General features: G+C 39.2%; 5 protein-coding genes and 2 long non-coding RNA genes across 12 annotated transcripts in view; all 7 read right to left on the reverse strand.

Annotated features, from left to right (window-relative positions):
* Positions 1 to 18,334, reverse strand: part of LOC120743564 (titin-like) — a 108,100-nt gene extending 89,766 nt beyond the window's left edge. Inside the window, exons 1-5 of the mRNA XM_040047221.1 lie at positions 18,169 to 18,334; positions 15,654 to 15,689; positions 15,170 to 15,436; positions 14,364 to 14,630; positions 14,037 to 14,241 (exon numbers count right to left, since the gene is read on the reverse strand). Of these exons, the coding sequence (XP_039903155.1) occupies positions 14,037 to 14,241; positions 14,364 to 14,630; positions 15,170 to 15,436; positions 15,654 to 15,689; positions 18,169 to 18,205 (812 nt within the window). The 5' untranslated portion in view covers positions 18,206 to 18,334. The remainder of the gene's footprint in view (positions 1 to 14,036; positions 14,242 to 14,363; positions 14,631 to 15,169; positions 15,437 to 15,653; positions 15,690 to 18,168) is intronic.
* Positions 18,335 to 42,884: 24,550 nt separating this feature from the next.
* LOC120743573 lies at positions 42,885 to 43,399 on the reverse strand. The gene is made up of 2 exons (XR_005698234.1): positions 43,286 to 43,399; positions 42,885 to 43,163 (listed from the first exon to the last, which is right to left on the reverse strand). It is a non-coding gene; the product is annotated as an uncharacterized LOC120743573 (long non-coding RNA).
* A 7,061-nt stretch (positions 43,400 to 50,460) lies between these two features.
* On the reverse strand, positions 50,461 to 59,986 carry LOC120743566 (Fc receptor-like protein 5). 5 transcript variants are annotated; one of them, XM_040047224.1, is made up of 14 exons: positions 59,392 to 59,986; positions 58,221 to 58,300; positions 57,805 to 57,840; positions 56,844 to 57,110; positions 55,953 to 56,219; positions 55,552 to 55,830; positions 53,033 to 53,314; positions 52,604 to 52,723; positions 52,481 to 52,496; positions 52,308 to 52,363; positions 51,917 to 51,967; positions 51,779 to 51,835; positions 51,049 to 51,108; positions 50,461 to 50,881 (listed from the first exon to the last, which is right to left on the reverse strand). In XM_040047224.1, exons 2-13 carry the CDS (start codon positions 58,255 to 58,257, stop codon positions 51,071 to 51,073), a joined length of 1,506 nt encoding a protein of 501 aa, XP_039903158.1. In that variant the 5' UTR covers positions 58,258 to 58,300; positions 59,392 to 59,986; the 3' UTR covers positions 50,461 to 50,881; positions 51,049 to 51,070. The 5 variants fall into 5 exon arrangements, with proteins under 5 accessions (XP_039903158.1, XP_039903160.1, XP_039903159.1 ...); XM_040047226.1 differs by lacking the exon at positions 59,392 to 59,986 and adding an exon at positions 58,015 to 58,124 and having other exon boundaries at positions 58,221 to 58,434; XM_040047225.1 differs by lacking the exon at positions 59,392 to 59,986 and having other exon boundaries at positions 52,604 to 52,720; positions 58,221 to 58,437.
* A 1,355-nt stretch (positions 59,987 to 61,341) lies between these two features.
* Positions 61,342 to 85,487, reverse strand: LOC120743568 (Fc receptor-like protein 5). The gene is made up of 13 exons (XM_040047228.1): positions 85,352 to 85,487; positions 84,984 to 85,259; positions 84,482 to 84,781; positions 83,080 to 83,340; positions 82,107 to 82,355; positions 81,813 to 81,938; positions 81,688 to 81,703; positions 81,479 to 81,570; positions 81,207 to 81,257; positions 81,052 to 81,102; positions 79,520 to 79,582; positions 79,315 to 79,374; positions 61,342 to 61,819 (listed from the first exon to the last, which is right to left on the reverse strand). The coding sequence occupies exons 2-13, from the start codon at positions 85,129 to 85,131 to the stop codon at positions 61,812 to 61,814; spliced, it is 1,425 nt and encodes a 474-aa protein (XP_039903162.1). The 5' UTR covers positions 85,132 to 85,259; positions 85,352 to 85,487; the 3' UTR covers positions 61,342 to 61,811.
* LOC120743574 lies at positions 69,848 to 70,895 on the reverse strand. Its single transcript, XR_005698235.1, has 3 exons — positions 70,737 to 70,895; positions 70,439 to 70,498; positions 69,848 to 70,177 (listed from the first exon to the last, which is right to left on the reverse strand). It is a non-coding gene; the product is annotated as an uncharacterized LOC120743574 (long non-coding RNA).
* Positions 85,488 to 85,494: 7 nt separating the features above from the next.
* LOC120743571 lies at positions 85,495 to 110,386 on the reverse strand. 2 transcript variants are annotated; one of them, XM_040047234.1, is made up of 11 exons: positions 110,093 to 110,386; positions 109,698 to 109,733; positions 108,879 to 109,483; positions 108,478 to 108,756; positions 107,322 to 107,594; positions 106,100 to 106,213; positions 105,962 to 105,977; positions 105,799 to 105,878; positions 104,145 to 104,201; positions 103,941 to 104,003; positions 102,540 to 103,292 (listed from the first exon to the last, which is right to left on the reverse strand). In XM_040047234.1, the coding sequence occupies exons 4-11, from the start codon at positions 108,551 to 108,553 to the stop codon at positions 103,231 to 103,233; spliced, it is 741 nt and encodes a 246-aa protein (XP_039903168.1). In that variant the 5' UTR covers positions 108,554 to 108,756; positions 108,879 to 109,483; positions 109,698 to 109,733; positions 110,093 to 110,386; the 3' UTR covers positions 102,540 to 103,230. The 2 variants fall into 2 exon arrangements, 1 of the variants encoding a protein (XP_039903168.1); XR_005698233.1 differs by lacking the exons at positions 102,540 to 103,292; positions 103,941 to 104,003; positions 104,145 to 104,201; ... (2 more) ...; positions 106,100 to 106,213; positions 107,322 to 107,594 and adding an exon at positions 85,495 to 85,631 and having other exon boundaries at positions 110,093 to 110,277.
* A 3,899-nt stretch (positions 110,387 to 114,285) lies between these two features.
* LOC120743569 lies at positions 114,286 to 120,094 on the reverse strand. Its single transcript, XM_040047229.1, has 9 exons — positions 119,881 to 120,094; positions 119,594 to 119,629; positions 118,952 to 119,254; positions 118,533 to 118,802; positions 116,466 to 116,708; positions 116,165 to 116,273; positions 115,876 to 115,967; positions 115,638 to 115,700; positions 114,286 to 115,510 (listed from the first exon to the last, which is right to left on the reverse strand). The coding sequence occupies exons 1-9, from the start codon at positions 119,993 to 119,995 to the stop codon at positions 115,437 to 115,439; spliced, it is 1,305 nt and encodes a 434-aa protein (XP_039903163.1). The 5' UTR covers positions 119,996 to 120,094; the 3' UTR covers positions 114,286 to 115,436.
* Between the last annotated feature and the right edge of the window lie 17,712 nt (positions 120,095 to 137,806).

Genomic DNA, 137,806 nt, shown 5'->3' on the forward strand with positions numbered 1-137,806 from the left:
ACCTACACCATCCTCCCTATTCTGGTATTTTAAAGAGTACTTAGCGTAAATATTAAGCAACCTAACTAATAGGGTTCCAACTCCCAGCAACAACAAAAATAAATAAATAAAAAATAGGGAACCACCCTCCACCTCATGATGCTTAATCGACGTAATCAACCTTAATTTGATGCAGTGTGAAAAAACATGCACAGAAATCAATTATTTTTCAAGAAATATTAAATAGATTCAACATCTTTCTTCAACAAAATTGCAGACTGCACAGATGGTACCTTCCCAAAGGAAAAAGTACTATAGCTTACTAGGGTATATTAGACTTAATAGTCACTATATACAGTAATTGACTTCTATTCATTTTACATCAAATTAAAACTTTGGGTGTAAGATTTGGATAATTATTTATTAAAAGCTAGACATTTTAAATGAGAATAAGAAAGAAAAGTATGTCTTCGTGCCCCCTTTTCCCTGTTCATGCCCTATCGGCCCCCCTGGCTAAACTTTGCTAGATCCGCCCCTGCACAGTTACCAGCCGTCAGCTACGTAGAAAAAGATCCTGGAGTAGAAAGTAATATTAAATACATTCTAACAACAGCTTATCAAACTTAAACGTGCTGCGGTTGTTCAGCCGCTGGTTTCCTCTTTCTGGTGCAAAGTGGGCCAAAAACAAAGAAGAGAGACGGAGTCCCGACAGAAAAGCCGATCAGCTGATCATTAAGCAGTTTCATGATTGAAGTAGCAGCAAGAAGAGGCAGTCGCTTGTTAAGCTTAACGCAGGAATGCTTTACAAACATTCAGAGATGGACTTACACACTTGCTTTACTTCTCTGGGGATAACTTTGTCGGAGATGAAATGCCGGGTTGCTAGCGAAGCTCCAAATGCTATCCAGACCACCACAGGTCCCGCATGCCACAGCCGCTCTATCACGTGATGCATACTGCTCTGAAGTGCTAAGGTTATGAGGCGAGTTACGGCGTGTTGCAAGTTTTGTGAGGTGCTTTCGTGATATTTAATGGATCGGATTACATTTTTTATTTTTCTCCGATATCCGATCCAGTAATTTAGGTCAGTATCGGACCGATACCGATACGTAATATCGGATCGGTCCATCTCTAGACTGTACACGATGTTATTAGCACAAACACTTTAACCCTGATGCACCCGCCAGGGGGAGAGCGGCGGGGTCGGGGGATGCGGGTCCCCCTCGGAGGGAGGGAGGGAGGGAGGGAGGAGGGAGGGGTCGCGAGATCCCCCCCCCCCGAGGGGAGGGCGGGGTCGGGGGATGCGGGTCCCCCGCGGAGGGAGGGAGGAGGTTTGGGGTCGCGAGATCCCCCTCGGGGGACAGGATGGGATGGGAGGGCGGGGTCGGGGGGATGCGGGTCCCCCGCGGAGGGAGGGAGGAGGTTTGGGGTCGCGAGATCCCCCCGAGGGGGACGGGATGTGAGAGAGAGAGAGAGAGAGAGAGAGAGAGAGAGAGAGACGTGAGTTTGACAGAGAGCACACGTGCAAGCGCGGACGATAAAGTTGTGTAAAAGGTGGTCGAGAAACACCCCGGCGAAAGCACAGCGCGTCGCGCGGCGAGATGATAAGAGCGTGGATGGCAGGTACTAAGCGTGTCGGGGTTACAGGTTACAGAGGCGGTGTCCGGGCGCGTGCTGTACTACAACAACAACAACGGCGACAAGGTGCCAACGAGAAAGAAGAAGACGAAGAAGACAATGTCACGCACTAGACCGTGGGAGCCAAAGAGCACTAAGGTCGGTACAGGCGGATCGCAATCGCCGGCGGTGTCCTCCTCCTCCTCCTCCTCCTCCTCCCGCTCACCATCACCGTCGCCATCGCCATCGCATTTGGCGTACGCTGCGTGGTCTGCTCCGGTGGCTCCGTTGTTGCGACCGGCCACGTTTCGCTATCGAGGGCTAGGGGTCGAGGAAGACCAAGAGCAGCGGCGGCAGCAGCGGCGGCAGCAGCAGCAGCGGCAGGAGCAGCAGCGGCAGCAGCAGCAGCAGCGGCAGCAGCAGCAGCAGCAGCAGCAGCAGATACAGGAGAACTTGGAGGAGGACGAGAGCGAGGAGGAAGAGGAGCAAGAGGCCGAGGGGGACGACAACGACGACCCGACGGCCCGAACGCCCGCAGACGAGGAGGAGGAGCGCCACACGGAGGATCAGGAGGACGAAAACGATGGGGTGGATAGTTGCGAGGAAGATGATCGCGGTTACGAAATGGCGTCGCAACTCTGCCAGGACGGCGGCTCGCAAGGCGAGTCGAACCGCCGAGAGGGAGAGGAAGAAGAAGCAGGCGCCGACCCGGGGCGGCGGACTCGGGAGATTTGGCAAGAGGACGACGCCGGCCGCGCTGCAGGTGGCGTTCATGATCCTGGGCGCGATCGCGGCCGCGGCACTGTCGGTGAAACTCGCGACGCGGATGTAGCCGACGATTACGACTACGACGATGACGAAGAAGACAAAGACTATGAAGAAGAACAAGAAGAAGAAGAAGACGTCCTCGCCGATGATGATGATGATGATGATGATGATGATGATGATGAAGAAGAAGAAGAAAAAGAAGAAGACGTCCTCGCCGATGATTATAACGATGACGATGAAGAAGAAGACAAAGACGAAGAAGAAGAAGAAGAAGAAGAAGACGTCCTCGCCGATGATTATAACGATGACGATGAAGAAGAAGACAAAGACTATGAAGAAGAAGAAGAAGAAGAATTAGAAGAAGAAGAATTAGAATTAGAAGAAGAAGAAGAAGAAGAAGAAGAAGAAGAAGACAATGACGACCTCGACCCGCCAGGACGAGGCCCCACCGAAGAGGCCGTGGCGGCGGCGCGAGACGAGGCCTCCGCGTTCATGGCCTACTTCCCGCCGGAGATAGAGGACTCGGTGATCGCCATGACCAACCTGGAAGCGGGCAGGCGCAGGCCCGCCATCGACGGATGGAAGCCCATGGGCCGCGTCGAGTTCCGAGCCTACGTGGGGCTGCTCGTGCTCGCCGGCGTGTACAGGTCCCGGGGAGAGGCCTGCGAGAGCCTGTGGCACGCCGAGAGCGGCAGGTCCGTGTTCAGAGCCACGATGCCGCTCAAGACCTTTCGAGCCTACTCGAGCTCGCTGCGCTTCGACGACAGGGAGACCGAGAAAGGGCCCAGGCAGAGGCAGGGGCGAGGGCGGCTAGGCGAGGGCGGCTAGGGCTATAGCTACAAAAACTGGCCCCCATCAGAAGCGTGTGGGACGAGTGGTGCGCGAGGTTGCCCGCCATTTACAGCCCGGGAACCCGGAGGTCACCCGTCGACGAGAGACTGGTGCCGTTCAGAGGTACGTGAATGTGTGTGTGTGTGTGTGTGTGTGTGTGTGTGGTTTGGCGTGCAGATGACGCTTGCACGTGTGCTCTCTGTCAAACTCACATCCCTCTCTCTCTCTCTCTCTCTCTCTCTCCTCCTCTCCTCTCTCTCTCTTCCTCTCCTCTCCTCTCTCTCTCTTCTCTCTCTCTCTTCCTCCTCTCCGCTCGCTCTCCTTCCTCTCCTCTCTCCTCTCTATATCATTCCTCTCCTCTCTTCCTCTCCTCTCTCTCTCTCTCTCTCTCTCTCTCTCTCTCTCTCTCCTCTCTCTCTCTCTTCCTCTCCCTCTCCTCTCTCTTCCTCTCCTCTCTCTCTCTTCTCTCTCTCTCTCTCTCTCTCTTCTCTCCTCTCTCTCTCCTCTCCCTCTCTCTTCCTCTCCTCTCTCTCTCCCTCTCCTCTCCTCTCTCTCTCTCTCTCTCTCTCTCTCTCTCTCTCTCTCTCCATCTCTCTCTCCATCTCTCTCTCCATCAGGACGGTGTCCGTTCAGACAGTACATGCCCAGCAAACCGGCCAGGTACGGGATCAAGATATGGGTGGCGTGCGACGCGCGTTCCAGCTACGCGTGGAAGATGCAAGTCTACACCGGCAAGCCCGACAAGCGCGGCCCTCCCGAAAAGCACCTGGCCACTCGAGTGGTCGTGGACCTCACCGAGGGATTGACGCCGGGACGCAACGTCACGTGTGACAACTTTTTCACCTCGCGCGAGCTCGCCGACAGGCTCTATCGCGAGAGAGGCCACACCGTGCTGGGCACTCTGCGATCGAACAGACCCGAGATCCCCAGAGAGCTGCGCTGCGTCAAGGGCAGGGCCGTGGGCTCCGTCGAATCCGTAGTACTCGGCGGCTCCGCGGGACGAGGAGGAGGAGGAGGAGGAGGAGGAGGACGAGGGCCCGACACGATCATCCTCTCCTACGTGGCCAAGAAGAACAAGAACGTGCTGCTCCTCACCACAGCTCCTCGCTACCACCATCGCTCCGGCCCCGAGCCCCGGCCTAGCCGCCGCATCGGTGACAGCAACAGCAACAGCATCATCATCATCATCATCATCAGCAGCAGCAGCAGCAGCAGCAGCGGCGGTGGCAACAGAAGTGGCGGCGGCAACAGAAGCAGTGACAGAAGCGGCTCAAAACCGCCCTTGGTGCTGCATTACAACCGCACCAAGGGAGGCGTCGACATCCTGGACAAGGTCGTGAGCACGTACAGCTGCAGGAGAAAGACCCGCAGGTTGCCCGTGGCCCTCTTCCACAACATGGTCGACGTGGCGGCCTACAACGCGTTCGTGCTGTGGAGGGAAATTCACCCCGACTGGATGCCGGGCAAGCTCAACAGACGACGGCTCTTCCTCGAGCGACTGGGCAAAGCGCTCGCGCGCCCCATGCTCGAAGCCAGGGCGGCTTTAGCGCGAGGAGGACCGGGAGGAGGAGGAGGAGGAGGAGGAGGAGGCAGAGTCGTGGCCCGAGGCGCTACCGCCGAGGCAGCCTCTAACAACGCTACGCCACGCGACTCCTCTCCGGTCAAGAGGCGACGGTGCCGCGCGTGTCCCAGGAGCAAAGACGTCAAGACCAAGATCCTGTGCCGCGAGTGCCGAGTGCACGTGTGCACCAACTGCGCCGTCACGTACTGTCCCAACTGCGCCGCTTCTTCCCGCGCCGCCGCTCCCCAGACGCCACTGACGCCGTGATAACACGAGCGCCCCAACGGTGGTCCCCTAGCGACCCCCCCCCCCCCCCACCCCAAACCTATCATCATCATCACCATCATCATCATCATCATCATCATAACACAATATATGCCCCCGTGGGGGTCCTAGTGACCCCAAACCTATCATCATCATCATCACCATTATCATCATCATCATCATCATCATCATTATCATCACATATGCCCCCGTGGGGGTCCTAGTGACCCCCACCCTAATCATCATAAAACACACATATCCCCCTCCCCAGGGGGGATACCAAGACCCCCCATCGCCACCATCATCATGATCATCATCATGATCATCATCATCACCACCATCATCATCAATACCATCCTAATAACAACACACACACACACACACTCCTCATCATCATCATCATCATCATCATCATCAATACCATCCTAATAACAACACACACACACACACACACACACACACACACACACACACACTCCTCCTCATCATCATCATCATCATCATCATCATCATCATCAATACCATCCTAATAACAACACACACACACACACACACACTCCTCCTCCTCCTCATCATCATCATCATCATCAATACCATCCTAATAACAACACACACACACACACACACACACTCCTCATCATCATCATCATCATCATCATCAATACCATCCTAATAACAACACACACACACACGCCCCTCGGGGGGTCACCACGACCCACGCCCCGAGAACAGGCGGGCGCACAAGGGTTAAAGGTATTATTTAGGACTTCAGCAATAATACAGACAGCAATGTAGTTAGCAATAAAACAGTTTAATTGGGAATTAACAAACAACAAACAAACATCTGTCTCCTATTTTTTGTCACACAGGAAAGAAGCATCAATATCTGATGAGAAGACTTATTTCCTTTTTGGGGGTTTTTCAACAGGAGATGAATATCTCTAACAAGTTGATTTGTTCACATTTTCACATCTTCATTTTTAAGTGAAATGTGCATTTTGAGTTTATACACTATATGCATATAAGGAGCTTTATCACCAATGATAACTACCCTCATAAACACTACATGCATACAGCATTCAAATGGATTTAAACTGCAGTAGCTGCATAAATGAGGACCAATGAACTGTTACTGTTTCCTTCCTGTCACAGATGTAGTCACTGAGTTTGCTGCTGCTCCTTTGCAACGAGATGATGATACACTAAAGACTGATGCACAAAATCTATACACTGCTTCAAATATACATTGAATACATTTGGTGTGAAGCCCCGTATCAGCTGATGAACACAAACTTCATACTTACTGATGTTCATGTAAATGTTCACAGCAGGTGTTGGTAATCCATGCACTTTCACAGAAGTGAAATGATTAACTAAAAATACTTTTACATTGTAATCAACAAAGCAGAGTGTCACTAATTCAAAGTATCTCATTAAACTAATGCAGACTCCTTTAACATATCTTTACCTTATGGTGAAATTTTAGTTTGGTCATAAGTTCACTCACAGGAAGTAAGCGCGCACAAGTTAAAAAGGAAATGGTGTCCTTAACCAGAAGTGACTGTGAGACAAGATGAAGTCCTCTCTCAGCTCCTCTCTGTTTTCTTACAAGTATTCGTAACTACTGTATTAATAAATAATGAAATTGTTTTGCAGTATTCAGTAACTCAGTAATGTTGCTCAGATTGTCTAACTATATAATGACAGTCTTTTAAAAATTCAGGAGATAATCATTTAGTTTCAAAAACAGAAAGAAACTCAATGACAAAAATCTGATTAATGACATTTACAAACATTTCACTCTTGTACAAACTGTTTTCAGTGAGATCAGATGAAGTAAATTCAGATGATGAAACTCAGTTACACAGCTACATTTTTGGATAGCAGAGCACAGCTGCAAACACAGCAGCTGTTTATAGACTTGAATGTGTCTTACAGAATTAGAGGTATACGTATCACAGATCAAATAAAGGAAGCAACACAAGAATCAAGGCTGAGTTGCCATGGAAATCTGATTACGTACAGTTACTAGTGAAATACAGTTGTGCTTACTTCCCTCCTTGCTTCATAAGATGGTAGACTCCAGCTCATACTGAGGCGATTTGCCACAGAGTGTCAAGAGGAGGGAATGAGAATCAGCACCGACAGCTCTGAGCTGTGATTTTCAGCTCAGAAACGATGAAGTTCTAACTGTGGTTTAGGGATGAGTTGTGGCCCAAAACACAGGCGAGTGTGGAGTGAGAGATTGGCAGCAGGATTGTGTGATACTTGATGATATACAGTGATGGACAATTTGGACACATATTTAAATATTATAAGAGAGATTATTATAAAAGAGCTGTCATGAAAAAAATGACTTAAAACTCATTTTGAACCTTTTAAAAAGATGATTAAAAACATTTACAATAAAATTTGAATATTTATAAGAAATCAAACAAAATGACAGGAGAAAGAGTATGTGCAGTTATTTACACTGCAGGATTAACCTGGTCCTGGACTAGTTCTTTTAAACAGTCATACAAGACATCTGATGTTTGCCTGAATAGGAAGTCTCGCAGCGTCACTTCTCATGACATGGACGAAGTGCTGCACAAGATTGTTTTTTGGAAAGTGGAGAATCACACAGGGTGATCTGCAGGTGGTTCTTGTGGAGTCTTGTTTTTTTTTTTGTTTTTTTTTTTCCATTAAATGGATTTTTGTGGCTGGGTCAATCAACCACTAAGATGACACTAAGAACCCAAATTAACAGTATTTCTGTCCTGCCTGGAAAGGCAGGGCTCAATGTCTCCTCACAGTTCTTTAGTGACACACAAAACTCACACCTTGCATAGACATCCACTGCTGAGTTAGTCTGCAAGGTGGCTCTTACTATATGTTAGTTAAAACCAGGGGCGGAGCGTGGGGGTGGCTTACTGGGCTTAAGCCCGGGTTGTTTTGTCAGAAGCCCGGGGTCTTTTGGAGTGTAATTTTTTCATAGTTAGATGCCTGGCTGACAACTGTATAAAACAAAAAGTACACACAATATTCGAAGCACATAGTGCACACTGTGGGAATTTACGACTGTGCGTGAATCCCCCCTGATATTGGTATGATCCGAGCTCAGGCACTAAGCGACTGAGCGAGGGGGCGGGGCAGCTGCTGCCTGTGTGCGCTGTTGGAGAAACGGAGCCAGCCATACTAAGGAGAGCTTAAGTTTGACCAGGTACCAAAGCAAATCATTCGTACCGTACAAATAATGTAAATATGACGGTGCATCATGAAAGATTGATATCAAACTGATCACTTGACCAATATTACGTTACTTGCTCTTCAAGTGAATCAACAAATGGCGAAATGAAAAGCCGAACAAATGCTATTTTTTTAGAGTCTTAGCTTACGTGTGTTTATTTCATATTTTCAGTTCTTACCCTCCCCGACTAAATCGGTTTCAGTTATGTAATGAAATATAAGAATGGACATTAGAGGGTTCTTTCAAAGAAAAAACTCAGGTAAATGTTATTTTATATATTATGCTTTGTATGTTGTTCAGTATATTTCTATGCAAAACAAGAGGAATTTCAATACACAGCAGGATATTCACATTTGTAACCAGATATTTACATACACTTTATGGAAAATACAAGAACATTTTTTTACTGTACAACATCAATTTAGAGTAAACTTGTTTTGGATAAATATTGAAATATCTTTTGAATGAGTTAAATGTCAGAATAAAGAGAGACAGAGCTGTCTATTTTTATCACTTTCATCAAATGTAGGAGTACATATACACTAAGTTTATTGTTAATTAATAAGAAAACTCCAGACGATTCCATTCTGAGCTGAAGAAGCTTCTGATAGGTTCGTAGAGTCCAGGTGAGTAAATTGGTGGCACACCTGTGGATGCATGTAAGGCAAAACACAGAGCCTGTTTCTTTGACATGGGAAAATCAAGAGATGTCAACCAAAACACCAGGAAAAGAACTGTGGAGCTCCATAAGTGTGGCTCAGTTTGAATACAATTTGGTGCCATTTACAATTAAGAAATACAGATAGTTTCTCTCTTTACTCTTAAAGTTAACAAATACGTTTTTTATATTTATCAATCTAAAAAAATAAACATTTAGTCTGATTTGATGTTACAATTAAAAAAGTGTTTTTATCTGAAGAGTTTGTAAATATCTGTATATTTGATGATTGTCAGCACAAAGAGAGAGAGAGAGGAACAGAGAGGGAGAGAGAGGAGAATGAGGACAGAACAGAGATGAACAAGAGCAGGTGAGACACACATGTTAGTCAAATGGTCGTTTACCAAAAGTATCACCGTATCATCCTCATGTATCTCGTACCTAGTGTTTCTTTTTAGGTTTGTTATTTTTCAAATTCTATATTTATTAAGTTATGCAGGCTTGTTTGCACAACAAGGCTAAATAATTATATAAACTTTTCTAAGTCTAAATAGTGTTCTTTGGTAGAATTAAAAAATAAGTGTAGTGCAGCTCTATGATGATTTTTAGTGCTACTATCATCTAGTTCTGATTCTGGTTCTGTCTTGGTTAAGTCCCAAGTCCTGATTTTGAACTGTTGTAGTCCTGTTTTAATTCCGGATCAGTTCTGGGTCTGGTGTGAATTGGGGTTTAGTCCCTGTGTCTTGATACAGCCCCGACTTTGTTCTGCCTTGCTGCTTAATTAAAAAACTAGTTTAAGGTGTCCTGCATATGTGATATATTTTTTTCCTATATGAAGTCATTCTTTTTTGAACAAAACTCAAAACAGAGCCTATTAATCTTTCAGTCTTTCAGTCATTTCTAAAATAATAATCCCACATGCATACTACCCTTTAGGGCTAAGCCCCGGGTGTTTCAAATGTCTGGCTCCGCCTCTGGTTAAAACTCTGTGCTCTGGACCATATACCATATGCTCAATAGTGCAACGGTGCTCTCTCGCCACAAGGGGGATCTCCCACACAGTTGACAGCCTTTCCAACAATTTCATTGATACATACATATGAAATGAAAATACACATTTGTGCTAAAAGTTCTATGTCCTATTTTACTATTTGTACATGTTTACTTTTATGGCTAAAAGTCTAGATTTTGCCATTTGGACTTTTTTTCTTTTGTTGTTGTTTTTTTGTTCATTTAACTCTGTTTCACAAGTCTGACACATTTATTCAGCATGTAACAGCTACAAAAAACTGATCTATGGTATATATTTGAAAGAAACATAAACTCAGACTATCAGGATCATTGCTTTGAATTCAAAATCTCCTTTTCACTAAAAGTGACTTCAAGATTTTAAAAGACTTTAAAGAGAAAAAGAGAGGGGAAAAAAACAGCGCTGCTGTTAAGATTTTAGAGCTGTGGCTGAATTTGGATTGACATCATTGTAGTCAGAGCTCTCCTCTGGGTCACCACGTTGCCCTGTTGAGGTGATCAAATGAAAGCATTTCAAAACAAACACCCTCTGTTTTGTCCACAAATGCATTTATAATCAGTGAGAATAATTACCAATGTATATTTTGCATTTCAAATCTCACATTTTGTGCACTCACTTGTCCTGTTAATGACTTCGAGCTGAATCACAGATGTGACATTGGTGTAATCACCTTCTGCTGGACCTGAAATAAGAATCTTATTGACTTTCATGTCAAACACAGTTTTTGTATAATCATCCAGCTTCCACAAGCTCTATATTAATGAAAGTGTAAACTTTACCATTTTCAGTGTTTTCACATCTTCTGACTGTCTCATAGACACAACGATCACCTGCAGGTCAGAGAAAATCAGTCACCTCATGTCTGTGATACTAATTTAAACACAAATGTTCTTGCAAATAACATTTATATTAAAAGCTGCAGCAGATGTAACAAGTACAGTCTTGTTGCAAATAGCATCAGAAATTTTGAAACTACATGAAAAACTAACCATGAAGAAGAGAGGAGTACACTTGCTGCTGATCTTCATCCCGATTGAGCGTCTGCTCATTAGCAGCACCTTTATTAAAAATTATAAACAATATGTTTGTTTTATGTTGTTGTGGATTATACATTCTTGTGAACAGTTCACACTTCATGACCCTACGCTGCATCTGTTTATTTAGTCATTTTAAAAAATAAAATATCTAATATCAGAAGAAGAAAAAAAACAAAGTCTCACCTTTTGAACTTTTTGCAGCAATACAACAAGAGCAGGAGGAAAATCAATGTAATTCCAGAAATTAGTCCAACGATCATCAGAACAGGAAACAAAGAGATTTCAGCAGTGGGGACATCTGCTGTAGTTGAGAAACATATTTAAAAAACTGGACTGAATAAGTCTGGACTGGACTATAAGTTATTATAATAACATGAGAGAAACAGATAATACACCAATGTCTGCCAGGTGCAGCCCACACACTCTCTCCTGTGTAATTTACTCCCCATAGAAACGTTAAGCTTCTGTTTCAAATCATACTTGGGTATTGTGTCAGCATTGTGCTCTTTTTTTTCAGTAATGATAATTATACAGTAGATATTGAGCCAGCCTAGAAGTGGATTCATATCGTCATCTATTCTAAATATTGTATAAAGAACATAATGAATACTGACAAATTGAGGTAATCACTCTAATCCAGGGGTGGCCAGCCCGCGGCTCTTTGCCTGGTTTCATGCATTTTTAACAGAGTGGCAGAGTTTTTATTTTTTTGTTGAACGCATTGGCAAGCCATTCTGCCTTATATGTCAGACGTCATTAGAGCATTTCATAGCTTCAAATCTCCAGCTCCACTTCAGCTGACTCCATGCTAACATCGACCAGGAATTTTCAAAAGGGACTGAACTTCGCAGGCACGAGTTGGCCACTTTGAAAAGTCAGGCAGAAAAGCAGATACTGTTTTTCCAAAAATTTACGAAGCGCTCAAAGACCGTAACACTTGCTGGCTTGGAACATTGCACGGGCTAAAAAGCCATACAGTGAAGGGGAGTTTGTTCAAAAATTCCTCAGTGACATTGTTGAAATCTTGTCTCCTGAAAACGACAACGTGTGTCCCGCCACACTGTTGAACACAGAATATCGGACATTAACCTGGCTATTGAATCATAGTTGCACTCTGACCTTCAAGCATGTGGGTATTTTAGCGTCGCATTGGATGAGAGTTTGGATATACAAGACAAGCCTCAGTTGTCTTACATCAGATAATGATCTTATCTATCACGTTTTGTATTTCTTGAAGAAAAAACAATAAACTCACCCATGCGATCAATCCTGACTGACTGGCTGTCCTCTGTGTAGTAAACTGGGTTTCCTCTTCCTCCTCTGCACCTGTAGAGTCCTTCCTGTGAGACACTGATTTGTCCATTTGAGTGGAAAACTGCATCTTGTGTGGTCAGGGGTTCAGAGGAGTTCTCATCTCTGTACCAGTAGTATTTCCATCCAGATGATGATGGGTTCACAGAGCAGGTCAGGGTCACACTGCCCCCTACTGGAATGTCTCTCATATCAGACGTTATTTGAGCCCTTGGTTGATCTGCTGTTGAATTGAATCAAAGGGAGAAAGAAAATTAAGCCTGTGTGTGGGGTAAATATATACCCCACACAGGCTGGGATCACACCACCCTGATATTATCTGCATATCTCTGTTGTATACATACTCGTCTGTGTCCAACAATACAAATGAAGGACAAACCAAATGTAAATGGTATGAGTACTCTTACAGAGACCTGTGATGCATTTTATTCTTTTAGTCATTTTTTTTTTAAATTTCATTATGATTCTTCTTTGGATTTATAAAATAATATTTGTGCTTATTCTGTGTGATTCCTTCTTATTACCACAACAGAAGACACAGAACTTCTTACTAATGGAAGTTTATAATTCCCAGATCATGTAGCTGCACAAAATAATTTGAAATAGGAACACTTTATTCATTTTTAATTTCAGACTTTCATAAAGCATTTTCATTTGTTTAAATTATTTGCTCATGGCAACAGTTTGCTTTGATTAGGAAATAGTCTTCTTCCTACATGATCAGAAGAAACAATTCAAATTCAAATTCAAAAATGAACATATCTCTGTATCTATAAACCTCCTGTTGAACACATACACACTAATATCAAAAACTCACACATCACTGTTTGTTCCATCAATACAACAAAATGTATTAATTTATTTTGCACCGTCATTCTATAATACTGGACTTATTTTTCTACAAAGGTTTGAACTTTGAGAGTGTTTAAACCAGAGGGAAAGTGTGAAAATGTTCATGTCTGTCTGAGAAAAGTGTATAAAGTGTGAAGTGGGCAGTTTTACAGCCTTAAAAAATCTATAATAATTGTTAAAAAATAAAGCTGAATACTTCATGGATTTCACCCATCAGTAGCTCTATCAATTGCAAAGACAAAATCAAATAAAAATCATACAAATCTTATTATCTCTAAATAATGGCTAATATAATGTGTGTAACATACTACATCTCTTTGGATTGTTACAATAAACCTGCTCATCATCTGTTCATTATTTAACTTCTGACTCTTTGCCAGGGTACGGACATCTACAACAGACAGGCTCAGCCCCTTTCTATAGGTGCAGAGAAAGTGCATAAACAAAAGCACACACCACAAACAACAAAGGTAGCTCATGAATGATTCAGGTTCAGGTTTGGCCCACACATTCTGTCCACTTTCTATTGCCACAGAAATGACTTCGGTGTCTGTTTGCAAAAATAATTTTTCTAACAATTTTCTGTTTATGTTTTTCTGTCATTATTGTCCTCAGGTGATGGAGCAGCAGGTCAGCATTGGCGTCTCTATACCAGCTGAAAGTTCATGACACAAAGTGGTGACAAACTGTCTACAATGAGGCTACTATCAGCTGCAGCTCTTTGTCTGACTAACAATGTAACATGCTTTGTAGACCATTGAATTCATCCTGTGCTGACCATTATGACATTTGTCAAATGGAGATCACACAACAAACATGACTTACTTGATGCTGACAATGTGAAGGCTTCACTCCACTCTGTTGAAGAATATGAGTCATCTCTGCGTCGACTCTTACACATGTAGTCTCCACTGCTGGACTCAGAAACTCTGAATGTCACATCATTATTGTGTGTCCACTGTGTGGGTGTCCTGGGTCCTCTCCATTCATACTCCCACTCAGTGGTTTCACCTCCTTCCTGCACCTCACATGTCAGAGTGATCGTCTCACCTCTGAATATCTGAGGCCAGTTGGCTTGTTGTTTTACAACAACTTTATTGGAAACTGTTCACACATATTAACAGTTGAGATACAAACGGAAACATGAAATCAACACAGAAAACTTCACATTGTACGTTTGATAATCATGAGTGAATGTATATTTCAAACTAAATGACTGAACTCACAGGTTATCTCAATGGTGACATCATCATTTATATCAGTGTAGTAAACTGGGTTTCCTCTTGCTCCTCTGCAGCTGTAGATTCCTCCTTGAGATATTCTGATATCTCTGTTTTGTTGATCTCTGATTTTAACTATAGAGATTCTTTGGGTTCGTCTGAACCACTCATATTTCCATCCATCAGAGCTCTGCACAGAGCAGGTCAGTGTCACACTGCCCCCTACTGGTATGATTGTTGTTCCTGCTGTCAGTGTGGCCCTGGGATAATATGCTGTTATGAAAGAGGAAGAAAAATAAATACATGTGATTCATTATAACAACATATGAACACTGAAAAACAATACAGTTTATATTCATATTTGTTGATCTCTAAATAATCACAGTTTAAATGTTTGTCCAATCTCTGGCCTGAGGAAGTCGCACTGAATGTAAACTAATGCAGTTTATTGTTGAAGAAATCACAATGATGGGTTAAGAGGGATCTTCCTAGTTTCAGGTTTGGACAACAGAAACATTATCACTTTAACTTTATGAAGCTTCTGATGCTTCTTCTTTTTCTTTAGAAATGTTATTACATTTAATTTCATCTATGATTGCTGTGGCTAAAACTCACACATGTACTATTGACAAATTTCAGATTCTGTGAGTATTGTAGCACTGACTTCACTGTGAACAAAGTAGCAGGTACAGTGGTCCTGGTTAAAGTTAAAGTTTCAATGACAAATGTAATTAAATGTTCTCTATTTTATAATTCAGTTGAGTTGTTGAACAGGGATCATACATTTATGCTGTCGGTCACTTAAGACTTACCTAATACAGTTATAGAGACAGTATTACTATTCTTTTTATCATGTGAGCTCTTCCTGTCACCAATGCACTGATATTCACCACTGTCACGTGTAGATGTAATTTCTAATTTGGAGTCTTTGTTTGTCCTGTAGGAGGAAACTTCTTGACCATCCTTGTTGATTGCGTAATACCAGTCAGTGTCTTCTCCTTCATTCATGTCACATTTGAATGTAACAAACTCTCCAATGAAATAACTGGACAATTTGGGTTCAATAGTTAGCACAGCATCTAGAATCCAACACAACCACAGCATTAGCAATGTGAAACAATTTATGTACTATTCAAGGCACAACCTGTGTTTATATTGATAAAATGATAAATATAGTGTTAAAAAAAATTAACTAAAAAAAATGTAAAGTGCTTAAGACTGAAACAGTAGTTAAGATGAATCTTTACTAAATAAATAAAAAACAAACAAACAAAAAAGTGAAAACTGTTCAGTCACCTTGAGCGTGTCCAGTGCAGAGGAGCGTACAGAGCACTGCAATAAAGACAGAAACTTCAGAAATTAAAAAAAGTAGTGACACTCAATCCAGTCATGGTGTATACTAGGGGTGCAACGATACTCGTATCGGTATTGAACCGTTCGATACAGTGCTTTCGGTTCGGTATGCATATGTATCGAACAATATAAAAATTTTGATTTATTTTACCAACTTTTCTTCTGACGATGCTGTCTGTGTTGAGAGCTCAGTGGATCTGCGTTCGACTACTCCGCCTAGGCTGCACTGACGAGTGAAGATCCACTGAGTGCAGCGCAAGCTAGCAAGACAGAAGCTAAGCTCGTTGCAACATGGCAACTGCCTCAACGCTACCCAAAATTGAACCTCCCCCACCCTCATTCAGATGTGGCATTTGGAAATATCTTGGTTTTCATGTGAAGCATGACCGTGATGGTAAGCGCGTCATGGACAAAAGTAAAACAGTATGTTGGATGTGCCACGCAATGCTCAATTACATTGGTGGAAACTAATGCGTTAGCGCAGTTAGCTCATTAACATGTTGACGCCGTCCAGCCCCACGCACGGGGCGATCCGCGGTAACTTGTTAACGGAGATTTGCGGTGTTATGGCGTTAGTCATTTTAATGAGATTAATGCTGACAGCACTAGTGGGAACAAAATGAATATGACTGCACATTTACACCAACAGCATCCTAGTGCAAAGACAAGTGGAAGCAGATAAAAACAACAAGCACGCATGCTACAAACTTTACCCGAGTCATTTAGACAGCCGTTAGCACATGATTCTCCTTATGGGGACCTGATGTGTTTAATATGCTGCTGAGAATATAGCCCAGAAGAAGCGTATAGTATAGCTTTTATTTTGGAAAGAGCCATTTCTCTGTAATAAACTCTCGTTTCCAAAGATGAGTGATTCCTCAATCAGATATATTTATTTTTTTATTACTTTGTTGTTTCAGCAACATTAGGTTTCCATTAATTTATTTATTTTTTCAATCCTGTCCTATCTGGCAGCTTTTGTAATCAGAATGCACTGTTGTGCCAAACACATTTTCTTTTCCCAAGATCAGCTCTATAAATTTTCTACAGGCTCCTCTTGTTCAGGATTTATCTGTTTATTTCTTCATTTCTATTTGTGTTATTTAAAATTATTACATTGTGTAGTATTATTGCTGTATGACAAGGTCTATAAGGCCGAACAAGCAGGAGAAAAAAACAAGAGAGGAGGGACAGGGGAAGATGTAACAATAGGACAGAGTACAAATAGAAATTTATAATGTAACACCAACCTTGCCTCACCCTATCATGTGGCCTACTGAGGTCACCTGACATGAGATCAGAGGGGGGTTAAGGCTCCTGGGAAGGGATCACAAAACTGCACTGAAGGTGCAGACAGTAAGAGACGCCACCACAGGGGTTTAAATTCCTGGGATTCTCCATCTTTTGTTTCTAGAACTGAAGAAGCCTCTTGGATGAGAGGTGAAATGTCATCAAGAAACTTCTTAGACAATCAAATATTTTATATTAAGATGTAAAATAAGTCAAATTCTCACTGATGGAGAAACTAATGTCACAGTCCTGAGTCGGTGACCCAGTGTTTTGTGTTCTGTGTTACTATTAATCTTTGGTCTCATTGTGGTTTATCATTACTAGTCTTATTGTTTATGGTTCTCTACTTCTAGCTTTAGTTGTTCTTTGTTTTGTGATTTCTAGTTCTTGGGATTTGTTCCTGTGCCCCTCATGTTTAGTGTAGGTTTAAGGTTCTGTCTTCTTGTTTATTTCCCCAGTCAGTCGTGTCTCATGTTGCAGTTTGTCACTCCTGTCCCTGTGCTCTGTGTTCCCTCTGTTCAGTGTCAATGTCGTGCCTCTGTGCCTGTCGTGTGTTTCCTGTTTTATTTTGATAGTCCCTGTCTTGTGTGCAGTGTGTCTATTTTTGCTTCCCTTTTCTTGTTAGGTCTGATTTGTCCCGGTTGTGTTGCCTCTTGTGTTTCCACCTGTTCCCCATCCTCTCGTTGTCCTGCCTGTGTATTTAAGTCCTGTGTTTCTCCTCTGACATTTTTTCCCCTCCTCTGTCATTTTATAATGCTGTGTGTTTCTTTGCTCCCTGTTCCAAGTCAACTCCTAGTTTTCAGTTCCTGGAATATTTTCTAGCGTTGTAGTTTGAGTTTCTAGTTTTGCTTTGAATTTGGATGAGAAGTTTTCCAGCGTTAAAGCTTCCGTTTTGAGTTTACTCCTCCGTTCAAAAGTCCTGCACCTGGGTCCAACATCTTGCCTGCCACACAGCAAACCATGACAACAAATCTTTCTTGGATAAGCTAAACCAGCTCCACACACCGACTCAGATTAGAGTCAACCATCAAAACACGTTGATAACAAAACATGAGTCCTCTGATCACATGACCTGAAATGGTACAAATGACTGATGCTCTGTTCTTCTTACTAAAACATGTTTATGGATCAGTATGAATCAAACAATAGAAGTCAGTGATGTACTCACAGAATAGGCCCAGCTCACAGAGCAAAGTGGCTCCCATCCTCACATCCAGCAGTGACACGTCTGAAAACTTCTACAACTTTCTGTAAAGAGAGAGAGTGAAGCAGCAGCACAGCAGATACCAAAGAGCTGTGAAGGAAACAAAGAGGGTTTTTAACTTCTTCTTTCTGCTTCCTTCGTTTTACACAGAAATAGCAACTTAACAAGATCTGACCACAGCATGCTGTGACATCTTTATACTCTCCTGCTGCTGCAGAAACATCAGACACTTTTTTTATGAAAAGGCCTGTAATATAAAAACTAGACTGAACAAAACTAGACATGCAGTAAGTTTTCTTATACAAATATCAGCGTGACTGAGCAGCTAAAAGGGCAAAATAAGATCACAATTTCAGGATAACTTTTAAATGTGAAGTGTTTAAGTTATCTTACGTGCCAAAAACACAACAAGAACACAGCTCTGGCTGCACCTTCACACACCACACACATCGAATACTCTTTCTCATAAATCATTAGAAGCATCAAATCACAGCATCGAAGCATCATCATACAGAAATGTTAAGAGATATATTCTAAAACACTTCTTCAGCTGAGAATCGGAGAGGAGAAACACACAGTTTTACTTGTTGCTTAGCAAGGGCAGCTCTGAGCTCTCGCACGAGAGTGAGGGCTCAGGGACTCGCAGCTCTGAGACTGCCCTGGTCTTTATTTATACATCAGTGGGTGTTTATATGTGTGTGTGTGTGTGTGTGTGTGTGTGTGTGTGTGTGTGTGTGTGTGTGTGTGTGTAGGTGTGGAGTCAGAGTGTGACCCCATAACTGACTTCCCTAAATCTGCTGGTCTGGAAGTCCAACAGTTCATCTAAGCACTTAGACTAAAACTGACATAGCTACGTTTATCCTACCATAAAACAATAAGACAAGGTACGACCTCTCCCATGCTCCCAGACTGTGGGTGTGAATGCCAGAGCACTTTGGAATGCACACAAAGCCTTTGCAGACTATTAAGGATCGCACATCCTATCACTACCATATGCAAACTTATATAACTAAAAGATTATATTGACTACTAAGTACAATTTTCTATTGACAAGAAAAATACATAAAAAGACACAAAATGCTAATGTTGCACTAAAGGCAGCTGCACAAAATCATTAAATTGCTTCAAATATCAAATTAATACATTTCTGTGAACAAATTAAGTCATCTGTCCAGGGTGTATCTCACCTCTCATCAGCTGGGATAGGCTCCAGCCCACCTGAGACACAGAACTTTACAAAAAACCAAGAAAACAGATTCATACAATATTATGGTTTTCTTAACTGACAAAGCTGAGCTTGACTCATTTAAAGTATTTCATTACACTAATGCAAAACAGAAATAGTGTCCCTTAACCAGAAGTGGGCATGAGGCAAGAGGAAGTCCTGCCCTCTCTCTCAGATTATACGTGCTGCTGTTTTCATGGTGATGTAAGCTGTGTCAGTGACCACACAGTGGGCTGGTTCCTGGGAAATGTGAGTAATGTTTTTAAAATCAAAACTGAAATGTAAAATAAAACACTGTCTGACTCTTTTATAAACTGTTTCCACTCAGAGCTATTAAAGCAAATCCAAAATTTACACCTGTTTGAGCTGAACACATACAAAACACTGTCAGTCTGATGTTTGGAGAGCAGAGCAAAGCTGCAAACAGAGCCACCGTTAGTGATGCGCGAATCATGAATGAATCGTTCAATACTCGAGAATCACTTTACTGACTCATGATTCACAAGCCCAACTGACTCACTGACTCATCCCTGTTGCTGTTAGCAGCAATATATCTAGCTTATAATTAAAATTGTGGAGAAAAACACAACATCCATTCATTTTGGTGAGTGACTCATTCAATTCAATTCAATTTTATTTATATAGCGCCAAATCACAACAAAAGTCGTCTCAAGGCGTTTCATAGATACAGAGAAAAACCCAACAATCATATGACCCCCTATGAGCAAGCACTTTGGCGACAGTGGGAAGGAAAAACTCCCTTTTAACAGGAAAAAACCTCCGGCAGAACCAGGCTCAGGGAGGGGCGGAGCCATCTGCTGCGACCAGTTGGGGTGAAAGAAGGAAGACAGGATAAAAGACATGCTGTGGAAGAGAGACAGAGGTTAATAACAGATATGATTCAATGCAGAGAGGTCTATTAACCCTTTAAGGCCTACCATAGAACCAAGTCCTCCAGAGCTTATATTATATTTTTACATGCTGTGGCAGAGCGTTCTCACTCCCGAGGCGTAACATGTCGACGTTTTGTCACGTCCCGCGGCGTTCCTGAGGAACGCGAAAGGAGACCTTCGGCGTTGTTATGGTACGCGGCAGGTTATGGCTGGAATCCAGTGCAATGACGCTCCCGCGGTAATAGACGTTCCAGCCCTGTATTCCAGCCCTAAACCTAACCTTATCCCTAGCCCTGACCATAACCTTATTCCTGACCTTAACCAGGACTTTAATGATGTTAAATAGTGTGTTTCTAAGCGATTTGAAGAAAAAGAGCGAACATGTGTAGGTTCAGTCCAGACGGTTCTCATATTTCCTCTTTTTCCGAGGTCGTCATTTAGGAACGTGGTGGGTAGCCGAAAACGTAATATGGTGACGATTTGTCACCTAGCGTAAAATGTTACGCTTTGGGAGTGAGAACGGGTTGGCTGTGGAGCCATTTTTGGGAGCATTTCAAGTTGCTATACATCAATACAACCATTATAGCTCAGATTTTAATAATATGTATTCATTAAGTGCATAGTAATTACATAAATTGCAAAAAAGTGCAATAAACTACAAAAAAATTTAAAATCGTTTTTGCTTTTTTAACATATATTTGTAGTTAGAGAAATTTAAGAGGCTTATCCCTCAAAACTGTAAATACAAAAAAGTTGCACAAAATAGTTTCCCACCACAGGAAATTTATTTTGAGTGTCTTCATAGTTTTATTTTTGAAATACACTAATTTTTATACACTGCAGGAAAAACGAAAATAAATATTATACTGCAAATTTGCAAAAAAGCAGCATATGCATCAAAATAAACTATTTCCAGCAGTGCAATATGAGTCCCAGAAACAACACAGAAAGTCATAAAGTCAAAGATAACTTTTAAAAAGACCAGTATAGGCCCTGAGGCCCTGATGGTAAAAAAGACTACATTTCCGCGAAAATGACGTCACTTCCGGTTTCGGGCAGGTAATGGCGGAAATGCAAAAGTTTGCGCTGACGTCTATTCCAACGTAGGAAGTGTTATGAACAGCTGATCGGATCGGCAAAGCGTGTTTCTGGAATATTATGTTTTTGTTCCTGCAAGCGCTTTTTATGCAGTTTTTGCAAAGCTTTATGTGGAAGGAAACCGTGACCTAGGACAAGCTGATGGCATAAGATGTAAGTACAACTCCTCCGGTTTCATATGCAAAAAAAATTTTTGCGCTAGCTTACGTGGTTGCAGTGCTACCGGGATTTAAAAATAGTTACGCAAAATGGAGCGTGTCCGCTCCGATCGGCTCTAAAGGGTTAATACATAGTGAGTGAGAAAGGTGACTGAAAAGGAAAAACTCAATGCATCATGGGAATCCCCCGGCAGCCTACGTCTATTGCAGCATAACTAAGGGAGGATTCAGGGTCACCTGGTCCAGCCCTAACTATATGCTTTAGCAAAAAGGAAAGTTTTAAGCCTAATCTTAAAAGTAGAGATAGTGTCTGTCTCCCGAATCCAAACTGGAAGCTGGTTCCACAGAAGAGGGGCCTGAAAACTGAAGGCTCTCCCTCCCATTCTACTTTTAAATACTCTAGGAACAACAAGTAGGCCTGCAGAGCGAGAGCGAAGTGCTCTAATAGGTTGATATGGTACTACAAGGTCATTAAGATAAGATGGGGCCTGATTATTTAAGACCTTGTATGTGAGGAGCAGGATTTTGAATTCAATTCTGGATTTAACAGGAAGCCAATGAAGGGAAGCCAAAACAGGAGAAATATGCTCTCTCTTTCTAGTCCCTGTCAGGACTCTTGCTGCAGCATTTTGGATTAGCTGAAGGCTTTTCAGCGAGTTTTTTGGACATCCTGATAATAATGAATTACAGTAGTCCAGCCTGGAAGTAATAAATGCATGAGCTAGTTTTTCAGCGTCACTCTGAGACAGGATATTTCTAATTTTAGAGATGTTGCGCAAATGGAAGAACGCAGTCTTACATATTTGTTTAATATGTGCGTTGAAGGACATGTCCTGGTCAAAAATGACTCCAAGGTTCCTCACAGCGTTACTGGAGGCCAAGGTAATGCCATCCAGAGTAAGAATCTGCTTAGATACCATATTTCTAAGATTTTCAGGGCCGAGTACAATAACCTCAGTTTTATCTGAATTAAGAAGCAGAAAGTTAGCGGCCATCCAGGTCTTTATGTCTTTAAGACATTCCTGCAGTTTAACTAATTGGTGTGTGTTATCTGGCTTCATGGACAGATAGAGCTGGGTATCATCTGCATAGCAGTGAAAATGTATGCTATGTCTTCTAATGATGCTGCCTAAGGGAAGCATGTATAATGTAAACAGAATTGGTCCTAGGACTGAACCCTGTGGAACTCCATAATTAACCTCAGTGTGTGAAGAGGACTCTCCATTTACATGAACAAATTGGAGTCTATTAGATAGATATGATACAAACCACTGCAGTGCAGTACCTGTAATACCTACAGCATGTTCTAATCGCTCTAATAGGATATTATGGTCGACAGTATCGAATGCTGCACTAAAACTCGATTCAGTAAAAAGAATCAAATTTACCATCACTAGCCACCGTATGAATGCAATATTTGTGTTTCTTGTTTGGTTCCCTGATGCACATCTTTTTCTATATATACTTTATATACAATGGAGCACACCCACTGCCCATGAGTTGTGCTGTTTTAGTACAAACAGCACAACTCATGGGCAGTGTTTCCCCTTTTCTGGCAAGAGACACAAGCTCAGGATCAAATAACATCTCAGTTTCAGAAGAAATAAGACAGAGTGGGGTTTATGCAGCACTTTTCTAGTTTTAATGACTATTAAAAGTTAATAGTACAAGCCACATTTATAAAACAATGACTTAAACTGCATGGTGAAATTTAAGACTATCTTCACAAAGGACCTATCCCACCATGAAGCTACACTCAACCATCAGTGAATCAAGACAGCAACTGTGCTTGACCCACGCTTTAAGGATTTAAAGTGTCTTGCAAGGGGTGAGTGAGAAGAGCCTTGAGGCCCTGCTGCAGGAACAGTGTAAATATGCCACCACAAAGGAGCCAACAAAGACAAAGAGCCTCCTCCTCTGTCTTCAGACTCTGATTCAGATGAGGAAGCACTGTGTAACAGGGCCCTGAGTTTGTACAGAGCAGAATCCACCATCAGCGAGACAGACTGCCCGCTGCAGTGGTGGTCCAGTCAAGCAGGGACCCACCCACAGCTGTCTGTCCTGGCCCACAAGTATTTGATTAGTCCTGCCACATTAGTCCTACACACCACTCTCAGCCATGTGGACAAGAAACAGGGTAACTATGTGCGAATGCTGTTTGTTGATTACAGTTCAGCGTTTAACACAATAGTGCCCTGCAGACTGTTCACAAAGCTGAGGGATCTGGGACTTAACAGCCGTCTGTGTGCATGGGTGTTGGACTTCCTCACTGGCAGAACTCAGGTGGTGAGGGTGGGCAGGTGCTTCTCCAACAGCATCACCATCAACACAGGAGCACCTCAGGGATGTGTCCTCTCGCCACTGCTCTACTCCCTCTACACTTCAGACTGTGTGGCCACCCATGGCTCCAACACCATTGTGAAGTTTGCTGACGACACAGTGGTGTTGGGTGCCATCTCCAACAACGATGAGACGGCCTACATGGATGAAGTGAAGAATCTGGCATCATGGTGCCAGGACAACCACCTCCAGCTGAACGTCAGCAAGACCAAGGAGCTGGTGGTGGACTTCAGAAGGGGTCAGCACAGAGACTACAAGCCCATTATCATCAATGGAGCTCCAGTGGAGAGGGTGCAGTCCTTCAAGTATCTTGGTGTCCACATCTCCTCAGACCTGACATGGGCTGCCCACATTCAGGTCCAGACCAAAACGCCTAGGCAGCGCCTGTATCACCTACGACAACTGAGGAAGTTCAGGGTGTCTCCAAAGATCCTCAGGATTTTCTATACAGGCGCTGTGGAGAGCATCCTCACACAGAACATGACATCGTGGTTTGGGAACAGCTGTGTGAAGGACCAAAAAGCTCTCCAGAGAGTGATCCGTACAGCAGAACGCTGCTGCAGGATTGCTCTCCCCCCGCTTCAGGACACCTACACCAGGAGATGCCGGACTAGAGCAGCGCAGATACTGAAGGACCCGTCCCATCCTGGCAACAAACTGTTCCAACATCTGCAATCTGGTAGAAGGTTCCGCATCTTCCGGGCAAGGACAGAGAGACTCAAGAGGAGCTTCTATCCCCAAGCCATCCGGGCCCTAAACACACACACCCGCCCTCTCACATCACTATAATTGACTGAGACAGGACTCTTCCAGACACTAAACCAAGGCACAATGTACATTTCAATTCCTTTAATTTTAAATATGTTTATATTGTCTATCCTGTAAAATAGTCAGATGTCTATTCATATTAATATATATATATATATATACATATATAATGTTCTTCCTCTACACCCCCCCCAATTTTTTTGCACATGTCGAGGAGCGTGTCAGGCTACATTTCACTGTGTGTTATACTTGTATAACTATGCATGTGACAAATAAAGAACCTTGAACCACTTCTGTCCCATGTGAGAGACTGTTCTTACTTGACGGTCACAAAAAAGAGAGCTGCCTTGGGCTCTGACATGTGAACGGGCTAATATGTCACTGGCTTATTTACTGTTTATTTACAAACAGTAAATAAGCATGACGGTATTGTGACTCCAGTGGATTTGTTGTTTTTTGCACTAAAATGTTTGATGATCACACTGTTTAAGCCTATTGTACAAAATAATGCGGCTAAGGTTACTCAGAGTTTAAAGGTGAAGCTGGTCAAATAACCTTTTATGTTTCTGCCTTATTTCTTTAAGAAGAAAAACTGCACTTTATGTTGACATTTTGTATTGTTATTATTTAAAGACAATACCATTTTGAAAATGTGCTTAAAGTACTTAAAATAGCACTTTATTTTTAAGTCTGCCCAATTTTGGCCAGGGATTATTATTATTTTTTTGTTTCTCTTTTTTGAATTGAAATGCAGTTTAAATGTTTTTTCCCATAAATTAAAAGAGCTTGAGTTTACAATATTAATGTCCATGTCTATTATTTGATTCTGTCGCCCACTAAAACCCTTTTTAATTTAAAAATCATTTTCGCTTTGTGGCAAATTTTCATGTGCGATTAAATGTAATTAATCAAGATTAATTAATTACAAAGCCTCTAATTAATTAGAGGTTTTGTAATTAATTTAATAACCCCTAGTTATTACATTTAGTAGTATTATTTCTGTATGACAATATCTAAGGCAGGACAAGCAGGAGCAAAAAAAAAAAAAAAAAACAGAGAGAGAGAGTAGATAGGTGAAGATGTAATAAAAGGACAGAGTACAAATAGAAATGGATAACATATTACCAACCTTACTATCATGTGTACTGTACTAGCTCCTGGGAAGGGATCTCAAAACTGCAATGGAGGTGCAGACAGTAAGAGAAAACCACCACTGGGGTTTCAATTCCTGGGACTCTCCATCTTTGGATTTCAGAATTGAAGAAGCCTCTCGGATGAGAGGTCTTCAAGAAACACCGTAGACACTCAAGTATCTCATTAACAAAACACTTGGAGTTTTACCAGTGTCTACTATGATTGGTTACATTTTATATTAGGATTTTAAATACATCAAATTATCACTGATGGAGAAAACAACCTTTCTTAGATAAACTAAACCAGCTCCACACACTAACTCAGATTAGAGTAAACCATCAAAACACGTTAATAACAAAACATGAGGTTGTGGGATTATAATATTATTTTATGCCATGTTAGACCCCTAATTAAAGTTTGTGAATTATTATGTAGTTTTAGTTTGCATTATTCTCCTGAATTAGAAGAAGGTGGTAACTATTGCATTTGTTAAACTGATTTGCATTACATTACACTGCTGATTTATTGTGAATGAATGATATTGTTTTATGATGCATTATACTGCTGAGTTATAAGAAATACTGTTAGCAGAAAGTCATCGCCTTATTTTCTGATTAGAAGAGAACAGAACATGCTGGCGTTTTCTGCCCCATCTCAGCAGGAGCAGATAAACAGGGAGCCAAGGTCTGTGTGAGAGAAAGCATGTGAATGTTTAGGCTTTTATGATAAGGTGGGGGCCACTAGAGGCTATAAGAGTTTGATCAATGCTCCACCATTTTGAGATCTGATGCTGTCTGCGTACGGTGTCCATCTCCCACGCGTGTGACCATTAAAATCATCGTTTGACTCAACCCGGCCGGACCAGTGTTGTTCTTTTGGTTTTTCCTCTTGTATCCATCCCCAATATTTGAATCCGTAACAAGGTCCTCTGATCACATGACCTGAAATGGTACGAATGACTGATGCTCTGTTCTTCTTACTAAAACATGTTTATGGATCAGTATGAATCAAACAATAGAAGTCAGTGATGTACTCACAGAATAGGCCCAGCTCACAGAACAAAGTAGCTCCCGTCCTCACATCCAGCAGTGACACGTCTGAAAACTTCTACAACTTTCTGTAAAGAGAGAGAGTGAAGCAGCAGCACAGCAGATACCAAAGAACTGTGAAGGAAACAAAGACCTTTCTGCTTCTCTGTGCCCATAAAAGTAGCTGGAACTGCCATAATCCTAAAGATTTTTTATTTTGTTGTTTTGTTTTGTTTTTTAGCACTTAGTAACCATTGGGCCACCAGTTCAAAAGCTTCAAAGGGAAATGCTGCTGAAAAAAACAACAAAATATTGGCTAAATTTAAAACATGAAGCTGTTTAAACTATAGGAGATAAATATTTAGTTTTATACACAGACGGAAACACAGTGAGCTACAAATGACGAAAACCATTTGATTAAAATACCATGTATCTCTTCTATAAACTGTTTGTATTGAGAACAATTGGAATAAATCCAGATTTTACAGCTGTTTTGCTGACTACATACAAGACTCTGTCAGTCTGATATTTGCAGAGCATGTAACGGTCTGGCTGGCAGACCGTGGGGATGAGGAAAGTAGGACCCAAAACGCAGGACTCTGCGATGCCACAGTGCACTTTATTTACAGTGAATAGACAGGTAAGTCCAACAATTAACTCAGAGATGTAATTTGCCAATGGTGCTCATCCCTTGCTCCCAGTGCCTCCCGTGCTGTAGCTCCCTTAGTTTGTGTGCTTCCCAACTTGCTTCTTCGCTCGACTTTCCTGGAGGAAGAAGGGAAAACCACAATTAGCCACACACGCTAGCCGACTATCAAGACCACACGCCTAGCACGGACTATAGCGGTCAAGAGTAATAATCCCACGTCGACTGTCGCCGCGAGTCCAGGTTAAATACCTCTTCCTAGCCGGGAGGGATGATTACCACCAGCTGGTCAGGTAATCAGCTGCAACAGCAAAGAGGGACTCCCGATGACGACAGTCGCCCGGACACGCCTCTCCCACGACGCGCGCTTCCGTCAACAGCCCCGAGGACGGGGGGAGAGAGACAGAGAGAAGCAGACACACGCACTCTACATACAAACGTGGACAGAACAGTAGACGACACAGACCCCAAATAATAGTCGTAATAATAATAATAATAACAATTATAATAACCACTTCTCACGGACTGCAAACACAGCTGCTGTACAAATACTATATTTGTGCTTCTTCTGATTTTCTGATTCATGTATTTAACTGCTGCTCAGCAAAGTGACAAAGATGCAAATGTGTCAAAGCTAGACTTGTCAATTTGTCCCCACATCAGTGTGTACCCACGTTTTAAATGTTTTATTGTACACTTCATGGGATGCACAGATGAAAAGGAAGAAGAAAAAGTATAAGAAAGGATAGAGACACATTAGAGAACCCAGCTTTGCTGTGTGGCCCCCAGTTAATCTTGTTAATTTCTTAGGAAAGGAATAAGTACTAAGATTCCAAATTATTTACTGCCATTCCTGAACAGGAAAAAAATGTTGTTAGTGGTTAGATGTTATGCCTGATTAATGTTTGACTTTTCAAAGATGTTAGCATACCCAAGTGTCCACAAAATATTATGAACAGAAACGGTGACAAAGGGCAGCCCTGGCGGAGTTCAACACCCACTGGAAACAAGTCTGACTTATTGCTGGTTATGCAGGCAAAGTAAGCAGACTCATCAATGGGCCAGTGACCCAATACTCCCAAAGCACCTCCCACTGAGGAACACGGTCAAATGCCTTCTCCAAGTCCACAAAACACATAGACATAGACTGGTTGGCTAGCCTTGATAGGGTAAAGAGCCGATCCAGTATTCGTGACCGGGATGAACACTGCATTGATGCTTTAGTGGGACTAAGGAGGTCCTCAAAGTATTACGTCCACAGCCCAACAATAATCTCAGTTAAAGTCATCAGCGCTCCACCTGCACTATGTTCCTCCAACACCCAAGTTTTGCTTCAGCCAAGCTGTGTTCCACTTGGCCTGTCCATATCTATCATCTGCCTGTGATGTTCCACAGGCTTGAGGGTATAGAGCAGGGGTCGGCAACCCTGGGCATGCGTGCCACAGCTGGCACGCGAAGGGTTAAATGATGGCACGACCATAGCTGGACTGGCCATCAGGCATACCGGGCATTTGCTCGATGGGCCAATGATTTTTTTTTTTTTTTGTAACGGTATAAACAATGAAATGTGGTGGATTGGCCAGATGCTGGCCGGTGTGTAAAAATAACTCAGTTGTTTGGTGGTGGCTATGGCGAAGCTTCCACAAATTCAGTAACATTAGCAAGTGGTGGAGGCCAGCAGGTGGATGAGAGAAAGGGGAGGCAGGAGGAGCAGAGACCCGAGGCAGCACTGGTCCGAGTGTCAGGTGAACTGAACTTCAGGTAAGAAGTTATGACCTGCAGTCTATCTGGGTCAGATATAAACCAAGTTTAGGTGGAGTTTAGTTTCGTTGTGCTGACTTTTTACAGTCAGTTACAATAACTTGTACTGTGGACTAGCTAGCATGACAGAGTTTTCATCAGCATTGTTGTAGCAAAATTTATTTTATTCATAAGGTTAGTTAGTAGAGTTGCCAACTGTCCCGTAAAAAGACTGAATCGTCCCGTATTCAGAGAAAATATTACGCTTTTTGGAAAAAGACACAAAGCTGGAGTTATTCTGTCGTTATGCTGCACAGCTGCCTCTTCTTCTCTCATTCTCTACCCCTCCCTCTCCTGTTGCTACTTCAATCATGAAACTGATCAATGATCAGCTTTTCTGGCACAAGTCCCGTCTCTCTTGTTTGTTTATCGCCCACTTTGCGCCAGAAAGAGGAAACCATCGGATGTCGCTCTAAACAACAGCAGCGCGTTTAAGCTTGATGAGTTGTTGTTAGAATTTATTTAATATTAACCATTCTAGTATCAACTGATGTTTGCTGGAGGCACAGCTGTAAAAGCTGCTGGTCATGATATCGGTTTGGATATGTGGTGAGAGGGAAACATGAAGATGAAACCAGGAGATGTCCTTACTGAATCATCAGAGCTGAACAGGTGATGGAGAAACAGGTTTACCTTTTAGGTGACATGCATGAGTTGAAGGGAAGTTATGAACTGTTTCTGAGAGACAAATAACACCAGGATCCTTTTTTATGTAGCTGACAGCTGGTGACTGTGCAGGGGCGGGTCTAGCAAAGTTTTACCAGGGGCCAGGTAGGGCATTAACTAGTGATGTGTCGGTCGCGAACGAAACGGCTCTTAGAGCCGATTCTTTGAAGTGAACGACGCGAGCCAGCTCCTTATCGCGAGCCGTGTTTTTTTTTTTCTTTCTCTCACCCTCTCTCTCACACTTTTTTTCCACTTCACTCAGCATGCGAGCCTTGTGCTTTGCGCTGGGATGAGGGGGGAGGGGAGGGGCGGTAGTTACACTCAGTAGCACAGGAACAGAGCAGGAGGGAAAGAGAGAGAAAGAGAGCCAGGGACAACAACGTCACATTAGAAAGGTATAGTAATCATCCACAACTATTTTCAGTTGCGGATGATAAAGGATTCAGAAAGTTTATTCATGCAGGTCCATATGACAGAGAATATGCATCTTCTTTTTGTTTTCATATTATAATTTATATTTAATTGTGTTGTGGTTTGCAGTGTTTTGTGTTGTTTCACTTTAAATTTGTAAAAGGAAAAAGCTGAAAATTTAAATAGTTAAAAGTTGAAATGTGAATAGTTGGTTTTTGCATTATATGATTTATTTATTAAATTTTATGTGGAGTAAATAAATAAAAGTCTATTTACGTTGGCCCCTAGAGACAAAGCACGTACAAACTTCAAAACACGTACAAAACACAACAGAAGTGCTCCAGGATGCTAGGCGCAGTGTTGAGCTTTTGTTACCTCGTGGCTGCACAAGCCAGCAAGTACCAACAACTGGATTTGGTGTGTGGTAGTAACAGGTAAATGAACATTTTTTTTTATTATTATTTGAATATATATGAGTGCCTGTGTATAAATACACAAACAATACACATATGCTTTCAATTGTGTCATTTAAGTGATCTAGGTAGCTCTATTTTGGAAGTTCAGTTAACACTAGAAATGTGTTTTGGAGTTTGTACGTGCTTTGTCTCTAGGGGCCACAGCATATATTTATATATAAACATATATAAATAAAACCACTTTTTTTTTACATTAGTAATTCCTTTTGTGCATAATTTTATATTATTGTTAATAATAAATTAATTAAAGCAACAAAACAACCTGAAGAGCCGGTTGGGAGCCGAAAGAGCCGGTTCTCTAAAAAGATCCGGAAATCTCATCATTAGCATTAACAGGGAAATTATCTGAAGCTTACAACCACAGTTTTTATCTGACGTAAAAAGTATAGAAATCATAAATATACCAACAAGACAGTGTACATCACTGTCACAACAGTGTTTGTTTTCATTCAAAGGCTTTATGGCTTTAATACCTAGTGGGCCGGTCTCTAGTCAAAATGCCCAAGCCGATTTTTTGTCCCAGTCCAGCCCTGGGCACGACACGCAGTGAATTAATCTGAGAAGGTGCATTAAAAAATAAATGGCCGCGCCAGTGGTGCCCCTCCAAATCAGCTTGCATAGACACATTAGTTGTGCCTCTTCTTAATGACGGTATCTTAACTAACAACCCCAACTACCAGATTCAACTTGTAATTGGCTAAAAATAACTTAGCCTACCGGTGAGAGGGACGTTGTTAGCTTTCTACGTTCCGACACTTCAAATGCTTCAGGAGCTTTCCGCTCAGCACAGCATCAGCACCACGGAAATACACGGATACATCAGTAGACTCGAGACACAATGCATTTTTGGGACTTTCAGGTGTTTGGACCAATGTTTTATTTTCTGATCAAACCAGAAATCTTTAATGAGCAGCTCGATTTGTCTCGCATTAACTGGCTGAGTTAATGCCAGTTAATGCAACATCGAAGCAGCTGGAATCCACAGCTGTGCGTGTTCATGGAGCTTGCATTTTCACCTGCTGGACATCACTACCTGACAAGTTTAACTGTCTTCAGAACATCGCAGAGGCCTTATTGATAGTACTTGGCTCTACATATATTTGCATATGTGTGCATGAGGGTGGGAATGCACGTTTGTGACCTATATAACATGGAAATCACATTATATCGCATGTGTTTGATTTGGCCAATATTTTATACTAGACCAGTGGTTCTCAAACTTTTCACGCTGAGTACCACCTCATAAAATATATGGCTCTTGAAGTACCACCCTTATGACCGACATTAACCCTTTAAGACCTACCATAGAACCAAGTCCGCCAGAGCTTATATTATATTTTTACATGCTGCAGTGCCATTTTGGGGAGCATTTCAAGTTGCTACACATCAATACAACCGTTATAGCCCAAATTTTAATAATATGTATGCATTAAGTTCATAGTAATTACCTAAATTGCAAAAAAGTGCAATGAACTACAAAAAAATTGAAAATCATTTTTGTTTTTTTAACATATATTTGTAGTTGGAGAAATTTAAGAGGCTTATCCCTCAAAATTGTAAATACAAAAAATTTGCACAAAATAGTTTCCTACCACAGGAAATTTATTTTGAGTGTCTTCATAGTTTTATTTTTGAAATACACCAATTTTTATATACTGCAGGAAAAACGAAAATAAATATTATACTGCAAATTTGTAAAAAAACCAGCATATGTATCAAAATAAACTATTTCCAGCAGTGCAATATGAGTCCTAAGCATCCCAGAAACGACACAGAAAGTCATAAAGTCAAACATGACTTATAAAAACACCAGTATAGGCTTATAAGGCCCTGATGGTAAAAAACTACATTTCCGCGAAAAGGACGCCACTTCCGGTTTCGGGCAGGTAATGGCGGACATGCGATAGTTCACGCTGATGTCTATTCCAACGTAGGAAGTGTTATGAACAGCTGATCGGATCGGCAAAGCGTGTTTCTGGAATATTATGTTTTTGTTGCTGCAAGTGCTTTTTATGTAGTCTTTGCAAAGCTATATGTGGAAGGAAACCGTGACCTAGGACAAGCTGATGGCATAAGATGTAAGTACAACTCCTCCAGTTTCATATGCAAAAAAAATTATTGCGCTAGCTTACGTGGTTGCAGTGCTACCGGGATTTAAAAATAGTTACGCAAAATGGAGCGTGTCCGCTCCGACCGGCTTCAAAGGGTTAAGGCTCAGCTCAGCATCTAAAATCCAACAAGAACATAAACACACAGAAAAAGTTCAGACCAGATTCTGGTTTAATGAAGAGGAAGACTTCTCGTGTTAGGGCAATACTTTATGTATTTAAAACTAAAAATAATAAATAAAAATGAATGAGCATAAATGAAGAAACAAAAGAATGTTATTCACACAGCAATCCATAGAAAAATGTAAAAGGAAGAAAGCTGTTCAGTTACCTTGAGCGTCTCCACAGCAGAGGGTAATATTCAGCACTGTAAGAAAGTGTCATATCATTCAGTCATCAATGGTCACATGTCGCAAATGAAAGCCTTTTTAATGAATAGCATTTTAGCATTAGCAGCAAAAGCTGGATAAAAAATTGGCACTCAATATAGTCTTTATCGGTCAAATAAAGAAAGTTACTTATACTCACAGAATAAGGACAGCACGCTGAGCACAGTGAGCCCCATCCTCACACTGAGCCTGAAAGTCTGTCACTGCTACTGACAACAGAAACACTGAAACAGAAGTGAGAAACAGAGAATGTGAGAAAATAGTAATGTTTCATCTGATTATGGGAGTAGAGGCTTTCTGCAACCTCGTTTTATGTGTTCAGCCTTTCACTGCTACTTCTCTTTTAGCCCTACATGAGGACACTGATGACAGATCTTATTTTTAACCGCTGACGCTTCCTTTTTTATTGCTGACAGTATGCAGACATGATATATGATCCCTAATTCTGAAACAAAATTGTAACTGCTCAGATAATTAAATTTGGAAAAATGATTTGTTATTGAAGGCTTTTAAGATGATAAGAGTGTCACCCATGGTTTAATTTAAAAACAAATTCAAAGAAGAAATCAAACAATTTATGATCATCATCACTGTCTGTCTTAAGTCTTACACTACTTAAAATCTGGGGTTCACAAAGGAGAAAATGAATTATAGACTGAATGTGGATATTCTCAGGGACAGTGGCTTTAGATTAATAAAACAATCGCTATGGTAACAAAATGCTTTTACAAAAAAAAGAGGCAATGACGGCATGCGTACACGTGGTCGATGAACTAAACTTCCTTTTCACGCCCTCCAATATGTTGTTGAGGGTTTGGGCATCACGTCAGACCTTGAGCTTTCTACATACAGCAACAAACGTGTTTATATGTTTATAATCGATCAGGAAAGATGTGCGATTAAACGTGCCATACAGTTAAAGATCAACAGGTTTCATAAATATACTTCAGCACCTGTCTCTCCTGTGGTTTTGAAAAAAAGGTCCACAGTTGTTTTTTTTCTAAGAAATGAGGAAGAAGAAAGTAAAATGTTAGAAAAAATAGTTACTGTCTGTGAGACAGAGGATCAACGGCATTTACATCAAAAGACTACAACTTAGATAATTGTTTCACCAAGAAACAGAAGGGCAAATGAAACAACATAGGTATCATTATGTAGCAGGTTTGTCAGAAAAACCCAAAATTCTTAAACACAAGTTAAGCAAGTTAGGGCCCTCATCTGCCTCCACACAGCCAGTTCATGACACATGCAGTGCATTGACGACTGCTTACTGCACTGTACAGGCAAAACCAAACAGCCACTCCATAAATGCAGTACATAACATAGAAGAGCCACATCGACAGAACAAGACTCACCTGAATCTCAAGGTTAAAGGTCACTGTTTCGAGGAGGCCAATGGTCGGATTTTGTGGATCTGTGTCCACTGTGCACGACCGTCACTGAACTGAGGTGGTGGCTTACGATACCAACCATCAGCAACATATAATGCAGTCTTGACATCCCTCCCCAGGTGCTTCTAACCTCACGCAAACCTTGCCCCCATTTGACGTATCATATGATAGGGTGGAGCAAGGTCTCACAATGGTTTCATGTGCAACTTCTGGTGGTAATGACCTTTTTTCATACCTTGGCTTATGTGACAACACACATGATTAATAGCTTACAATGAACAATCCCCACTAGGTTTTAAATACCTGTGACTTTCCACCTTTTGCTTTTAGAACTGAAGAAGCCTCTTAGTCAGTTTCTGTGATGAGTTACTGTAGGTGTTAACTGACAGAAAATATAAAGTAAATTAAAACCACTCAAGTTTTTTATCCTGCTCATCTGTCCATCCTCTTTTAGATGACAGCCTGTTTTATGCGCAGGTCTATTACACTAAAGCGAAACCTAAGAGACACAAAGGTAAGTAATGTAATAAAATAAGTACCTTATTTCTTTTGCTTCGGGTTTTACACGTTTTACTCACCAAAGGAAATGAATAAATCAAGTTGTCACTTTGAACAAAGAGGCGCTTGCAATGACATTTGACAAATCATTTCTTTATTTACAGGAAAACCAGCTCCTGCAGCAGCTGATGAAACAGTTTATTCTGAAATTAAATCACAAACAGCTCTGGGTAACTGTGCAGAAATAAAACAGCTTACATGTTGTGATTTGCTGTTGTAATGATTAAATCAAATGAGCTTTAAAGGATGTAAATTCAGTTTTAAATCGTCTTTATTGACTGAATTATCCTGAGGCATTTCTTTCAGATTAATGACAAGGTCAGCCTTAGCCCAAACAAGCCACTCCATACAGAATCTCTGTGAGAGGCATGTTACTGCTAACATTTCATTACTCAATTTATATTTTCTTTTAATCATAAAAGGTAAACGTATATTTGATTATGTTCTGATTAGTATTAAGCATATTTAACTATCATCAATCTGCTAAATATCATTTAACCTATTCAAAATCATGCACGATGACAGGCCACAGACTTCCACACTCTTATCTACACCACATTCCTGCAGCCAGTCTCACACACACAGAATAATCTGCTGAGGTTGAAGGTGAATCATGCCAATGCACACAAACTCCAGACATTAAAATAATTTTCATTGCTTTAACTAAATTTTCTTGTTCATCATATTAGTTAGAGTCATACTTTGATTAAAATTAAGCATGATTAACTATTTGCAGAATAGCATTCGTATATATAAACATATAGATGTTTGGTCCTTTTATTCCACTTTTGGAGGGGAAATGTGAAGGTATCTGGGTGTTTCTTGTGCCTTGTTAGTCTTCATCTGTGTGTTAGGTGTCCTCCTGAGTTAGTTACTTCCTGTTTTTATTCATTATCCTTTTGTCACACGTGTTAGCGTCCAGCTTTACTTTCCCCAGTCTTGTTTCCCCAATTACTCCCAACTCCACCTGTTACCTCTTCCCCCATTACTTGTTGTGCATTCATTGTCTGACTCTATAAACTCAGACTATCAGGATCATTGCTTAGAATTCAAAATATTCTCCTTTTCATTCAAAGTGACTTCAAGTTTTTAAGAGACTTTAAAGAGAAAAAAAACAGCTAAAGAGCTGCTGTTAAGATTTTAGAGCTGTGGCTGAATTTGGATTGACATCATTGTAGTCAGAGCTCTCCTCTGGGTCACCACGTTGCCCTGTTGAGGTGATCAAATGAAAGCATTTCAAAACAAACTCCCTCTGTTTTGTCCACAAATGCATTTATTATCAGAGAGAATAATTACCAATGTATATTTTGCATTTCAAATCTCACATTTTGTGCACTCACTTGTCCTGTTAATGACTTCGAGCTGAATCACAGATGTGACATTGGTGTAATCACCTTCTGCTGGACCTGAAATAAGAATCTTATTGACTTTCATGTCAAACACAGTTTTTGTATCATCATCCAGCTTCCACAAGCTCTATATTAATGAAAGTGTAAACTTTACCATTTTCAGTGTTTTCACATCTTCTGACTGTCTCATAGACACAACGATCACCTGCAGGTCAGAGAAAATCAGTCACCTCATGTCTGTGATACTAATTTAAACACAAATATACTTGCAAAAAACATTTATATTAAAATTTGCAGCAGATGTAACAAGTACAGTCTTGTTGCAAATAGCATCAGAAATTTTGAAACTACATGAAAAACTAACCATGAAGAAGAGAGGAGTACACTTGCTGCTGATCTTCATCCCGATTGAGCGTCTGCTCATTAGCAGCACCTTTATTAAAAATTATAAACAATATGTTTGTTTTATGTTGTTGTGGATTATACATTCTTGTGAACAGTTCACACTTCATGACCCTATGCTGCATCTGTTTATTTAGTCATTTTAAAAAATAAAATATCTAATATCAGATGAAGAAAAAAAACAAAGTCTCACCTTTGAACTTTTTGCAGCAATACAACAAGAGCAGGAGGAAAATCAATGTAATTCCAGAAATTAGTCCAACGATCATCAGAACAGGAAACAAAGAGATTTCAGCAGTGGGGACATCTGCTGTAGTTGAGAAACATATTTAAAAAACTGGACTGAATAAGTCTGGACTGGACTATAAGTTATTATAATAACATGAGAGAAACAGATAATACACCAATGTCTGCCAGGTGCAGCCCACACACTCTCTCCTGTTTAATTTACTCCCCATAGAAACATTAAGCTTCTGTTTCAAATCATACTTGGGTATTGTGTCAGCATTGTGCTCTTTTTTTTAGTCTTTTTTTTAGTCGAGTTAGTCTTGCGAGATCTCGCAAAAGTCCGTCTTTTTTTTTTTTTTTTTTTTGTGTCCCGTTTGGATCTTTAGCCATCAGAATTGTTGTCTTAAGGCCAAGAAAGATGCCAAGCGGATTTATTTTACCAAGTGGATCGTCATGGCCTTGCCATATTGGTCCATTTGATTGACCTTTATTATAATTATGAATTTATTTTATTTTCAGTTGCTACAAACGGGACAGACATGACTGGAGGATAGGACAGGGAGAAAGAATGAAAGAAAGAGAGGGAGAGAAAGAAAACCAAAGGGGAGAAGAGACGGTGAGAAGGGGGGGAAGAAAGGAAAAAAAAAAAAAAAAAAAAAAAAGAACAAAACTCCTGGGTCACTTGTATGGAGAAAAAAAAAACAGAAGAGAAAGCAAACAACAAAGAGCAACATAATAAATAAAAAAAACGGCACCATCACAATAAACTAGCTAGCAGTAGATATCAGTAGATACTAAATAATAAACGATATTGTGCAGCACGCAAGATAGACAGCGCACAATGTGCTTTGAGGCAGCAGCCAAGAAAGCTGTAGTCCGCGTCTGTGAATACCCGTGTGTACACCTGTGTGCATACCTGTGTGGATCAGCATGCTTGCATTCCAAAGGTTTCTCCATGTAACGATCTGCTAGGGAGTGTGGGGAGCCACAGCCCCGTCCTCCAGGGCATGAAGCAGGTATGGAGGAGATCAAAACTCCAGACATCCAGAGGCCCCCAGAACACAAGAGACCAAGGAAGACCAACAGAGGGGCAGCCGCGCCACTGTCCCAGTAAGAGCTGAGGAGAGTCCCAGATGAGGGCTCACTCAGCAGCCGCGGAGCAGAAGCCAGGGGGAGTTGCAGTGACGCGCCCGTGAGCTCCGCCGGCAGCCAGCTGTGCCTGAGTGACCGAGCCCCAGGCCGAGAGGCCGGGGGCACCCCACCTCCGAAGTGGCCCGAGCGAGCCCCAGGCTCCAGGCCCCGATAAGCGGCCGCCAAGGAGTGAGCCGGTGTGTACCCGGACGCCCACCCCCAGACACAAAGAACCACCAACGCACCGACACCTGAGGGAGTCCGCCACTGGCAGGGGAAGTGGTGGTGGGTGGAGATAGGCCTCCAAACCTTGGAGGGCCTGAGATGTCCCCAGAGAGGTGGCGTCTGATACCCAACCTGACATATAGACACAGACATACAGGCACACACAGACACAAACATCCATTCCCACCCTCATGCTCTTATATGCACTTACTCCACACTCAACCAACATGGAGACAGACATAAAGAGACGCTGTACACACGGTCACACTCCCCAAGCGTACTCTACGAACCGGGTCTAGGTACCCTTGCCCCTGGAGGGGGGAACTGCACCCAGACCCAGGTGGTGTTACCCTTTTCCCTGCGGTGGGGAGAGGCAGACCACCCCGACTCCGCAGCAGCAGGGAGGCCCCACACTCCAGACCGCAGTCGGACGGCCAACTCCTCCTCCTAGCCCCCCCGCTCCAGCAGGCCGCAGAGAACGGGGGTGAGAGAAGACTCCAAACCTCCCTCCACCCGCTCATTGTAGTGTTGATGCATGTGTGTTCTAAGGTGCAATTAAAACCCAGGAGGGCATGGAGCTACCTGCCAGAGAGCAGCAGGTAAGCGCATAGTCCCTCCTGCTAGTCCTCAATGTCTACGTGTATACAAAATTGAGAGGTGGGCAACGACGCCAGGGGTGGGGTGTACACCCTGATGGTAATTTGGACTCCGTGTATCGTGCCCACCCCCAAGATCCTATATGTATGCGTAATGAGAGTGTGAGTAATGTGAATGTCTAAGTTGTGGGATAAAATTGAGGCAGAGGCAGCCAGAAGGGGACGGGGGGGGTAGCCTCCTCTGCACCCTGGTGACATACCCCTACTCCAAGGCCCTACATGTGTGGGTGGTTGTGGTGGAGCGGGAAGAGGGAGGCAGCTGGAGATGGGGAGGGAAGGAAGGGAGGGGCAGGTGACCCCTCCCTGGGGCCAGCTCCCCCGCTGACCCCAGTAGGCACTCCCACACTCCGCGACCCGCCAGGGAAAGGGGGCCCAGGCCCATCCAGACCGGGGCCCAGCGCAAAAGTCCGTCTTAATTTTTTTTTCTCCCATGACCCCTGCGGGGCTCCGTATTAGTCCCACACATGGGAAATTTTTTGGTCACGGCACAAAGTACAAGACGTACCCAGAACCGTTCCCTGTGGGGCCTCCGTACTGCAGACGACCCTGTCCGACACACAGCCCTGAGTTCTTACATACTGTGGTCGGTCGGTGAGGTAGTTCAGTATCCATGTAGTGAGGTGATGGTCCACTTATGTATTCTCCAGCTTGTCTTTTAGAATTGTGGGAAGAATGATGTTAAAGGCAATGGAAGAATCAATCAAAGAACTTGATTCTCACAGCGGTCTTCAGGTGAGAGAGGAAATGACGTAGGAGGTGAAAGCACAATACCAGTAATATTCACCACCTCCAAGCCTCCCTACTCCTCGCCACCATCCTAACTCTATTTTCCTCTCTTCTCAGTTAACCTTCAGACGTGCCTGCCTGTAAATCACTTTCACTGTCTAGGTACACAACCTCGTAACCACACCACCCACGCCACACCCTAGCATATTCTATGTCTCCCTGTGCAATATACTAGTGTGTGTTTGCAATAAACCCTGTTAAATGTTTTTGCCATTTCTGCCGTGGTTCTCGGCGTGCATTGTGACAGTTTGGTCTTGCTTTATATGCATTCATGGCTACATATTTATCACTGTTTCTTTGCAGGTTTGAATTGATTGAAAATTAATTCTAAAAGTACTACATCTATTAAATAGTATAGAGTATTGCAGGGAGGTGCTGGTGAAGAATGCTTTATTATGTCAAAATTTCAGGACACGCCAGGATATGCAGGTATAAAATAGCTCTTATTAATCACTTTATTGGTGTTAAAATACGACGTTAATCACTGTCAAACTATGATACCTTCATGACATCATGTGACATCTTTCATGAACTCAGTGAAAGAAATGACAATAAATCATGCTTTTTGCAAGCTGCCAGAAACAAAGTACCTAGTAATGCATTTGAAAATAATATGACAATAACACAATAATAAACAAAACACACAAGTCTTTTATATATTCTTAAACTTCAAAAACAGTGCAATCTCCATCTCATTTTCTTTTTCCCGATGATTTGTTAAATTCAGAAGAAATCAGTTCTGCATTGTCCTCCGTTCAGTTGATTTTTGCAGAAAAAGTACAATTACCAAGAACTGCTAGTCTTACTTCAGAATAAACTGTTTCCTCAGCTGCTGCAGGAGCTGATTTTCCTGCAAATGAAGAAAAGGGTGACTGCTGGTGACATTAAAACTGATGACTGCAAAGCTTTCATTGTTTTTGTTTTTTTTCTTTGAATTTCCCAATAAGAAAGCAAAACAAATAAGGTACTACTTTACTCACCTTTGACTCTGGCTTTAGCTTCATTGTGGGAGATCTGTGCGTACAACACATTGCCATCTAAAAGAGGATGGACAAATAATCAGCATCCAAAGAAATGATGAAGTGCTTTAATTTTCTTGACATTTACATTTTCTTTCAGTCAACACCAAACCCATCACATGAACTGACTGCTGGAGCTTCTTGCTCTAAAGAATAAGATTTTATGATAACTTTTTATCGTTCATTTAAGTGTCAGATCAGTGCAACCTTCCTTCCTTCCCTGGTTAGCAGGGCCACTGTCAGTGGATCCTTCCACCCTAACACTAAACTACAGTATGTTATATTTTTATAACATAAAATCCTTACCTTCCTTAGTGAAGTTTTTAAGCTCAATCAAAGAATATGTGAAATCTCCAGATTCAACTAAAAGAGTTACACATTTATACATAAATGATCATAATCACAGTTTACACATGTATAATTCACTGCATATACTTCAGCATTTTGTGTGTCATCGTGGTCTTCGACTGATTAATCGAGACAAGCTTCACCTATACAAATCAACTAAATGTTAGATTAATGATTAAAATTTCTACATTTGGATTTGATCATCTTTTAAATAAACTAGCCAGAACGTCACATGCATAACAAAATTAATAAAACTTATTGTGGATAAGGCTGACCTGGGAGAGCAGGAGCATGTTGACCATTTTGAGATTCATCCTGGTTGATCATGTGGTTCGTTGCAGAGCTCTGATTTGTGCTCCCAGTTCTGGTGGGACACATAATGTAGTAAAACTTCAAAGAAACACAGGATGTAATTCTAGTTTGATAAAATGGGAGAGGGGAGATTTGAACCAACCTCATAAGGAAGGAATCTGTAAAAAAGACAATTGCATTGATTTATTGTATTGTGTCACTGGTGCAGTAACAGTACATGTAGTCTTCATATGTGGTTCTGGATAACTACATCATATTCAGTCTAATATTAGATGAATAATGGTCTCACCCCTTGAATATTTGAAGTAACACAACAGCAGAAGAAGAAGAAAAAGTAAAACTCCACAAATGAGTCCAATGATCAAAGGAGTGAGAAATGATGAGTTTTCAGAGTGTGTAATAAATAACAGGTTCTAATAAGATGCTGTCATGGTTCAGCTCAAAAGGCATGATAATAATAATGGAAGAGGCACAACTTCAGCCAAAAATGACTTTTTTTTTTTTAACAATAATTAACTTGTTAGTCAGTGTTGCCATTGTGTCAAGTAAGAAAGCTGAGACACCCAGCTCGCAAGTGCTCCACAGAGACTGTCCATGTTCTCCTAACTTCACAAATTAAAACCAACCTATCAGAACCTGTGCTATTGACACAATCACTTTATTACAGCTCTTTGTCAAATGTACAGACAGTTGTTTTATGAGCTTGTTTAATAGAAAAATGAATATTGTAGTTAGAAATATACACTATACACTTACAAAATGATATGTTCTTTTAGACTTAGAATTAATCTCTTAAAAATACATAGGAGCACACACTGGTTTGTGAAAGTTGTCAAGTTGCACTGCCTCCTTGAGTACAGTGGTCGAGATGGACCATTCTGCCTAATCGCTGTTTATGTATGTGGCTAGAAACCAGCCATATATGCAGAACGGTAAGGGTTGAGGAGAAGAGAACTCTATACCAGCTGAAAGTTGATGACACAAAGTGGTGACAAACTGTCTACAATGAGGCTACTATCAGCTGCAGCTCTTTGTCTGACTAACAATGTAACATGCTTTGTAGACCATTGAATTCATCCTGTGCTGACCATTATGACATTTGTCAAATGGAGATCACACAACAAACATGACTTACTTGATGCTGACAATGTGAAGGCTTCACTCCACTCTGTTGAAGAATATGAGTCATCTCTGCGTCGACTCTTACACATGTAGTCTCCACTGCTGGACTCAGAAACTCTGAATGTCACATCATTATTGTGTGTCCACTGTGTGGGTGTGCTGGGTCCTCTCCATCCATACTCCCACTCAGTGGTTTCACCTCCTTCCTGCACCTCACATGTCAGAGTGATCGTCTCACCTCTGAATATCTGAGGCCAGTTGGGTTGTTGTTTTACAACAACTTTATTGGAAACTGTTTACACATATTAACAGTTGAGATACAAATAGAAACATGAAATCAACACAGAAAACTTCACATTGTATGTTTGATAATCATGAGTGAATGTATATTTCAAACTAAATGACTGAACTCACAGGTTTTCTCAATGGTGACATCATCACTTCTATCAGTGTAGTAAACTGGGTTTCCTCTTGTTCCTCTGCAGCTGTAGATTCCTCCTTGAGATACTCTGATATCTCTGTTTTGTTGATCTCTGATTTGACCTTCAGAGGTTGTTTGGGTTCGTCTGAACCACTCATATTTCCATCCATCAGAGCTCTGCGAAGAGCAGGTCAGTGTCACACTGCCCCCTACTGGTATGATTGTTGTTCCTGCTGTCAGTGTGGTCTTGGGATTATCTTCTGTTACGCCAAACCAGAAAAAACTAAATCAGGTTTTTTTTTCTCTTTCTCTCCAATTACAGAATCATCCATCCACTCTCTTCTACTTATACAATTCACGGTCAACCCACGCAGACATTGGGACACCATTCAAATTACACACAGAAAGGCCCTAGTACCCAGAACCTTCATCTTGTGAGGCAACATTGCTGACAACTGTTTTGACCATGCTGCCTGCAATTGGAAAAAATATTCTCAGTCTCTGGCTCAATATGGGATTACTGTGACAATTATTCAATTTAAAAATCTCTAAATCAGCAGTGTAACAGTTTTTCAGTTGACCTGAAAAAGTCACACTGAATGTAAACTAATACAGTTACATTCACTGCTGAAGGAAACACAATGATGGTTGAAGAGGCATCTGTCTGATTTCAGTCAGCACAATTTCTGTAAAGCTTCTGATGTTTCTTTTTTCTCTCTCTTTTAAGTGAAATTTTATCTGTAATTGATATTATTACACATTAAAACACACACCTTTAGTAATGGTAGATTACAGAGTCTGTCACAATTTTAGCATTGCTTATAATGTAAAAAAGGTAAAATACAGTAATGTAAGTCCAGTAATTTATAATAAATAAGTATTTGCAAAGAAATCATACAAATATGTAGTGGTGATGTTCATTAAAGATTTACCTAAAACAATTACAGAGACAGTATTACTGTTCTTTGTATAATGTGAATTCTTCCTGCGACCAGAGCACTGATATTCACCACTTTGACCTGCAAATTGAATTTCAAAAAGGTGGATTTTGTTCAGGTTGTAGGGAACAAAGTCTCGACCATCCTTGTTGATTTTGTATTCCCAGTCAGTGTCTTCTCCTTCATTCATGTCACATATGCACATAGCAAATTCTTGGATGAGAAAACTGGACCATCTGGGTTCAATATTTAGCACAGCATCTAGATTCAAACACAGCCACACCATTAGAAATGTAAAAGATGTTTATGTAGGATGTAGGGTCTGCATGTTCATAAAATAAGAATTATGCCGAGAATTAAAAAAATAACAACAGAATGGAAATAACTTAAGAATGATGCAGTATTTCAAAATTAACCTTTGCTATAGAAATTATTAAAAAAATGAAAACAAAAAACTGTTCAGTCACCTTGAGCATGTCCAATGCACAGGAGCGTACAGAGCACTACAATAAAGACAGATACTTAAGACATTATCAAACTAAAGACACTCAAATATTGCATAAATAAAACAGTGCTGATAATGACCCACAGCTTTTTTTACATCTTGGCTCATGTGATGAGGCACATGATCCATAGTGAGTTAACGACCTCCTTAAGCTGGGCTTGCATCGTGCGATTTTTGGCCCATTTTGAGCCGATTTTTTAATCGTACGACCGTTTAGGTGATCGGCCCGATTTTGGCCTTCATCATGCATCGTGTAGTATACGTGGGGTAACAAGAAGCAATTAACACCTCACGACCAGCTCCCGATCATCAATCGCTTGGTCGGAAGGATTTCAAACCGGTTTGAAATCCTCATGACCGTCGTGAGGATGTCACCGCAGCTGCTCACACTGCGCATGCGCAAACACATAAATGTTGGTGAAAAAGACGGAGCAGCACAGCAGTGCAGCGTGTGATCTGGACACAAGCGATGGAGACACTTGTAGAACTTTGGAAAGCTCATCCGAGCCTTCAAAATTATCACGACCACAACAACCGTGAAAACAGTTGGATTTACATTGCTGCTCACTCACAGCTGCCTGGTTAATGTTTTTCATTAGCAATTTAGCAAAGTTGATGGTGGTGGTGTGAGTCTGTGTGACTGAAAGACAGAGAGGGAGAGCGACAGAATTTCTGTTATAACCTTAATTTTATGGAGGCACAGTGTGAGCACTCAGGTCGCATCAGAGCATCGGGCCGTATAGTGTGAGACCCTGCATCGTGACCTACGAACTTCTAACCCCTGCGAGTCAATCGTACAGTTTGAGCAGAAGCTGAATAATGCGACTGAAAAAATCGCACAGTGTTTGCCCAGCTTTAAACGAGAACTCCCACCGGGGAGACTCAAATATGGCATAAACAAAACACTCAGGGTTTTACCAGTGGCTACTATGATTGGTACAAATGACTGACGCTCTGTTCTTCTTACTAAAACATGTTTATTGATCAGTATGAATCAAACAATAGAAGTCAGTGATGTACTCACAGAATAGGCCCAGCTCACAGAGCAAAGTGGCTCCCATCCTCACATCCAGCAGTGACACGTCTGAAAACTTCTACAACATTCTGTAAAGAGAGAGAGTGAAGCAGCAGCACAGCAGATACCAAAGAGCTGTAACATACACACGCTGATTGCTCTCAGATAAACATGTTAAATACTCTTTGTCATAAACAATTAGTAGCATGTCTTTTTTTCCACAAATGCAGTTTTTACATAAACCACTATTCAAAGCTAAGATTAGCTAACTAACTGAACCAAACCAGATGTAAAAATACCTCTCCAAATAAACAATAAATCAATTTCCATCTAAAATGAGAAAGAAATCTGCCCATGGTGCACTCCACTTAAGACAGCCAGGACATGCTCCAGCCCTCCTGAGACCCAAAGTTTTAACATGGTAAAACATGGATTCATAGACGATTAAAGCATCGTTGACAGATATGTCATACTCACTTATGGTACTGCTCACAGCAGTTGATGGTAATCCATGCACTCTCTTAGACAAAAATCCTGAGCTTCGCTAATGTGATGTATCCTATTACTCCACTGCAAACTCTTTTATAATAGAATTCTGATTTGGTCATAAGATCTTCTACAGGAAGTGACTGAGCTTGAGAAAAATAAATACAGTGTCCTTAACAGAGTTAGAAGAACAGAAGATTTCTGAAAAGATTCAAACATACAGCTCTGCTATCACTTCCAACATAAATGAAGATGGGAAACTAAACAGCAGTGACATTTGTAAGGTTACTGAAGTTGGGCTAGGTGGTAGCCCACACCCCCCGCGCACACGAATGCACGAACACATCCTCCAACCACACACACACATATTTTGCTCCATTGTGGTTTATTTCACACCTCAAACATTTAGTAAACAATTAAGCAAATACAAGTAATCTGCAGGTAGTAGGAAAATAAACTACTAACTCTTTTACGCTGCGTCCACACCTACACGGGTATTTTTGACAACGCAGCTGTTTTGTCCACACGTAAATGGCGTTTGGAATCACCGAAAACTGAAATTTTTTAAAACTCCTTTTTTTGCGTTTACGTGTGGACAAGGAATACAGAGTTCGTCATGCAACATCAAAGGTATGTGCCTTTTTTCACATCGCCACGTTATTGTTTACATGAGATGAATTGCTATCAATAAATTTTTCAAAAAATGCCTCTCTGTGCAAAATGGGTTCAAAACATAAACAACTGTTGGATACTGTTTGTCCGTGATTTAGACAGGGGGAACAAATTGTGGCAGGATCAGCCTGATATTATTTGTATCCCACTGTAACTTTACTGTATAAAGAGCTAACAGCTCCAAAATGTCCAAAGTAGTTAGTCATTACAACAACATGTGTGTGTGAACTAAAAATCAAGAATGTGGGATACTGTTTGTCTGTGATTTGGAGAGTCCAGCGCTGCTCCCGACGCAGGGAAAAGCAATTCTACAGGGGAGACCTACCTTGGCACTTGTGCAGGTGAAGCCAAAGGGCAGATATGCTTCACCATATTTTCTAGTCTTTGGCTTAGAATGAAGTTGCTTTGGAAACATATTCAGTTATGCAAGTTATGCAGGCTTGTTTGCACAACAAGGCTAAATAATTATATAAACTTTTCTGAATCTAAATATTGTACTTTGGTAGAATTAAATAATAAGTGTAGTGCAGGTCTATGATGATTTTTAGTGCTACTATCATCTAGTTTTGATTCTGGTTCTGTCTTGGTTAAGTCCTCAGTAGTTCTGATTTTGAACTGTTGTAGTCCTGTTTTAATTCTGGATCAGTTCTGGGTCTGGTTGAATTGGGGTTTAGTCCTCGTGTCTTGATACAGCCCTGACTTTGTTCTGCCTTGCTGCTTAATTAAAAAAATAGTTTAATGTGTCCTGCATATGTGAAATATATTTTTTTCCTATATGAAGTCATTCTTTTTTGAACAAAACTCAAAACAGAGCATATTAATCTTTCAGTCATTTCTAACCCCCCCCCCCCCCCAAATCCCACATGCATACTACCCTTTAGGGCTAAGCCCCGAGTATATAAAATGTCTGGCTCCGCCTCTGCTTTGAAGAAAGCTAATCTCTACCGCTTGTATCTGCGATCTCGTTCTTGCTATCACTATCCACAACTGGTGATCACAGATGAGAGTAGGGACATAGATCGACCAAATCGAGAGCTTCTTTTTACACTCTTCACCACAACGGACACAGGCATCATGCATTTTATTGGCATGCTTTCATACAACATATATCGATATTTTAACCATTGTGTGTGTGTGCTACATAGATTTATGTCTGAAGTCCAAAGATGTAATTGTCATCGCTATGGCAGCAGACATGTGGAGTTTATGAGAGAAGGACCCAAAATGCAGGCACTGGCTTGGATGTGATTGAGCTTTATTTACAGTGGGTGTAACAAACAAAAGCAAGGGTGGCAGGGACAGAACTAAGAAATAACCTGGGGCCCGTTCTTCGTACGTCGCTTACTACATCCAAGATCTTTGGATGTAGTAGCTTTGTTCATTTGTCTCTTTTAATTCTATTTTGTTGTACTTTTTCAACATGTTCAAAATAAAGATTCAATCAATCAATCAAGATCAAATGACACATCCAAGACCAAACCATCGCGCTAACCGTGAGCTCGCTAATCCGGTTCCCCGAACACACCTGCTGTTGACGATCAGTACAGCTGGATGAAGTAATCTGAGATCACTGGGTGTCGTAAAAGGGGCTACGCATCGATAGTAGAAACATTGATCGGCAACCCTCTGATTGGTCGGCGAAAATGTCGAAGGAGCGCGCTCGGTATTTTTCGGCAGCAGAGCAAGAACTCTTGAGTGAGGGATTTCAGGAGTTTCAGAGTTTAATCAGAACGCAAGGGAACACTGCAAAGGCTGCAAAAGCAAGGAGAGAGGGCTGGCAGAAAGTTGCTGACAAATTAAACTCGTAAGTAATTTAATAATAACAATAATAATGGAGTGGATTGATATAGCGCTTTTCAAGGCACCCAAAGCGCTTTACAATGCCACTATTCAGTCACTCTCACATTCACACACTGGTGGAAACAGCTACGGTTGTAGCCACAGCTTCCCTGGGGCAGACTGACAGAAGCCAGGCTGCCATATCGCGCCATCGGCCCCTCTGGCCAACACCAGTAGGCGGTAGGGTAGATTTATTATATTATACTATATTATCCAATATTATATTACATTATATTATAATATGTTATATTATATCCCCTTTCACATTAGAGCCACAACAGGACCCACTAGAACATGGGAACAAGTAAAAGTGAAATATAAGAATATTCTACAGAATGGTAATATTTATCACTTATATTGCTTTTCGTCTCTTGGAAAGAGACCCTGAAATAATCTGTTTGTTTGTTCATAACAGCAACCAAGAAAAGGGCAGAGCACAAAAAGACAGGTGGTGGCCCTGCACCCCCTCGTCAACAAGTTGGTTAAGTGAATAATACCCTCACGGGAATATCAATATCTCTCTATGAGCACACTGTCGCGCTGAGCTAAAGGATCCTGTCTATCCCGCAATATACGCTGAATTCTGAAAACTCTCCTTATCAATCTTGCAAGTTCCGCAATGGGCTGCTCGTGTAAACGGACAGGACATGACTGCGACAGGCTTCCCAAATCCACCTTCGCTTTTATAGCCGTGGTCTCTCATCTTGATTACACGAAGTAATTTGCAATTACTACTTTGAAATATGAATTACATCTGAAATAATCACATACATGTAATAGAATGTTAATAGTACATTTCCCTTTTTTAGGAAATGACCTGTATGTATCTGTGTGAAATCAATAAATGGATCAAGTACTGCATTATCTTTAGTTACATTGATGTTATTTATTTATGGTGAAACAGTGGTGGAATATCGCTGTTGCTTTCGTATACATGAAGCGGACATACCTGCGTGGCCGCGATCTAATCCTGTTTACATAAAGTAAACCTGCTCCCGAGCAGGTTTACGCTTACGGCTCTGTTGCTATGGCAGCAAGTCCCGGATGAGCTTCGGGGAACCGAACGATCCAAGATCACGCGAAATCGTCAACAATCTAATCCAGCTAACTTACTTAGCGAGGTACGAAGAACGGGCCCCTGAACTGGGAAAACTAGTAAACAAACCTGAAACCATAACATGCTGGGAGAAACACAAGATAATAAGCAGAGAAATGCAGACAGACCAACGACAAACACTAAATATGCAAAGAGGGAAACGACGAAACAGCACACAGGAGGGAGACATGGCTTAACCTAAATAACGTGAAGAGGCAGGGGGACGCAAAACAGAACACACCGACGTCAGACATGATCCTTCAAAGTAAAACAGGAAACACACTGACTGAACTCAGAGACACCATACCGACAGAGTACAGAGGGCAAACACAGTTAGAGATGACTAGACACTAAACTAAACCTACCCCAACATTATAATAATGATAATAATGATCAGAAAGCACAATTGAAGATCAGAACCTAAACCATAATACACAATAGTACAAAAACACAAGAAACAGAAGATGCTGGGTCAAAAGGACCCAGAACTGTGGCAGTAGCTGATAAACAGTCATGTGTCACGCAACTCTATCTGGTGTGTTGGAGCAAAAAACATGAAGGAGTATAAGTCAACTTGAACAGGTTTTTTTCAGCAAACAACACAGAACACTGCAAAGTGAATAATATAACAGGTTTAATAAAGAAATGATTTAAATGACACACGTAATCAGATAACAAAAACTACTGACAAAAAAAGTTAATCAACTTATAATATTGTTTAAAAAAAGCTTTTTGAAATGAGTCAAATGATACGTATTCAATTCAAGGGAACAGAAAAACATACTTAAAGAAATAAATAAATGAATAAGTGCTTATGCTAACGTGAAAACAGATCCTAATCTCAACGCTTGCCATCACTTTATAATAAAGCTCTTTTTTAATAATACAGTCCATTAGCTTTTTTCCCCCCACAATGATCTCTTCAATTCAGATTTGGGACCGAATCTACTTGCTTGAAAACTTATTGAAGGTACTCATTACCAAGAGCTGTTTGTGGCTTGATTTCAGAATAAACGTCTTCATCAGTTGCTGCAGGAGCTGGATTTTCATACAAATAAAGACATCATTAGTCAAAGTTAATTGCCAGTAACCTCTTACTTACATACGACAGCTGTTCGTTTTTATACAGTTTTCTTTGATCTGTAAAAAAAATTGTAAATGAGACAGAAACAGAAATAAATTATTGATTGTATTACTTTACTTACATTTGTCTCTCTTGGATTTAGCTTAATTGTAGTAGACCTGTGTGTAGAACTGGCTGTCATCTAAAAGAGGATGGACAGATGCTCAGCATAAACAAAGGGTGGAACGATTTTTCTGTCAGTCAACACCAAACTTATCACATGAACTGACTGAAGGAGGTTCTCGCTCTATTAAAGGTGAGATTTCCTGATGACCCCTTGCTGTCATGTTTAAAAATCTGTTTCTTTCTCTGCTGCTGTTAGCTCTCATTTCAGTGTCAGAGAAGCTCAACCCTCCTCCACCCCTGCAGAGGATTACAGATTACTGCTGTCTTCTTATTCCTTCTGATTCTGGGAGACACAGCAAACCTTCTGGCAACAGCAAGTGTGGACGATCCATCCTGAAGGAGCTGGTCTACCTATCCAACTAGAATGGGATGCAGGTACTGTTGTCATTTTTGGGCTTGCCATTTTGTTGCCTCTCCAGTGAACCTGCTGTCACTTTTAGCAGGTCATATGGAGTCAACATGCTTTATGCTTCCTAACTGGATGTATTTATGCCACTTAAATTTAACTGGCTTTTGTTTTATTTATTTATTTTTGAGGAATGCACATGACAAGCAGACAGCATGTTTCTTCGTCTCTGTTAGAAGGCTCATATGAATGAATGCTTTTAAATTTAATATGGATACTACTGTCCTATGAAAACATCTAAACTACTGTATTTCATGTTTTTATAACATCAAATTCTTACCTTTCATTGTGAAGTTTTTTAACTCAATCAAAGAATATGTGAAATCCCCAGATTCAGCTGGAACAGAGTTACATAGTCATACATAAATAAACATCACACAGACTCTATATACCTTATTGCCTTATTTATGTACTTTACCATTTTGTGTGTCGTCGCAGTCTTTGATTGATTCATAGAAACAAGCATCATCTACAAAATCAAGGCTGATGTTAGAATAACTAAAAAAATTAAAAAAACATAAAAAATACTGATACTCAAAGCCATGTAAATATATTAAATGTGGTTACAACATTACAAACAGCAAAGGCATAGCATTTTTACATCACTATAAACTTTCCAAAGAACATTTAAAAAGAACAAAGAAAACAAAAACGAAATGACAATTTCTGGGTAGATGATCAGATACATATACAAATTTTAATTATTAACCACTATAGTATGTGGATAGCATCCACTTCCTTATTTAGTACATTTGTTACATATTTACATTACAGACCAACAGCAACAATAATAGCAAACAAAGGCTGACCTTGGAGAGGAGAACTGTTTTGTCTCTGAATTTCATTCTGATTTGTGTTCTCAGTCCTGGTGGAACATAAGGTGTAGTAAAACAGTAGATTATTATTATTATTATTATTATTATTTAAGAAACACAGGATTTAATTCTTGTATGCTAAAAAGAGAAGTGAAATGTGAACCAACCTGACAAAGAATGAATCTGTAAAAAAAGACAATTACTTTTTTTTAGTGTTGTAACACTACATGCAGCTTTTTAAACACATCATAGATCATATTCAATCTAATACCAGAAGAAAATGGTCTCACCCTTTGACCGCTTGAAGACATACAACAACAGAAGAAGAAGAAGAAGAATCAGTAAAATTCCACAAAGGAGTCCAACAATCAACCGGGTGAGAAATGAAGATCGTTCAGGCTCAGGTACTGCTGTAATAAATAATATGCCCTAATTAGATTATTATAATGTGAATCACCACCACAATTTACATAGGGAGTTTACAAAACATGTCAGCTATATTACAATGTTCTTAATAATAACTGATAATTGCACCTTTTATTGCAATCTGTGGTGGGGTTTTTTTTCCTGCTTTATTTGTCATCAATTCATATTCCCATTCACTGTCTTCTTTGTGGATCTTATACTTTTCATATGTATATAAATGACTAATGACAATATTGATTTCCACATTCTTTATTCCTGGAATATTCACTCTTTGATAGTGATGGAAAACTCACCCTTTTTATCAATCCTGACTGACTGGCTGTCCTCTGTGTAGTAAACTGGGTTTCCTCTTCCTCCTCTGCACCTGTAGAGTCCTTCCTGTGAGACACTGATTTGTCCATTTGGGTAGAAAACTGCATCTTGTGTGGTCAGAGGTTCAGATGAGTTCTCATCTCTGTACCAGTAGTATTTCCATCCAGATGATGATGATGAGTTCACAGAGCAGGTCAGGGTCACATTTCCTCCTACTGGGATGTTTCTCATATCAGATGTTATTTGGGACTTTGGTTGATCTGCTGTTGAGTTAAGATAGAAAAAGAAAAAAAGTAAATATATTATACTCTACACAAAGGTCAGGATCTACACTGTACTAATGTTACAAGCCTTCATTTCCCCTCTTGTCCACCTCTGCTTCAGTTTCCAAAAACAAATACAAGGAAAAGAGACCAAACTGAAATGGTACGAGCGCATCACATTTTTATCACCCAACATTGTAAAAGCAGTGTTTTCCCCTTTCCTACTCCATGTATAAAAAAATACTTTTACTTTTTTTGTGTGATTCTTTGTAGGTCCCACTGCAACAACAAATTCGTGAGATAACCCAACAAGTGTTAGTAAGCTTAGTCTCAGATGTCAGACCACTCAGGAGGAGATGAACATGCTTTACAGAGAAACCAGCCTTCTTCCCATGTCATAAAAAAAATCCCTTTTTAGTTTGGAAAAAAAGGCTCAAAACTCACAAATTACTGTTCATTAACTCAATAAACTCCTGGTCCAAACTTAATAAATAAATTCTAAAAATGTTCACAACACTTGGCTCTGTAAATGATGATCAATGTCACCAAATCATTATACATAGTTCTAGGATGTCTCATCCCACCTTAATCCAGCTGAACAAGGGAAATAGACTACTGATTATAGCGTTATCAGTCACCATGGCAACAAGTAAAAAATGCGTAAATTATTAGTAAGGAAAATTTTGACATCTCCTCCTGAAATATTACAACAACAAACCTACATCCATATTCTCTTTAACCTCCTACAAAACTTATTTTCTTCTTTTTACATTTTTTTCACACCAGACATGCCCAGATGTGAGCCCTTTCTGTGGGTGCATAGACAGTGCACAGGCTACAACCTCCTCCATGCATCTGAACTCACACACAAGGCTCAGATTATGTCCACTCTGGTTTTACTTCCATAGCAATCGGTTCAGATTGTAGTAATGACTGGGTGTCAAACTAAATCTGGCAACCTAATCATTTTCCCCCCTCTTTATTTATGTTAATATTGCACTCAAGTGATGGAGCAGCAGGTCAGCATTGCGGTGACATCATTAGCCGTGTGCAAATCCAAACTCAGCACCAGGTCCTAAAGTCAAACGAACACTGTGGCATCACTGAGAGTTACAAACTGTCTAAATTCTTTCATCTTTAATAAAATGATCAGTGTTGTTGCTCTACCAGGTGTAACGATTAAATTTGACATCCAGGCATTCATGAAAACAGAATTTATGAAATTTAACAGAGTCAGAAGCTAGCAGGAAGTTACCTAAGGTGTTAACATGGTATAAAGATGATATACCATGTTCTGACTGAGGGAATTCTGAAAAATTCAAAGTACAGCTCTGCTATCACTTCCGACCTTAATAAAAACAGGGAACTAAACAGCAGTGATGTTTTTAGGGTTACTGAAGAGGCTAGCTGGTATATTATGAAGTGACACGGGGTGACTAGCTACACATCTACGTATAGCATAATATAAACACATTAGCACAATTAAGCTGGAGGATGAACACTAATTTTTTTCAAGTTGATAAAAGTTAACGTGAGGGTTCCCAATGGTTAGGGACAAATGCAATGGTATGGCAGGATGCTGTAAACAGAACAAACTTAAGTCAGGGGAACAACTGAGATAATCCATCCAAAATACGAGGTTAGTCATTAACGCAGAGCTTCCCAAAGTGTGGGGCCCGGCCCCTAGGGGGGGTGCACTGCTAGCATAATGGACAGGTTTTTTGACGGGGCGCCCACACAAACGCAAAGCAGGAGATGCAGCATTTTTCTTGTGAAACAAAGGGGGTTGCGAAAAAAGTTTGGAAACCACTGCATTAACATACTGCTGTATGGGCTCTAGGTGCATCGTAAGGTTTTCAAAACTGAGTTTTAAAATGAATAGTTGTAATAAAAAGCGAGGCAGACTGACAGTGATAACTGACTTTTTTTTAGGGTTTTGTTCAGATTACATAGAACAAGATACAAAGCATTAAAACATGTTAAAGACACAACAGCCTTAATAAATGAAGAGTAATTTGGACCCGGAAGCAGGGTTCATCACATCATCACTTAAAGACTGGATACCAGTTGAAAGTTGATGACACAAAGTGGTGACAAACTGTCTACAATGAGGCAACTATCAGGTGCAGCTCTTTGTCTGACTAACAATGTAACATGCTTTGTAGACCATTGAATTCATCCTGTTCTGACCATTATGACATTTGTCAAATGGAGATCACACAACAAACATGACTTACTTGATGCTGACAATGTGAAGGCTTCACTCCACTCTGTTGAAGAATATGAGTCATCTCTGCGTCGACTCTTACACATGTAGTCTCCACTGCTGGACTCAGAAACACTGAATGTCACATCATTATTGTGTGTCCACTGTGTGGCTGTCCTGGGTCCTCTCCATTCATACTCCCACTCAGTGGTTTCACCTCCTTCCTGCACCTCACATGTCAGAGTGATTGTCTCACCTCTGAATATCTGAGGCCAGTTGGGTTGTTGTTTTACAACAACTTTATTGGAAACTGTTCACACATATTAACAGTTGAGATACAAATAGAAACATGAAATCAACACAGAAAACTTCACATTGTATGTTTGATAATCATGAGTGAATGTATATTTCAAACTAAATTACTGAACTCACAGGTTATCTCAATGGTGACATCATCACTTCTATCAGTGTAGTAAGCTGGGTTTCCTCTTGTTCCTCTGCAGCTGTAGATTCCTCCTTGAGATACTCTGATATCTCTGTTTTGTTGATCTCTGATTTTACCTTCAGAGGTTGTTTGGGTTCGTCTGAACCACTCATATTTCCATCCATCAGAGCTCTGCACAGAGCAGGTCAGAGTCACACTGCCCCCTACTGGTATGATTGTTGTTCCTGCTTTCACTGTGGCCCTGGGTTTATGTGCTAATATGAAATAAAATATACACATCATGATCTATTATAAAGCTACACTTTAAAATATGTTTTCAGTGGATTCAATTTCTGACTTGAGGTAAAATCTACATATTTCACTATGATCATATTTCAGTTTTGTTTTTTGTTTTTTTAATTTTTATTTTCTTTCCGGTGTCCATCTCAACACTGTTCCAGTGGTGTAGTAAATCTTACATCCCAACGTAAGAATGGTATACCAGTTTTTCAGTTTTCTGGCCTGAAGAAGTCGCACTTAATTAATACATGAACAAAATAGTGAACTACTTGTAACTAATTAGTAAAGTAATGCAGTTCACTGCTGAATGATAGACAATGATGGGTTAAGAGGGATTTGTATTTGTATGATTTTTGCTTAGATAACAGAAGTTTTTTTTCTAATTTCATTCACAAGTGCTGCTGTTACACATTAAAACGAATATGATGCATTATAGAGTGCATTAGCATTGTGTATACTGTGAGCAAAGTAACATGTAAGAAACAGTGGTTGTGTTCAAAGTTTCAAGTTTCCATGACAACATTAATCAAATGTACACTGTATTTTATCATCCAGATTAGTGTTTAAATGTATTGCTTGTTTTTTCACTGAGGACTTACCTAATACAGTTAGAGAGACAGTATTACTGTGCTTTGGTTTATGTGAGCTCTTTGTACGACTTGAGCACTGGTATTCACCACTGTCACCAGTAGATCTAATTTCTAATCTGTAGTTTTTCAGTGTGTTGTACTGGATAAATTCTCGACCATTCTTGTTAATTTTGTATTCCAATTTACTGTCTTTTCCTTTGTTCATGTTACATTTGAAGGTAACAAACTCCCCGGTGAAAAAACTGGACCAGCTGGGTTGAATAGTTAGCACAGCATCTAGATTCAAACACAAGAACAATATAAGCAATCTGAAATACTTTTATGACATCAAAGGCAACATCTGTGTTGATGTTTTCATAAAATGAGAAACGTATTAAAAATGAATAAATAAAAACAGAAATGGAAAGTGTTTAAGGGTGAGTATGCAGTATTTTCTGTTCAATCTTTACTAAATAGATAAAAAGGAAGTGTATTGGACATTTCTTTACTCTATATATTGATCACTTTAGTATTATTAATATCACTTGCTCACTTAGTTATATGCATGTACAATAGCACCCCAAATGGGCCTTATGCTCTATCACACATACACATACAGACAGAGTGGGGCCATTGTGAGTTCAGGTGAGATCTTAAACAGACAGACAGTGAAACTCCCATCCTTATCTCAGAGAAGATCGAGGGAGGATTCGGGATGTAATTCTTTAGGTGCTAAGTAAGAAAACAGCGTCGTAATTCTTAAACTCTGAAGAAAAGGATTTAAGGATGAGGCTGAAGGTATCGCCCCCTCGTGACATGGGCCAACTTGAATTTCCTTTGTCTCTAAGTTTGGTCAAGGTATAAAAGGTGTGTTTCTCTCCATGTTGCAGCACAATATTAAACCACTTTAAATCATCTTCACCTGGTGTTAGCAGTTTATTTTAAAACTTCCACGACAAAAGAAAATAAAAAAGTAAAACTGTTCAGTCACCTTGAGCGTGTCCAGTGCAGAGAAGTGTACAAAGCACTACAATAAAGACAGAAACTTCAGACATTATCAAACTAAAGAGACTGAAATACAGAAAATAAACAAATAAATGCATGCATAAGCACTTGTGGTTTATCAGTTTCTACTATAATGTGTTATTATCTTATATTATTATGTAAAATGCATCAAATTATTGTTGAGGAAGAAACAAACCTTTCTTAGATAATCTAAACCAGCTCCACTCTGATCTGAGTCAGTGCATCTAATCCAGTCTACAAACAACCATGTTGGTAACAAACATGAGAGTCCTCTGATCACATGACCTGAAATGGTACAAATGACTGATGCTCTGTTCTTCTTACTAAAACATGTTTATGGATCAGTATGAATCAAACAATAGGAGTCAGTGATGTACTCACAGAATAGGCCCAGCTCACAGAGCAAAGTGGCTCCCATCCTCACATCCAGCAGTGACACGTCTGAAAACTTCTACAACTTTCTGTAAAGAGAGAGAGTGAAGCAGCAGCACAGCAGATACCAAAGAGCTGTGAAGGAAACAATAGTTTTTTTTCTGCTTTCTTCCTTTTACACTAAAATAACAACTTAACACGATCTGACTACAGCATGCTGTGATGTGTTTATACTATAGTATAATAGTATAATAATATAGTATAATATTTACACAATAGATTCTCAGAACTATTACCAATCTTAATAAATTCATACATCCACTCACACAAAAATATGAATGAAAAACAATAAATATCAACAAATTTGTCTAAACAGTTAAACAAAGTCTCTGAATGCTGTTACACTGCTGGATCTAGCAAAAAGTTTTTCCCCCTGTGGAATTGTTGATACATTGATACATTTGTGGGAACTTTTTATTTTACTGCTTTTCTCCAGTTTCTTATCAGTCTTCAAATTTCTAACAAATATCTGCTAATATTAAGTAATAAAATTACTTCTCAGTAATATGTTTATTATGGATGCTGGGAGTGCCCTTGATGGACTCTAATATTATACAGTTAAGGGTTTTAATGTAATAAACGTCAAAGCCAGACAAAAACTTTGAAAAGCAGTTTGCTTGAAAGTGTTTCACACACTGGAATAACTGCATTGCAAGGCTTAAAACTTGACTGAGGTCTTACAGAAACAGGAGATTGCCTTTGCCTGCTCATTTTGTTATTAAGCAATTTTACCACTGATAATTATTACCCTCACAAACATAACACTACATAAACACCTCATTCAGATTGGTTCAAACTGCTGTAGATGGATAAGTGAACAAAAGCATTATAAAGGAAGAGAATACACTTTTCTTTACACTGTTTCTTTTATGCCACAGAGACAATCCCAAATAGGGTGCTGCTAATATCTAAGCAGCCATTAATTTCTCATACTAAAGGCTGTAACACAAAAATTATTATATTGATTCAAATGTAAAGTAAATAAACCACAACATCTCACTCTAAAAAAAAAGCTGGAGTATGATGGAGGCCACCTGCCACTTAAGTTTTATAAGCAGTTAAGAAAATAGTTTGAGAGATGAATAAAGCATTAACTGATAAACAGAGATGTCATACTCACGGACAGTAAACCTTCACAGCAGGTGTTGTTGATCCATGCACTTTCTCACAGAGCAGTTGAATCTATAACTAAAAATATTTCCTAATTGAAAAAAAAAAACTGAGCTCAGTAATGTAAAGTACTGCATTACATCAGGGCCGACTCCTTTAACGTGAAATTCTGGAGTGGTCATAAATTCACACACAGAGAGTGAGCGGCCTCGAGCAAAACCGACATTTAGCAGAAGTGAGCTTGAGGCCAGATGGCGTGCCCTATGTTGTTTCTCTCTTCCTTAAAAGTAGCTGTAACTGCTGCACTCAGTAACCGCACAGTGGGGCAGTTGGGTAATGTGGCCCAAATCAAACATTGGCTAACTTTAAACAGGGACGCTGTTCAAACCATACCAGGTAATGGATGAGTGTCAAGGATTGCTGTGTGGCAGGCAGGAGATTGGGCCTAAAATGCAGGACTCGCAACACACAGGAGTGAACTCAAAATACAGCTTTATTTACTGACTCAAGGAAATGATACAAAACTAAACTACATGGGGAAATTCTAACCTAAACTTCAAGGCAACACACAACATGAGGGAGAACACAACACTGACAAAAAGAAACACGGGGCTTAAATACACTGAGGGATAACGAGGGCAATGACACACAGAAGGAGAGCACAACTGGGAGTAATTAGGCAGGACGAGACAAGGGAAGCAAACTAAAAACACTGGCATGAGACACAGACCTTCAAAGTAAAACAGGAAACACACCGACTGTATTTATGGATGATGTAAGCAAAATTCTGCTTCTTGTTTGGTTTCCTGATGCACGTCTTTTTTTAAAGATATTAAACCACAACAGAGCTATACTTAAGTGTGATTGGACTTTCCACCTGTTGAATTAAATGTGCTTTTTGTTGTTCACTTTAAGAGTTTGTGTTTGGGTTCTCGATCTTGCACCCAAACAGATTCCTTTTTAAAATATTTCCCATGTGGTGAAATTCTGGTTTTAAAGATGGTCATAACTTAGTGGGCAGGATGTGGGTGAGCATGGGGAAAAGAGAAATACTGTTTTGAAACAGAAGTGTGACGTGAGATTTAATCCTGCTTCCTCTTTGAGCTAACACGTGTGTCCTTAAAAGTAGCTCTGAAAGCTCTATTCACAGAGATTTTTTCTTCCTTTAAACTTTCAGTTACCCTACAGTGGGCCAGTTCCTGGGGCTCATGGGAAAAGTTTGAAGTTAAAGAATCTCTGATAATCACAACATAATAAGCTGTTTAAACTTCAGTAAATGAATTTAGTTTTAGTATATAGTGAAATCAGCTGAGATCAAACTACATCAAGTGTCACTTTACATGAAATCAAAACTCTGTTTCCACTGAGAACACGTCTGCAGAAACTATATTTTTCTGGGGGGGTTTAATGAGTCACTTGCAAACAATGCAAATTTCTGATTTTTGGAGAGCAGAGCAAAGCTGCAAACACAGCAGTATGGATTAGGTAAGCAGTAAATAAACAAGAATGCAGTTTCAACATTTGCACTTCTTGTTTGGTTTCTTTATCAATGTCCTTTTTATGCATATTCAGTTGCAGCAAGACAAGTGTTAATTGTGCCATGCTTCTAATAGCTTCTAGCAGGATCTATGCTACATGTTTGACATCTAAGAAAATCTGAAAGCAGCAATAAAGGTATGCAAGCAGTTCAGTAGAACACAATCGATTTGGAAATATCATGATCAACAGTTATTAGTGAAATACAGCTGTGCTTCCTGCACTGCCCCCTAGTGATCAAACGGCTGTTACACTTGATGATGTATCATATTTATAAAGCTCAGTGTTATTGGGTTTGACTGTTATAGTTTACATTCAAGTCAATACAGCATCAGTCACAGCATTTATTTATTTATTTCAACATAATGTATAATACATTATGCAGTACAAATATGTATTGGTGCCCTAATGTAGCATTGCAAAACCTTTATTTAAAGCTGCATTGTCAGTTAAACCAGATAATACAAAAAAACCCTCAAAACAACAACAAAACAGAATATTGTGTCTATATCATTACATACAAGCAAATCCCAGCACGCTGCAATTACCATGGGAGACAGGGAATACAAATCTGTATGCTACCACATATGAGATGCTATGATATATGCTATAATATGATGCTAAAATACATTAAATTAGACACGCCACTCTATTCTGATATTCCATTATTCCAATTGAACTGTCAAATATACAATTATATACGATTCTGAGACTTGTGCAAAATATTTACATATGCAATGGGTCACTCACAGTGCCCTATGCAATGCTTATGCAAAATTCTATCAAGCGTGTCTCACTCAGAGGATGTAGGGAACATATACAGCATGCATATGCTCTAAACATTATAGTATGATTACATTATGCTTCTCTTTGGCTTTGCTCCTGTTGCTCTCTTCACTGACCTGTAAGGCAAACACAAAAGACACAAAGTAAGGATGTTATGTGGTGAGGCCATTTAATCTTGTCAAGGAATATTGTCAATGTAATGAGACATTTCAGTGCATGACTGTTGTGAGTTTACCTGCATTTTCCATGTTCACATCAGTGGAAAGAGGACTCTCGTGTGGTTTATGATGCTTCCTTGCTAAGATAATCAGATGAATGAGCAAAAGAAAATAATTAATACATTTACATCAGTACTGCAGGTCAAAACCTTTCCTAATTAGTTTTTTGCATGTATTTTATCTTTTTTGCATGTGCGAGTATTTGTACTATACTTACTGTTCTTTCTGGAATTTTTAAGGTCGGTAAGAGAGTATGTGGCTTCATGAACTTTATCTGCTTCTGAAATATATATATTTGTATTTATAGGATTATTAAAAAAATCACCAGAAATACTGTTTTTAACTCAAATGTTTATGTATCTCTAACCACTCTGTGATATTGAAAACATGACATGTACCATTTTCACAATTTGCGGTCTCTTCCAAGTCAGCGATTGTTTCATAGTCGTGATTATCACCTTAAAAAAATAATACGCCAGAGTCAGAGTTACAATTTAAAGCTATGATCTGTAAGTATGTGTATTTCTAGCTGCTGTGTGCTATTCAAAAGATACTGTGTACCATTTGGACCATTAGCAGTCTCTTCCGCAAGATGGAGTGTTTCATAGGGTTCATAATGAGCTTGAAGAAACAAAGTCAGAGGATCATGTCAGTACTATTAGAGCAAATACATCAACACAGTTTTGTTAAAGTGCAAAGACACAAAATTCGAATTTAATTTAATTACAGTTTTAGAAAGTTTAATTAACAGTTTGATCTCCCTGTTGGAGCTCAGTCTGGGGAGAGTTCTTTTTTCTCCTCGTCTTTCCTCACATTGTGCATTTTCCATTGCTATACCTCTCTGACCTGTCTTCCCCGTGATGTTTGTGTAATGTATGTACGGTCAGAAGGCTAAGATGGCGCTGGGAAGGCTGGCAGCCTTAACCCAATTTCCCCCGGGATGAATAATATTATCAATCAATCAAAAGTGTATTAAAAATATTGTATGTGTTGTAATGATATGGAACAATAACCTTTGTTGATCCTTCAGTTCATTTAGTTAGATATACATTTCTGTGAGTAAATTCTGGTTCAACTCAGTTTTTAGGATTTTTTTTGATTATTTGCACAACTTTTTGTGTTTTTGATATTTGATTGATGACCAGATGACCAGAACTCCTGGACTTTATGAAGACTAATTATTACAGTTTTTTCTGATTGCTTAAGCACATTTTTTGTAACTATTGGCTAATTTTGCAAAACTCTTCACACAAATAAGAAAACCTGTCACCCAATAATCAAAACATTGTAGTTCTCTTGCAAAAGCGAACACAGCTAGATTAACTCTTCACACCTTCGTAAAAATGGTGTTTCCGTATCAAACAGTACACACAAGCCATCATCTACTAAGCACACAATGCGCCAACTGCACACTGATGGTATGAATACAAAACACATCTGGCTTTTGCTTTCTCAAGGTAGGCTATGTCAGTTTGAGCTCATACTTCTGTCATAGATCCATAAGCATAGAGGGATCCAAACTTCAAGTACTGGTGTTTATTCAAACACATCAAAACAAACACAAGTGTGTATTTCCAAGTATAGGATTATTTGCAATCGCCATAATGACTATATGGGTTACTTGGTCTGCAGTGAACATGCTTCCTCTGCCCCCAGCATCTGGTCATCTAGCAATTCTGTAAAGTAACAATTTCAGTATTTTTACATCAATGGTATTGGTGTGTTTCTCATTGGCATATGGCAGTGCTACAAATCTTTGTGCGAAGTGACTGTACTAACCGATTCTCATTTCAAGATGTCCTTATGATACTTGCTACAGTGTAGCGGCTCGAGTTAGGCTGGACCTGTTGGCCAGCTACCCTCAGGGTCATTCCACGGTTGATTACATGGTCCACTATTGTAGCTCTGATGTCATCAGCAATTCTATTTCTTACTCTTCCTACCCTTCCTCTCCCCCCTCCTCATCTTCCTCTCCCCCCTCCTCGTCTTCCTCTTGCTCCTCCTTGTCCTTGTCGTCCTCTTCATCCTACTTCTTCACCTCCACGTCCTCTTCCTCGGCCTCCTCTACTTCTCACTCTTTCTGCTCCCTCCATTGTACTCCGCACACACAGCTTACCTGTATTATAGTGCTTAGGCTGATTGCAAAGTGAACTAATTATCTAAAAAAGTTTTCACATGTGAAAGTGTGCCAGACAGTTGGCAAATTAGTGTTAATGATGGCCATACATGTGTATACTTTTGCTAGGAGTGTGTTGGAAATTTGGTAATTGAGTGTTGTGCAGTGAATTGTGCCTACAGTTTTGCAAAGTGTGTGTTACAAAATTGCAAACTGAGTGCAAAGCAGTTTTTGTGCTTTTAGTTTTGCAAACTCAGTGAGTGGTTTTGCTATAAGTCTGAATAGTTTTAGAGATTGTGCTACAGGAATCACAGTTAGGGTTTAAGCATTCAGAAAAAACTGTAATACTAAACTTTGGTTTAAGCACTGACCATGCTGAAGAGATTTGTATTCATGGGTTTCATCCTGATTGTCTCCATGATTTCTGGTGGAGTCTTGACTGTTGATGTCCGACTGGATCGGCCTAATGAAAACATAACAAATGCACAGATAATAACATAATACAGTAAATTTAGTACAGTAAGAAAATTACTGCTGAATGTTTAAAATGAAAATAGGAATGCAGAGATTTATACCAACCCAGTGAAGCATAAATCTGTCAAAAAAGGAAAATGATTTTTTTTGATAATCCAAACTGTTTTACTATTATTTAGTGCTATGATGTTTTTATATTTTGTATCAAGTAAGAAAAATGTCTTACCCTTCACTTTTCTATAGCAATACAGAATACTCATTCCTAAGAGCAGGAGAATAATAAGAAGAAAGACTCCACAAACCAGTCCAACCAACCACAGAGGAAATGAAAAGCTTTCAGGACCTGATGGAGCTACTGTGATTGTAAACATTAACAGAAAACATTAAGAGACTTTATGTGAGAATTTTTTTCTAAACATTAAAAAACATATATTCTCAAAGAAGTAGAGTCAGGTGACAAGAAGACAAAACACATACTCAATGATATACGCCATCAATGAGTACTCTATTAAAAAAAATAAATAAATCCATCAACTGTTTTGATCCTGCTCACCTTTAACTGACATCCAGCTCTGTGCTGACTCTCTTCCTAAGTACTGACACTTGTAGAAACCTTCATCAGACTTTGACACTGCAGAGATCTTCAGCTCCCCTCGGGTATCATTTTGAATAAGTTTGTCATTGTGATAGAAAAACACATTGGAAAGTATTTTTTGTGTTCTCAAACTGCAGCTCAGACTAACAGAAGCTCCCTCAGTCACAGGATGAACAGGACTCACCAGGATAGGATCATAATAATTATCTGTGAAACAATCAATGGTGGTCCTGTTAGATCAGAAAAAAAGCTGAAGGGCACCAAAGTTACATGATGATGTGATACCTACTGTTCTGTGTATAAGAACTACTGTACACTAACTTTTTTTTTACCAAATGGACAGCTGACCTATAAAATATAGAGTGCCTTAGACATGAAATGTTAATCTCATGAGACTTGGGCTATTTCCATATATCAGTTAGTAACAGCTAAAAGACTTTGGGCTCTAGGTTGACAGTTGGAGGTATTTTGAAATATGGGAATTGTCCTTGTCTTCAGAGTGAGATTTTTAAAAAAGTGTTGTAATGTAATGTTGAGCTGATTTGATGCAGCATTAATGAAAACAACTCACCAGCTGCTTGTTTATGCAGTGGCACATAACAAACACAGCCACACAGGAAAAGAGGAACATGAGGTCTTACTTTAAGTGTACAGTGGTCCCTCGTTAATCACGGGTGTTACGTTCTAAAAATAACCTGAAATCTGCAAAGTAGCCAACTTTATTTTTTACAATTATTATAGATGTTTTAAAGCTGTAAAACCCCTCACCACACACTTTATACACTTTTCTCAGACAGGCATCAACATTTTCACACTTTTCATTCTTGTTTACAGTTTTTTCTGATTGCTTAAGCACATTTATTGTAACTATTGGCTAATTTTGCAAAACTCTTCACACAAATAAGAAAACCTGTCACCCAATAATCAAAACATTGTAGTTCTCTTGCAAAAGCAAACACAGCTAGATTAACTCTTCACACCTTCGTAAAAATGGTGTTTCCGTATCAAACAGTACACACAAGCCATCATCTACTAAGCACACAATGCGCCAACTGCACACTGATGGTATGAATACAAAACACATCTGGCTTTTGCTTTCTCTGTGCACAAGGTAGGCTATGTCAGTTTGAGCTCATACTTCTGTCATAGATCCATAAGCATAGAGGGATCCAAACTTCAAGTACTGGTGTTTATTCAAACACATCAAAACAAACACAAGTGTTTATTTCCAAGTATAGGATTATTTGCAATCGCCATAATGACTATATGGGTTACTTGGTCTGCAGTGAACATGCTTCCTCTGCCCCCAGCATCTGGTCATCTAGCAATTCTGTAAAGTAACAATTTCAGTATTTTTACATCAATGGTATTGGTGTGTTTCTCATTGGCATACGGCAGTGCTACGAATCTTTGTGCGAAGTGACTGTACTAACCGATTCTCATTTCAAGATGTCCTTATGGTACTTGCTACAGTGTAGCGGCTCGAGTTAGGCTGGACCCGTTGGCCAGCTACCCTCAGGGTCGTTCCACGGTTGATTACATGGTCCACTATTGTAGCTCTGATGTCATCAGCAATTCTATTTCTTACTCTTCCTACCCTTCCTCTCCCCCCTCCTCATCTTCCTCTCCCCCCTCCTCATCTTCCTCTCCCCCCTCCTCGTCTTCCTCTTGCTCCTCCTTGTCCTTGTCGTCCTCTTCATCCTACTTCTTCACCTCCACGTCCTCTTCCTCGGCCTCCTCTACTTCTCACTCTTTCTGCTCCCTCCATTGTACTCTGCACACACAGCTTACCTGTATTATAGTGCTTAGGCTGATTGCAAAGTGAACTAATTATCTAAGAAAGTTTTCACATGTGAAAGTGTGCCAGACAGTTGGCACATTAGTGTTAATGATAGCCATACATGTGTATACTTTTGCTAGGAGTGTGTTGGAAATTTGGTAATTGAGTGTTGTGCAGTGAATTGTGCCTACAGTTTTGCAAAGTGTGTGTTACAAAATTGCAAACTGAGTGCAAAGCAGTTTTTGTGCTTTTAGTTTTGCAAACTCAGTGAGTGGTTTTGCTATAAGTCTGAATAGTTTTAGAGATTGTGCTACAGGAATCACAGTTAGGGTTTAAGCATTCAGAAAAAACTGTAAACACTCTCAAAGTTCAAACCTTCGTAGAAAAATAAGTCCAGTATTATAGAATGAAACCAAAGATCAAACCCTGTTTTCAGGTCCAGAACATGAGAATAGAGCAGCTGTGAGAGAATTATGAATTCTCTCACAGCTGCATTAATGAATCAATGGTACGGAAGTAGAGGAAGCAAGAAGAATGAGTTGAGTAAAGTTTGACTTATCTGACTATTTTGTTTTGCTTAATGCGCCTTATAATCCACCTATGGTCCAAAAAATACAGTAACTTCTACTTTCCTTTAGCAAGTCCAAAAGTCCAACTTTTTGTGCAATGGCTAGCATCTTCCTCTGCCTTTTGGGTGCAACCACAGGTGCCTTTGACAGTGCAAAATGTTTCATCAACATTGTTGTGTTTGTTGGGGAGAAAACTTACAAACATGGAGTTAAGCACTTCAGAGTGATAGAAGATTTATGTAAATTTGACAAACTGAACGCATTCTGTACACGACAGGAGACAGCACGAGATTGATTGGCAATGGTCTACAGCCAATCAGGATGCAGAACACAATGCACTGTAAAAAAAACCAACCCAAAAACCATGCAAAATCGCACAAAAAAAATTTGCAAAACAGCGAGGCCACGAAAGGTGAATCGCATTATAGCAAGGGACCACTGTACTGTACTCTGCTTTGCTGGGTTTTGCAGTTTTTGTTTGTTTGTTTGTTGTACATATGTTAAAAAGTAAAACTTAGTGGTCTGAGCACTCTGTGGAGAACCCACAAAAACATACGTATAATAACATACTCAGACATTTACTGCTTATTCACTGATAAGGGTCGAGCTAAAATAAGACTGAAAATTGCCTAAATGTCCCACATTTTGTCCATTTTTAACAGATTTACTTTCATACAGCAGTGTAGTGGGGAAAAACTGTGAGGTAATGATTAACATAAAGGGGGAAAAAACGACCAAAAGAACATGAAGAATGTACAATAACATACTCTGTACAGTGATGTTGACTGCATTGCTGAAATCTCCTGATCCAGACTCACACCAGTACACTGCAGTAGGTGACTTTAATATGTAACTGATGTTACATGTGGATCCAGTCGTTCTCACACAGTTGGAATAGAACAGGGGGCCATCGTTGGGGAACCGCTTCACTCTCCACTCAGTGAAGTTTCCCTCACAGGTCAGTGAGACAGAGGCATACATTGAATTTTGCACACTGTCAGGACTCACTTTGAGAGTTGCTGCTGAACGAACACCTGAAAACAACATGCAGAGAGGAGAACGTGAAATAGCAATTACAACTGCACATGTGCTTGTTAGGCAAAGATATATACCAATATCACAAATGAAAAAAAAAATCAATTGTTCTTTGGGGGACCTTTAAAGGTAAACAACAGCTGCACTGGTTACTAGAGTATCAAGCTGACCTGCAGACCAGACAAACTTTGGTTGACTGTGATCAGTGTGATACTCTGGGTCTCCTCTTCCAGCTCTGCACACATATCCTGCTGTGTGTGTCTGTCCATGAATGATGTAGGAGTCCTGTGCAGTCCCACTGCCATCAGGTAGCAGCTCATAACTGGAGGATTTCTCTGATAGATCAGGAACAGCTTTATACCAGTAGAAGCTCCATCCTGCAGACGGATGTTCAACCTCACAGTTCAGAGTTACTGAGGCTCCAGGACTCAGCCATGATGGAGACACAGTGAGGACAGGACGGGGTTCATCTGTTCAACAAAGATTTTCTCTCAATCTTTCGTCTCTTAACTCTGAATTCAATGTCACTAAAATGTTGACTCACAAATATTTATGTGGAACTTCAAGAGTGAGACTATCTAAACATGTCAAATATCTCAACATGTACTAATAAAAACACATTTTTACAAACTGTTTCTATTTCCAGGTTAAATGAACTATGACTCTACTTACTGTCAGAAACTGTCAGTGTGACTGAATCACTCCACTCTGTTGTTTTATGCTGTACAACATGTTACAGGTTACAATTACATAAACATGATCAATTATGCAAATTAGGAGATGACGTTATTTAGCGACTTCTAGTGACTTTTAGGATAGCCAATAGTGATTTTCCTTACTGAGGAGTTGGCAACACTGGTCCTCATTAGGATAGGGATTTGTGTTGGTGTGTGGGGCTTTAGCCTCATTGTTATATTATTGAATGGTAATTATGTGACAATGTGTTTGCGGTCATTTTACAGGGAAATGCAATAGTAATGTAACAAAGAGTGCAACACATGACCTACTTCTTGGAGTAATCAGTAATGTCCTGCATTACTTTTAATAAAAATGTTCTGTGTAATACATTACTTTTTTGAGTAACAACCCCAGCACTGATCACAATAAAGACCTGAAATAACTCTGCCATCCACAAACATTTCACCCACAGGCTGTAATTAATTTGCATGAATGTGATGTCTTTGTTATGATGCTTAGAGATGGCAGTGACTCTCAAAATGGAGCAAATGAGAATCAAAAGAGAATCGGAATCACTAAATTCTTATCAATCCCCATCCCTAGAGAGAAGCTACTGGAGTTACATCATTCAAATATTATGGTTGAATTTTTATGACTTCAAATACTGGTCTAAAAAAATTGGTACAAAAATTTCACTTTCACACACAATCAAAACTTTGTATTCCAAAAGAAATATAAAGTTCACCATTTTCCTGAATGGTGACTGGATCGCTTTCTATTGTGAGTGAATTTTTCTTGCTCCTTCCTCTGCAGGTGTAGATGCCTCCTTTAGAGATACTGATCTGTCTATCCAATCCAACTTCTAATGTGGAATTGCTTTTGGATGAGATTTCTCTGAACCATTGATATTCAAAGTCACCAGAGTGCTTCAGATCACAGGTCAGTGTTACATTGCCCCCTGCTGGTATGGTTGTGTTGTCTGCTCTGAGAGTGGCCTTGATTTCAAGTTCTGTCATTTGGTAATGAAAAGACACAAAAAAAATAAACAAAAACCCTGAATATACATTTAATACAAACTAAAATATGACTCACACTGGAGTCATGAGATTACAACACATCTGGGAGCAACATCTTAAACAGCGAAATAAAGACAACGTTGTTCAGAAAAGGTAAATGTGTAATATTAGTTGGTTAACCTATAATTTTCAATTCAAGACTTTTAAAAGTTACTGTGTGGGATAATCACTACAAAGAAGAATATGATAACTACCTGTGCTTGTGGCTGTTCTTGTCTTCTCAGTGGTGGCTTTTGCTGGATTACTATTGGAATCTGCTGAGATGATCACATACATTCACAAGAAGAAAACTGATCGGCACGAAGGCAACAAACTACAAAATACAAAAAATCAACCTCACGGGTGAATTTAACATGTTGTATGTAAAATCCATATATTACTTACAATATAGAATGTATAAAATTTTTTATCAAATATATCAACGAAGGTGCTGGGTCAAGGGAAATATTAAACACTTCACAAAATTGAAAGGCAAAGACAACTATTTCTCACCTTCTGCATTTCCACAGAAAAATGTGCTGAACACTAGAACAAATATTAATATCAAGACATTATCAACCTGGCAGAAAATCAGAATGATGAATAGAATATCAGTAATGTTTGTTTGTACGTTTAAACTATGAGATCATAAACAAGCTGGGAACATGACAAAAAATAACTGACAGGAATTTTTTTGAAATAAGAAAGAATTACAAGAAATACTAACAGGGTAACTTAAAAAAAACATAACTACAGTAAGTTTAATTACTTTTTCTAAACTTAGTCAAAGAACCAATTTTACATAAACAATCATATTGATTTAAAAAGAAAATTAATGAAAACAAAACAAGCAAACAAACAAAAACATAAACTGAATCCAATCAAACAAAACATATTTTTCTTTAATTAGTGGCACACAAACGGAGAAAATCAATGTACTTACAGAATAATGCCAGCAAAGTATTCCCCATCATCACAGTCCTGCAGCTCTCTGTTCCAAAGATAATTTCAAAGTGTGCTACTTTGAAGAAAGAGAACTCACACTTAATAAAAATGAGATGCCACTGTGACCCATTATTATTGTTTTTAAAATATTGGAGTCAATTCAATTTGAAAATGGATTATTAATGAAATAAATCAAATGTAAATAGTAAATGCATTGGTTCTCATATATATCTTTTCTATACCTGAGAAAACAAACCACTTTGTACAACAAGTCTCAATTATTCACACACTTATTCAAATAAGTGCATCTGATATCGCAGCGAAGCATGTGACAGCAATGTGACGATTTGCCTCTCCTGAGCGTGAAATGCAGACAAATGCAAAAGCTGCAGTACCAGCAGAGGGAATATAGATTTAAAGTCAACGGGTGGCGAGTGACCAAGGAAGGTATGAAATACATACCAGACTCCTACTACGCCAGAAATGATTAAGCTAGGTGGTTGATATGTATTTGACTATAATTACAATGTGTTAATAATGTTTCTCTAAATGTTTTCCATGACTGTTTTCATGCTGGCTTGAAATAGAATGTCTCCATCTGCTGGTACTGCAGTTTAATGCAACCTATTACATCCATAAAAGTGTGACATCCACATGTAGATGAGTATGGCTAATACATACAGGGCGATCGTGGCTCAAGAGTTGGGTGTTCGCCTTGTAATCGGAAGGTTGCCGGTTCGAGCCCTGGCTCGGACAGTCTCAGTCGTTGTGTCCTTGGGCAAGACACTTCACCTACCACCTACTGGTGATGACCAGAGGGGCCGATGGCGCAATATAGCAGCCTTGCCTCTGTCAGTCTGCCCCAGGGCAGCTGTGGCTACAACTGTAGCTTGCCTCCACCAGTGTGTGAATGCGAGAGTGAATGAATAGTGGTATTGTAAAGCACTTTGAGGTTCTCGAAAAGCGCTATATAAATGCAATCCATTATTATTACTACATGCTTAGTCGAGTTGCAAAGTGTTTTCTATCAACAATGATGAAAGCATCAGGAGCAACTCTGGACCAGTATCTTGCCCAAGGATACTGGAACATGAAGCCTGGAGCAGCCAGGGATTGAACCAGCAACCTTGCATTAGTAGCTGACCCGCTCTAGATGACAGATCCATAAATGACAGATGCCATTTATAAGACCTGTAACAAGACTGAGGTCACTATCTGTTTTTCAGCAGTGAAGGGAACTTTGATGGCATCGTTCTTGGCATCATTTTAAGAGGACGGCTCTAATAACCAGCACTAAAACTCATAATGTTGCCTGCCTTCTAATGACTGCTTGTAGAGTGTGTTTTCAGTGTGCAACTGATTTCCATCTTTTTAACATCACACTGTCAGATGTGCAGATAGACACAGCCTTTTTCTTTCTTTTCTTTCTTGTTTCCCTTTATTTTTATCATGTTTCAGAAACACTTTTTTTGCTTGACTCTGATCTTGCAGCTCACAATCAGCACAGATCTATAAATAATCTTAATCTGCGGTTCTGAGCTTTGTCGTGAACACAGACACAGGAAACAACTCTCTGTATGGTTAAACTGAAGCGAGGGATTTCTTTGTTTGTAAGTAATGAGCTGTAAAACTCAGGTGTAATGTCATAACTGACATCTGTTGAACTGTTCTACAGTTAACAGCTGTGAACCTGGGCTACTGCAGGGTTGACAGACAGAAGAAAAAATAATGAGACCTGCCTGATCCCTGTCTGTTAGCACCAGCTGTAATTTCATTCTGATACTGAACAGGAAGCATATGCTTATTAAACACTAAAAAACAGTCTAAACCTTTTCACAACGTTCTGCTCTGACATTTACAAGCTGCAGTTCACCTATCTTTAGATCTACAATGGTCAACCACAAAATGACTGTGCTACCAGTGTTCGATTTTTTGATTAGCTTTTTTGCTTTTTTTTGTTCTGTGGCCACAGTGAAGAGACAAGAGAGCGCAAAAGCATTCAAGCCAGTAGATATATAAATCAGTGGAAATGATCAATGGGATATTCAACAAGCATCAATGGGGCTACAACGCAGCACAACATCAGATGCAAAATCCCCACAGCTGTTTGGTGGGGGTCTAACTTTCAATGGTGTCTGATAACAGCAAAACTCACAGAGAGAAAAGTGTCACACAAAAAATTCAAGCTTTTAAAAACAAATTAGTAGCTGATCTGCAAAATCCTTTTGCAGCATCTCACAAATAAAGTGTTAAATTAACCAAACCATACTTCAAAAACAGGCATTCATCATACCTTGCGATCATGTTCCTGATTGCGTTTCGTAACTCTGTAAAGAGTTACGATATGAAAATAAGTTAAAAATCACTTTTGAGTTTTCCTTCTGCTGCTGCTGAATTTGTACTGCTGAAACATTCCACAGAAAACCATTTTGACCAGAGAGCGTACAGTCCACAGCTGTTGCATCCAGTGGGCAGGTAGAAGATAGTAGGGTCAAAGTTCATTCTTTATAAAGCTATATTGTGAAATCATATATATATATATATATATATATATATATATATATATATATATATATATATATATATATATACACACACACACACACACACACACATTTGGTCACAACACGTCCACGTTGTCCAATGCATTAAACACAAGGAGGAGGATAACGTACGAAAAACATCCACACAGTGACACATATGCAAGTATAAAAGGTTAGCCTTAGCATAAGCCTTGGTTTAGTTTAGAGCTGCTAAAAAAGGATTATACATATATAAAGTATACTCACGGTAGTTTATCAGGCTTGTCAGCAAACTGTAGTTACACATCAATATAAATATTTATAAAACTGCTAACTACTGATCAATTTAGATTTAGATTTTATATTCACATCTGTGCTAGAATCCAAACTAAGAGTGACAATAATGAGGGGACTCAAATACCTGAACTGCTGCTGCTGCCCCTGCTGCACAGTTTCATCAGCTAACAGTGCTGTGGTTTAACTGGTCTCTTGTCATGTTAATGTGATGGAAGATAACGAGAATACTACCAAATTGAAACTCAGTGTGGTGTTTCTGTGTAAAACGCCTGCAGACTGCCTGTATGTGAACAACGAGATTGTTCTCATTCCGGAAGCGTAACATACCGACGATTTATCACATAGCGTATAATGCTACGTTTTGGGATGAGAACGTGTTAGAACTACTAACACCTCATAAAAATGTGACAGTCACACAGTTTGGTTACAGCTTTATAGAGGAGTCTACAGTTTTTTAACTGAAATCTTAATCGACAAGTTCACCGATTCCATGTTTTACGTTTTTACAGTCATTGGTACTTTCTTTATAAAGTTGATCATTCAGAAAAACCCACTGTTTGACTGCTGAAACCATGAAATTGAAAACCAGTTTGGTTTATATTTACAAATAATTGACGCAGTCCTGAGCAATTCTAACTGAGCAAAGCGATTCTGACCAGTCAGTCATTAAAGACTCAGAACCAAGACAATCTAGATGTCTTTAGTACCCTCTCTGATAATCATTTTAAATAAATGCCCAAAAGAGTTGAAAAACGGATATCAATGTATTTTTTGCAATAAAGTTTCCACCAATTTATATTTATTCTATATTTGAAATAAGAAGTCTGCGAAATGTGTTCGTATTTTATCAATAACACAGAAACAACATCTCCAAAGTATATTCTTCCACAGATATGTTGCTATTAACATTGTACTGGTACATAGGTTAAATGGAGCACTCTTGCTTACACTCACAGAAGCATCTAGAATAATTATTTAGGTCAACAAACCACCAAGCAGAAAATAACTAAAGGAAAACCACAGGAAACCATAAGGAGGTCAAAAAATGCAACATTTTAAGTAAGTCACTGGGAACTCAATACAGCAAGAGCACAAAACCCACAGAACAAAAAACAAGAGAAGAAAAAACAATGTATGAAACTCAAATAAAAAACTCCACAAATATTAGACTGCCAAACCAAGACATCAAACTAACAAGAGCTAAAAGACTCAAACAGGAACCCAAACAGGAACCCAATAAGGAAACACCAAAAGATAAACAATACGACAAATGTCAAAAACCATCTTATACAACTGATTCTAGGAAGATTAATAATGTTGATAAACAAAAGGAACCTAGAATAAATAATAAACTATCAAACTAAACTTAAAACCTGCATTTCTAAATTAACAGGAACAAAAGTCAGACATAAGTTAAGCAAAAAAAAAGACTGCAGCATCCAACTCACCACCTGGTTGGCTGGGTCATCATTTCATCCTCATTTGTCTTCTGTTCTTGTTCAGTTATTGTTGCTGCATATGATATTGTTCACATCCTGTTTTATTTTGATAGTATTTTGTCTCTTGTGCCTTCCATTTAGTCCACTTCCTCCCATTCATCATTTTTTTCAATGCAGGTTCCACTCTTCAAATTAGCCCTCAGTGATTTTCTATACCGGTGTCTTTCATTCGTTCATTCTCAAGTTGCACTGTAGACTCACTTTCACTTAAAAGGCCGTGAATTATGATTATATTTCATTTTTTACTTTAATTTAAAAACAAGATAAAGAGCTGTTTTTAAGATTTTATAGCGGTGGCTAAATTTGGGTTTACATTACATTAGTTCTCCTCTGAGTCACCACATTGAGGTTGTAATGAATGAAAGCATTTCAAAACAAACACCTCTGTTGTTATTAGCGATCACATGCTTTTTAATATCCCATTTTGTGCACTCGCTTGTTTTGTTAATGACTTTGAGCTGAATCAGCGATGAGATGTTGTCGTAATCACCCTTTACCTGAAATAACGATGTCATCATTGATTATAATGATAATCACAGTAATTTTTATAATTGCACAGCTTACACAAAAACTCTTTAATTGTGTGCTATACCAGTTTCATAGCACAGCAATCAGCAAGTCAGAGAAAATCAGTCACCTCATCTCAAGACATTTGCTTTTAACAATGAAATCTGCAGCTTTAAATCCATTATTGAGAGTATTAACAGTGTCTTGCACATGTATAATTTTGAACAGTACAACTAGATTGCAGCAGTCATGGTTCCATCAGTAAAGGAAAGTCATCCAGGTCCTGAAGTAGTAAACCAGTTTCAGATAATCACATTGTTGCCATTATGTTTGACATTTGGTATGATGTTTCTTTATGAAGTTATGTGTTATTTTAATGCCACAGTCCACAGAATATTTGCCCTAAGCTGACCCCACAAGTATTCAGTGGGGTTGAGTCAAGACTTCCATTTCATCCTCCCCATTCCCAAATTCTGGAGGAACTTTGATAAACCTTTTGTGTGAAAGTGAGCATTGTCATCTTAGATGATAGAGTTCGGTCTCAGTGATAAGGGATTGCCACTTGTTGCAGAATGTGTGTCTTCCCACATTCAGGAGTTTCCTGCTTTATTAATGGAGTTTTTGTAAAGATTTTGGTTTTGGTCATTTTGGCTTGGGCCAGCGGAAATAACAGTGCTTTTTGCAGTTTGCTTTAAGAGTTTGTGTTTAGGTTTCTGATTTTACAACCACAGAGAATCTTTTTTACATCTCATCCATGTGGTAAAATTCTGATTTTAAGGTTGGTCATGATGGTGTGCAGGATGTGGGTGAGCTTGAGGAAAGGAGAAATAGTGTTTTGAAACAGAAGTGCATGTGAGGCAAGATGAGGTCCTGCTTCCTCTTTGAGCTAACATGTGTCCTTAAAAGTAGCTCTGACGGTGTATTCACATAAATTTGTTCTCTTTAAGCTTTCAGTTACCTCACAGTGGGCCAGTTCCCGAGGCTCATGGGAAGAGCTCAAAGTTAAACAATCTCAACATAATAAGCTGTTTAAAGTTCAGGAAATTAGTTTTAGTATATAGTGAGATTCACTGAGATCAGACTACATAAAGTGTCACTTTAAATGAAATCCAACATCTATTTCATAAAAAAATAGTTTCCAATGAGAACACATCTGTAGTAACCAGATTTTGTAATTCTTTTAACAAGTCACATACCAACATCTGCAAATATCTCATTTTTGGAGAACAGAGCAAAGCCGCAAACAGCAGTTTGGGTTAGGTAAGTGGTGAATAAACAAGAATGTAGTTTCATCATCAATCTTTTTTATACATATTCAGTTGTAGCAAGAGAAGAGTTAATTGTGCCATGCTAGAGTTAATAGTTTCTTATAGGATCTATACTACATGTTTGACATTTAAGTAAAACTGAAAGCAGCAATAAAGGTATGCAAGCAGTCAGGGGCAGTCCTAGCCTATTTGGTGCCTTGGGCGAACAGAGGCAGATATCGTCCAAAATGAGGACAATGCTGGATAATACCTCAAACCCACTCAATGACGTGCTGGCTAGTCACAGGAGCACGCTCAGTGAGAGACTGAGATTACCAAAAAGCACCACTGAACGACACAGGAAATCATTCCTGCCTGTGGCCATCTCCCTGTACAACGCATCCATCTGATACACTGTAAACACTGCAACGGTTGCACCCTTTTTACACACGCTCTTTTCTAGTCTGGGATATTCTTGTCAATTTTCTTGATATTTATTTATAATCACCTCTGTTAATTCTCAATATTTATAATTGAGTGATCTGTATATATTAGTGCTATTTCTTCAATTTGTAAAATCTGTAATATTTTGTATTGTTTGTAGTTTAGTCTTATTTCTTATTGGAGCAACTGTAACCCACATAATTTCCTTAGGGATTAATAAAGTATTATTAATATGATTGTGATTGTGTCAGGATGACCTGCCATTGTCCATTGACCCATCAGCTTACCTGTATCTTTTGCTTGTTTCTCCTCTTCTTTTCTCTTTTTTTTCCTAAACTGAGCGCCTGATGGCTTTGAACCTTTCTCGTCCATCTTCCATTGGTTTTAATTTTGCACTCCAGTATGAACACCCATCCCCCAACCCGAGGATCACCACAACATAACCTAACAGACCTACACCTTAAGGCACAGATCTGGTTTGTCTAGGGTTTAGTTCTGGGATTTCGCCCAACCCAGGAAAAAATGATGAATATATAATGGGCTTGGATTGACAATATTATGAATAAAATGTGCTCTATTTGGAAGCAGCCGGACTCCTTCCCCTTTCGACAGGTTGTTTGTGAGACTTCAGCACTGAAGCGGCAACAAGCAGGCGCACCGAGGGCCCTCACGCTCACGCGTATATGTGTGTGATAGAATTCAGAAAAAAACATTGGTGAAGATTATAAGTCTGTATCACAATGTCTGGTGTTTTAGATTTTGTTGGTTTATTTTAATTTTGTTTTTTTTTGTTTTTTTTGCGAGCTGGTTATTAGATGCCGCTCCAGCCAACCAGAACCCCCCCCTCCCCCTCCCTCCCTCTCCTCCCTGTGGGCAAGAAACAGGCGCACCTCGCATTTACTTCCCGCTAATGGGGGATAGAAAACCAAAACACACCACTGCACAAGCATTTCAATAGAGCACAGTCCATTTGGAAATATCATGATTAACAATTCACCACCCCCTAGTGATGGCTGTTACTCTAAGGATTTATCATAAATATAAACCTCAGTCTTATAGGGTTTCACAGTTATAGTTCATAAATACGATATACAGCAGCATGATGCAACAAAAATACTGCTGACAGAATGGAAATTAAAAAAAAAAAAATCCATAGAAGTATAAGCTTTTCAAAACTGGACAAAATTCAACTCCATACAGTATCAGTCACACTATTTATTTATGTTAACATAATGTATAATACATTATACTGCACAAAAATGTATTGTTGCCCTTGTGTAAAAACAGAGTATTGGGTCTATATGCATGCCATATGTCTTCCTTACATCCTCTGAGTGAGACAATCTTGATAAAACCTTCCATAAGCACTGCATGGGGCACTGTGAGTGGCCCATGCAATGCATAAATAATTTACAAAAGTCTCAGAATCATATAGAATTGTGGTTTGATCATTATAGTATGATTACATTATGCTTCTCTTTGGCTTTGCTGCTGTTGCTCTCTTCACTGACCTGTAAGGCAAACACAAAATACAAAAAGTAAGGATGTTATGTGGTGAGGCCATTTAATCTTGTCAAGGGATATTGTCAATGTAATGAGACATTTCAGTGCATGGCTGTTGTGAGTTTACCTGCAGTTCCCGTATTCACATCAGTGTAAATAATACTCTTGTGTGGTTTATGATGCTTCCCTGCTGAGATAATCAGATGAATGAGCAAAAGAAAATAATTAATGTGTATTTCAGTGCTGGAGGTGAAAACCTTTCTTAACTAGATTTTTAAATGTATTTTAATTTTTTTTTTTGTAATTTTAAATTGCACATGTTAGATACTCACTCTCCATCCCAAAGTCTTTAACCGCTATAAGAGAGTATGTGGCTTCAGGTGATTCATCTTCCTCTGAAATGTAATTTTTTTTAGTTAGAGGATTATAAAAAATGATCATCTGGATTAGTGTTTTTAATTCAAATGTTTATACATCTCTAACCACCAGAAGTAACAAAGTACAAATACTACATCATTGTGCAATTTTCATCTGTATTTGTATTTTTTTTCTGACAACTTTTTTCTTTTACTTCCCACTTTTTAAACAAACATCTGTACTTCCCACTCCCATTTTCAAAACAGGTTTGTTACTTATGGTTTTATGCATTTATGGGGAGTTATTATTTCATCACTGCGCTTCTTCACAGTAACACATGAAAGGAAAATCCTGTTTTTGTACATTATCCTTTAACTCTCACATCAATAATGTCACTCGCTCAGCATATTTCCAACTCCGTAACATCAATTGCCTCTGCCCCTTCCTCACTCCACATGCCACTGCTATCCTCGTCCATAGCCTCGTTACCTCTCGGATCGACTACTGTAACTCACTCTCAGATCATCCTGCTCCCTTTCTCTTTCTGTTCCTTCCTCTCGTCTTGTTTCTATGGGGGGCAGGGCTTTTAGCCGCTCTGCACCCCGACTTTGGAATTCCTTATCCCCTGACCTCAGAAACATCACCTCATTCCCTCTTTTTAAGTCCAACCTCAAAACCCACCTGTTTAAAAATTGCCTACTCCTCATAACCTATCCCTGATATTAAACTTTCTATCTGCTATTCTTATTATTGTGTGTATTTCATGTTTTTTATGCCTGTTTTTATTTGCTGTACAGTATCCTTGGGTGTTTTGAAAGGTGCTTTTAAATACATAAAATGTATTATGATGATGATGATGATGATGATGATGATGATGATTATTATTGCATTTTTTAAAGAGGCAAAACCATGTGTAATAGTCGGGGGTTACAGTAGGCTGTTTTTTTTTATGGGTTTTTTGGCACTTTGTCAGACGTTTTTAAGTGTCAGATAATTTCAAATGAATCGTATTTATCGGAAGAAGGGTTAGAGTTAAAGGTAGGGACTGCTCAGTGAAATTTTAATAAACTGGAAATTTAAAGCTTACATGTAAGTCTTATTGTTTTTAAATCAGACATCAGGTCTGTACATATGAAGTTATGTTATTCAGATTGTGAAACCTGCTTCAAACAAACTGAGGTACCTAACTGTGTTTCTTAAAGGTTGCACGAAAATCCACTGCAGTTTAGTGCAGATTAAACAGGTTAGTTTGGTGTATTGTGATGGATTTATAGTAAAGAACAGTGTGCGACTGGTGCTCATTATCAGAGAGGTTGCATAAAGGGTATTAAAGATGAATTTGAAATTAAGCAGATGATGGTTGTATAGTGTATCATATTAGAAAGCATAAACAGTGTAAAGGATAGAAATTAGCAGTATTAACACATCTGCAGACATCTTGTTGAATTCAAATCCACAAAGAGCAGCAGGTACATTAACTCTGTGATATTCAAAAGATAATGTGTACCTTTTGCAGTATCTTCCAAGTCGTGGATTGTTTCATAGATGTGATGATCACCTTGACAAAGATAATAAAATCAGAGTCAGAGTTTCATTTCAATACATTTAAAATAATTATTTATATTTCTAACTGCTGTGTGCTATTCAAAAGATCCCATGTACCATTTGCAGTGTCTTCTGAGTGATGGGCTGTTTCATAGAGTTCATATTCACCTTAAAAAGACAAGGTCAGAGTATCATGTTAGAGTTTAATGTATTACAGCAATTACATATTTTTGTTAAAGTGCAAAGACACCAAATTAATTTAACTTGATTTTTTCCCCTAACTTTTTGTGTTCTGGATTTTTGCCCTTGATTGATGGTCTTTGAAAAAAAGTTGACCAGAACTTTATGAAGACTAATTATTAATGCTAAACTTTGGTTTTATGACTGACCAGGGTGAAGAGATTTGTATTCATGGGTTTCATCCTGATTGTCTCCATGATTTCTGGTGGAGTCTTGACTGTTGATGTCCGACTGGATCGGCCTAATGAAAACATAACAAATGCACAGATAATAACATTGTGCAGTAAATTCAGAACAGTAAAAGAAAACACTGCTGAATGTTTAGAGTGAAAATAGGAATATAAAGTTTTATACCAACCCAGTGAAGCATAAATCTGTTAAAAGAGAAAAAAAAAAGTATTGTTTCTCTCAGTGCAAATTATTTTACTTCTATTTTGTGCCATGACATCATCATATGTTGATGTATTTGTAAAAATGTCTCACCCTTTGCCTTTCTATAGCGATACATTACAAGCAGGAAAATAAGAAGAAGAGAGACTCCACAAACCAGTCCAACAACCAACCACACAGGACACGAAGTCCTTTTAGATCCTGATGGAGCTACTGTGACTGTAAACATTAGCAGTAAACATTTAGAGACTTGAGAAATCTTTCTAAAAATGTTCTTACGAAAGTAGAGTCAGGTGAAAGAAAGACAAACACATACTCATTAATATACTCTATGGTGGCTATGATAATCATTTGCAGAAATCCATCAAATGTTTTGCTCCTGCTCACCTTTAACTGACATCCAGCTCTGTGCTGACTCTCTTCCTGAGTACTGACACTTGTAGAAACCTTCATCAGACTTTGACACTGCAGAGATCTTCAGCTCCCCTCGGGGATCATTTTGAATAAGTTTGTCATTGTGATAGAAAAACACATTGGAAAGTATTTTTTGTGTTCTCAAACTGCAGCTCAGACTAACAGAAGCTCCCTCAGTCACAGGATGAACAGGACTCACCAGGATAGGACCATTACCATCATCTGTGAAATAATGAATAATGTTCTTGTTAGTCAGCGGGTAACCTTGAGGGAAAAAAAGCTGAAGGTCACAAAAAATCACATCATCATGTTATTTTGGCAGCTTCAGCTTTTTGAAGGTTTTCTGAAGGTTAGGGTTGTGCTGTGTTGAAGAACTACTGTACATTTCCTAAAAGGAACTTTTTTTTTTTTTTACCAAATATACATATGACCTATAAAATATATAGTGCCTTAGACATCAAACGTTAATCTCAAAAGACATTCCAAATCAAATCTGTCTACTCACCAACTGCTTGTTTATGCAGTAGCACATATCAAACACAGCCACACAAGAAAAGAGGAACACGAGGTGTTATTTTAGATGTACTCTGATTTGATGGGTTTCTGTTGAGTTTACGATTTTCTTTTTATTAATTAATTAATTAATTTTTTTAGTATATATGTTAAAAAGGAATATTTGGTACTCTGAAAACTCTATGCAGCGGCGACCCCACCTCTAGCAGAATTATGAAAACAATTTTTCTTTTTTTCATGACATTTACTGCTTATTCACTGATAAGGGTCGAGCTAAAATAAGACTTACAATTGCCTAAATGTCCCACTTTTTGTCTGTTTTTGACAGATTTACTTTCATACAGCACCGTAGTGGGGAAACATTATGAGCTAATAAATAACATAAACGGGGGGAAAATGACCAAAAGAACATGATGAATGTATAATAACATACTCTGTACAGTGATGTTGACTGCACTGCTGAACTCTCCTGATCCAGACTCACACCAGTACACTGCAGTATCTGACTTTGATGTGTTGATGTCACATGTGGATCCAGTCATTCTCCTACAGTCAGAGTACAGTCGGCCGTCCTCAGAGAACTTCCTCACTCTCCACTCAGTGAAGTTTCCCTCACAGGTCAGTGAGACAGAGTCAGAGATGAAGTGTTGCACTCTGTCAGGACTCACTGTGAGAGACGCTGCTGAATGAACATCTGGAAACAACATGCAGTGAAGACACAAAGCTCACAGATGTTAGGATTCAAAATATCACAGTGAAAATATACATTTGCTTTAATGTTTAACCCTTTAGAGCCGATCGGAGCGGACACGCTCTGTTTTGCGTAACTATTTTTAAATCCCAGTAGCACTGCAACCACGTAAGCTAGCGCAAAAATTTTTTTTGCATATGAAACCGGAGGAGTTGTACTTACATCTTATGCCATCAGCTTGTCCTAGGTCACGGTTTCCTTCCACATAAAGCTTTGCAAAAACTGCATAAAAAGCGCTTGCAGGAACAAAAACATAATATTCCAGAAACACGCTTTGCCGATCCGATCAGCTGTTCATAACACTTCCTACGTTGGAATAGACGTCAGCGCGAACTTTTGCATTTCCGCCATTACCTGCCCGAAACCGGAAGTGACGTCATTTTGCCGAAATGTAGTTTTTTACCATCAAGGCCTTATGAGCCTATACTGGTCTTTTTAAAAGTTATCTTTGACTTTCTGAGTCGTTTCTGGGATGCTTAGGACTCAAATTGCACTGCTGGAATTAGTTTATTTTGATGCATATGCAGCTTTTTTGCAAATTTGCAGTATAATGTTTATTTTCGTTTTTCCTGCAGTGTATAAAAATTGGTGTATTTCAAAAATAAAACTATGAAGACACTCAAAATAAATTTCCTGTGGTGGGAAACTATTTTGTGCAACTTTTTTGTATTTACAGTTTTGAGGGATAAACCTCTTAAATTTCTCTAACTACAAATATATGTTAAAAAAGCAAAAACGATTTTCAATTTTTTTGTAGTTCATTGCACTTTTTTGCAATTTATGTAATTACTATGCACTTAATGAATACATATTATTAAAATCTGGGCTATAATGGTTGTATTGATGTATAGCAACTTGAAATGCTCCCAAAAATGGCTCCACAGCAGGTAAAAATATAATATAAGCTCTGGCGGACTTGGTTCTATGGTAGGTCTTAAAGGGTTAAAGGTCAGTGCTAAAAGACGCAGTGTTCGTTTTGGTCAAACTATAATTTTCACTTTCAATGCTAAACCAAAAACAACCCATTAATTCACATGTTTTGCTGTTGCATTACTTGAAAAAAGACAGAGAGAATCAAACTGACCTGCAGACCAGACAAACTTTGGTTGACTGTGATCAGTGTGATACTCTGGGTCTCCTCTTCCAGCTCTGCACACATATCCTGCTGTGTGTGTCTGTCCATGAATGATGTAGGAGTCCTGTGCAGTCCCACTGCCATCAGGTAGCAGCTCATAACTGGAGGATTTCTCTGATAGATCAGGAACAGCTTTATACCAGTAGAAGCTCCATCCTGCAGACGGATGTTCAACCTCACAGTTCAGAGTTACTGAGGCTCCAGGACTCAGCCATGATGGAGACACAGTGAGGACAGGACGGGGTTCATCTGTTCAACAAAGATTTTCTCTCAATCTTTCGTCTCTTAACTCTGAATTCAATGTCACTAAAATGTTGACTCACAAATATTTATGATGAACTTTAAGAGTGAGACTATCTAAACATGTCAAATATCTCAACATGTACTAATAAAAACACATTTTTACAAACTGTTTCTATTTCCAGGTTAAATGAACTATGACTCTACTTACTGTCAGAAACTGTCAGTGTGACTGAATCACTCCACTCTGTTGTTTCATGCTGTGAACTTTTCATTCTGCCCTTACAGCGATAGTTTCCACTGTTGGATGATGAAGCAGATCTAATCCTGTATTCATTTTGATTTGGAGCTTTTATCATGCTGTTTGTTTCCCACTCATAATCCCACTCAGTGTCTCCTCCATGGATCTCACATCTGACAGTGATCGTCTCTCCTCTGTATATCTCAGACCAGTTTGGATACAGAGTCACAACAGGCCTGATTGGGACTGTATGTATTCACAAAATGAGTAAATGAATGACAAAATGGGTCAATTTCCATCAAATGTAGTGATTTTTGGTTTGTTAACTTTGAACTCACCAGTTTTCCCAATCCTGACTGACTGGCTGTCCTCTGTGTAGTAAACTGGGTTTCCTCTTCCTCCTCTGCACCTGTAGAGTCCTTCCTGTGAGACACTGATTTGTCCATTTGAGTGGAAAACTGCATCTTGTGTGGTCAGAGGCTTCAGAGGATTTCTCATCTCTGTACCAGTAGTATTTCCATCCAGATGATGATGATGGGCTCACAGAGCAGGTCAGGGTCACACTGCCCCCTACTGGAACAGCTGTGTTATCAGCTCTCAGTTTGGCCTTTGGTTTATCTGCAGTTCAGTTTAGAAAAAGAACAAAAAGTCAATGACTGAATCAAACCAGTTGAAATAACTTGGTGGAAATATGGAAATAATAAATATCACATAACTTTAATGGTGAAGCTACAACAAACTGTACAACTATCACACAAACACAACACTAATCTTTCATATTTAATTTGCTGCATTTCTAAGTTAAAAACACACATGAGGAACAATCAGTGGATTTAATGTTTCTTAGTGGATGTGGTGGAGCAGCTGAGACAGATTCAGCATTTGTTCTGCATTTCATCTTTCATGTATTAGAGCTGCACAGCAGAGAAGTTACTCTCATATGTTTTGTTCTCTTCACTGTGAATAAAAAGCTGCTGTTCAGGTTTTTGTTGTTGGAATAAAAACTAAACATTTTACTGACCAACATGAAAGACAGTTATAAAGCTGTAAGAAAGAAGAAGTGCTTTTTCCTTATTTAGATACTCTGGATGAAAGATCTTACATGATACAGTCAGTGTGATGATATCACTCCACTCTGAGAAGAAATAGTCCCTTCTGCACCGGCAGCTGTATCCTCCACTGTCAGACTCAGTAGCTCTGATGATTCTGTATTCATTGGATGTTGGAGGTGTGTTTAACTCGGCTGCTCTCCATTCATACGTCCACTGAGCTCCTTCACCTCCCTGAATCTCACATCTGACAGTGACTGTCTCACCGCTGTATATCTGAGTCCAGGATGGCTGCAGGGTCACAGTGGGCTTACTGGGAACTGTTCACAGAAAAATATCCAGTTAGAGACAAATAGAAACATAAAAATTCTGCTGTTTAAAACATGAGAGTAACGTGAGTGAAAAACAAATCAACCTCCAACAGGCTACAGGGTTAAACCACACCTCGGGCCAGTCTGACCACTGATAACTGTTTTGATTCTGGCACAAATCCCACTTGGCAAAATAGCTACAATCAGCACAAAGACAGTGAAAACCAGGCCACAGGCAGCCTCTCAGCAGTTTCAGCACTGCTTCATCAAGACGTACTGGGATAATTTCAAACACCCTGACCTGTAGTTGGTTTTTGATAGTACATGAAGAACTGTATAGCACAGCTGCACAGTAGCACAGAGGAAATAGCTCCACAGGGTTATACAGGTCACCCAGAGGATAGTCGGCCATCCTTTGCCCTCACTTGAAGACCTGCACAGCTCCCGCAGTCTCAGGAACACAAAGAAAATCCTGCAGGATCCATCTCACCCAGGTCATGCACTGTTTGAACGTCTACCTTCAGGCAGACATTTCAGAGCCATAAAGACAAGAACTAACAAACTAAGGAACAGCTTTGATCCCTCAGCCATCACCATGCTGAACACTGAACAATCAGATCCAACACAGCTCTCATATACAGTGTTTACATTGTTACAGCACAGTCTCATGTTTACACCTGCAGGTACGGCTGGTGTTTACATCAACACTGTAACAAAGAAACATTTGTTTTGTTGTTTGTTATTAAAACAAAATCTGAAACTTTTCACTGCAAGTTCTCATTTTTCTTTGGAATTTGAACTTTTGTAGCTAAAACACATTTTTTAAAGGTCTGAATCGTTTTGTTGATGTTTTTTGGAGATCACATTCTCTGTGAGGGTGAGTCCTTAATCTCACAATTTTGGACTTAAATCAAGAACAAAACTAAATAAATGTTTCTATTTTCCCACATTTCCAAGTAATCTTAATGAACAGAAACTCATCTAAGGGTTAATAAACTCACAGCTATATGATCTCTTACTGTGGTAGAAATAAAATAATTAAACTCACGAGTTTCTGTAACTGTGACGTCACTGCTGTCCTCTGTGTAGTAAACTGGATCTCCTCTCCCTCCTCTGCAGTGGTACAGACCTCCTTGTGAGACACTAATAACTCTGTTTGCTTCATTTCCTCTCATGAGCTGAGCTTTAGAAGAGACTGAATCACGTCTGAACCAGTCAAACTTCCAGCCAGCAGAGCCCTCCACAGAGCAGCTCAGTGTCACACTGCCCCCTGCTGGTATGACTGAACTTTGTGCTGTCAGTGTGGCTCTGGGTTTACTTGCTGTTGAAGAAACAAAAAATAAAACATTAAATCATTACCAAGAATACTCTTGTCACAGTACTGATCAAACTTTAAACATTCGCTGAGTAATTAATCTAAAAACATAAACAGAAATTGGTAATCCTTCATGTAGTCATGGGAGTAGAGAACTGGATCACAGTAGTCCCAGTCCTGGGAATTGTTAGTCCACTTGCTTATTAATCCTGTTTATTGGTTCTTGCACTCTCGCTACGATCAGCTGATTCCAGTTTGTATCAAAGGAGGAAAATGGTGGTGCAGAAATTACTTTTATTGTTCCTGCACAAAGGATGGGAACGATGGTAAAGTGGAGACTGCTGCAGGACAGAAACAACTGCATTAACGTGATCAACTGTTAACACAACTTCAGCTCTACAAAGTACCTGCACAGACAGTACGCTAACACTAAGCTAGCCAATAACCCAGAGTGATGAATTTCAACAGGTAAGAAACTGATGAGCAGTCAGGCTGCAGCTCCGTTTCTACCTGTTCATGCCTCTACAGTAGAATCACCATGACGACCGATTTAAAGTCTCTTTGTGCTGGTTTTGTGTAAGAACTTTTTTGCTTTACTTTTTTCTAGTAATGATCCCAACACTGATCCCAACAAAGAGGGGAAATACCTCCAACATGCAAACATTTGACCTCACAGCCTCTAATTAATCTGCATGAATGTCTTTGATATTCTGCTTAGAGATGGTGGCGACTCTCAAAGTGGAGCCAATGAGAATCAATAAATTCTTATCCATTCCCATCCCTACCTGCATGTGACACATTAGACTGTTTAACAAACTAAAGATTTCACTGATTTATCATTCTCTTATCAAACTGTCATCTCTGTACGTTCCTCTTTATATTGCTGATATTTTAAGAGCCTCCATGGTGTCTCTCCTTTCTGTTTGCACAGTGAGAAAAACTGTTGTCCTGAGCTGCCTGCAGACAGCTGGATCATTGTTGGAGTTTTCCTGTTAAGATAGATGTAAACATGAAAACATTAAATGTCAGCATGAATCATGGTCCAACTCACATGAAACTGTCAGTCTGAAGGCATCACTCCATCCTGTGAAGAGATAGTCACTGCTACCCCGACATCTGTAGTCTCCACTGTGGGACACTGAAACTCTGCTGATCCTGTATTCACTGGATGTTGGAGGGCTGTTTGTGTTGGGTGCTGTCCATTCATATTTCCACACCTTTCCTTCACCTCCCTGAATCTCACATCTGAGAGTGATTGTCTCACCAGTGAATATCTGAGACCAGCTGGGATGCAGCTTCACAGCAGCCAAAGCTGTTCAATAAACAAACAAAAACACACATTTAAAAACAACCCCAATAGAGAACAAAAACAAAAAACAAAAATAGATATAAAGTTATCTTTATATCTAAACAGCCAAAACTGTTCAACAAACAAATAAACACAAATATTTATGAACAAACCAACAGTGAACGAAATAAAATCAAAGTTACAAAGTTCTACTTTAATTTAATCATGAATTTTTGTTTTACTGTGTTTCACAACACAATTTCACCCTCACGTTGTTTCTGAATTGTAACTGGAGCACTGTACTCTGTGTAGAAAACTGGATCTCCTCTCCTTCCAATGCAGTAATAGATGCCTCCTTCTGAAATACTGATCGTGTGCTCTGATCTTCCAGCTCCTATTTTCTGACCTCCAGAAAACTCTGAATCACGTCTGAACCAGTCAAACTTCCAGCCAGCAGAGCCCTCCACAGAGCAGCTCAGTGTCACACTGCCCCCTGCTGGTATGACTGAACTTTGTGCTGTCAGTGTGGCTCTGGGTTTACTTGCTGCTGAAGAAACAAAAAATAAAACATTAAATCATTACCAAGAATACTCTTGTCACAGTACTGATCAAACTTTAAACATTTGCTGAATAATTAATCTAAAAACATAAACAGAAATTGGTAATCCTTCATGTAGTCATGGGAGTAGAGAACTGGATCACAGTAGTCCCAGTCCTGGGAATTGTTAGTCCACTTGCTTATTAATCCTGTTTATTGGTTCTTGCACTCTCGCTACGATCAGCTGATTCCAGTTTGTATCAAAGGAGGAAAATGGTGGTGCAGAAATTACTTTTATTGTTACTGCACAAAGGATGGGAACGATGGTAAAGTGGAGACTGCTGCAGGACAGAAACAACAACGTGATCAACTGTTAACACAACTTCAGCTCTTCAAAGTACCTGCACAGACAGTACGCTAACACTAAGCTAGCCAATAACCCAGAGTGATGAATTTCAACAGGTAAGAAACTGATGAGCATTCAGGCTGCAGCTCCGTTTCTACCTGTTCATGCCTCTACAGTAGAATCACCATGACGACCGATTTAAAGTCTCTTTGTGCTGGTTTTGTGTAAGAACGTTTTTGCTTTACTTTTTTCTAGTAATGATCCCAACACTGATCCCAACAAAGAGGGGAAATACCTCCAACATGCACAAACATTTGACCTCACAGCCTCTAATTAATCTGCATGAATGTCTTTGATATTCTGCTTAGAGATGGTGGCGACTCTCAAAGTGGAGCCAATGAGAATCAATAAATTCTTATCAATTCCCATCCCTACCTGCATGTGACACATTAGACTGTTTAACAAACTAAAGATTTCACTGATTTATCATTCTCTTATCAAACTGTCATCTCTGTACATTCCTCTTTAAATTGCTGATATTTTAAGAGCCTCCATGGTGTCTCTCCTTTCTGTTTGCACAGTGAGAAAAACTGTTGTCCTGAGCTGCCTGCAGACAGCTGGATCATTGTTGGAGTTTTCCTGTTAAGATAGATGTAAACATGAAAACATTAAATGTCAGCATGAATCATGGTCCAACTCACATGAAACTGTCAGTCTGAAGGCATCACTCCATCCTGTTAAGAGATAGTCACTGCTACCCCGACATCTGTAGTCTCCACTGTGGGACACTGAAACTCTGCTGGTCCTGTATTCACTGGATGTTGGAGGGCTGTTTGTGTTGGGTGCTGTCCATTCATATTTCCACACCTTTCCTTCACCTCCCTGAATCTCACATCTGAGAGTGATTGTCTCACCAGTGAATATCTGAGACCAGCTGGGATGCAGCTTCACAGCAGCCAAAGCTGTTCAATAAACAAACAAAAACACACATTTAAAAACAACCCCAACAGAGAACAAAAACAAAAAACAAAAATAGATATAAAGTTATCTTTATATCTAAACAGCCAAAACTGTTCAACAAACAAATAAACACAAATATTTATGAACAAACCAACAGTGAACGAAATAAAATCAAAGTTACAAAGTTCTACTTTAATTTAATCATGAATTTTTGTTTTACTGTGTTTCACAACACAATTTCACCCTCACATTGTTTCTGAATTGTAACTGGAGCACTGTACTCTGTGTAGAAAACTGGATCTCCTCTCCTTCCAATGCAGTAATAGATGCCTCCTTCTGAAATACTGATCGTGTGCTCTGATCTTCCAGCTCCTATTTTCTGAGCTCCAGAAAACTCTGAATCACGTCTGAACCAGTCAAACTTCCAGCCAGCAGAGCCCTCCACAGAGCAGCTCAGTGTCACACTGCCCCCTGCTGGTACGACTGAACTTTGTGCTGTCAGTGTGGCTCTGGGTTTACCTGCTGTTGAGTTAAAAGAAATAAAATGAATGTTGCAGAATATCTCATCCAAATTAAAACATGACTCTCACTGGAGTCATGAGATTACAACACATGGATGGATATGGAGGCTATGGTTTCACATATTAATCTAAAAATTTTCATTTAAGTTTCAGAGACTTTTAAAAGTGAGTTTGTGAGATAATCACTACAAAGAAAAATATGATAACTGTCTGTGTTTGTGGTTGTTGTCATATTCTCAGCAGTGGCTTCTTTGGAATCTGCTGAGACAACTAGATGAATTCACAAAAAGAAAACTGATCTGCATGAAGGCAACAAACTACAAAACCAGAGAATTAGCCTCATGGGTGAGTTTAACAACATGTATGTAATATCCCAATGTTACACACATAATTAAGTATATAAAACTGTATAATCTTATCAAATATAAGAAAAAAAGGAGCTGCGAAAAAGTAAGTACTAAACACATCACACAAATGGAAAACAAAGAAAACAATTTCTCACCTTCAGCATTTCCTGAGAAGAATGTGCTGAACACTAGAAGAAAGATTAATATCCACACTTTATCAATCATAAACAGATTTTTCAGATGCCCCATCAACATATTTGTACCCATATATTATGTGATAATAAACAGGCTCGAAACATCACAAAAACATAATTGACTTTTTGTAATTTGTAAAATAATGAAGAAGTAAAAGAAACTCAACTCAAAGTAACTTTAAAAAAATGTTTAAATCAATAACAACAAAACAAAAAAAAAAACCCAACTGGATCTAATCAAACTCTCAAAGTAACAGAAAGATATTTTTTTTCTCAGTTAGTGGCACACAAACAGAGAAAATCAGTGTACTTACAGAATAATGCCAGCAAAGTATTCCCCATCATCACAGTCCTGCAGCTCTCTCATCCACAGATAATCTCAAAGTGTTCTACTTTGAAGAAAGAGAAATCACAGTTAATGTAAATTAAATTTGAGATCCCACTCCACTCTCACCTGCCAGCATGTCCTTGATGTAAAGTGAACAGTGTACCAAGGGTCCTGGAGTTATTGTCATGATCATGGGTCTGTGAACCAGTGTTATGGTTTTTAAAATATTGGAGTAAATGGAACTGGAAAATGGATTATTAATGAAATTAGTCTAAATAAGTTAAACATTTTGAAGCCTGCTCATTAAATTCTGTACATTAAGCATTTTGGGTGCTCAAGTCTAGCAGAGATGGCTGTACAACAATCAGTCCACATTACATGTCATAATGACACTTTATACAGCAAGTCTCAATTATTCAGACACAGTTGCAAATGACCAAGGAAGGTATGAAGTACATACCAGATGCCAGAAATGATTGAGCTAGGCGGCAGATCTAAATCTGTTAATAATGTTTCTTTAAATGTTTTCCATGACTGTTTTCATGTTGGCTTGAAATAAAATGTCTCCCTCTGCTGGCACTGCAGTTTACTGCAACCTATTACATCCATAAAACGTGTGACATCCACATGTAGAACTGTGTGTCTACTACATCCTTAGTCGTGTAACTGTGTTGCAAAGTGTTTTCAGTCTAACATTGACACAACGATGAAAGCATCAGGAGCAACTCTGGACCAGTATCTTGCCCAAGGATACTGGAACATGAAGCCTGGAGCAGCCAGGGATTGAACCAGCAACCTTGTATTAGTAGCTGACCCGCTCTAGATGACAGAAGCAAAAGGAACAGTGTGTCATTGATAACCCCTGTGACAAGACTGAGGTCACTATCTGTTTTTCAGCAGTGAAGTGAACTTTGATGGCATCATTTTAAAAGGACAGCTCTAATAACCAGCACTAAAACTCATAATGTAGCCTGCTTTCTAATTACTGTAGAGTCTGTTTCAGCTGACTTTTAGTTGGCGGTTGATCTGATTTCCAGCTTTTTAACATCACACTGTCAGATGTGCAGTCTGATCTTGCAGCTCAGCCTCAGCACAGAGCTATAAATAATCTTACTCTGTGGTTCTGAGCTTTGTCGTGAACACAGGCACAGGAAAAAACTACCTGTGATGGTTAAACTGCGAGGGATTTCTTTGTTTCACAAACTAGATGTTAGTAGTTAGCAGGAAGTTAGCTCGCTAGCTTCCACCAAAACATGATATCTAGACTTTAAGTGAAGACGTGATGAATCTTGCTTTCAGGCCCAAACTATTCTCCGTTTAATAAGGCTGTTGTGTTTTTAACTTGTTTTAATACTTTGTATCTTGTTCTGTTTAATCTCAATAAACAGTCAGTGATCACTGTCAGCCTGTCTCGGCAATGATGGTTTGGCTTTGGGATCTGCAGCGGAGTTTGGATCCAGACATGGCTAATGACGTCAGACTTAAGACCGGATGCCATGTTCTGACTGAGAGATTTCTGAAAAAACTAAAACGTACAGCTCTGTTATCACTTCCAACATAAATTAAGACAGAAAACTAAACAGCAGTGACGTTGGTAGGGTTACTGAAGATGGACTAGCTGGTATATATTGATGTCCTATGTGATCGCTAGCAAAACAGCTACGTAAGCATAACATAAACACTAAAGCTCGAGGATGAATTCTAACTTTTTTCCACTCTATAAAAGTTAACTTGAGGGTTCCCGATGGTTAGGGACAAATGCGGTCGCATGGCAGGATGCTGTAAACAGACCAAACTTCAGTCAGAAGAACAACTGAGATAATCCATCCACAATATGAGGTTAGTCATTAATATACTGCAACAACATGGGAATAGGGCAGCTGTGAGAGAATTCATCATTATTGAATCAATGGTACAGAATTGGAGGAAGCAAGAAGAATGAGTTGAGTAAAGTTTGACTTATCTGACTGTTTTGTTTCGCTTAATGCGCCTTATCATTCTGTGCACCTTATGTATGAAAACTGACCTGTTCATCGACAGTATGCCTTATGGTCCGAAAAAAAAAAAAAAACGGTACATAAATGAGACACATCTACACCATCCTGCCGTCCTGCCCTGTGTTAGCAGATAACGCTGTATCTCTGCACTGTAAGCTCTGTAATGTCATAACTGACAGCTTTTGAACTGTTTTGCAGTAACAGTTGTGAACCAGGGCTACTGCAGGATTCTTATACTTTAAGTTAATCTGCAAATGAACATAATTAATGATATGATTCATTAATAGATGTGAGGAAAAAGGCAGTTGATAATTCAGGTATTCATTCTATTCTGCTTGAATATTAAATAGTGACTACAGACTGGGTCTTGCAGCACTCACAGCAGTTTACAAACAGGAAGAACATGATGTAAAGTGAGACACTTAAACTGTTTATATAAGAAACAGAAGAAAAGTCAGACCTGCCTGATCCATATGTGTTAGCAGCAGCTGTACTTTGATTGATACTGAACAGGAAGCACATATTCTTTAAATATCATGAAGCACAAGACTTTGTCCACAACCTGTGCATATGGCCAATAATAATAATAATAATAATAATAATAATACAGACCAAATTACTCTGTGTTAATCACAGATAAATTACTAAGAGCACTCAAAACTTGTTCACAGCTTTCCTCTCTGACATTCACAAGCTGCAGTTCACCTATCTTTAGATCTACAGCGGTCAACCACTAACTGACTATGCTACCACTGTTCGATTTTTTGCTCTGTGGCCACAGTAAAGGAGACAAACGAGCGCAAAAGCATGCAAGCTAGTAGATATACTCTAGAAGTAGCTGTAAAATTTACAATCAAATATAAACAGGTGGAAATTATCAACAGGGTATTCAATAAGCATCAGAGGGGCTACAACGCAGCACAACATCAGATGCAGAATCCCCAGCAGCTGTTTGGTGGGGATTCTAACTTTCAATGGTGTCTGATAACAGTAAAACTCACAGAAAGAAACCTTTATAGAAGTGGAAAGTAGAGCATTTAAAAATAAATCAGTGGCTGACCTGTACAATGGTTTTGAAGCACCTCATTTATAAACAGTGTTAATTTAACCAAACCATGCGTAAAAAAAACCCAGGTATTCAGAATAAAACACTGGAGCATCCTACCTTGTGATCATGATGTAGCTTTGAAGAGTTAGAAAAAGAAAAAGAAAATTTTAAAGTCACTTTTGAGTTTTCCTTCTGCCCACATTCAGTTTCTGTTCATATCTGCTGAATTTGTAAAGCTGAAAGATTTCACAGAAATGCATGCTGTTCACTTCTGATCAGAGAGCATATAGTCCACACAGCTGTCACATCCAGTGGGCAGGCAGAAGATAGTAAGGGCAAAACTCATTCAGTATAAAGAAGCATTGTAAAATTCATAAAAATCTGCATGTATATATATATATATATATATATATATATATATATATATATATATATATATATATATATATATATATATATATATATATATATATATATACAATTATGGAGATGAATTATGAAAAAGTCACCACAGTAACACTTATATAAAAATAAAAGATTAGCCTTTAGGACACCATTCATCTGTAACATATATAAAGTAAAGTCAGAGCAGTTTATCAGGCTTGTCAATACAATATAGTTATAAATAGTTATATTGATGTGTAACTGCTGATTACTGATCAATTTAGATTTAGATTTTAGATTTAGACCTGACTAGAATCTAAACTAAAAGTGACAATAATGAAGGGACTCAAATACCTGAGCTGCTATCACTGCTGCACAGTTTCATCAGCCAACAGCGCTGTGGTTTCACTGGTCTCTTGTCATGTTAATGTGACGGAAGTGAGAGAACACTAGCAATGTGAAACTCAGTGTGGTTTTTCTGTGTAAAACACCTGCGCGATGCATGTATGTTACCTACGTACACTGTTACGTTTTGTGTCTCTTATTTACTTAAAGGAACACCTCACAAAACTGTGACAGCCACATGGTTTGGTTACCAATTCATAGAGACATCTATATTTTTTTAACTGAAATTTTAATCGACAAGTGAAGTGTTTCCATGTTTTATGTTTTTACATTCATCGTTAGCGTCATTTTAAAGTTGATCCTTCAGCAAAATAAACTGTCTGACTGCTGAAACGATGAAATCTAAAACACGTTTGGTTATATTTCCAAATAAGTGATGCAGTCCTGAGCAATTCTAACTGAGCAAAGCAATTCTGACCAGTCAGTCATTAAAGAAACAGAACCAAGACAGACTAGATATGTTTAATACGCACTCTGAAAATCCTTTTAAAGATAATGCTCCAGTGCAGAGTTGAATCATGTATATCAATATATCTTGCAATAAAGTTTCCACCAAGTTATATTTATTGTAATTATTGATTTCTGCAAAATGCGCTCACATTATCACAAAAAGACCAAAACAACACCTGCAAAGCATGTTTTTCGACTGATATGTTGCTATTCACATTGTACCCATACATAGATTAATGGAGCACTCTTGCTTGCACTCACAGAAGCATCTACAATTATTATTTAGGTCAACAAACCACCAAGCAGAAAGTAACTAAAGTATAACCACAGGAAATCATCAGGACGTAAAAAAAAATGCAATCTGTTAAGTAAGCCGCTGGGAACTAAATACAATGAGAGGAGAAAATGCCCAGAACAAAAAACACAGTGAAGAAAGAACAATGTATAAAACTCAAATAAGAAACTCCACAAATATTACACTATTAAACCAAGACACCAATAACACAAACAAAAAGACAGGCAGGAACCCAATATGGAAATACCAAAAGACAAACAATACCACAAGTCTCAAAGACAACATTTAAAATTCCATACATTTCGAATGAAAACTTAAATTTCCCAGTTGATGCCTAGACAGTAGAGGCAAAAACAGGAAGACACCACAGCCAAGGACAGTCAGAATGAAAGGGTGAAGAACTTTTCAGACAGGAACCTCACTGAACCTGAAAAGAAGGTGCTAGCCAAAGGACTCAATGTTGCTATTTCTTTACAATAGCTGCCCATAGTGTCACAGGCTGGGTCTCTGAACCAGCGTTTTGAGTTTGATTTTGAGTTTAAGTTTTCATGTAGGTTAGTGATTTTTTGATCATCTGTCTCCTTGGTTTCTGTGTTTGGTTCCTTGTCTAGTCTGTCATGTGTGTTAGGTCTGTTAAGCGTGTGTTGTCGTGTCTAAATCTTCATGTTTCCTGTTTTATTTTGGAAAGGGTCTTGTGTTCTGTGTTCATGTGGTTAGCTTTACTCTCCCCTGTGTCATTATGTTTCATTCTAGTCAGCTGTGTCCTTATGTGTCTCCACTTCCCCTGATCACCTTATGTGTGTATTTAAGTCCTCAGTCTTCCTGTGTTCGGTGTTGCGTCATCTGTGTTATCTCTCCTACCCATTGTCACAGTTTCCCAGTCAGGTCACAGTAACTCACAGTTGTTATCTTGGTTAATCGTAGTATAAATTCACTGTCAGTCCTAGTCAGAGTTTCTCAGTTTATGTTCAGGTTTTCCTTCGGTTTTGCCTTTTTGTATTTTTGTGAGTTTTCTGCCCTAAATAAAGGCTCGCTTTTTGTTAAGTCCAGTTTTGTCTCCTTGCCTTTGTCTGCGCTTGGGTCTGCCCCAGCAGCAGCAACAGCGATTAGGATAGGAACTAACAAATGAACACAACCTGTAGCAGAGCTATCAGGATAAAGATTTCGGCCACCCTCTCTAATGCAAAAAAAATAAAAAATCCTCCATCTAACCTCACAACACAAGAAAAGAAGCCCTTCAAATCCCTGAGCAAACACCAAAACACCGTAAATCACCATATCACCAGCTGACGACGGGGAGGTGCACTGTTGTTCTAGACACAACTGAGAATCAAACAAAACTCCACATAGTTTGTTTTGTTGGTTTTTGGTTTTTGCCCTTTATCACCGTCCCTCTTCCCCGCTCTTTTTCTTTCCCTCTTTCTTTCTCCCCTTTCTTTTCCCCAGTCAAGTCTGTCCCGTATTTAACAAGTGAAAATAAAATAAACAATAAAAGCAAAGGTGAATCAAATAGACCAATACGGCAAGGCTGGGATGGTCCATTTGGTAAAGTAAACCTGTTGAGCATCTTTCTTTGCCTTTAGACAATAATTCTGATGGCAAAAGAACCATTGTTAGCAGCATAAACTCAGCAACCTAAAATATTGCCAAGAAGCTCACCAGCATCCTAGTGCCTCTTGTGGGGGACACACCACATCACATCTAAAACTGCCTTCACCAACAAGGTCCATAAACTATCCCTGGATCCAGATGAAACCGTAGTGTCCTTTTATCACTTCGCTTCCATATGTACAAGTGAGGCAGTAGATATTGTTGCCAAAATTTGTTGCATTGTATCATGTGCTGGTTCCACTCTTCACATTAGCTCTGAGTGAGTTTCTGTAATGCTGTCTTTCATTTGTTCCTTCTTAAATTGACCTGTGGACTCCTTCCCACTTGATGTGCCTTGAATTATTATTTTATTTTTTATTCTTTACTTCAATTTAAGCACAATATAAGAGCTGCTTTTAAGATTTTATAGCTGTGGCTGAATTTGGGTTTATATCAGGGGGGTGGCAACCCTGGGCATGCGTGCCACAGCTGGCATGCGAAGGGTTAACTGATGGCATGACCATAGCTGGACTGGCCCAGTGGGCCAATGGTGATTTTTCGTTTTTATGGGCCGATGATTTTTTTTTTTTTTTTTTTGTAACGGTATAAACAATGAAAGGTGATGGATTGGCCAGATGCTGGCAGATGTGTAGAAATAACTCAGTTGTTTGGTGGTGGCTATGGCGGAGCTTCCACAGAGGCCAGCAGGTGGGTAAGGGAAAGGGGAGGCAGGAGGAGCAGAGACCCGAGGCGGTGAACTGAACTTCAGGTAAGAAGTTATGACCTGCAGTCTATCTGGGTCAGATATAAACCAAGTTTAGGTGGAGTTTATTTTCGTTGTGCTGACTTTTCACAGTCAGTTACAATAACTCCTACTGCGTACTAGCTAGCATGACGGAGTTTATATACAACTGGGTGGGTGCTATGATGTTACTGATAGTGAACTTTATTTTATTCATAAAGTTAGTTAGTAGAGTTGCCAACTGACCCGTAAAAACGGAGAGAAATATTACGCGTTTCGTATTGAGCTGAAAAGGAACACAGTTTGTCCCGTACTTCAGCTAGGATGGAAAAAGACACAAAGGTGGAGTTTTTCTCTGTCTTTATGCTGTCAGCTGTCTCTTCTTCTCTCATTCAATCATGAAACTGATCAATGATCAGCTGATCGGCTTTTCTCTCTTGTTTGTTTATCGCCCACTTTGCGCCAGAAACAGGAAACAGGCGGATGTCGCGCTAAACAACAGCAGCACATTTAAGCTTGATCATCTGTTGTTAGAATTTATTTAATATTAATTTCTAGTATCAGCTGATGTTTGTTGGAGCCACAGCTGTAAAACTGCTGGTCATGATATCGGTTTGGTTATGTGGTGAGAGGGAAACATGAAGATGAAACCAGGAGATGTCCTTACTGAATCATCAGAGCTGTGATGGAGAAACAGGTTTACCTTTTAGGTGACATGAGTGAGTTGAAGGGAAGTTATGAACTGTTTCTGAGAGACAAATAACACCAGGATTTAGAACTAGATTTTAGATTCAGACTTAACTAGAATTTAAACTTAAAGTTACAATAATGAAGGTACTCAAATACCTGAATTGCTGTAAATGCTGCACAGTGTCATGTCATGTGAATGTGACAGACGAGTGAAAATGCTAGCAAACTGAAACTAAGTGTGGTTTATCTGTGTAAAACACATGTAGACTGCATGCACATGAATTTTACTTTTTGTTGCGTGTGTTTCTTATGAACTTCATGTGAGAGCCACAGCAGACTCGGGTGTGCATTCTTGCTGTACGCACTCAGCTGCAGCTATGCCACTGCCAGCCACACACATCAACAACAACCACAAACACAGAACCTTACACAGCTAGCGCGGCATGATTGTGATGCAGCACAGGTGCATCTGCCTTCCCTGCTGTGTCACCAGTGATCACGCCCTGCCAGAGTAATATTCCCAAATAAGTGATGCAAAGCAATTCTGACCAGTTTGTCTGTCTTTGAAGGTTCTCAGTCATCCGGGTCATTGAAGCTTAACGAGCTTGGAAATAAAAGAGCCTGGACTTCTTGAAGTTGCTTGAAGACGTTTCACCTCTCACCCAAGAAGCTTCTTCGGTTCTAGGGTCAAATGGTGGAGAGTCGACACAGAAAGTCATAAAGTCAAACATAACTTTTAAAAACACCAGCATAAGCTCATGAGGCCTTGATGGTAAAAAACTACATTTCCGCGAAAATGACGTCACTTCCGGTTTCGGGCAGGTCATGGTGGACATGCGATAGTTCGTGCTGATGGACGTAGGAAGTGTTATGAACAGCTGATCGGATCGGCAAAGCGTGTTTCTGGAATATTATGCTTTTGTTGCTGCAAGCGCTTTTTATGCAGTTTTTGCAAAGCTTTATGTGGAAGGAAACTGTGACCTAGGACAAGCTGATGGCATAAGATGTAAGTACAACTCCTCCGGTTTCATATGCAAAAAAAATTATTGCGCTAGCTCACGTGGTTGCAGTGCTACCGGGATTTAAAACTAGTTACGCAAAACAGAGTGTGCCCGCTCTGACCGGTTTTAAAGGGTTAAGACCTACCATAGCACCAGTTTGCGCTGACAAATCGGCAAAGCTGTTTCTGGAATATTATGTTTTTGTTCCTGCAAGCGCTTTTTTATGCAGTTTTGCAACGCCTATATGTGAAGAAACTGGACCCTAGGACAAGCTGGTGGCATAAGATGTAAGTACAACTCCTCCGGTTTCATATGCAAAAAAAAATATTGCACTAGCTTACGTGGTTGCAGTGCTACCGGGATTTAAAAATAGTTACGCAAAACAAAGCGTGCCTGCTCCGACCGGCTTTACAGGGAGTGCAGAATTATTAGGCAAGTTGTATTTTTGAGGAATAATTTTATTATTGAACAACAACCATGTTCTCAATGAACCCAAAAAACTCATTAATATCAAAGCTGAATGTTTTTGGAAGTAGTTTTTAGTTTGTTTTTAGTTTTAGCTATTTTAGGGGGATATCTGTGTGTGCAGGTGACTATTACTGTGCATAATTATTAGGCAACTTAACAAAAAACAAATATATACCCATTTCAATTATTTATTTTTATCAGTGAAACCAATATAACATCTCCACATTCACAAATATACATTTCTGACATTCAAAAACAAAACAAAAACAAATCAGCGACCAATATAGCCACCTTTCTTTGCAAGGACACTCAAAAGCCTGCCATCCATGGATTCTGTCAGTGTTTTGATCTGTTCACCATCAACATTGCGTGCAGCAGCAACCACAGCCTCCCAGACACTGTTCAGAGAGGTGTACTGTTTTCCCTCCTTGTAAATCTCACATTTGATGATGGACCACAGGTTCTCAATGGGGTTCAGATCAGGTGAACAAGGTGGCCATGTCATTAGTTTTTCTTCTTTTATACCCTTTCTTGCCAGCCACGCTGTGGAGTACTTGGACGCGTGTGATGGAGCATTGTCCTGCATGAAAATCATGTTTTTCTTGAAGGATGCAGACTTCTTCCTGTACCACTGCTTGAAGAAGGTGTCTTCCAGAAACTGGCAGTAGGACTGGGAGTTGAGCTTGACTCCATCCTCAACCCGAAAAGGCCCCACAAGCTCATCTTTGATGATACCAGCCCAAACCAGTACTCCACCTCCACCTTGCTGGCGTCTGAGTCGGACTGGAGCTCTCTGCCCTTTACCAATCCAGCCACGGGCCCATCCATCTGGCCCATCAAGACTCACTCTCATTTCATCAGTCCATAAAACCTTAGAAAAACCAGTCTTGAGATATTTCTTGGCCCAGTCTTGACGTTTCAGCTTGTGTGTCTTGTTCAGTGGTGGTCGTCTTTCAGCCTTTCTTACCTTGGCCATGTCTCTGAGTATTGCACACCTTGTGCTTTTGGGCACTCCAGTGATGTTGCAGCTCTGAAATATGGCCAAACTGGTGGCAAGTGGCATCTTGGCAGCTGCACGCTTGACTTCTCAGTTCATGGGCAGTTATTTTGCGCCTTGGTTTTTCCACACGCTTCTTGCGACCCTGTTGACTATTTTGAATGGAACGCTTGATTGTTCGATGATCACGCTTCAGAAGCTTTGCAATTTTGAGACTGCTGCATCCCTCTGCAAGATATCTCACTATTTTTGACTTTTCTGAGCCTGTCAAGTCCTTCTTTTGACCCATTTTGCCAAAGGAAAGGACGTTGCCTAATAATTATGCACACCTATTACGGTTGTTGATGTCATTAGACCACACCCCCTCTCAGTACAGAGATGCCCATCACCTAATAATGCGTATTGGTAGTAGGCGTTCGAGCCTATACAGCTTGGAGTAAGACAACATGCATGAAGAGGATGATGTGGACAAAATACTAATTTGCCTAATAATTCTGCACTCCCTGTAGACTTATAGTGGAAACTGAGGAGCATGATCCACTGAAATGCTTCAGTCCCTATTATTGAAGAGGGGAACCACCACCCCAGTTCACCAATCCAGTGTCCCTCTCCCCAAAGTGCACACTATATTACAAACATGAAAAGAAAAAAAAAGGGACTGATAGTTTTAAAAGTTTACCACTGCCACTTAATTTGGGGTATTTTTAGGTTTGGGGGATATTCTGGATTAAATTGGTTAGGGTTTAGTTGCTCTTTTGTCATCATTCCCCTTGATTTTGTTTATACAGAACTTTTTATTGAGCTGGAGAAAAAGCCAAAAAAATTCCTCAGTAATTAATGGTAACTTGCAGATATATTTATTTTGTTTACAATACATTCTAATGTGTCTAAAAGTACATAATTACAGTGAAAAATCTCTGCTGGGGCTTGGTGACTGCTGTACAGTCACCAAGTTATTTTCCCGGTTTGACTCCAGAATAAACCATTTCATGAGCTGTGGCAGGATCTGATTTTCCTAAAAAAATAAATAAAAATAGACAATTAATCAAAAACATTTTCCCAGCAAGATTGTAATTTAAACTGGATGAGTACGTGTTTATAAATTTTATTCAGGATTTATAAATTGTAGAAGAGAAAGTGCTAGAAAAAATTATCTGATATATTACTTTACTTACCTTTCCTTGTCTTGGTTATCGATTTAATATTTGAGACCTGTGCGTACAACAGGCTAACGTCTAAAACAAAGTCTACCACTGAATTCATAAGTAGTCCTGCTCCTAATCACATCCATCCAACCTTCACTTCTTTAGGGCTTTCTTGGACTTTACTGATACAGGTCTCATAACATTAAACATTAGCCTTGTCACAAAGATTTATGCTTCAGTTGGCACTTTTTTTCTTCAATTTTGTTAAGACGCGATAATCAACAGATGATATGACAACACTTCTACTGTAGAAGTAAGGGGAGAAAAAATTTATTGCCTCTGACTGACCAGCTGTCAAAAACAGTCCTAAATTTCTCCTAACTGTTCCCAGATGGGTTTCTCAAGGAATGTCTTACTGCGACACCAAGGAATAAAATACAGATTGCTGATTATTCTTTATGTGATATTAAAAAAAGAAACATTTAAAAGCAGGATTGTTGTCACTGACTGTACTGTACCTGTGGAAGGTCGTATTTTAACATCAGAGTAAACACAACTCTCCTCTGGTATCTTGGTCTTCTCTGTCAGAAGGATAAGACAAATGTCAAAAACCAAACAAAAAAAAGAAAAAAAAAGAAAACACAATTTTCTTTATTTTCTTTAAATATTGCTCGCTTTAAAAACATCTAAACCCCTAAATGTTTCCAACATAAAGTACTTACTCCTTGGAGTGGTGTTTTTAAGCTCCACCAAAGAATATGTGACATCCTCTGATTCAACTGAAATAGTGAAACAGTTATCCATTAATTAACAGATTATTAAAGGTCCGGGCGGGGGTACCTGGACCTGGGATATAGAGTTTGGGGAGTGCGACTGTCTGTGCAGTGTCTATTTGTGTCTGTCTACACGTTGGGTGAGTGCCGAGTATTTGGTTGTGCATATGGGGGTGGGAATGCACGTCTGTGTCCGCGTGTGCCTGTTCGTCTGTGTCTATATGTCAGGTTGGGTCTTAGACTCAACCTCTCTGGGTACATCTCAGGCCCTCTAAAGTACGGAGGCCTATCTCCCCTCACCACACTCCCTGCCGGTGGCTGATGCCCTCAGATGTTGGTGTGTTGGTGGTCCTTGTCGGCTGGGCGCTCATATATGTACCGGCTCACTCCTGGTGGCTGATTGGCGGGGCCGGGCGCCTGTGGCCCGGCTGGGGTGGGATGCCCTCAGGCCTCTGGCCTCGAGGCCTGAAGCTCGGTCCTCTCTGGCACAGCTGGCTGCCGGGAGAGCCCGCGGACATGCCACTGCAACCCCCTCTGGCCTCTGCTCCGTAGCTGCGGGGTGACCTCTCCTTTGGGGCTCTACTCAGCTCTTCCCAGGAGGGTGGCACGGTTCCCCCCCCTTTGGTGGTCCTCCTCGGGTCCTTGTACTCTGGGAGCCTCTGGATATCTGGGGCCTGGATCTCCTCCATACCTGCTTCATACCCTGGGAGACGGGGCTATGGCTCCCCACACTCCCTAGCAGATCGTTACATGGAGAAACCTTTGGAATACAAGCATGCCGATCCACACAGGTGTGCACACAGGTGTACACACGGGTGTTCACAGACGTGGACTACACTTTTCTTGGCTGCTGCCTCAAAGCACATTGTGCGCTGTCTATCTTGCGTGCTGCACAATATCGTTTATTATTTAGTATCTACTGTTATCTACTGTTAGCTAGTTTATTGTGATGGTGCTGTTTTTTTATTATGTTGCTCTTTGTTGTTTGCTTTCTCTTCTGTTTTTTTTCTCCATACATGTGATCCAGGTGTTTTGTTTGTTTTTCTTTTTTTCTTCCCCCCCTTCTCACCGTCTCTTCTCCCCTTTGGTTTTCTTTCTCTCCCTCTCTTTCTTTCATTCTTTCTCCCTGTCCTATCCCCAGTCATGTCTGTCCCGTTTGTAGCAACTGAAAATAAAATAAATTCATAATTATAATAAAGGTCAATCAAATGGACCAATATGGCAAGGCCATGATGATCCACTTGGTAAAATAAATCCGCTTGGCATCTTTCTTGGCCTCAAGACAACAAGTCTGATGGCTAAAGATCCAAACGGGACACAAAAAAAAAAAAATAATAATAATAATATTAAAAGTCCTACTCATTTTTATTTTCCATGGTACATACTGTGCCTTTTTCTGTGTCATTGATGTCTGTATTTGATTTGTAGAAAAAAGAATTACATACAGAGTAAAATCAAATCAAGCCAATGGTTAAATAAATAATACAAAATAAATAGTCATATATAGCAATTTGAGCATCTTCTAATACATCTAATCAGGACGTAATGTATTAAGCTCAGAGTTTACAATTTGTCAAGAAAACAATACAGGGTGAAGGCTGACCTTGAACAGGAGAAATGTGTTGAGTTTCATCTTGCTTGGTCATGTGGTTTGTAGCAGAGTGCTGATTTTTGCTCTGAGGCCTGGAGGAATAAAAATATAACATAAATTTGTAAATGTAACAATTCCAGAAGGTTGAAAAAGGGGTGGGAAGGGTTGAACCAACCTCTTAAAGCATGAATCTGTAAAAAAACGAAAAAGAAAATAATTTCAAACTGCTCTGGTGCAATGACAGTACATCTACTTCAGACTAGATGCATGAATACTTAGATCACATAATAAGGCAAAAACAAGATGGCCTCACCCTTTGACAGTTTGAAGTGACACAACAGCAGAAGAAGAAGAATCAGTAAAATTCCACAAACAAGTCCAACAATCAAAGGAGTGAGAAACGAAGAGTTTTCAGGCCCAGGCTCTGCTGTAATAAATGTTAGGTTCTAATTAGATTTATGTACAAAGATTCTCCAAAATGATTTAGGGTTCTTTAATGGCACAAGAACAACACATATTCCCAATAACAGTATTTCTGTATAAACCTGAAGGTTACAAACATATGCTAGAGCCCAACAACATTCTTTTCCTGTATATTGACACCTATGGAAATCTTCATATAATTATGTCACTGCATGGCAGGAATCATCATTTCCTCTCCTTTACTTTGTGTGTGTGTGTGTGTGTGTGTGTGTGTGTGTGTGTGTGTGTGTGTGTGTGTGTGTGTGTGTGTGTCTGGGGGGGGGGGGGGGGCAGATGCTGCAGATTTGTTATCGTCACATGCATGATGTAAATCTCCTGTTCAACCATATCCATAAGATGCCCCACTGGATTGAGATCTGGTGGCTGTGAGTACACAGAGAACTCATTGTCATGTTCGAAAAACCAGTTTGTAATGACTTTAGCTTTGTGACACGGCACGTTAACCTGCTGGAAGCATTCATTAGAAGATGGGTACACTATGGTCATAAAGGTGGATGGACATGGTCAAAAACAATACTTAGTATTGTTTTCTGCAGTAGTATTCTGTGGTATATAGACAATGCTCACTTAGTACAAAGGGGACAAAAGTGTACTAAGAATATCTCTCGCACTATTACACAACCACCAGTATCCTGGACTGTTAATACAATACAGGATGGAGCTGTGCTTTTGTGCTGTTAGGTCTCCACTGACCAAAAACATCTTACTTAAACCACAATATGTCGATGTGATGGTGTAACTTCTGTCAACAATTAGCAAAATTACATGTACTAAAAATCAGCCTTAGAGGAAAAAATATATATTATTGCATATTTATACCTTAAAGATGGCTCTGTAGTACTGAACCTTTTAACCTTTAAATAATGTTGATGTTTTCAAAAACTATGGTATTTCTACGCAGCTAAAGTCAATTTGTAACAATGACCCAGTGGTAAACAAGAGCTATTCAAACTTTAAATATTATACAAATATCATATTGAACATTGTCAAATTGAAAGGCTCACAACAATCTTTTGAAGGTTGTATACTCATTAACTTTCAGTCAAACTCACTGTTTTTATCAATGTTGACTGGATCACTGTAGTCTGTGTAGTAAACTGGGTTTCCTCTTCCTGCTCTGCACCTGTAGAGTCCTTCCTGTGAGACACTGATTTGTCCGTCTGAAGGAGCAGCATCTTGTGTAGTCAGGGGTTCAGAGGATTTATTACCTCTGTACCAGAAGTATTTCCATTCAGATGACAGGTTCACTGAGCAGTTCAGAGTCACTTTGCCTGCTACTGGAACGTCTCTGCTGTTAGTAGTCAGTTGGGCCTTTGGTTTAACTGCTGTTGTATGTAGAACAAAGGCAGGAGAAAAAAGACATATTATTCAACATCACAATTTACAGGTCAGGATCACACTGCCCTGGTCTGTGCTACCTGAGGCATGCAAGGCTATTATCTGCCTTTAAATTAGACCTTGACCTTTTTCTTCAGTGCATGATGCTCTAGCAGTATTACTTCCATTTCCTGTGACCACACAGTTAAAGGTTCCGAGCAGCTTTAACACTGATGGCTTTACGTCAACTCACTCTTTCATCAATTCTGTCTTTTTTATTATCTAGTAAGTAGCCACATAATTCAATAATTATAGCATATGCATTAATACAGAAGAAGAAGACGCGCATGATGTTTCATCAAGTAGAAACAAAAACACATTAACAGCAATTTATGACCTTATGGTTTCTTTACGATTTTCTTTATGATATTTAATTAAGTATTTTTATGTCTTTAAATTCTCTGCAAAGTGCAACACTTTGTTCTTTTTAGGCTTTTAGATCTTATGTTACGGTTGGATTGAGTTGGGCCCAGCTTTTGACCCTTTTTCAAAAATACAAGTCGTGGTTTTTCTTCTGGATAAACCTTCCAGTATTCATTATTGACAAAACTTCACTTATTTAAATTTCAATACTCCCATCCATCCATCTTCTTCCATTTATCCAGGGCCGGAAGAAGATGGATGGATGGGAGTATTGAAATTTAAATGAGTGAAGCTTTGTCAATAATGAATACTGGAAGGTTTTCAGAAGAAAATCATGACTTTCAATACTTCCAAATATAAAATATTTTAGGTTATATAGTTAGGTGGTTCAACTCACTAGATTCATTTGCCTCAAAATACTACAATAATAACAATAATAATGATATTGTATATACACACATGACTTACTTGATGCTGACAATGTGAAGGCTTCACTCCACTCTGTTGAAGAATATGAGTCATCTCTGCGTCGACTCTTACACATGTAGTCTCCACTGCTGGACTCAGAAACTCTGAATGTCACATCATTATTGTGTGTCCACTGTGTGGGTGTCCTGGGTCCTCTCCATTCATACTCCCACTCAGTGGTTTCACCTCCTTCCTGCACCTCACATGTCAGAGTGATCGTCTCACCTCTGAATATCTGAGGCCAGTTGGGTTGTTGTTTTACAACAACTTTATTGGAAACTGTTTACACATATTAACAGTTGAGATACAAATAGAAACATGAAATCAACACAGAAAACTTCACATTGTATGTTTGATAATCATGAGTGAATGTATATTTCAAACTAAATTACTGAACTCACAGGTTTTCTCAATGGTGACATCATAACTTATGTCAGTGTAGTAAACTGGGTTTCCTCTTGTTCCTCTGCAGCTGTAGATTCCTCCTTCAGATACTCTGATATCTCTGTTTTGTTGATCTCTGATTTTACTTTCAGAGGTTCTTTGGGTTCGTCTGAACCACTCATATTTCCATCCATCAGAGCTCTGCACAGAGCAGGTCAGTGTCACACTGCCCCCTACTGGTATGATTGTTGTTCCTGCTGTCAGTGTGGCCCTGGGTTTATCTGCTGTTATAAAAAAGAAGGGAAGGAAATAATTTGAACAGAACAATTCATGCTATTGTTCACAGAGGACTTACCTAATGCAATTATAGAGACAGTATTGCTGTTCTTTGTTTTATGTGACCTCTTTTTGCGACCAGAGCACTGATATTCACCACTGTCACCCTTAGAGCTAATTTCTAATGTATAGTCTTTGTGTGTGTTGTAGGGGATAAATTCTCGACCATCCTTGTTGATTTTGTATTCCCAGTCAGTGTCGTCACCTTCATTCATGTCACATATGAAGGTAACAAACTCTTGAATAACAAAACTGGACCAGTTGGGTTCAATAGTTAGCACAGCAGCTAGAATCCAACACAATCACACCATTAGAAATCTGAAACACTTTTACGCATGAAACAATCTGTGTTTGTGTTCATAAAATTTTTTTTTTTTAGTTAAAATGTCAGTTCTAAATAAATAAATACAGAATTACAGAAAGATAAAATGCTAAAGAATGATGCCGTATGTGGAGATAAAAAAAAAATCATAAATAAAATAAAACAACTGTTCAGGCACCTTGAGTGTGTCCAGTACAGAGGAGCGTACAGAGCACTACAATAAAGACAGAGACTTCAGACATTGGTTCAAATAATCAAGTATGGCATAAATAAAACATTTGGGGTTTTACTAGTGTCTACTATGATTGGTTTTAAATTATGATTTTAAATGCATCAAATTATCACTGATGGAGAAACAAACCTTTCTTAGATAAACTAAAGCAGCTCCACTCTGATCTGAGTCAGTGCACTAAAATCTAATCCAGTCTACAAACAACCATGTTGGTAACAAACATGAGAGTCCTCTGATCACATGACATGAAATGGTACAAACGACTGACGTTCTGTTCTTCTTACTAAAACATGTTTATGGATCAGTATGAATCAAACAATAGGAGTCAGTGATGTACTCACAGAATAGGCCCAGCTCACAGAGCAAAGTGGCTCCCATCCTCACATCCAGCAGTGACACGTCTGAAAACTTCTACAACTTTCTGTACAGAGAGAGAGTGAAGCAGCAGCACAGCAGATACCAAAGAGCTGTGAAGGAAACCAAGAGGGTTTAACACTTCTTCTTTCAGCTTCCTTCCCTTTTTCAACAGAACTAACACACCTTAAGAAGATCTGGCCACAGCATACTGTGACATGTTTATACTGTCCTGGTGCTGCACAAACTTATCAAGCAGTTTTTATCAAATGACCTGTAATACAAATATAGTGAAACTAAACAATACAAATACACCGATGATAATTTGCATTACGAAAGTTTTTTTTTTTTTGACCAGCACTAAACTTTGTTAAGTAATTAAACAGCTACAGATAAAATGACTTATATTAAACTGTGATGCTTTTTTCCCCTGCTTATTTTAATGCACTACGCAAATACAGTTAGTTAAACAATGACTGACAAGGGTGGGGTGGGTTCTAACGTAAGTTATAAAAGTGTTCTAACACCCCCTTCCCCAAAGTATGAATAGCTTATTGATTTTGCATATACTTATACTTTAACAGCATACCTAGAAAGTGGAAAAGACAGACTGATAGGGGTGTGCCTGCTGATATTTAAAACAAAAAAGGCATCTGATGAGGTCTCAACGAAGGGCGAGTCAGTTAAATCAGTGACTAAAGAATATGTGATCTGCCACATAACACTGAGCTAATTCTACAAATCATTGCAAAGGCTGACAGAGTCACAGAAAAAATGCAAAAAGAATTTCTTAGGAAAAACTGAAGGCAATCAGAAGAAAAAGAAAGAGAAACTTGTTAAAGAAATGAAAACTAATGCTAAAGACTCTGACCTCAGATGATAAAAACCTTTGTCTGTATGGAGCCATTTGGCAGCTCAAAGCCGGAGGAAGTTTGGGTAAAATTACCCTGTGCAGTCATTGGGCACACCAAGCCTGCACTATAGGGTTACATGCACACTGCTATTGTATTTTTGATACAGATAATATATAAGCTTTAAATGAGACTGTAGCAAGTATGACCCATGCTCAGCTACCGGTCTCCACTTCCAGCCCTGGCAGCTACCCTAAAAATAGGGGATGCATGATCATAATGATAGGATCCAGTGACCTCCAGTGACACTACAGCCTGAACCCACTGGTCCACCCATCCCCTGCAGCCACACTGCAGACCACACCCCATCACACAAACGTATCTTTTTCGCATGGGACTAATAATAAAAAAAATGTTTAAGTATTTGTGGTGTTGTGAAAGTTTTTTCTGTTAAACTAATTTGCACACCCACACAAAAGAGTGAATTTGGATTATGGTCAGTCGTAGGGAAAAAAACACAAAAACCTTTATTCCACTAAACCACTTCTTGTGTACTTTCTCTGGTGTGGATTCAGTTTTTGCTTCTTTTTTCTAATTGTTACAATTCTCTGTAGCATGTGTCACAACACACCCCAGTAATGGGGCAGGTTGTAGCAGAGGAACGCCATGTTTTTAACGTTAACACACGAGGTCTGTGGTATTCTTGCAGGGTTTTGAATAGATGCAATTTACAGGAAACAAAATTGGATGCTTTTCGTGTAAAAGTTTGAGAACTTTATTGCAAAACTCTTTGGGGGAAAAAAGCAGTAAATATCAACAAATATCTAAACAGTAAAAAAAAAAAACTCTGTTCTACCTGCATGCTGTTACTCTACTGGAACTTATAAAAGGTATTCGTGATCCCTGTAAATTAATCTAAGCATGCTGGGAGATGAGGAACAGGCAGACGTAAGTTTGTGAAAAGTTTTTATTTTTTTCCTGTAGACTCATATGGGTCTTCAAATTATTAACAAATATCAAGCTAACACCAAGTTATAATGTTATAAGTTAGTAATGTGATTATTATGGCTGCTGAGAGTCTCATCGATGGACTCTTTTTCTTTGTTAGTTATAGTTAAAGGGTTTTAACATATCGAACTTTAAGGCCAGACAAAACCTTTGAAATGCACTATTCTCTCTCTGAAAACTTCACTGAGAACATTTTGTTGTCTTTGTCTGCTACTTGTCTGCATGTTAGGTTTGGTACAAGGTTTACCAGCAATAATAATTACTCTCACAACCATCATTGGTGATTGTAGGCATAACTACTGTACACTCATTGCTGAGGGCCACAAACCGTTGATGACACACTAAAGAAAAATATTAAACTGCTTGATTAATAAATGCACCTTTAAACTTTTATTTCCTTTTAGAGTTTACAAAGTAATCTCAAAGTACTTTGTAACAAAGTAACAGGGTGTACACAGTACTTTTCACATTAAGACATCCGGGCCCTCACTACCAGACTACAGAACAGTTTCTTCCCCCAAGCCGTCAGACTCCTGAACACTCAGTGATTGGACTGACACACACATGCACACTTAAATACACGTCACTACCAAGCACTTATCTGCAGTTTCTCTCTCTCTCTCACACACACACCCACACACACACCCACACACACACACACACACCTACCTACAGACTAGGGGTGGGGGGAAAAATCGATACTGTGTAGTATCGTGATATTTTGTTTGCTAATAATGTATCGATACAGGGACAGCAGAAATCGATATTTTGTTACAAAAAAAGTTTTTGCTGACTTCAGAGCATGTTGATCCTTTTTCTGAGCAAGAATCCTGACATTCCTTCACTGTCTAAATGTGTTTAACTTTTTTTTGGCAGCAATAAACACGACAGTTTACTTATTTTAATTTAAGACATGTTTTATTTTAAGTGTAAAACTTTTTTATTTAATGCAAAATCATATTTTGTTTTAATTTACTTTCACATTCTTCAGTTGCTGAATGGGCTGCATAGTTTTCATAAATTGCATAGTTCAGAATAGCTATAATTGTACCAGATGGTTGCATTCAGTTAAGTTGGACTAGACTGTAATACAAACCGTTCAAGTTTGTCAACAATAAAACTGACTGAAATGAGAGAAAGACTGAGTGTGAGACTTTGATATTAGATAAAAATGAATATTGATAAAGTTTACCTTTATGTACAGAATCTGAATATCGCAAAATATTTTAAAAAATTGCAATAATATCGTATCGTGCGTTAAGTATTGTGATAATATCGTATCGTGGGATGTATGGTGATTCCCACCTCTACTACAGACACCAAGTTACTTTTGCACAATACTCAGCATTTTGCTTTCTTCCATTGCACTGTCTTGTGTCTGTATCATCCTGTTCTGTCTAGTGTTGCACTGTCTTGTCTTGTTTATTTTTGTTTACATTGCACTTTACGTAGTTCTGTGTTTGTCCGTTATATGTGAGCAGCAGGGTCTCGGAGGAACGCAGTCTCATTTCACTCTGTACTGTACAAGTGTACATGGCTGAAATGACAATAAAAGACACTTGACTTGACTTGAAGACAGCTGGGAGAGACTGCGACCAACGAAACCAAGTTTTATAAGCACTTTAAAAAATCCTTAATAGATGAATAACATATCAAATTATACTGAAAAAGAGAGGTGCCATACATACCCGGGCTAAATTTTCACGTGTTAATGAACTCCAGCCCAGCAAAGTAACAGAGGTGTAAGCATGCCATATAAGACTTGACAATTTCTTGCAGAATCAATGCTGCATGTATCAACAGCTAGTGCTCTTGCTAACTCACATGACACAGTCAGTGTGATGATATCACTCCACTCTGATAAGAAATAGTCCCTTCTGCCCCGGCAACTGTATCCTCAGACTCAGTAGCTCTGATGATTCTGTATTCATTGGATGTTGGAGGTGTGTTTAACTTGGCTGCTCTCCATTCATGCAAGTTAACAACATACATAACTGCAACAAAATGTAAAAACTGAAGGCAAATTTCACATTTAATTTACTAATTAATCAGTAAATTAAATTTCAAATTCACCAAATCACATAATTTGGCTTTGTGGTGAGCAATATTCCCCTAGTGTAGAATGATCCTCCCTTGAGTAGTGCTGATGAATGCAGTCTTAACCTTGACTCCCCCTCTCACTCCCCAATGTGATTAAAAATTAAAAATTTATGCAAAGATCACATTTTAGCAGTAGTAGTAACGTTAAATGAAAATTTTCTGGAGCACAATATTACACATGCATTTTGTTAATGATGACCACATTTTTTTTATTCGTCAAATCAAGTAAGGTTTATTTGTATAGCACATCACCACATGTGATATTTATATATATTCTTTATGTGGTACTAAAAAGGCACGGAAATTAACAGTGACACATTTATTGACAGTTTGGCAGGTTTGAACAGAATATGATGACAAAAGAGGAAATAAATTTCATACAGTCATGCCAGGCGTATTTCTTGCATTTCTTTCTTTATGATTATTATCATTAAATTTTCTGCACACTGTTTTTTACACAGATGATGTACTGAAAGTGTAGTTATTTTAAATTGCAGAAAACGTTTAAAATCATGGTAATGACTTCTTTAATAACCGCCACAATAGCTATCAAGCCAAAAATGACACATGAAATGAAATGTAAAGTCTCCTGTAGCAGTCATATCACCATTCACCATTCCTGAGTAACTATTTATCGCATCATGTGCTGAAAGGGAACATGTACAGTATATACACACAGATACTCCCGTGTGCATGTGTACATATATACAGTACATATACACATACGTGCACAAATAACATAAAGAACCAAGATAAACTAAGACAGAACAGACCCATAGCCGGTTTCAAAGGGACCCAAAAGCCTGTGAAAATAGCTAGGTCTTCAAGATTGATTAAACAATTTCCAAACAGGAGGGGGACTTTACAAAAGAGGGGAGACTCAGAGAAAGACCTCTCACCTTTAGATTTTAAGTGGAAGTGTGGACAAGACTGAAGGACAAGCAGAATTCAAGTGGAAAAGTGCAAAAGTATAAAAAAAAAATGAAAGAAGCAGCTTTAACACCAATCCAGACAACTATAAGGGCTACAGATGCAAAATATGTTCAATTACAGAGAAAATCTTCCTGGACCCTCTCCCAGCTGTCACAGGGAAAAAGGTGGGATACACCCTGAACATTTTGGCTAACACAGTCAGATGACTTTGGACATTCACAGACACAGTTAACCTAACATGCATGTCTTTGGACTGTAGGAGGAAGCGGAGTACTCTGAGAGAACCCACACAGGCACACATAAAATGCAAGCTGCACACAGAAAGGTCCAACTAGGTCGATTCAAACTCAGGAAATTCTTGCTGTAAAGCTGAAGCTTCTTTCTATGAACTTGGATGAAAATATATATACAGATGATGTAGACTTAATATGTGCCTATATTACCAAGAGCTGTTTTCCTGTAGTCTGACTTCAGAATAGATAGCGCCATCCGCTGCTGCCTGTGATGGTCTACCTGTGAATGGAGAAACCAGTTAAGGTCCAGATTATGTGTGTTAGATTTTACATAAATTACAAAATCAATCAAGTTTAACTAACATGAACAGAAAACTGAAATTGAATTGAATGCTAGTTTAAAATACCTGCATTGTTCTGGGTTTCACCTTTGTTTTTGTGCATTACCAGGGCATACAGCAGATTATCATCTAAAAGATGACAGAAAACAGACAGTTTAATGATATTTCAGAAACTGAAATGCTGCAAAAGTGGAATCTAATTTTAAAAATATGTCCATACATTTAAAAAAGGTACATCATAAAGGTTTTTTGTCAGTATCTTTTAAAAACTTTTGAAGATTTGGGTTAGTTAATCAAAACTGACCATGGACTTCAGAGTAGAGCGCTTCAAGCTGACATGCATTCTGGCTAACCTCAGAATCTGCAGAATCAACATGGGTTTGTTTGCACTGTGTTCTGTAAAATATAGTAAAATAATTGAAAGAAAATAATGTTAAGAATATTGGGAAAAAAAGTGAATAGAAATAATTGATGACTAATAAACATGTATGCTCTTTAAGATGATTACTCAATAATTTTTATAAGGAAAATATATTATTTTGCATTAGAAACTGAAGGCAGAATCAGATTTTAATCAATTGAAAAGGCCTCACCCTTTGACTTTCAGATAAATCATGAGTAGGATAGCAATCAGTAAAATCCCACAAACAAATCCAATAATCATCTGCGCAGTAAATGAAGACTTTAAAGGCCTGGATACCGCTACAATAAAAAACAAATACATTTTATTTTTAAGTTTTATGTTCAGTTGTTTTCACAAAGTATGAATACTCACTACTATTAGTACATTAATGTGATTTAAAATGATCCATATTCACATAAAAACACCAAAAGTGTTGTTGCAGGGAGTATTTGCAAAAAGAAGGGCTGAAGAAGAGTTTTAAACAAACTTACCCTTTACTGACATCCAGCTCTGTGGTGACTGTTTTTCTGAATATTGACACTTGTAAAAGCCTTCATCTGATTTTGACACTGCAGGGATATTCAGCTTCCCTCTGGTGTCATTGCTGATGAGGTTATCATTTCGAAAGAAAAGCACAGAGGATTTTAAAGTTGTGTTCCTCAGTTTGCAGTGGAGCGTAACAGCTTCTCCCTCAGTAACTGGGTGGACTGGGCTCACAAGTATTATATTGCTTTCTGTAAAACAGTCAGACAATGTCACATCAGAATATGTACTAGAGGATGGCCCTGGTCACAAAAGGCATGTAGAAAATTCAGAGCATTGTCTGACAGATGTTAAAAGACCTCAGTTGCCTCACAAAATAGAGACAGCTCTGGTCCATCCTGGAGAGTGGAGTTGTGCTTTTAACCCAGTCCAGTTTATTGTCAGTGTGTACTCCGAGGTATTTATTGTCCTCCACACTGTCTACACTGTCGACCCCCTGGATTAAAACAGGGTTTACTGGTTTCCTGGTCCTCCTAAAGTCCACAGTCACTTCCTTGGTCCTTGTCACGTTGAGCTGCCGATTATTCTGCTCCCACCACGAGACAAAGAGTGAACTACAGCCTGATACTCTGTCTCATCATCCCCACCGATGAATTCACCCTTCGCAGAGTTATCAGAAATCATCTGAAGACGGCAGGTCTCAGTGCAGTGGCTGAAGTCTGTGGTGTAAAGGTACCAGGACACAAAAGAAGCATCCATCTGCATCACTGTCAGGTTATCACCCAGGAGGGCCGGCCTGATGGTATTGAATGTGCTGTTAAAGTCAAGAAGTGTGACCCTCACAGTGCTTGCTGGCTGGTCCAGATCGGCATAAACACAACTGAGAAGTTAGATGATGACATCTGCCAGTGTCCGAAGTGGAGCTACTAAGATAAGTGAAGAGGATCCTAATGTGGCCTGTCTCCATCATACCCTGTCGATGATGGAGGCACAGCCCTTGATGAGGCAGGGACTCGCCCCATCTGGTCCAGTATATTTCCCCAAGTGGAGTCTTATCATTTGTCTCTGAACCTGGTCGTGAGTGAAAGTGAAAGGTGGGGGAGAGGTGTCTGTTCTTTCATACTAGATTATGGTGCAGTGAGGAGACGGGAGAGAGTTGCACGGCTGTGGGTTGCAGGCTGACTACAGCTAAGTGAGTAGAAGGGTGAGCATTAACTGCAGTATCGAATCTGTTGATGATTTGACACTGCTGAATGTAACTGACAAGACAGAGGAAGTAAATTGAACATCACGTCACATGAAAAGAGGGACTGTCAGAGCAGAACAGGAAGTGGCTAACAGAGACCATAACAATGTACTAATATTGCAAAGAAATAAAAAATTAAAAAAACCACTTAAACACAAGAAACCAAATACTACAGAAAACTTAAAATACTGTGTTGGAGACACAGGGCCATCACAGGAACAGGAGACTACTAAAATAAAACAGGAAGTGACTAAACAAAGAAGCACCTAAGACAGGAATCTAAAGAGCTTGTAAAGGTTTTGGGTTAACCTTGGCCGATTGACAGGGACAGAGATTTAATAACAGATTTAATACAGGGAGGCGAGGAGAATTGAAACCAATGAAATTTGCAAAAGTCTAAAGACAAAATTGAGCAGATATCCATAAAGAACCAAACCTGAAATAAATAAAATTCAAAACTCAAAGACTCAGAACAATTAAACATAAAAGGTAAATACAAAAATTCAAAACTCAGGCAGAAAGATTGGGGCCTGTGGTAATGTAAGGTAACAGAAAGGTCTGATGACTTACTGGAGGCATGTTTTCACATTAATGACAAATTGAATAAAAAATAATAAGATAAAGGTGAGGAATGAGTATGTTTACTACGCTTGCATTTTTATATTTACACAAACATAACTCTAACACTTTCAAAAATATAATCTTATTGACTGAAAAGATGCTTACTGTGACACAATGTGGGCAGAACCTGCAGAGTCATACAGGAAAACAAACAAACAAACAAAAAAAAAAGAAAAAAAAAGAAAAAAAAGGATGTAAAAATACTTACTTTGCACTGTGATGTTGACAGCATTGCTGAAGCCACCCAGTTTAGACTCACACCAGTACACGGCTGGTTTGGCTGTAGCATTTTTGATCGTGCAGGTGGATCCACGCATTGTTCCCCAGACAGAACAGTTTGCAAGTGTGCCTGCTTCACTCAGCCTCATCACTCTCCACTCAGAAGGTTTTCCCTCACAGCGCAGTGAGACAGACTCTTCAGAGAAGTGCTGCACTCTGTCAGGAGTCACTTTGACAGTTGCAGTTGCTGAACTAGAATCTTAGAAACATGTAATGTGGGATCAAAACAGCCACTGAGATATTATGAAATTAGGAATCTAAATGCTTCTCGAAGTAATTGTATTAATAAAAACTGTATTAAAATGTTATTGTTATGCATTATGGCAATGATATTACATTCACACTTACCTGCAGACCAAACAAATACAGGTTTGCTGTACGAAGTGAAATGCTCTGGCTGTCCTCTTCTAGCTCTACATGCGTATCCTGCCGTCTGTTTCTGTCCATGAACAATGTAGGAATTTTGTGCAGTTCCATTTTTACCACCTGGTAGCAGCTCAAAGTAGTAGCCCTTGCTTGAATTTTTGAAAAAAGCCTGATACCAGTAGAACCTCCATTCTGCAGAGTGACTTCTAACACTGCAGTGTAGAGTCACTGATGCCCCAGGACGCAGCCATGATGAAGACACACTGAGATCAGGTTTGGGTTTATCTTTTAGAATGAACACATGCATGTCCGCGTAAGTAAAGCAAACAATACTCAGCAGTTCTTCAAGATATTTTTGTCACTTTTTGTCACACATTCTTTAGTAACTATGTTAGTTTTGTGTTCCTTGTTGCGATACATTGTCAAAGAAACTGCTCAAGCAGTAAAGATGAGTAAGCAAAGCACACATGAGCAGTGTTTGTTTTAAAGAAATAAGATTTTGCAGAATTACTGCCTAAACTGGCAGTAATTCTGCAAATAAAATATGGTTGATGGTATTTATGTGATATATATCTATCTATCTGAAGTGATGCAACAGAAACAAAAGAAAAAGCATTCAATCACCTTCAGTTTGTCCGCAAGACAGAAGTGTGTTCAGCACTGAAATAGAAGTTAATACTTATAAAACTTAAAATTAACCTTGCATTTAAAACGTCCTGATGGTTTACTGATGACAGTATTGTGTGTAATTAACAATGTCACTACTAAGTTAAGTTACACCAGCGCCAGCTACCCTGCATTAACTAAAAGGTGATCAAAGTGAAGTGGATAAAAATACCATACTGTCTGCGCTCTTAAAGAAACTAATATAAAAATAGACATTGCATAATGTAAATATTCAGTATACTCACAAACCAACCCAGATACACAGAAGAAAGCATGTCCCATCCTGATATTCAACACTGAAAATGGTGAAAATGTCTCTGTACTTGTGAGAAATGTTTCCTCTTTCATGCTCAGATGCATATGAACAAGATAAAAAGAGAAGTGTGGGTGAAAGGAAGCTATATCTGTTATCAGCGTGAGCACACTTGCTTTCTGCGGAGTCCTTTTCTCAGACCACACCATCTCTCCTCCCTTTCCTGTTTTAAATAAAGCTCTCACAACTGCAGTTATATTGAAATGCCCACTTCGTTATGAGGAACCACAAATACTTCAGTTTTGAACATGTCCCCTGTCAACACAATAATGATAAATAGTAACTCATGAATAGTGACTTGACAGCTGCATGAGGGTTTACATTTTATTTCATGTGTCATTTTTGGCTTGATAATTATTGTGGCTGTTATTAGAATAAGTCATGAGAATAACTTTAAAGGATTAAACTAATGTCTTCTGCAATTAAACTAATGACATTTTCAGGACATTGTCTGTGTAGAAAAAACATGTTAGAGCAAAATGAATAATATACTGTATTTATGAAATACATTTCTACATAATATATGTAGGAATATGTATGAAACAGTAGTTTTGACTGCTATTTTTAGTCCCTATTTAGGATTACAAAAGATTACACACTGCAGCATTATGAAAAAAGCACAACATTTATACATTGTAAAGCTTTCAGAAATGCAATTTGTACTAAGCTGTTACTGTGATACTGCAGGGTTTAGCAGACAGGTTGCAGTCAAACACTGACTGATAGGTCTTGGAACCATTTCTGCCAAAGGTTAACATAGATTCAATAAATTATAAATGACATAATATCACCCTCTAGTGCCTATCTTCTGTAAACACAGTCCATCATTGTACTGTGCTTTGTGTTATAAGATTGATGTAGGAAATATGGGACAAAGAGCTGTATAGTCGAGTAGAGTGAGTGATTTATTTATGTTTTAGGTTTGTATTTCAGAGATTTCTTCCTATTAAAAAGAAGTTTTTTCTGGAGGAGGTGGTCTGACTTTTTTTTGTTCCTGTATTATTATTTTTGTGATTTTGATGCTTTAAAAATAAAACTGAATTGAATTGCGTGTAAAGTTAAATATTTCATTGTTTACATTTTTTACAATTTTGATGATTACAGCTTACAGCCTAAAAAAATACATCTAACAATTACAGACATATAAACTCAAGTCAAGTGGCTTTATTGTCATGTCAACCATATACAGTGGTTCGGTACACAGTGAAACGAGACAGCATTCCTCCAAGACCTTGGTGCTACATAAAACAGTAAATCAATACAGGACTACATAAAGTGTACACTACATTGGATCAATACCAAAATGTTGTTGCCCATCGTTAATGCAGGATGCATAGCAAAGCATGTAGAAAGCAACAAAAAATGACTCAATAAATCATGCTATATCCTGGCTTGTCCAAGTCAGAAGGCTTTAAACAAAAATCCAGACAGAGAGCAATGGAGAGGTGTGACTGCAGAAAGGAGGGCACTTTTATAACCAAGCTCACTCAGAACAGGGGTACCTCAAGCCCAGGTGTTCCAACATTACTATTACTAACATTACTATTATTCCAACATAACTCTGTTGCTTGTGAAGCTCGCACACAAGAATTTCACTCACATGTGCTGTACCAATGTACCTGCACATGTGATGTGACAATAAAAGTGATTTGATTTGATTTGATTATATGCAGAGATGAAAGGATAAAGCTGTTCAGTTGGTCTCAAAATTGCGAGAAAAAAAAAAAGTTGCTTGGTTGATTTTTGACCAACCCAGATTGCCAAAATTTTGAGATTTTGAGTCTTTGTCTGAAAATAGTATTTTCCCATTTTCAGTGAAGATTGGAAGAAAAATGGTGCATGAGCAAATTATTAGGTCCAATATAGAGGAAAATTTATATAGCGGAGAATTTACTCTGATTGGATTTTCTAAACACTCATTTTTCAAAATTATAGAACCCCAGTACTAAATGTCTATTAACTTTAAGCTGTCTCTATGATTTGCTATTCATATTGTATACATGGTCATTTAGTTGAAAGTTACAAAAGATAAATCCTTTACATTTTTACAATTATATTGTACAGCTATATCATGATAGAACAAAAACACTGCTCAGGCCAAAATAAAAAAAGATAAAAACCCAAACTATAACTGCATACAATTTCCATGAAGAAATGCATTTATTCACACATTTAAATCCATACAGTATTATATCAGTCCTCTTTTAGGTAATGTTCAAAAACTTTCAATACATGCATTTATAGTATTTCTTTGTACCCATAGAGGAACCTATCTTATGTTACACTGCAAAAGCTAACTTTGAATCATGTTTTATTATTAAATGAATACAGATAATATGAAAACTAAATGAAAACACCTTGTCTGTACCATATATTATATATATTGTATACTGTATATTATAATGATGGTGACTATCACTAAAAAAAACTGTACAAAATACTAAACAAGCTACAGACATTTCTGTATAAGAAGCTTGAGGTTGGTTTTACTGCTACAATTCGGTTCAATGACCTGTAAAACAGCCACAAAAAGGACATAGGGATTATCATTTAGTAACAATATTATAAGCTAAAGAATACAAATAAATCACTAAATATAACAGTCATGTTAGCTTAATTACAGAGGGCACTTCCTAATTTAACTTCAGAATAAACTGCTTCATCAGCTGATGCATGACTCGAGTTTACTGTGACTGGAGAGAATATTATTTAAAAGGCTTAGCTGTAAACTCATAATAAAAAGTAAGTCTTTAACTCACAGGTCAGTTCTCAATTGTATCTGAGACAAATACAGAGTATGACATATTAGTGATACAAACTAAAATGTATTCAAGTAAAAAAATAAGTAAAGCAGATTTTCATGTTATTTATTCCAGTCAAATTTTAAGATCATCACTGGAGAGGATGGCAGGATTTACTTACGCTGGTTGTTCTTGGATGCTCTTTTATTGTGACGGTTGACCTGGGCATACGTTGGACTGTCTTCTAAAAAAGAAATGAGATCTCAGGATGCATTTATGCCGCAGAAAACAATGATATACAGCTGCTGAACTTGTGGACAGCCTTAGAAGTTGACATAAATCGTATGAATTTCATAATATTCTTTACTATTATTATTATTACACAAAGCTGTGTGTGTGTTTGTTTGTTTGTTTTAACCCCCTGTGTGGCACCATTCCAGGAAGCATATTCATCAAACTCTGACTTTAAAAACAAACAATAAGTTGATTAACTCTGAAATTGGCAACTCTGTGTCTTCTGTTCCAGAACAGCTGATCAGAGTTAGTTCAGTCAAATCTGAATATGTTCACCCGATGCATGAGCAGAGAAAAAAGCAATCATCAGTGGATCCCCAATACTGCAATTCAACATGCCAATGGGTAAAAAAATAGCAGACCATTCATTTTAATACAGAGGACCAAGAAATAAGATATGACAAGAGATTGACATTCATATTGTGAATGTCAATCTTTAAAAACAGAAAAGAAGACAACAGTATATATATTTTTTTCTTAATTCTATCCTGTCTGGCAGCTTTTGCAATCAATGTCATGTCCTCAACAGTTGACCTGTCCTAAGTGGCTCAGTGCAGGGAGTGAGCACTGCTGTAAATAAGTCATTTTGGATTAATCTTGCACTACGGATCGGGAGGAGAGCACTGCACAAGAGTCGGGAATTTTGCCACGGAAGAAATCGCACTGTTTGTTCTAACACTGTAAATAAATTCACTGCCGCAACCAGGAAAGTCCTGCATTTGGGTCCAGTTCCTAACTAAATGTGATAAACTGTTGTTCCAAACACATTTTGGTTTTTCAAGATCAGCTCTATAAATTTGCTATGGGCGCTTCCTTTTCAGGGTTTATCTGTTTATTTTGTCACTTTTATCCATGTTATTTCAATTATTACATTGTATATGGTACACAATATGACAATGTCTAAGACAGGACAGCCGGGCAGGGGAGGGGGACCTAATAAAAGGAAAGAGTACAAATAGAATTGCACAATGTATCACCGACTGCCACACCGGTAAGAAAAATGAACATACAGCACCTGGAACACAAAAATTCAAAAAATGCACCTATACTTGGTACTAACTGAATGAATGTGGAAGCAGTCATGTTAAGTACACAAAATAGCAAACTAATTCAATTTCAGTTCTTGTTAAAACATAAACTTCTGCAAATTAATTCACTTGTCAATGCATCTTTATGAATGAGGAAATGAATGTGTCAGTCAGCTGGTTCAAGTCTAGAAGGAGGGGAGGAGTCAGAGAAACTCAGAGTTTATAGAAGAAAACCTGCCAGTGAGCAGGTTAGGTTTACAGAGACTGTCACCCCAGAAACCGACTAAGAGTTGAAGTTAACACTCTTTCTGGAACAGAAAACCCCAGTTTCACTCATTACAACTCAGAGCTGTTAGCTAACCCTGCTTCCTAGAACAGGACAGTACAGACACTAGATAATGCAGAAGATGGACTATAAGACAATCTATGGGTGCACCAACGCTTTGTGTAAGGTACAGATAGAAGAGAAACTACCAAAAAAAATCTCTTTGAGACTCAGAAGGAACTGATGCATACAGTTGGCCAAAAATTGAAAGGAAAAAAAACCCCTAAACAAAACAACAACACACATCCACAACACAAAAAGGATCAGGCAATTGACAAAGGCAAGCAAACATCAATATCACAGCTTTTGTTAGTGATTTAAACTGTGAGTACATACAAACAAAAAAGTAAAATAGATTCACAATTTCAGAATTCACAATCATTAATTATGACAGTAAATTATTAATATAAACTAAAATGCATACATAAATAAGAAAAAAGACGTCATTTTTAATCAGAAATTATTATTTTTATAATAATTATCAAGTTCAACACTGGAGATTATAGCAGGCTTTACTTACCCTGGTTTTCCTTAGCTTTTGCTTTATTGTGACGGTTGATCTCGGCATATGTTGGAATGTCTTCTATAATAAGAAAGAAGATTTGAGAATATATTTCTATCAGTGGCTCACTGGCTTACTAAGAATTTTGATTCCCTTGTAGTTGGAGCACACCCTCTGGCCCCCTTTCTTAGAAAGGGGAACCACCAACAGTGAGTGTCCCAGTTCAGAGGCAATGCCCCTGATGTCCATGCAATGTTGCAAAGGAATGTCAACGAAGACAGCCCTACAACATCCAGATCCTCAAGGAACTCAAGGTAAATCTCATCCATCTCAGGGAACCTGCCACCAAGGACCTGTTTAACTACTGACTCCGCCTCCAGTGATGGGTGAGTAATCCCCCTCGCCCCAGACTCAGCACATGATGATTTAATCTTTTTTTTTTCTTTTTTCTTTTGGGCCTTTAAATAAAGAGAATTGGGTGTACATGTTTTGTTTGGGATTTTCCCCAGTTTACACAAATGTGTACATATGGGGTCAAAAGTATACATACACTCTTACAAATAATTTGGTAAGAGGTCCTTCAGCAAGTTGCACCTTGATCAAGTGCTTTGGGTCACAATAAGCACGCTTCTGGATTAATTTCTGAGATCAAGTTTTTGGGAAAGCCATTCCAGAAGTTTACTTTTAGCCTGCTTTATCGATTAAAAAAAAACTTTGATCTGTGGTTGTTATCATTGTCCTGTTGAAACACTCAGTTGTGCCCAAGTTTAAACCCTCTAGCTACTGAGTAAGGGTGAAGTTTAAGAATTTAGAGGTAGTCCTCCTTTCATTATTCTAACCACTTCCAGACCTTGGCAAGGTGGTGAGAAATTTGAATAACTTGTACTTACATACAGTTGTTTAGGACTGTCCCATTGGAAAGTTCATTCCAGAAGCTCAAAGTTCTGACATTAGCCCAATTGAAAATATGTTGACTACACTTAACTGTGTCAAAAGAAATTAATAAAAACTGAGAACTACCATGATACTCATGCCCTTGATGAGTGTATGTAAACTTTTGACCACAGCTATATGTGTATGTGTATATATACATGTATGTATGTTTATATGTATGTGATTAAATGCGAATGCACTTCTATAACTTATAGATTTTTATAAATACTTATATATTTATTACCGAGACTGCTTTCTAATCTGACTTCGGAGTAAAGTTCCTCATTAGATGCTGCAGGACTTGATTTTTCTGTGAATGGAGAGAAGATCATTTAAAGCACTGATCTGCAGTGTTATGATGACCAATTATAATGTACTTGAAAGTAAGACAATTGATATCTCTACTAAGGAAAAGAAAGAAGGAGTATGATAGCATCAACTGATTTACAAATCTTGATGTAAACTGTGACTACAGACATAAAAATGCATAAAAAGATTTATATTTTCAAGAAAAGATAAGCATATTGAAAAATATTCAGTGGGACTGATGACAGATGTTGCCAGTTATTTCCTTTCTTTACTTTTTTGGGTGGTGTGTAACCTCAACATAAATCAGACTCATATTAAAAAAAAAAAAAAAGTCAGATTTTTTTCATCCAAAATGTGATACAGAGCTGTTGAATTAATAGACAGATTCAGAGGTGGACTAAAACTATTTTTAAGACACTGAAAAGAAAATCAGCTTTTTGTCACTGACACCGCAGCTAATGCATGCTTATTGATTTTATATATAAGATAAAACAATGTAACAAAAGATTTCTTTGTTGTAAAAATAATTCTCAGCAATAAATATTATACCATTGTGAATCCTGTTTATTTCTCCTTTAATCGTGTCACATTTGTAAGGAAAATGTATTTGTGAGTTGAGCAGCAGCAGAGCTGGGGTGGCTGTAGCTCAGGTGGTGGAGCGGGTCACCTACTCACCGGAAGGTTGGTGGTTTGATCCCAGGCTCCTTTAGTCTACATGCCAAATATCCTTGGGCAAGATATTAACCCCATTTTGCCCTCTGATGCATCCATCGGAGTGTGAATGCGAGTGAATGTTTGATAGAAACACTAAAAACCTTAGATAACGCGCTTGTATGATTGGGTTAGAATGCAGCTTAGAATGCACGAGTTGTATAAAGTGCTTTGAGTGCTCAGTGAGAGTAGAAAAGTGCTATATAAGAACCAGTCCATTTACCATTTAGTTGAGTATGTGGCCTGCGTCCATGAAAAAAATCCATGCCAAATGTTCTCTGCCAGTGTAATGGTAAATGGACTGACTCTTATATAGCGCTTTTCTACTCTCCAGGAGTAAGCACTCTTTACAACATGCCACATCACCCAATCACACCCATTCTCACAAGCACTTTCTCTAAACTCAGTGCTTCCTACATTCATTCACACATTCATACTCCGATGAATGCATCGGAGAGCAAAGGATAGGTACTAGTTGCACATTCTAATCTTGATATCTCTCTTCATTGAAATGACCGCCAATGATGAAAAGACTTGTTTTTCCATTGAGGGAGAGGTTGCTCCCAAACCGTCATACTAGCTCTACCCTGTCAGTCCAGCATATAGCATAGTGCTCTTAGTGTCTTCTCCACACTTTGACTCTATAATCCATAAGTAGAATCTTGACTCATTGCTGAACACAACTTTCCTCCATATGTTCAGGTTCTAGTGCACAAGTTGCTGACACCAGTATAAGTGGGCCTGATTGTGAAGAACAATTATGGCAGGGCCTCCTGGCAGCTCCATGAGACTGGAGATTTGGTCTGTGAAATTTATTTTGGGTACAATGAGCTATCAGCTATATCATTCTGCAAACCTTAACTGCAAATCTGTAGAAGATGTTTCCTGAGTGCTGACAGGGTGAGGAAACGGTCTTCTTGTGGTGTGATCTTTTTGGGAAGACATCCTCCATTACAAGGATCTTCCTCTTCAATTTGGAGATGGTACCAGGGCCAAATCTGAATAACACTGGAACATTTTGTGGAACTCCAGCTTGAAGTTGACCTATTGCATGGGCAATATCAGTCAAATGTGACATGCTTGGTGCAGATACCAACTGACAGCTGTAGCAGTCTATCCTCACAGGCGCTACTAATCAGGCCCCACTCAGTCACCGGACTGCCAGCCCCTGTAGTAGTTTTTCATGGGCACAACCAGCATACTCAGCTTTATTGCTCAAATGCAATTTCCTTACAAATGTGGTACCATTTAAGGGACCATTTAACAGACTTAATTGCCAAGAAGCCTTTTACAACAAAAAATAATCAACCACATAAAAACGTCCTCTTTTTTTCTCATATATATATATATATATATATATATATATATATATATATATATTAGGGGTGCAACGATACTCGTATCGATATTGAACCATTCGATACAGTGCTTTCGGTTCGGTATGCATATGTATCAAATAATCCAAAATTTGTAATTTATTTTATCAACTTTCCTTCTGACGATGCTGTCTGTGTTGAGCGCTCAGTGGATCTGCGCTCGACAGAGCAGCCTAGGCGGAGTAGTCGAATGCAGATTCACTGAGCGCAGGGCAAGCTAGCGAGACAGAAGTTAAGCTCTCCTTGCAACATGGCAAATTGAACCTCCCCCATCCTCATTCAGATCTGGCGTTTGGAACTATTTTGGTTTTCATGTGACGTATGACCCTGAAGGTAAGCGCGTCATGGACTAAAGTAAAACAGTATGTCGGCTGTGCCACGCAATGCTCAATTACATTGGTGGGAACTAAGGTCTCTAATCAGAAGTACCTGACTCCGTGGTATACTTCTCAAACATGTACCCTAAAGCAGATGACTCGTAATCTGGAGAGGAAATGGCGTGTCACAAATTTAAAGGATCATCATTTAGCCTGGAGAAATAGTTTGCTGCTTTATAAGAAAGCCCTCCGCAAAGCCAGAACATCTTACTATTCATCACTGATTGAAGAAAATAAGAACAACCCCAGGTTTCTCTTCAGCACTGTAGCCAGGCTGACAAAAAGTCAGAGCTCTTGTGAGCCAACAATCCCTTTAACGTTAACTAGTAATGACTTCATGAACTTCTTCACAAATAAAATTTTTATCATTAGAGAAAAAATTACCAGTAATCATCCCACAGATGTAATATTATCTAAAGCTACTCTTAGTACCATTGATGTTAAGTTAGACTCTTTTTCTCTAATTGATCTTTCTGAGTTAACTTCAATAATTACTTCCTCCAAGCCATCAACGTGTCTTTTAGACCCCATTCCTACAAAACTGCTCAAAGAAGTCCTGCCATTAATTAATTCTTCGATCTTAAATATGATCAACCTATCTCTAATAATCGTCTATGTACCACAGGCCTTCAAGCTGGCTGTAGTTAAACCTTTACTCAAAAAGCCATCTCTAGACCCAGCAGTCTTAGCTAATTATAGGCCAATCTCCAACCTTCCTTTCATATCAAAAATCCTTGAAAGAGTAGTTGTCAAACAGCTAACAGATCATCTGCAGAGGAATGGTTTATTTGAAGAGTTTCAGTCAGGTTTCAGAGCTCAGCACAGCACAGAAACAGCTTTAGTGAAGGTTACAAATGATCTTCTTATGGCCTCTGACAGTGGACTCATCTCTGTGCTTGTCCTGCTAGACCTTAGTGCAGCATTCGATACTGTCGACCATAATATCCTATTAGAGCGATTAGAACATGCTGTAGGTATTACAGGTACTGCACTGCAGTGGTTTGTATCATATCTATCTAATAGACTCCAGTTTGTGCATGTAAATGGAGAGTCCTCTTCACACACTGAGGTTAATTATGGAGTTCCACAGGGTTCAGTGCTAGGACCAATTCTGTTTACATTATACATGCTTCCCTTAGGCAGCATCATTAGAAGACATAGCATACATTTTCACTGCTATGCAGATGACACCCAGCTCTATCTGTCCATGAAGCCAGATAACACACACCAATTAGTTAAACTGCAGAATGTCTTAAAGACATAAAGACCTGGATGGCCGCTAACTTTCTGCTTCTTAATTCAGATAAAACTGAGGTTATTGTACTCGACCCTGAAAAGCTTAGAAATATGGTATCTAACCAGATTCTTACTCTGGATGGCATTACCTTGGCCTCCAGTAACGCTGTGAGGAACCTTGGAGTCATTTTTGACCAGGACATGTCCTTCAATGCACATATTAAACAAATATGTAAGACTGCGTTCTTCCATTTGCGCAACATCTCTAAAATTAGAAATATCCTGTCTCAGAGTGACGCTGAAAAACTAGTTCATGCATTTATTACTTCCAGGCTGGACTACTGTAATTCATTATTATCAGGATGTCCAAAAAACTCACTGAAAAGCCTTCAGCTAATCCAAAATGCTGCAGCAAGAGTCCTGACAGGGACTAGAAAGAGAGAGCATATTTCTCCTGTTTTGGATTCCCTTCATTGGCTTCCTGTTAAATCCAGAATTGAATTCAAAATCCTGCTCCTCACATACAAGGTCTTAAATAATCAGGCCCCATCTTATCTTAATGACCTTGTAGTACCATATCACCCTATTAGAGCACTTCGCTCTCGCTCTGCAGGTCTACTTGTTGTTCCTAGAGTATTTAAAAGTAGAATGGGAGGGAGAGCCTTCAGTTTTCAGGCCCCTCTTCTGTGGAACCAGCTTCCAGTTTGGATTCAGGAGACAGACACTATCTCTACCTTTAAGATTAGGCTTAAAACTTTCCTTTTTGCTAAAGCATATAGTTAGGGCTGGATCAGGTGACCCTGAATCCTCCCTTAGTTATGCTGCAATAGACATAGGCTGCCGGGGGATTCCCATGATGCATTGAGTTTTTCCTTTCCAGTCACCTTTCTCACTCACTATGTATTAACAGACCTCTCTGCATTGAATCATATCTGTTATTAACCTCTGTCTCTCTTCCACAGCATGTCTTTTATCCTGTCTTCCTTCTCTCACCCCAACCGGTCGCAGCAGATGGCCGCCCCTCCCTGAGCCTGGTTCTGCCGGAGGTTTCTTCCTGTTAAAAGGGAGTTTTTCCTTCCCACTGTTGCCAAAGTGCTTGCTCATAGGGGGTCATATGATTGTTGGGTTTTTCTCTGTATCTATGAAGCGCCTTGAGGCGACTTATATTGTGATTTGGCGCTATATAAATAAAATTGAATTGAATTGAATTGAATTGAACTAGTGTGATAGCGCAGTTAGCTCGTTAACGTGTTGGCCGTCCAGCCCCACGCACGGGGCGATCCGCGGTAGCTCGTTAACAGAGATTTGCCGTGTTGTGGCATTAACGTCATTTCAGATTAACGCTGACAGCACTAGTGGGAACACAACGAATATGACTGCACATTTACACCGACATCATCCTAGTGCAAAGACAAGTGGAAGCAGACAAAAACAACAAGCATGCATGCTACAAACTTTACCCGAGTCATTTAGACAGCCGTTAGCACATAATTCTCCTTATGGGGACCTGATATGTTTAATATGCTGCTGAGAATATAGCCCAGAAGAAGCGTATAGTATAGCTTTTATTTTGGAAAGAGCCATTTCTCTGTAATAAACTCTCTTTTCCAAAGATGAGTGATTCCTCAATCAGATATATATATATATATTTTTTATTACTTTGTTGTTTCAGCAACATTAAATTTAAAAACTGTACTTTTGAGTTAAAATATATATTTATAATTTTAATAAACGACAAATTAAAAAGGCATGAACAATTTTTTTTGTATCGAAAAAATATCGAACCGTGACACCAAAGTATCGAATCGAACCGAACTGAATTTTGTATACCGTTGCACCCCTAATATATATATATATATGTATATATATATATATATATGTATAGCATACAGTATGTATGAGTTCATGTACAACCTGCAAACAACCAGCAAAATAAAAAATCCAATAAATTTTATTCTAGGAATATGAATAGAGAGTGAAAACATAGGAAAAAGCTATTTATCTGTCATGCATATATCTAAGAAACAAATGGAAAGCAACTATAAATCACAAATTGGTTGAAAAATACTGTATATAAAGCAGGCAAATGTAATAATATCCAAAATGATCTTTGATGTGTGCAAGATTCAACTCTGGTAATATTTATTAATCCGATGAAAGTAGCCAAGCTTGGTAACTGCTAAGCTGACCTGAAACTGCATGCAATGCAAACAATGAGACTTCTGAGAGAGACTTCTCTCACCCCAACCGGTCGCAGCAGATGGCCGCCCCTCCCTGAGCCTGGTTCTGCCGGAGGTTTCTTCCTGTTAAAAGGGAGTTTTTCCTTCCCACTGTTGCCAAAGTGCTTGCTCATAGGGGGTCATATGATTGTTGGGTTTTTTTCTCTGTATCTATGAAGCGCCTTGAGGCGACTTATGTTGTGATTTGGCGCTATATAAATAAAATTGAATTGAATTGAATTGTTATGACTTTACCTTCAACTCCCACCTTCACCACTGAGTAAATAGTATGCTCCTGTGATTTATGATGCTTCCCTGTTTAGATAATCATATGAAAAACTTTAATAATTTGAACTTTCTCAATTATGAAAAATTATATATTCATGTTCAATGTTTTTTTACATACTCACTCTTTTTTCCAACATGTTCAAGCTGAATTACAGAGTATGTAACATCTTGTATTTCACCTGCACCTGTAATGCAAATATATCACATGGAATTAGTTTCCTTAAATTAGAGAAACAAAAATAAAAATACTAACAACAAGAAGATAGCTTTATTTGTAACTACTTTATATATTAAATCATCTCCAGTTTTTTTCCCACATGGGTTACTGATTCATAGAGCTTAGCAGTACCTAAATGAAAAAAATAAATAAAATAAAATAACAAGCCAGGAGTACTTGTTATTTTATGCCAAGCAGATATCACTTGTTTTTAAAGGTAATTACAAAGATAGAAAATCCTGAGGCCTTTTTTAGAGATTAATGAAGATTTTAGATTCATACTGTATAAACAAAAATACATTTTCATCCATTGAAGTCATTGTTATGCCTTTTGGTTAAAAGTCAGCAGTTAGTGCATAGTCTGATTAAGTTACATAAGCAAGGTGATAAATAAGTTCAAAGTTAAGAAATATTATAAGTGATTCATGTTAAAAACAGTTAAAATGTCTGGGTTCGAAATTTGCTCAGAGTGAGTGATCTTTGTATTGTATGTGCGGAAATGGGAGCGAGGGAGCGCTCTGATCATTAACCTATCTTTGACGTATTTTCTCCGTTAATGCTGTGAAAAGTGCTTCGCAGTATTAAAAAAGTGAACGAGTTCATGTACACGCTAAGAGTGCCCTACACGCTTGTACCTTGGGAAACGTTCGTCTTTGTGAGTATTAATGTGTTCAGAAACAACCTTTATATGTGTTTACCTGGAGTGAACTGCGATGCTAATGTAACGCACGTGTTAAGCTAGGCTAATCTTTAAGTGTGTCATTAAGATGTGTATTAGCTAGCAATTTATTTTCACTTTCTGTATATTTCAGTTACAAATAAGAAATAGCAAGGAGAAGCCTTGAGAGAGGATAAGGTTTTAAAGGATCTTCATGAAAAGCAAGCCTTGTGTGGAAGATCTCGTCTATTTTGTTCGCTAGCTGTCTAGCTTCACATGATCACGTGTCATGAGGGCAGCATAGTCTTAATGGTGTTATAGTACCGTATTTTCACGACCATAAGGCGCACTTAAAAGTCTTAGATTTTCTTCAAAAAGTGCGGCGCGCCCTATAGCGCGGTGCGCCCTATGTGTTGTAAGGAGGACGTAGTAGAGAACACCATGAGAACGTTAAAGGGTGAAGTGTGGGCGTTGATCGTATATACCGGGACAATCGCACATACCTGTATAAAAGAACAGGTATGTGCATTATGCAGGACATCGTTGTTTTAACAACCCTGAAAATGGCAAAGAGACACGCTTACGAAGCACAGTTTAAACTGAAGGCCATCAGCTACGCGGAGGAACATGGAAATCGAGCAGCGGCGAGAGAATTTAAGATTAACGAATCGATGGTTCGCAAATGGAGAAAGCTGGAAAACAAGCTCCGGCAGGTCAAGAAAACGCAGCTGAGTTTCCGCGGACATAAGGCGAGGTGGCTCGAGTTGGAGGAAAGACTCGAGCGGTGGATCATCGAGCAAAGAGCGAGCGGGAGAAGCGTTTCGACGGTCACCATTCGGCTAAAAGCAGTTTCACTAGCTGAAGAGATGAACATTGAACATTTCCAAGGAGGTCCGTCTTGGTGCTTTCGTTTTATGAAACGGTGCCATTTTTCCATCCGGACCAGGACTACGGTAGCGCAGCAACTTCCAGCGGATTATAAGGAAAAGCTGGCCATCTTCCGCTCCTACTGCAGCAAACACATCGGCGACAAAAACATCCAGCCCAGCCACATCACAAACATGGACGAGGTCCCGCTCACTTTTGACATCCCGGTGAGTCACACTGTGGAGAAGAAGGGGACCAGCACGGTAGCGATACGCACAACGGGGTATGAAAAGTCTTCTTTTACTGTTGTGCTTGGCTGCCATGCTAATGGACAGAAACTGCCGCCTATGGTGATTTTTAAGCGAAAGACTTTGCCTAAGGAGAAGTTTCCAGCAGAAATCATCATTAAGGCAAATGAAAAGGGCTGGATGGATGAGGAAATGATGAAAGACTGGCTGAGGGAGGTGTATGTAAGGAGACCAGGTGGTTTTTTCCACGCATCACCATCGCTGTTGATCTGTGACTCTATGCGTGCCCATCTCACAGCCGATGTGAAAAAACTTGTGAAGCAAATGAACTGTGAGCTTGCTGTCATTCCGGGAGGCCTGACAAAGGAACTCCAACCGCTGGACATCGGTGTGAACCGCCCGTTCAAAGTAAGGCTGCGAGCGGCCTGGGAGCGATGGATGACCGGTGGAGACCACAGTTTCACTAAGAGTGGAAGGCAGCGCCGGGCGAGTTACGCCACAATTTGCCAATGGATTGTAGATGCTTGGGCTAACATGTCTGCTGGCACTGTTGTTCGAGCTTTCGCAAAAGCCGGCATCGTTTCCGAGGAGCCGCACGGCACGGAAAGTGACTCTGACGGTGAAGACAGTGAACCTGGCATGTTTGATGGAGATTTAGCGCAGCTGTTCAATTCAGACACAGAGGATGAGGACTTCGATGGGTTTGATTGATGATAAAAATGTGAGTACCAAACTTTGTTTTGCTCCTGCTTTATTTTTAAATACGCACACTTGTATGCTTGTGTGTTGTTGATGATGACGATTATTGGTAATAAAAATGTGAGTACCAAACTCAGTTTTGCTCCTGCTTTATTTTTAAATATGCACACTTGTATGCTTGTGTGTTGTTGATGATGACGATTACCGGCAATAGAAATGTGAGTAAGGTACCGAATTCAGGTTTGCTCCCGCTTTATTTTTAAATACGCATACAGTACTTGTATGCGCCCTATGGTCCAGTGCGCCTTATGTGTGTGTTAAATACAGTAAGGGCACACATAACTGAGACTGCGCCTTTTAGCACAGTGCGCCTTATGGTCGTGAAAATACGGTATGTGTAATTAATATACAACAATAACCTTTGTAGATTCTTTCAATCAAGTAATAAAGGATACAATCAGGTATAAAAAAAATCTGGTTTATTGTCATTTTACTTTAGTTCAACTGAAAAAAGTTTCATTCTCACAGCTTTTGATTTTTAAATATATATTTTAAATAACATTCTTTTGAAAACAGATGACCAAAAACTGAAGCAAAGAATTAGAGTTAGGGTAAATGAAAACTTAAAGAAGAACTGACCATGGTCAAGACAGTTGTGTTTGTGAATTTCACTCTGGTTGACTACATGATTGGTGGTGGTCATTGGACTGTATGGCATAATAAAAACATAACAATTACATGCAAAAAGTCTGATGAATGCATGCATTGCAGGTTAATAAATATATTTACTACAATAAAAAAATACCAACCTGATGAAGCCTGAATCTGTAAAAAAAGACAATTGTTTCGCTGTTAATGTAAATAAAATTCCCTGTTATAAATGTCGCAGTTATCTTTACATTTAAATTTTCAAGTTTGAATCAAGGAAAAGGTCTCACCCTTTTTTTTTCTAAAGTGATAAAACGAGAGCAGGACAATAATAAAGACAGAGATTCCACAAGCCAATCCAACAATCAACCACACAGTGCTCCAGTTTATTGTATTCCAGACTTGCTTTCGGCACATTTACAGTGCGTGCTACTCTGTTTTTTGTCAGACTTGAAATAGCCGAAATACCTTCACACTACGGAACTTCTATGGCTCTTCCGTTCGACAATCTCTCCAGCATTGGAACCATCATCTGTTTTCTCTTCGGGCACGCTCGGTTGATTTTTCTAGTCGGCACACTCATTTCCTCCATTACCCGGGTGGTACGGTGGCTGGCTGCTTCCCCAACAAATACACATGTGCGGCTTGGCACTTGTGCTGTAACGTAACATCACGTGACGTGACGCTGCGGCTGTGATTGGTTCGGCTCTGCGCTACTTAATTTGGATGGCTGTTCTTTTTTTTTTTTTAAAGAGGACAAGAGCGGCGAGGTCTATCGCGATAGTTTAATTTTTCTATCGAGAAAAAGTTATATCGCGATACATATCGTTATCGTTCTATCGCCCAGCTCTATGCCCTACTGAACCACAAACCAATGGCTCTCAAAAGGTTTCCACCTGGCTGTGTCTGAACCGAGTTAACAAGCCAGCATCAGAAGAAGAATTTAATAGAATTAAATCAGAAGTGGCCTGAATGTGTGTATTTTGTCCTGTTGCACATTTATTTTGTTCTTTGATATAATACTTTCCTTTGATGGAATGAAAACCAGCAATGGTCACTGGCATGCTTGTAGAAATAAACTGTATCCAATGCCCTGGATAGTTTTTGTTATTAATTGAATTATAATTTGGCCCTTTATTTGATTTTTCTTTACAACTGTATTATCTACTGTACTTGTATTTGCATGACATTTCATATGTTAACCATTAAGTGACATCTCAACCATTTAGTAGAGATCAATATTTTAAAAACTACAGGGTCTATTGAAAAAAAATATTGATTGTGGTTATTACTCACCCAAGTCAATAAGAAATGCAAAGAAAAAAATTTTTTTCCATTGCTTTTTTTCTTGGTGTGGACCTCAAAGGGTTAACATACTCGCAACTATTTTAACTATTAAAAACTACTATTATAATAGAACCCAATTAATTTGTACTGGTTTGTGCGGTTATTTGTAAGCAACAAAACAGAAAATAGTTTTTAAATATTCAGGATTGGAAATCAGAGATTGATTTTAAAAGCCATTTGTAGCATTTGTGCAATCTATTCTTATCTCTTCCTATATTATATGTCTTCTTTTTTTTTTTTTTTTCTTTTCTAAAAGTGTGCACCAGCTGATGTGACTGAAACAATTGTGTGTGATTGTTTCACAGATGATGGTAATGGTCCAATCCTGGTGAGTCCTGTTCATCCTGTGACTGAGGGGCTTGTTAGTCTGCAGCTGCAGTTTGAGAACACAAAAAATACTTTCCAATGTGTTTTTCTATCACAATGACAAACTTCTTCAAATGATACCCGAGGGGAGCTGAAGATCTCTGCAGTGTCAAAGTCTGATGAAGGTTTCTACAGTGTCATACTCAGCGAACGAAAGTCAGCACAGAGCTGGATGTCAGTTAAAGGTGAGCAGGATCAAAACATTTGATGGAGTTTTTTTGTAAACCATTTTGATATTTGAGAACTAGCATGATTATCATTAAGTACAGTCATCATAAAGAATAAAGTGATGTGCTCTCCATAAAGAATGTTGGCTGTTTTGAAGTTTGAAGTCATTTGATTCTACTTTTGCAATTATCTTACCATTTTAAATGTTTTTTCTAATAATTATTATTATTTTATTTCTATTGTTGTTATTATTTCTTTGAATTTGCAGTAGGTGTGTTATGTCCTGAAAGCTCTTCTTTGC

The sequence above is a fragment of the Simochromis diagramma genome, unplaced genomic scaffold (assembly GCF_900408965.1).
Source record: "Simochromis diagramma unplaced genomic scaffold, fSimDia1.1 OVJJ01000657.1, whole genome shotgun sequence".
NCBI classification, from domain to species: Eukaryota; Metazoa; Chordata; class Actinopteri; order Cichliformes; family Cichlidae; genus Simochromis; species Simochromis diagramma.

Coding starts and splice junctions, on each gene's coding strand:
- LOC120743568 (XM_040047228.1), bottom strand. CDS start 85,131: ATGATAAAAGCTCCAAATCAAAATGAATACAGGATTAGATCTGCTTCA. Junction 84,782..84,983: donor CACACTGACAGTTTCTGACA/GTAAGTAGAGTC, acceptor TTTGTTGAACAG/ATGAACCCCGTCCTGTCCTC. Junction 81,103..81,206: donor CTCAGAAGACACTGCAAATG/GTACATGGGATC, acceptor ATCTTTGTCAAG/GTGATCATCACATCTATGAA.
- LOC120743571 (XM_040047234.1), bottom strand. CDS start 108,553: ATGTGTAAGAGTCGACGCAGAGATGACTCATATTCTTCAACAGAGTGG. Junction 106,214..107,321: donor AGTCAACATTGATAAAAACA/GTGAGTTTGACT, acceptor CATTTATTACAG/CAGAGCCTGGGCCTGAAAAC. Junction 103,293..103,940: donor TAAAATACGACCTTCCACAG/GTACAGTACAGT, acceptor TTATTTTTTTAG/GAAAATCAGATCCTGCCACA.
- LOC120743569 (XM_040047229.1), bottom strand. CDS start 119,995: ATGCATCTGAGCATGAAAGAGGAAACATTTCTCACAAGTACAGAGACA. Junction 115,701..115,875: donor GCTCTACTCTGAAGTCCATG/GTCAGTTTTGAT, acceptor GTCATCTTTTAG/ATGATAATCTGCTGTATGCC. Junction 115,511..115,637: donor TGAAACCCAGAACAATGCAG/GTATTTTAAACT, acceptor CTCCATTCACAG/GTAGACCATCACAGGCAGCA.
- LOC120743566 (XM_040047224.1), bottom strand. CDS start 58,257: ATGGGAGCCACTTTGCTCTGTGAGCTGGGCCTATTCT. Junction 57,111..57,804: donor CTGCACTGGACACGCTCAAG/GTGACTGAACAG, acceptor GTTTGAATCTAG/ATGCTGTGCTAACTATTCAA. Junction 51,968..52,307: donor AAACAGTTCTCCTCTCCAAG/GTCAGCCTTTGT, acceptor TTGATTTTGTAG/ATGATGCTTGTTTCTATGAA.